At 40.2% G+C, this 144,179-nt stretch overlaps 1 protein-coding gene across 1 annotated transcript; it reads left to right on the top strand.

Annotated features, from left to right (window-relative positions):
- The first annotated feature begins 24,162 nt into the window (after window positions 1-24,162).
- Window positions 24,163-135,734, top strand: slou (slouch). Its single transcript, XM_065238727.1, has 5 exons — window positions 24,163-25,340; window positions 48,745-49,039; window positions 126,952-127,108; window positions 134,682-134,805; window positions 135,223-135,734. The coding sequence occupies exons 1-5, from the start codon at window positions 24,414-24,416 to the stop codon at window positions 135,436-135,438; spliced, it is 1,719 nt and encodes a 572-aa protein (XP_065094799.1). The 5' UTR covers window positions 24,163-24,413; the 3' UTR covers window positions 135,439-135,734.
- Window positions 135,735-144,179: the final 8,445 nt, after the last annotated feature.

Here is a 144,179-nt window from a genome sequence, read left to right as displayed (position 1 = left end):
TCACTCAGTAAATTATGCAGAAATTAGATTCAGGCACATCCATCGGCACACCTTCGGCACAATCTCGTACGCATTGGATTGTTGTAAATAAAATGGGAGCACTGTTGTACAACTGTCATTGATGTTATTCACAACATTTCGTGCTGTTTGACTGTATATTCAGGAACATACTCTAATTGAATATACCAAAGCAATTCAGACCAACAGTTCACTTATACACAGCAAAAAATAAATTTTAATATTACATCCAAGAGGATGCACTTCAATCATGTCGAAAATCTCATGTAATTTTTATGGCCACAACAACAAATAAATGCAGTAAAAGCAGCGTCATGTCAGTTTATGCACTGTATTAATGATAATTTTGTCCTTTTTGGCAGGTAATATTACACCATATTTTCGACACGGTTGAAGTGCATCCATTTTGATTTGACATTAAAATTTATTTTTTGCTGTGTAGATCTAAATACGAAATGTAGATTCTAGAGTGGGCTCAAGAGAAAAAGGCAGTTAATCAAACCCCATTAGTACCTTTAATTCAAATAATGCTACAACTCACACAAAACAAACTAAAGAAGTCTATTCATCGTCCTCTATAGTCGGTCTCCAACAATGCTCCCCACCGGTTCCAACTCTTTCCAGCCGCTGATAAACCATTGCTTTCGCATCTCGAAAGGCTAGGTTTCTCCGTTGAGGGCATTACAAAAACCTAAAACACAGGACTTTTATTATTTTGAGAACGCACATCCGCATCATCTTTATTCCGCATCATCTTTATTCCGATTTATCATTGCGATTTAAAATCAAAACTTTCAATGTGTCAGAAATACCGGGTTACTGGGATGGGTATTTTACAAACAATCTCAGCTTGCTCTATGACCAGCACAATCGGCACACCTGCGGCACACTGACAAAAAAGATGACCCTAGATTGGTGTGCGGAGTGCTCTACCCCTTGCGATTGTTGAAATTGTTTTTATCAAAAAAGGGGCTTTTGCAAAAACTCTAGGCCCTTATTGTTACGATCAATCAAGCGCTTTGCAATTACGAGTACTGCATATAAGGGCCCATGCATTAATTGTCACGCTAAATCGAGCACCTAAATGGTTTGAAAGGTATTTGTGTGAAAGGACTCAACGGACTGTTTTTAATGATTATGTTTCAAGTCCCGTGGGGAATAACCTTGGAGTCCCCCAGGGAAGTGTATTAGGGCCCCTTTTATTTATAATGTATATTAATGACTTGCGACGTGTGTTACGATTTTGCGATGATGCTGATTTATTATTATTATTACAGAAGCAAATAAACAAAGAAATACTAAGATACACAAACACACACACACAAACACGCACACACACGAACACACTAACACACACACACACACACACACACATACACACACACACACACACACACACACACACACACACACACACACACACACACACACACACACTCACACACACACACACACACACACACACACAAATGGCTACAAATGGTGAGTTGACAACCTAGCTCTGGTTCTCACAAGTTCCTACCTCACGCCTCCCCGTGGTGTAGCCTGGGCAATGTTGTCCTTCTGACAATAGCAAAGTGAGGGGGTGCGACGCGAACACTGGCGCGGTAACCATAACACGGCGATAGAGGAAATGCTTCGTCAACCCGCAGGAGTGCCAACCGGCACATTAGGATCGACGCCAGTAAGATCCTTATTACGGCATACTGGACACGGCATGGAACTATGGACACGACACGGTACAATGGATTGGATACCACGCTACAGGGCTGACAGTCGTGCTATTCTGCTCCCTAAGTAAAGAAGGGTGACACCTTCTTGAAATGGCGAGTGGGCTAATAGTGCGGCTGCCCCCGTCCCGGTAAAACCTTGGCAGGCCTCCGGATACGTTCAAAACTCGTCACCAATTGGTGATTGGTGAGTAGTAGGCTCAGATGTAACATTCCTGACTTACGCCGATCTGGCTCTGAACACGGCCCCCATGAAGGACCGTGTCAACCCTAGCATGGCCTCCCTGCTTGCATAGATAACCATGGGATCACGATAGGAGACTACATACAACGAGTGGAGATAGCGGCCCGAAGGGGGGACTCATCAGAATGGATAAAATTGGAGAAAAAAACAAAAATGAAGAAAAAGAAAATACCAAAAAAAATATGAAGAACGACGGCAAGACGCCAGACAGTGAAAACGGAGGAGCAAACGTGTTCGCAAGGAGTGGGATATTGCAGAGATCACCAGTGTCGAACCTGGGGGTCACTGCAAATTCCAGCAGCAGCAATAAGTTTCAAGAAGAGCAGCCAGGCGTTGGGCTAAGCCAGATATTCACACCAATATCCAGTAGTAGCAAATCCCAAGAACTGCAGCTCGGGAGAACCAAAATGACGGAGGTCAGGAGGAAGATCGATGATCTCTATGTGTTCGTGAAGGATAAAAACAACGTACACAAAGAGATCAAGCAACTTGTGACCGGTATCAAATCCGGCATAACAGTGGCAGATCGGGAATGTCAAGAGTGGAGAAAAAGAGCCGAAAATGCCGAAAAGGCTCTGCTGGAGGCCAAGGAGAGCATAAGACTGGCTCAAGCACATGAGACGCCGAAGGGACCCAAAAATCCACGTCCTGAAAAGAGAGATAGGGACACGCCAGGAGATGAGGAGGAGCCCAAAAAACGCAGGGACGACGAGGAAGGTATCAAGGAGATGGGAGAAAATGGTGCGTGGCGTAAAGTCGAGAACCAGAAGGAGAGGAAGAAAAAACAGAAGGAAGATGAAGTGAGGAAGAAGGAAGAGGAAGCGAGGAAGAAGGAAGAGAAGAAGAAGGAAGACAGGAAGAATAAGGAGAAGCCTAGGCCTCGTAGGGAGAGAAGCAAGGGTGACGCTCTGGTTGTTGAGGCGAAGGACAAAACGTCCTACGCAGCACTCCTCCGGAAAGTGAGAGAGGATCCGGAGTTGAAACAACTAGGCGAGAACGTGGTGAAAACCAGGCGAACCCAGAAAGGCGAGATGCTATTCGAGCTGAAAAGGGACCCTACGGTTAAGAGCGCAGCTTTTAAGGAGCTCGTCGAAAAATCTCTTGGCGAGACGGCGAACGTAAGAGCCTTATCCCAGGAGACAGTGGTAGAGTGCAGGGATCTGGACGAGGTCACAACAGAAGACGAGTTGAAAAGTGCGCTGAAGGTGCAATGCAACCTGGGAGACGTACCGATGGCAATTCGGTTGAGAAAGGCGTATGGTGGCACGCAGACGGCGTCGATACGACTTTCTTCGGACGCAGCTAACGAGCTGCTGAAGACTGGCCGAATCAAGGTTGGGTGGTCAGTGTGCCCGTTGAAAGCTATTCCTCGGGTATCTAAGAAAATGGAGAGATGCTACAAATGCATGGGCTTCGGTCACCAGGCGAGACACTGCAAAGGCCCTGACAGATCTGATCTGTGCAGGAAATGCGGAGAGAAGGGGCACGTTGCAAAAGACTGTACAAAGCAACCGAGGTGCATGCTCTGCAAAAAGGAGGACGGAAATGGCCATGTGACGGGAAGTTTCAGGTGCCCTGAGTTCAAGAAGGCGATGGTGGGCCAGCAATAATGAAGGTAACCCAAATAAATCTCAATCATTGTAACACAGCACAGCAACTGTTGTGGCAGTCAACAACGGAAACAAAGTGCGACGTTGCAATCATTGCAGAGCCATACCGAGTCCCTCTCGATAATGGTAACTGGGTGGCGGATAGAGCAGGAATGGCGGCCATACAAGTCATGGGCAGGTATCCCATACAACAAGTGGTGGCAAGCTCATATGAAGGTTTCGTGATCGCCAAAATCAATGGAATCTATGTATGTAGTTGCTACGCACCCCCGAGATGGACAATTGAGCAGTTCCATCAGATGCTAGATGGGCTCACCGAAGAGCTCATTGGACGGAGACCAGTCGTCATCGCAGGAGACTTCAATGCTTGGGCAGTGGATTGGGGGAGCAGATGTACCAACGCAAGAGGGTATAGCCTGCTGGAAGCTCTGGCAAAGTTGAACGTCAGTCTGGCCAACGAAGGAACCATCAGCACCTTCCGCAAAGATGGTAGGGAATCCATTATCGACGTCACTTTCTGCAGTACGTCGCTAATGGCAAATATGAACTGGACAGTGTGCGAGGAGTACACCCATAGTGACCATCAGGCGGTCCGGTACAGTATCGGCGAACGGACACCGGTGGAAATGCGGAGGACGAAAGTAAGCGAGCGGAAGTGGAAGACGAAGGCATTGAATAAGGATCTCTTCATCGAAGCTCTAAGGGTAGACAACAGCGTCCCGGGCCTAAGCGCGAACGAGTTGACCGAATCATTAGCAAGGGCATGTGACACAACTATGCCGAGAAAACTGGAGCCAACGAACAGGCGGCGTCCAGCCTACTGGTGGAACGAGGAAATTAGCACCCTCCGTGCTACTTGTCTTCTAGCCAGAAGGCGTGCTCAGAGAGCAAGAACAGAAGCAGACAGAGAGGAGCGCAGGGTGGTGTTCCGAGAGGCCAGGGCTGCACTGAAACGAAAGATAAAGCTGAGCAAGTCAAATAGTTTCAAGGAGTTGTGCCGCGATGCCGATGCCAACCCCTGGGGCAACGCATACCGAGTTGCGATGGCGAAGATCAGAGGCCCAACGATGCCGGTTGAAATGTGTCACAACAAGCTGAAAGTCATCGTGGAGGGACTTTTCCCACAGCATGACCCAACGAACTGGCCACCTACACCATATGGCGAGGTAGATGAAGACAACGTTGAACAAGTCTCCAACGAGGAACTCATAGCAGCAGCGAAAGGGCTGAAAGCGAATAAAGCTCCCGGCCCGGATGGAATTCCCAACGTGGCGTTGAAGGCGGCGATCCAGACGTTCCCGGACATGTTCAGGATGGTGCTGCAGAAATGTCTGGACGAGGGTCAGTTCCCTGATAGGTGGAAGGTACAAAAGCTTGTGCTGTTGCCGAAGCCCGGAAAACCGCCGGGGGATCCTGCATCGTATAGGCCAATATGCTTGCTGGATACTGTAGGAAAGCTATTGGAGAGGATCATCCTCAACAGGCTGACGAAATGCACGGAGAGTGAACACGGATTGTCGGAGAGACAGTTTGGATTCCGGAAAGGAAGATCGACGGTGGATGCAATTCGGACAGTGATTGACAGAGCCGAGAAAGCTTCCAAACAGAAGCGGAGAGGAAATCGATACTGCGCCGTGATTACGATTGATGTGAAGAATGCATTCAATAGCGCCAGCTGGGAGGCCATCGCCAAGGCGCTCCATAGAATGAGGGTTCCAGACTACCTCTGCAGGATTCTAAGTAGTTACTTCCAGAACCGGGTCCTGGTCTACGTGACAGACACGGGGCAGAAATCGCTTAGAATCACGGCGGGGGTTCCCCAAGGCTCCATTCTAGGTCCCACGCTGTGGAACGGAATGTACAATGGCGTGCTGACGCTCAAGCTGCCCAAAGGAGTTGAGATCGTTGGCTTTGCGGACGATGTCGTCTTGACGGTAACCGGTGAGACGCTGGAAGAAGTGGAAATGTTGGCGGCCGAGGCGATAGATACGATTGGTAACTGGATGCAAGGAGCGAAGCTGCAGATAGCCCACCACAAAACAGAAGTGATGTTGGTCAGTAACTGCAAAGCAATGCAGCGGGCAGAAATTACCGTTGGAGAGCACACCATTGCTTCGAAGCGCATGCTAAAGTATCTGGGAGTGATGATCGACGACCGGCTAAACTTTAATAGCCACATCGAATATGCTTGCGAGAAAGCGGCGAAGGTTATCAACGCAATAGCCAGAATCATGCCGAACAATTCTGGTCCAAGCAGCAGCAAGAGACGTCTTCTGGCTAGTGTTTCCTCCTCAATACTAAGGTACGGAGGTCCAGCCTGGATTGAAGCGCTGAAAACGAAGCAGAACCAAAGGAAATTGAGCAGTACGTTCCGGCTCATGGCCATGCGAGTCGTGAGTGCGTACAGAACCATTTCGATGGACGCAGTATGCGTTATCGCCGGTATGATCCCAATCGGCATCACCTTGGCGGAGGACTACGAGTGCTATATGACGAGAGAAACCAGAGGAGTACGAAAAATGGTGAGAACGGAGTCGATGGCTAAGTGGCAGCAGGAGTGGGATGCAGCAGAGAACGGTAGATGGACACACAGGCTAATACCGACTCTTTCGACCTGGGTGAACAGGAAGCATGGAGAAGTCAACTTCCACTTGACGCAGTTCCTGTCTGGTCATGGCTGCTTCAGGAAGTACCTGCATCGGTTCGGACACACAACGTCACCCTTCTGTCCGGAGTGTGGGAATGTGGAAGAATCACCAGAGCACGTGGTCTTCGAATGTCCTAGATTTGATGATGTGCGAGAGGATATGCTCGCCCTTAGCACGGAGAATGTCGTCGAAGAAATGTGTCGAGAGGAGGGCACCTTTAACGCCGTCAGCAGAGCAGTAACGCAGATCATGTCAGCGCTGCAGCGAAAATGGCGGGAAGACCAACTAGAAAGTAGTAATGTGCTCACACAAGTGCGAACTGAAAGCCGAAGCCGGGAGAACTCTCCGTCAGAGTAGGCTGTATCCACCACCAGGGATAACCGAGTAGAACGTGACGCTGGGAGATAAATGGCTCACAAATTGGAGAGACGATCAGCGAACTGGAAGCGCCAATTAGCTGAGGTAAAGTGAGGTGCGTAATGCACGGCCCCCTCCGAAGTAATACGACAAGTGGTTCCGGGGGAAAAGGGCAAGGCGTCTAAGGAGGTTTTAGTGCGGTAAGAATCCCACACACCGTGTCACCGCGACTGTGCGCCCAGTCGTCAAGCGGTGGCACGATGGCCTTTTTGAAGGTTTCCTCCTTGCCAAAAAAAAAAAAAAAAACACACACACACACACACACACACACACACACACACACACACACAGGGCTACAAATGGTGAATTGACAACCTGGGAAGAGCGTTTTTCCTATCTCTGGTCCTCACAAGTTCCTACCTCACACCTCCCCGTGGTGTAGCCTGGGCAATGTTGTCCTTCTGACAATAGCAAAGTGAGGGGGTGCGACGCGAACACTGGCGCGGTAACCATAACACGGCGATCGAGGAAATGCTTCGTCAACCCGCAGGAGTGCCAACCGGCACATTAGGATCGACGCCAGTAAGATCCTTATTATGGCATACTGGATACGGCATGGAACTATGGACACGACACGGTACAATGGATTGGATACCACGCTACAGGGCTGACAGTCGTGCTATTCTGCTCCCTAAGTAAAGAAGGGTGACACCTTCTTGAAATGGCGAGTGGGCTAATAGTGCGGCTGCCCCCGTCCCGGTAAAACCTTGGCAGGCCTCCGGATACGTTCAAAACTCGTCACCAATTGGTGATTGGTGAGTAGTAGACTCAGATGTAACATTCCTGACTTACGCCGATCTGGCTCTGAACACGGCCCCCATGAAGGACCGTGTCAACCCTAGCATGGCCTCCCTGCTTGCATAGATAACCATGGGATCACGATAGGCGACTACATACAACGAGTGGAGATAGCGGCCCGGAGGGGGGACCCAACAGAATGGAGAAAAACGGAGAAAAAAACAAAAAAGAAGAAAATGAGAAAACCCAAAAAAATATGAAGGACGACGGCAAGACGCCAGAAATTGAAAACGGAGGAGCAAACGTGTTCGCAAGGAGCGGGATATTGCAGAGATCACCAGTGTTGAACCTGGAGGCAACAGCGAGTTCCAACAGCAGCAGTAAGCCCCAAGGTGAGCAGCAAGGACACCAAGGAGAGCTAGGTCTTATGCTAAGCCAGGTGTTCACACCGAAATCCAGCAGTAGCACACCCCAAGAAGGATTGCAGCTTGGGAAGACCAAATTGATGGAGGTCAGGAGGAGGATCAATGAACTCCATGACTTCATCAAGGATAAGAGCAACGTCCACAAGGCAATAAAGGAAATGGTGACGGGCATCAAATCCGCCATTATTGCTGCCGAACGTGAACAGGATGCGCTGAGGACGAGGTCCGTAACTGCCGAAAGGGCACTGATCGAGGCCAAGGAGAAAGCAGCAGCTGAAATACAGGAGACGCCAAAGGGACCTCGAAATCCACGCTCGGAGAAGAGGAAAAGGGAAACTCCAGGAGAGGAAGAGGAGTTGAAAAAAGTCAAGAACGACAAAGAAGACAACAAGGAGGAAGGCTGGCGTACCGTCGAGAAGCCAAAGGAGAAGTGGAAAAAACGGAAGGAAAAAGACATGAAGAAGAAAGCTGAACAGAAGAAGGTGATACCCAGGACTCGTCGGGAGCGAAGTAAGGGCGATGCTCTGATCGTCGAAGCTAAGGACAAAACGTCGTATGCAGCACTCCTCCGGAAGGTACGAGAGGATCCGGAGTTGAAGCAACTAGGAGAGAACGTGGTGAAAACCAGGCGAACCCAGAAAGGCGAGATCCTCTTTGAGCTGAAGAAGGATCCTGCTATCAAGAGCTCAGCCTTCAAGGAGCTCGTCGAAAAGTCTCTTGGCGAAGGGGCGAGCGTAAGAGCTCTATCCCAGGAGACAGTGGTCGAGTGCAGGGACCTGGACGAGATCACCACAGAAGAGGAGCTAAGAAGTGCGTTGAGAGTGCACTGCGATCTGGGAGATGTCCCGATGTCAATCCGCATGAGGAAGGCGTACGGCGGCATGCAAACGGCGGTTATACGGCTTTCGACAGCTGCAGCGAATAAGCTGTTGGAGACGGGCAAGGTCAAGGTTGGCTGGTCATTGTGCTCGCTGAAAGCCACTCCTCGGGTTACCAAGCAATTGGAGCGATGCTTCAAGTGCATGGGATTCGGTCACCAGGCGAGGAACTGCAATGGCCCTGACAGATCTGATCTGTGCAGGAAATGCGGAGAGAAAGGCCATATTGCAAGAGGCTGCACGAAGCATCCGAGGTGTATGCTCTGCAAAAAAGAGGACGGTAACGATCATACGACGGGAGGCTTCAAATGCCTAGCATACAAAAAGGCGATGGCAGGCCAACAGTAATGGAGGTAACCCAAATAAACCTCAATCATTGCGACATTGCTCAGCAACTGTTGTGGCAGTCGACAACAGAAACAAAGTGCGACGTTGCAATCATTGCGGAACCGTATCGAGTCCCTCCCGATAACGGTAACTGGGTTGCGGATAGAGCTGGGATGGCAGCTATACAAGTTATGGGCAGATACCCCATTCAAGAAGTGGTTGCGAGCTCATACGAAGGCTTCGTCATCGCCAAAATCAACGGAATCTTCATGTGTAGTTGTTACGCACCCCCCAGATGGACGATTGAGAAGTTCTACGAGATGCTTGATGGACTTACCGAAGAGCTGGTCGGACGACGACCGGTAGTCATCGGAGGAGACTTCAATGCTTGGGCAGTGGAGTGGGGAAGCAGGTGTTCCAATGCAAGAGGGCACAGTCTGCTGGAAGCTCTGGCAAAACTGGAAGTTATGCTGGCCAATAAAGGCACCAGCAGCACTTTTCGCAGAGATGGCCGAGAATCCATTATCGACGTTACTTTCTGCAGTCCGTCGCTGATGGCAAACATGGATTGGAGAGTGTGCGAAGGATATACCCATAGCGACCATCAGGCGATACGATATGGCATCGGTCAACGGAATACTGTGGCAGTACGGAGGACGAGAACTTGTGACCGAAAGTGGAAGACGAAAGCTTTCGACAAGGATTTGTTCGTTGAGGCACTTCGTGTGGACGGGAGTCCCGTAGATCTAAATGCGGACGAGCTGACAGAAACGTTAGTGAGAGCATGTGACACGACCATGCCGAGGAAACTGGAGCCAAATAACAGACGGCGTCCAGTCTACTGGTGGAACGAGGCACTTAGTACTCTCCGCGCTAGTTGTCTCAGAGCCAGAAGACGTGTTCAGAGAGCAAGAACGGAAGCAGACAGAGAGGAACGAAGAGAAGTGTTTCGAGCGGCCAGGGCCGCTTTTAAACGAGTGATTAAGCAGAGCAAGTCGAACTGTTTTAAGGAGCTGTGTCAAGACGCTGATGCCAACCCCTGGGGTGACGCATACCGAGTCGTGGTGGCGAAAATCAGAGGTCCAACGATGCCCGCTGAAATGTGCCCAGAGAAGCTGAAAGTCATCGTGGAAGGACTTTTCCCGAAGCACGACCCAACAACCTGGCCACCTACACCGTACGGAGAAAGAGAGGGAGATAACGTCGAAATCACCAACGAGGAGCTCGTAGTAGTGGCGAAAGGATTGAAGGTGAAGAAAGCTCCCGGTCCGGATGGAATCCCCAACGTAGCGTTGAAAGCGGCGATCCAGTCATCCCCGGACATGTTCAGGATGGTGCTGCAGAAATGCCTGAACGAGGGTCACTTCCCTGACAGGTGGAAGATACAGAAGCTAGTGTTGCTGCCGAAACCAGGAAAACCACCGGGGGATCCAGCATCATACAGGCCTATATGCCTGCTGGATACACTCGGAAAACTCTTGGAGAGGATCATCCTAAACAGGCTGACGAAATACACGGAGAGTGAGCACGGATTGTCGGAGAGGCAGTTCGGATTCCGGAAAGGGAGATCGACGGTGGATGCAATTCGGACAGTGGTCGAGAGAGCTGAAAAGGCGTCCAAACAGAAGCGGAGAGGAGATCGATATTGCGCCGTCATAACGATCGACGTCAAGAATGCGTTCAACAGCGCCAGCTGGGAGGCCATCGCCGAAGCACTGCATAGAATGAGGGTCCCTGACTACCTGTGCAGGATCCTGAGGAGTTATTTCCAGAACCGGGTTCTGGTCTACGAGACAGACATGGGACAGAGATCGATTAGGATCACAGCGGGAGTTCCACAAGGCTCCATCCTTGGTCCAACGCTCTGGAACGGGATGTACAACGGCGTGCTAACGCTGAAACTGCCCAAAGGAGTTGAGATCGTTGGCTTTGCGGACGACGTCGTCTTGACGGTAACAGGCGAGACGCTGGAAGAGGTGGAAGTGTTGTCAACCGAGGCAATCGACATGATTGGTAACTGGATGAAAGGAGCGAAGCTGCAAATAGCCCACCACAAAACGGAAGTGTTATTGGTCAGTAACTGTAAAGCGGTACAGCGGGCGGAAATCACCGTCGGGGAGCACACCATAGCCTCGAAGCGTGTGTTAAAATACCTGGGAGTGATGATCGATGACCGGCTAAACTTCAACAGCCACGTCGAATATGCCTGTGAGAAGGCTTCGAAGGCCATCAACGCGATAGCTAGAATCATGCCGAACAACGCTGGTCCCAGCAGTAGCAAGAGGCGTCTTCTGGCCAGCGTGTCATCATCGATACTGAGATATGGAGGTCCAGCCTGGGTTCCAGCGCTGGAAACGAAGCAGAACCAAAGGAAACTGAGCAGTACGTTCCGGCTCATGGCCATGCGAGTCGTGAGTGCGTACAGAACCATCTCGTCGGAAGCAGTATGCGTTATCGCCGGTATGATCCCTATCGGCATCACCCTGGCGGAGGACAGTGAGTGCTACAGGCAGAGAGAAGCCGGAAGAGTACGGAAAGTTGTGAGAGTGGAGTCATTGGCTAAGTGGCAACAGGAGTGGAACACGACGGAGAACGGTAGATGGACACATAGACTAATACCGATTCTTTCGACCTGGGTGAACAGAAAACACGGAGAAGTCAATTTCCACCTAACGCAGTTCCTGTCTGGCCACGGCTGCTTCAGGAAATACCTGCATCGGTTCGGACACGCAGCGTCACCCCTCTGTCCGGAGTGTGGCAACGTCGATGAAACGCCGGAGCACGTGGTCTTTGACTGTCCAAGGTTCGAGGCAGTGCGAACGGAGATGCCCGTCCTTAACGTGGAGAATGTCGTCGATGAAATGTGTCGAGAGGAGGACTCTTGGAATGCCGTCAGCAGGGCAGTCACACAGATTATGTCAGAGCTGCAGCGTAAATGGAGAGAAGAGCAGCGATCTAGCAACGCCAGCTAGCGCTGAGAGTACGACAAGTGCATGAGCACAGCCACCCCCCGAAGTAGTCGCTTCACAGTGGTCCCGGGGGGATCCAGGCAGAGGAAAGAGTAAGGAATGGGTTTTAGTGGAGCTGCACTAGGCAACTAGTGGATACCACACCGTGCCACCTTCACTACAGGCCAGGCTTCTTGAAGCTTTCCTAAACCTTACTATAAAAAAAAAAAAAAAAAAAAAAAAACACACACACACACACACACACACACACACACACACACACACACACACACACACACACACACACACACACACACACACACACACACACACACACACACACACAGGGCTACAAATGGTGAGTTGACAACCTAGCTCTGGTTCTCACAAGTTCCTACCTCACGCCTCCCCGTGGTGTAGCCTGGGCAATGTTGTCCTTCTGACAATAGCAAAGTGAGGGGGTGCGACGCGAACACTGGCGCGGTAACCATAACACGGCGATAGAGGAAATGCTTCGTCAACCCGCAGGAGTGCCAACCGGCACATTAGGATCGACGCCAGTAAGATCCTTATTACGGCATACTGGACACGGCATGGAACTATGGACACGACACGGTACAATGGATTGGATACCACGCTACAGGGCTGACAGTCGTGCTATTCTGCTCCCTAAGTAAAGAAGGGTGACACCTTCTTGAAATGGCGAGTGGGCTAATAGTGCGGCTGCCCCCGTCCCGGTAAAACCTTGGCAGGCCTCCGGATACGTTCAAAACTCGTCACCAATTGGTGATTGGTGAGTAGTAGGCTCAGATGTAACATTCCTGACTTACACCGATCTGGCTCTGAACACGGCCCCCATGAAGGACCGTGTCAACCCTAGCATGGCCTCCCTGCTTGCATAGATAACCATGGGATCACGATAGGAGACTACATACAACGAGTGGAGATAGCGGCCCGAAGGGGGGACCCATCAGAATGGATAAAATTGGAGAAAAAAACAAAAATGAAGAAAAAGAAAATACCAAAAAAAAATATGAAGAACGACGGCAAGACGCCAGACAGTGAAAACGGAGGAGCAAACGTGTTCGCAAGGAGTGGGATATTGCAGAGATCACCAGTGTCGAACCTGGGGGTCACTGCAAATTCCAACAGCAGCAATAAGTTTCAAGAAGAGCAGCCAGGCGTTGGGCTAAGCCAGATATTCACACCAATATCCAGTAGTAGCAAATCCCAAGAACTGCAGCTCGGGAGAACCAAAATGACGGAGGTCAGGAGGAAGATCGATGATCTCTATGTGTTCGTGAAGGATAAAAACAACGTACACAAAGAGATCAAGCAACTTGTGACCGGTATCAAATCCGGCATAACAGTGGCAGATCGGGAATGTCAAGAGTGGAGAAAAAGAGCCGAAAATGCCGAAAAGGCTCTGCTGGAGGCTAAGGAGAGCATAAGACTGGCTCAAGCACATGAGACGCCGAAGGGACCCACAAATCCACGTCCTGAAAAGAGAGATAGGGACACGCCAGGAGATGAGGAGGAGCCCAAAAAACGCAGGGACGACGAGGAAGGCATCAAGGAGATGGGAGAAAATGGTGCGTGGCGTAAAGTCGAGAACCAGAAGGAGAGGAAGAAAAAACAGAAGGAAGATGAAGTGAGGAAGAAGGAAGAGGAAGCGAGGAAGAAGGAAGAGAAGAAGAAGGAAGACAGGAAGAATAAGGAGAAGCCTAGGCCTCGTAGGGAGAGAAGCAAGGGTGACGCTCTGGTTGTTGAGGCGAAGGACAAAACGTCCTACGCAGCACTCCTCCGGAAAGTGAGAGAGGATCCGGAGTTGAAACAACTAGGCGAGAACGTGGTGAAAACCAGGCGAACCCAGAAAGGCGAGATGCTATTCGAGCTGAAAAGGGACCCTACGGTTAAGAGCGCAGCTTTTAAGGAGCTCGTCGAAAAATCTCTTGGCGAGACGGCGAACGTAAGAGCCTTATCCCAGGAGACAGTGGTAGAGTGCAGGGATCTGGACGAGGTCACAACAGAAGACGAGTTGAAAAGTGCGCTGAAGGTGCAATGCAACCTGGGAGACGTACCGATGGCAATTCGGTTGAGAAAGGCGTATGGTGGCACGCAGACGGCGTCGATACGACTTTCTTCGGACGCAGCTAACGAGCTGCTGAAGACTGGCCGAATCAAGGTTGGGTGGTCAGTGTGCCCGTTGAAAGCTATTCCTCGGGTATCTAAGAAAATGGAGAGATGCTACAAATGCATGGGCTTCGGTCACCAGGCGAGACACTGCAAAGGCCCTGACAGATCTGATCTGTGCAGGAAATGCGGAGAGAAGGGGCACGTTGCAAAAGACTGTACAAAGCAACCGAGGTGCATGCTCTGCAAAAAGGAGGACGGAAATGGCCATGTGACGGGAAGTTTCAGGTGCCCTGAGTTCAAGAAGGCGATGGTGGGCCAGCAATAATGAAGGTAACCCAAATAAATCTCAATCATTGTAACACAGCACAGCAACTGTTGTGGCAGTCAACAACGGAAACAAAGTGCGACGTTGCAATCATTGCAGAGCCATACCGAGTCCCTCTCGATAATGGTAACTGGGTGGCGGATAGAGCAGGAATGGCGGCCATACAAGTCATGGGCAGGTATCCCATACAACAAGTGGTGGCAAGCTCATATGAAGGTTTCGTGATCGCCAAAATCAATGGAATCTATGTATGTAGTTGCTACGCACCCCCGAGATGGACAATTGAGCAGTTCCATCAGATGCTAGATAGGCTCACCGAAGAGCTCATTGGACGGAGACCAGTCGTCATCGCAGGAGACTTCAATGCTTGGGCAGTGGATTGGGGGAGCAGATGTACCAACGCAAGAGGGTATAGCCTGCTGGAAGCTCTGGCAAAGTTGAACGTCAGTCTGGCCAACTTAGGAACCATCAGCACCTTCCGCAAAGATGGTAGGGAATCCATTTTCGACGTCACTTTCTGCAGTACGTCGCTAATGGCAAATATGAACTGGAGAGTGTGCGAAGAGTACACCCATAGTGACCATCAGGAGATCCGGTACAGTATCGGCGAACGGACACCGGTGGAAATGCGGAGGATGAAAGTAAGCGAGCGGAAGTGGAAGACGAAGGCATTCAATAAGGATCTCTTCATCGAAGCTCTAAGGGTAGACAGCAGCGTCCCGGGCCTAACCGCGAACGAATTGACCGAATCATTAGCAAGGGCATGTGACACAACTATGCCGAGAAAACTGGAGCCAACGAACAGGTGGCGTCCAGCCTACTGGTGGAACGAGGAAATTAGCACCCTCCGTGCTACTTGTCTTCTAGCCAGAAGGCGTGCTCAGAGAACAAGAACAGAAGCAGACAGCACCTCGTTTTTCGTAAAGAAACAAATTGCATTGATGGCCCAAAAAAGTTCATATTATCCAAGAGTCAATTCATGTCAATGATTCATGTCTTAAGGAAAGAAAACCATTCTCTGAATGTGTCAGCTGATTTTTATGTAACACTGGCTAGCACTTTCGGTTTAATGGTTATATAGGGTTTATGATGAAATGCCAGCTCATATACATTCAAAGACGAATCTCTCAATAAATCAAACTAGAATCATGATGCAGTTTTCAGCCACAATGATACTCTATGCCCAGGGAAGTCGAGAAAATTTCCAACCCGAAAGATTCCCTCGACCGGACCGGGAATCGAACCCGCCACCTCCGGCTTGGTAGTACCGTGCCTTTACTGACTAGGCTATGAGGCCCCGGGATGTTGTGAGGTATAATATCTCTGATCACGCCTACTAGGGAAGTAAAGCCGTTGGTCCCCGTTTCATGAGTTTGTGGGGTCGATAGGTAGGGCCCTGGCGCCGGTAGCATTGGTGCTCAAATCAAGCGGAAAAAACAGTTTGAGCTGGACGATTTATCGTCGTTTATGGATTTCCCAATGAGGAAATTTTACCAGTCTATATAGTACGTATCCAACAGCAACATGGAACTGCTGCTGCGAATCATATCCTGCATTTCATTGGAGGAAAAAAAATATTTGTTTGTCCACAAACACAAAAAGTCTACCAGATTACTTAAATCTTTTGACATTCACGTTGGTATGCAAGAGTATGCATAGCATGTGCCTTGTTGAGAAGAAAGTAAGAATCACATTTTTCTACCATTAATTAACATTTTCGTTCTTGTTTTCCGGTGAAAATATAGCACAATTGAGAAAATATGAGTCGCAAGCAATCATCCTAAACGTCGAGCTGAACTTTCTTCTGCGAATTGTGCAAACAACAGGAGAAGGAAAGGAAAACCCAAATTGAAGCCGAAAATCGCTTTCCACAAGTGCCCCCTGTTCAACCGCACTTCTACCACAAAGCAATGTTTCCAAAATTGCTCGTAAAACTTTCGCACAGCATCATTAAGTGAAAAGAACTCAACCACATCGTCCTTTGCGCGTTCGTTGGCGACGACTGACAAAGACAGGACGGGTGGTGGAGGCAGGAGTCGTCCCTCGAGCTATAAACGAATTGGAAAGTAAATATCGCAAATTGGTCTCCACGCACACGCCACATACTTTCCAGACATCCAATGCGACTTTCTTCTTGTTAACCTACACAAATGCAGAACTGTAATTAATGTTCCCCTCGTTACGATTGGTTGACCTTCAGGGGGCGGTTCTCGGAGCAATCTTCGTTATCCCCTCTACAGCAGAGCACAGCCAACGTGATCGCACCACTACTGGTGCAGCTTACACACGCCAAACAAAGTAACCATGTTCACTTCCCTCTCATTTTCACAGTTTCGTGCCACCACAGGCAGTAGGCTGCTCTGTGCTGCCTCTCCCTGCTATTCCGCTAGAATCAAGCAGAGAGGTGGTAGAGAGCAATTTTCCGAATGAGTGCGTTCAATGCCCACTGCTACTGTATGCGGGACGAATCAGGCAAGTGGAGGATGTCATATGGAGCATATCATCGCACACTTTTGTTGATGAGGTTATGTAGTTACTCGTAATTTTCTGCCGTTTACCGCTTTGGCACACTTTACCTCGTTACACAACCCATATCAACCCAGATTGTTCAATTGCCGCTGTTACTGTCTCACCACAATGTGTGGATAAACACGATAGGTGAATGCATTATTACTGTACTTTGTAGGAATAATTACCACTCTTTACATACTGCAACCGTATTAATCGGTGGCAAGTGATTAATACAATTAACAACGTTCAATTTACTACCAATTTTCTAATGAGTACGGTTTCGTATCCTGGGTTCACGAAGGAGGGTAGCTTAGTATTGGTAAAAAATAGCTTATCAAATGACGAGGAGTGTCGTAAATAAGTTTCCTGTCTAAACAAAACAAAACTCGAGTGAAAAATTTAGCATTTCTATTGCTTATTTGCATCGGTATCTATTCCGCCACGTATTTATCCGACGGCTCCACCTAGACCCTGAATATAGAATACTTTACATTCTTTCTGAGGGCAGACATCACGACTTTTCAAATCAGAAAATACCAAAGCCCTCGACTTGGATAGAACCCAGATCCACTGTTATACCATTTGTCACGTTTACTGCACGACTACCTGTCAGTCAGATAATACCTTCGAAAGATATGATGGTAGTACCGTTGTGCTCCTTTAATCCTGTACGGCAATTGACGTACTGGATACAAAAAGTACAACGGTACTGCAACCATGTCTGTCGAAGAAAAACTTTAGCTGAGCAAATCCACTCCAAGTAGCGCAAAAATAAACGAATCAGATTTTACCCCTCATAATTCCATGAATCCTTGCATAATAGTTCGCTATGGACAACATATCAAATTTATGCCGAAAGTCGACCAGCTTGACTCATGCCTAATTTTTCAAAATGGCGTATTCGATAGTTTTCAATAAATCATAGTATGAAAACGGTTCATCTAATCGAAATGACGTCTGAGTCAAAGTTATAGCAAACAAGACTGCCTTTTTGGAAAAAAAAATAAACACTATTAAAAAATCACTAATTTTAATAAAAAAATAAAAGTATTGCATTGCATGTATATCTTGATTGCATTGGCGGTGTTGATAGAAATCACCTATAGGTATATGTTGCCAAGACAAACTGTTTTGAATCCGCTCCTCTCTTTTACTAGAACTTCTCTAGTTATGATATATTCATATTTCCAGATATTTTTATTGTTTTCATAGTTTTATAAAAATAAAAATATCCGTAGAACAAACATTGTTCAACGCAAAAAGCTCTGCCCTTTACATTTCTAACGATGAGCAACTATAAGTGACGTAATTCAATTTTTTTTTTAATTTAGAAAATACTGAGAAGCGAAGCACACATGATCGCCGGATACCTTTATATAAGAAAATTTGCAATAAAAATCAACGACTTTGAAACCGAGTACTGAGCGGGATTTGTGGGTCAACTCCCACCGGTTGCCGTCGAATTAAATTTTCCAAAATACTTAAATATGTCCGTAGATATTTAGAAATATTTGTTGATATTATGAAATATATCAAAGTTTTCTTGCCCCTTGGAATTATACTGCCAATACTTGCATATCAGTCCCATTGGTAAAACCGTCATATTGAGAAAAAAGACTAAACATATTTTTTTTAATTTGTTGCTACTTTTAGTAATACAATCCAGTGCTCAAATTAGTTTCATTGCAATATAAATGTATCTTTGGAAACTGAAATATAATTATAGCCGGGCATGGAAAATCATTTAAATTTATTTTGTGCATTCATTTAATTCATTTGCCTCTAACTTTTTTCATCAACAGAATTCCATAAAATGGTGAATGAAGCTCTTATGCATGATGAACCAGAACGAACAGAACCCACCATTGTTTTTTTCAGGGAATGAAAATTACATTCAATGAAAAATAAGTTCTGCTCGCTCTAGGTCGTCATGCATTAGAGATACAGATTTTGGTTATATCTACAACTTCACAGGTTTATTCTCAAAGAACATTGCAATCTTTATTGAGGTTTAAAAATTTGAAATAAAATTATACTTGAATTGTGTGTCTTAATAAAAAGTGGAATACGTGTTTTTTTTTAGAAACTCTTGTTTGTACAGCATCAAGTCCATTGCGTTCTTTGTGGTGAAAATTTGGATTTTTGCAACCACTACTCCAAAACCTGACAGCTTTTTTTAATTACATTATTATTGAGTTTCACTTGGCTAGTATATGTCATAAAATAGAATCTGTCAGAGATCATATACCGGGCGAAATTTTTGAGGGAAAGCTACTGAAAATCACTGGGACATCTTATCGTGCCGTGGCAAAGTGACAGCCAAATCTATTGTCTAACTGTCAGATTTGTCTCAACGTATGTTTGCATAATGCGTGGGCCTTTCCTGGAGCAAGCTTTATCACACTTTTAGTTCTATTAATGATTGCTACCCGTCGACCCATACAGGTCAAGCATATCAATTTCAAGTCAGTAAATGAATAAGCCGATGCGCTATCAAATGAAATCTCAGGAAGAGGTGTGTTTATTGGATGAATTAAACACTTTGGGTACGAGCCATCCAAAACAGACCCATACCTGTGCTGTACGTTGAGCCTATCAATCATTTTATTTATATGTTTTGCGTTGCAATAGAGTGTCGTCAGCTCATGGTTCATTCATCTCCTCCATTCGCCATTTTCATACACCCCGCGAAAGATGATCCTACGCACGCATCACATCACGTACCGTGTAGAGAAATACCGGTCTTAACTGCGTTTTACACAAGGTACACTTAGTACCGGGCGAACTTAACCAGACTCTGGACTGCCCTGGAGTTTTTAGTAAATTCATTCACCTCCTCGAACTAAAAAAACAAAATTAAAAAATTGCTCGACTTCCTTGGACATAGAGTATGATTGTACTTGGCACACAATTATACTAATGCAAAAATGGTACAAGTTTAGATAGGTCTCAGCGTAAACTTCCAGTAGAGACGTATAAAGCTAAAGAAGAAAAACTGCTCTGCCTGGATATTTTCTTCCATCACATCACACTTGAATGTTAAAGATTTTTTAAATTTTTATATTAAATCAAAAATACTGTCAGTACCGATGATACCGAAAAACCACCCTACTTCGCACTCTTGCTGTTACAGGTTGTGCTTCTTATCCCGGAAAAGATTAATTTACTTGATTGTATCGTTCCGCATTTTGACCGGTCCCTTGCTGCCGCATCATCCCTGCGCTGCGTTCTTTTCGTCTATAACCGGCTGATACTCCTCGCGGAACCAACCGTTTCATTGATTCCTCTCCACGAACCCAAGGACACCTATTAATGACAGCTTTGACACTACCGCAGCAGGGACTTCGGTTTGCCCTCCCTCATCCGGCAACGCTGCTTCGAAGTTTTGCACGTATCCAGTTGTTTCACCATGGTGGGTACCTTATGGTGTTGACAACAGCATGCTTTTGGTGCTCTTTTACCATGACATCCGAAACGATGTTTACACCGCGATAAGTTCAGACGTCAAAGATATTCGAGAAGTGTTTTTCATCAATCAAAACGTGATTGATTTGTGAATCGGTCTGTAGTGGTGATCTCTGGGTATATGTATGTATGTAATCGTTGAGTCTGAGGCCGTGGCCAGAGTATACGTGACACGCGATGAGACTCACGCAAGAAATAATAATAAATAATAAAATTCTTTTAAATTGGTCGCGTCGCGTCGCGTGCCGCGTCTACTCTGGCTGCGGCCTGATGCCGTTGTCGTTTGTAAGCTGGTGTGTGCTGAACTTCCAACGATCGGTCTAATTTCCTCCTCCTAACCAACCTGACCATTGAGATCTCCAATAACGACTTTAACATCAAGGTTTGTGTTGCAAACAAACTATGTTACAAAGAGAGTGTGTCATGACAATCGTCGCAAGAGATTTGTCTATATTGTTTCTTTCTCTCTTTGTTGTCAACAACAGATGGATTTTTGAACATGTTACCTGCTAACTCAGGATAAGGGATCTCAAGGTAATTTACTTCTGCTTGTATCTTCCATTTCTACGTCAAATATGCGAATTCCAAATTAGCTGGAGCAACACAGATAATAATAATCAACCACAGATGTCGTTAGCCTGGCAACAGAACTAGCACTGAATTTATTTATTTATTTATTTATTTATTTCGTCAACCAACGTAGCCTGGTACCGTGCCGATTCAAATTTCGGACACTTAAACTCGAATTTCGGACACTTTTAAAAGTTGATTATCTCGGTCGAATATGATCCACATGTCTTGTAAATTTTAATTTTTTTTTGACTAGTGCCCTCCACGATCATCTAACATTATTACTTTGTTTCTAACTGGATGTAATATGAAATTAAAAATGAAAGTGTCCGAAATTTGAATCGTCCGAAATTTGAATCGGAACGGTACATATTCGAAAACAGTTTTGAATGAATGCTCAAAACTCCCGAAGAAGAAATTTTAACTCGTGCGAGGCCTGATGGTTTCCTTGTGAACCCGGTTTCAGACGGAATTACGAAAATAGTGAAAATATGTTAACAGACTACCATTGAAGCTACTTTTTCATATTACATATGTATATTCGTGACGTCACAATTTAGAGTACTTGCATACTTTAATTTTGGACCGGAGCCCACGCCGGTGATGGGCGACAGTTGTAGCGGTTGTGTGATGGTGAAGGTGGTGGTGGCGGACGGCAGTAGCCGGATATTTTTTCCACAAGGCCGAAAGAGGGTAGCCGAAGATGATACGGATGATAGCCGGGGAATACATTCGACCCGCTAACACTAGCGTTGACCACGCGGTGGCTTTGGTTACGGTGGATCTACGATGACGGTCGGGTAGTTTTAATGATGGCGGATGTGGCTTTTTGGGCAGTCACTGTCTCGCCATGTGAGAAAAATCTCAAAGGCCACTTTAAGAGACGTCGGAAACACCCAGACTATTTGCGGACCACGGAACACCACCGGAGTTCCACTCATCGGATACTTCCCTTTTTCTTCTGTAGGTTCAACTGATAGGGGTTGTTACAAAAGTTTTATAAAGCTTTTGTAGATTTTGATATTAGCTAAAACTTTAATCACGAGCGGCACCGGTGGTGTAGTGTTAAGCGTGAATACCTCTCACCCCAGTAGGCCTGGGTTCAATCCCAGTCGGCGCCACCGGGATGTTCTGAGGCATAACATCTCTAATCACGCCTTCTTTTGGAAGGGAAGTAAAGCCGTTGGTCCCCGGTTCATGAGTTGATGGGTCGATAGGTAGGGTCCAGGTGTGGGAGCTGCCTCCCTGGCGTCGGTAGTATTGGTGCTCAGCACGGAAAACAAGATCGACGAAAAACAAATCAACGAAAAATAAAAAAAATAAAAACCTTTATCAGTAGCTCATATTTGTACCTCTTAAGCATGACGAACTAGAGCGGGCAGAACTTGTTATTACTTTTAAGTGAATGTAATATACATTTACAGAAAAACAATGGTGGATTCTGTTCGCTCTGGTTAATCACACATCAAATCTGGATCCAGATTTACAAAAGTTGTAGTTAATATAAAAACCAAATAAAGTTTTATACATCATTTCACGGAACTCTGTTGATAGAGGTAAAGGAATGTAAATGAATGTACGAAATGAATGTAAATGATTTGCCATGGCTGGTTATCAATAATTAAGTAATTATGCTAGTTTAATATGAAAGGCGTATTCGTTTTAACCGATAATAAGTTTATGGAGGAGCCTACAAGTAATAATTTGGAAGCACTGGTTACAAACATTTTAATTTATTTTCGAAGCGTTAAATTTATGTGAAAATTCACCAAATGGAACACAGCCATGTGTTCGATTTCGACGTCCTGGTACCTATGGGATTTGACGTTTTGTTACAGAAGCATATTCTGATTCAATGGCAAAATTAGCAGGTTGCTTCGATATTCCATCCATTTTATCCATAAATGTTTCAAAATGTGCCACATTAATAGCCCCTGATGTCTGTAACAGAACCTGCTTTAACACTATAAGGTAATATAAATTCTAAATTTTCATTTTGCTCATGTATACTACATTACTAGCTAACGAATGCATATTTATCCAGATCGTAAAATTATCACGTTGAATAAAACAACGATCCATTATAATTCACACAGCGCAAACAGTGCCAATAAAGATAATAGGACAAAAGAGAAGTCAAACCATTTTTCATTTCCATAAAAAATTATCTCATCGCTTAAATATCACGTTGTAGCAATTACAGTGAGTGGCACTTTTTCATTGCCAAGCTAATTAAGAACAGCTTCGTCTTTATTTTCTATGCTAATGGCAAACAAAGAACAATATCTCTTTCTTCGCAATCTAGAACGCGTGAAGTCAAATATATATAGGTATAAGAAAAAGTAAGTACAGCAACAGTGACAGAATCATTCACTTTAACGAATCGTTTTGTTTTCTTCATTGGCTCCTCAGAACGACTAATAAAACCAAGCTACGATACCACCATCCTCATCACTTATAGCGATGATGATTATACGAGGAAAATTGTCGTGCCAAAAACAAACCGAGACCGAAAATACGGAACGGGTATTTGCTACCAGCGTGGAATGGAATGGGGATGGTTGGAGAAAGCTTTTAAATCGAGTAGCAAGTAAATAGAGCAAATTGCTCTTCAATTCCTCCGAGCTGTCAATGGCGACGAAGAAGTGGCTTGGAGGCGTGGGGAAAATAATCTCTTAAGAGAAGCGTATATATTTTAATTACTTATCGTACTTAATTTGATGTAGACATTTTCTGCTATAGAGTAAGGGTAAAGACGAGTAGGAAAATGAAAGTATATCATCACAGCAAGCCAACGTCGCAATTTAGTATGTTGACACAAGTGAGTTTGAAGTGGTTCTTAATAGCTCTACTCCTCGAGCAGCAATCCGTTGCTATGTGTTAGTGCCAGATTGTACTGCCAACGAGGAGAAGTATGGGCGTGGCTTACTGTGTTGTATTTAACACAGAGAAGAGAGCTTCAGAGATCCAATTAGGAATTAAAAATGAAACACGTGCACTGCTGTAGTGGTGTATTACCAATACACATTCACGAATAAATTGGAACTGCATGTTAGGAAACAGAATTTTTCACGATTTTCCGAGGGGGAATGAGACGTGAAAGAAGTACAAACAGTCAGTCGACATTCGGTTATCGCTTGGGTGTACAGCTTTCGGAGTTCTCTCGTTTTTGACAGGGACGAATGAAACAAACGTGCGTATCGAATGATCTTACCAATCGGAAATATTTGGAAAGCATGAAGTGAAGTTTCGGGAAAATGAGGATAAATATTTTTCTTGCAGTATGGATCGAATGATCTAAAGAGTGTAGTGAATTTGGAATCCTCCACATATCAAGTGTTAGAATTAAGTTAAACGACGGAATATAGTATAGTGCTAGTGAACAATTGCAACCGCTAGAGGAAATTGATCAAATTGGATACTATGGTTATGATGCAATCTCCAAAATCTGATTCCGGACAGGCGGAAAGCCCGTCGCATTCTCAGCCTAATTCGCCTCCGTCTCCGGCTGAGCAAAATCAAATGAGCCATGAAAAACTATCTACTACCGTTTTGAAATGTGTCGCTATGCAAACACCCGTCTCAAGTCAACTGGATCATCAACACCCGGTGGCTCGATCTCCGCCTTCGCCAAAGTCTGATGGACTGTTGATCCGGTTCCAGGAAAACCAAATGCTCGATGGAAAAACAAATCTAGAATTGAGAGGCAAATTCCCCTCATTTTCCAAGGAAAACATTGCCCTGCGTCCAGTGAACGGTGACCATATAATCTATGCTAAAAGTGATCGTGATTTATTAGAACCCAGTGCCAAGTTTTCCATAGAAAGGCTAAAACAACTAGCCGACCACAATATTAATGCCCGTCTTAGTCCATCCGAATTAGATAAGGCACCCTCCGGGAAATACTCAATTGATCATAGTGTTAAATACGCTATTCCTAACGATACCGGGTTGCAACAATCTCATCCGCAACACTTTTCGCCGGCACACCCAGTACCCATGCTCCCGACTGCGTCGGTGCTGTCTAGCCTACAAACCCTTGGGCAACACGCAGCGCTAACTGCCACCGGTCAACTTCCACCATCAACGCACCATCCGCATTTAACGCCACAGTCACATCCCCAGCAACAGCATCCCTTTGCCATCAAATATCCTCCGGGCAGTGTATCACCGCCGGACTTGGAAATCGAGCGATTCAAAATTGCCCGATCGATAAGCAATGGCAAAGAACTATCCGATTTCGGTTTCAGGATACAGCTAGGTGGCCTATCGACCAATTATGCACGTAGTGATACCAGCGAAGAACTTATAGTGGACGGAAATGAAGATAGTTCTCAGGATGCCGCATCAGTGAGTATTATCTTTTGTGTTTTATGTGCTAGAGACATTTTCATTAGTAAAACCCTCATTGTCCACTCAGTACGGTAAAAAGTTAATTGTGAATTTTAACTTGTTCGAGTGGCTTATGTCATTTTTGCGGTGTAGACACCGGTGCTAACATCACCGTACACCAAAATAATTCAGGGTGTAGATATCGGTTGCACCTTTGTTTACAAAAATAAACGATTTTGAGCTGTCAATGACTAGCGATTATTGGAGCAGCTACACCACAAAAATAAAAACGACCATCTTGCTTGACATCCTATGCCTAGTGAGATTCAAGGAACACTGCCAATAAAAACAACTAGGACTTTGACATTTGGCATACGTTGCAGAATCCTTAATTCAGCTGTTTGGCCACCTAACTTCGTGATTTTAAAAGCCGCCGGAATCTTTTTTAGATTGCGACCCATTTCGTGAAATTCCGTAAGACCACGATGTATCTATATTGAATACAAATGTGGTAAGGCCAAAACGACATTCCTACATCTCTAACAGTATGTTGGATCGTGCTCAGACGGATGTCATTTATACTGACTTATCTGCTGCCTTCGATAAATTGAATCACCGCATATCAATCGCTAAACTGAACAGGCTTGGTATCCACAGCTGCCTTTTGCAATGGTTTCAGTCGTACCTCACCGATCGCTATCTTACTGTTGTCATTGGTGATCACCAGTCCCGTACGTTCGCTGCCACATCCGGCATACCCCAGGGTAGTCACCTGGGACCGCTGATTTTCCTGATTTATTTCAACGACGTGAATCTGGTAATTGAGGGACCACGATTATCTTACGCAGATAGCATAGCATAGCATAGCATATGCGATTGTACAAATCGTGGGTGGCTATATAATGGTCAACTAATACGTTTTGCAGAAAATATCGAGTGTTGACGCAGAAAATATCACTTTCCCCACACGAAAATAAAATCTACAATACAAGCATCGCATTATACACCTGGCCACATCCTTACAATCGCAGGGGAAGGGAGGGAAAGTTAATCCAACATCTACTTAAGAAGGTGCAGGGAACCCATACTACCTTCATAGGTGTCACAGGAAGGAAAGAGTTGTGTTAGTGGGAGGGTGAATGATTTGGCAACTCTATTCGTCAATATAGAGCATTTGATAAATCAGTGACAAAAAACAAAATATAAATAGATAAAATGGAAAGATCTCACCCGATTGGCCTAGAGACTTTGCAGCGTCATGATTTCAGAAATGCTTTATTTAATTTTCCTTGAACCACCGCAATCACTGATAACGCTCTTCTAGCTCGTACGTACAAAAGAACGCACTCCACGCATAATCAAGGTCATGTATTACCACGATTATCTTACGCAGATGACCTTAAACTCTACCTCCGAATTTACTCAATTGAAGACTGTTGCTTCCTTCAACGTCAGCTGAATGCTTTTGTTGATTGGTGTATTCTGAATCGTATGGAGGTTAACCCGTCCAAATGCTCGGTTATCTCTTTTTCGCGCAAGAAAGAGACTATTATGTTCAAGTATGTTTTGTTAGGCACTGAAATTGAGCGCGTCAGCCAAATTAAGGACCAAGGCGTGATTCTGGATACAAAACTCTCTTTCAAGCAGCACATCTCGCACGCCGTCGACAAATCTTCCAGAATTCTAGGGTTTATCTTCAGGATTGCCAAAGACTTCACGGATATCTACTGCCTTAAATCGTTGTACTGCTCCTTATCTCGCTCCATATTAGAATACTGCTCGGTTGTCTGGACTCCTCACTACAACAACGGTGTCGAAGGAGTTGAGTCTGTTCAGCGACGGGTCCTGAGATATGCGCTACGTAAACTGCCGTGGACGGATCCCTTCTGCGCCTGTCGGTCCGAAGAGATACAGCAATGGCATTCCTAATTGCGGATATTTTGCAAGGACGCACCGATTGACCTGTCCTCCTTGAGCAAATTGACATCAATATTCAACCCCGAGCCCTACGGAATAATTCAATGCTACGCCTGCCCATACAGCGAACTAATTATAGCATGTTCGGTGCAATCGGTGGTTTACAGAGACTCTTCAATAGGGTCTCCGCACTGTTTGATTTTGACCTGACTCGCCAGCTGCTTCGCCGGAGGTTTAGTTCGTTTTTTCTAGATCAGTTTAGTTTGTTTAGTAATGTTCCTTTTTTACGAGAGGACAAACTATGTACTTATTGATGTTTTGTTTTAGTACTTTTCATGTTTAGTTTAAGTTACATCATTGGGGCAAATAACGCCTGTTGATGTTCAGTCATATAAATAAATAAATTGGTGGAAAATAAACTTCATAATGTAAACACCATAAAAACTAATCCAGCAAAAAATTACCTAAATCACTGAAATAGCTTTTTAAAAAGTCCTCAGATCCCATAAAATAATCTTTGAAATGTAAAAATACCCTAAATGTCCTCACAAATGCTGTCAACTTTCAAGTAATCTTATAAACGAATCGACACCTCACATAATACATAATATTAAACGTCAAAACGGTCCAATAAATGGCTTAAACAAATCAAAAAGACCTGGTACATTTAACCTTGCTTTAAAATCGCCTTGAAATAGCCTGGCCCCGTAACGTGGGTAAATCACCTTTTCGTGGTACGTTACGGGATGTAAGATCTACCACCGATTCCTAGTCCTGACTTCTTCAAACTAGGGGAACAGGATTTTTCAGTAATCAAAGGAACACATCTTGGATGATCTTGAAACAAGGAAAAATGAGTTGGTTAGTCTTCATTTATGTGATGTTTAATCTTCTATTCGTTGTTCTCTAGTTTGAAGTGGTTAAGACTGCGCACTTCGAAAAAATCATTTAAATTTAGGTGCTCAATTTTGAATAGAGTCATAATAGACACGAAATTCAACTCAATCAAACGTACTTTTCGTCGAGTAACTTACTTTTCAGTCTCGGAGCACTTAATTTTACATGAAATATTTGTTTACGTCTGATCCTTTATGTCAAACATGGATTCCGTCACGTGTAAAATTAGTTATTTCTAAGTGTGTTGGGTTCTGATGCATGGTCATTATCGGTGTCATTCCTTAATTTTGTTGCTAAGGAATCCAATTTTGACGGACAGAGGGGCGCGCCTTTGGAGGGTGTTTCAACACTCCGAAGGGTATAATTAGCGGGACCTTTCAATTAGAGTCGGATCCTTGCGGTAAATGCAAGAATGACAACTGTAAAAAAATCGAATACTTCATCATTTCTCAATAGTGATACGACATGCACTAAACTAAGGACACGGGATATACTACAATCGGTCAAATTACTGGTCGCAGTGGTGTTATGTCCCAAACAGAGGAAAACAAAAAAAAAATTGCCAGGAAACGTCAAAATAGTCCTGAAATTAAACGATAGAAAAGCCCTGAAAACGCCAAAACACAAATGACATATAAATGTTTTTAATATGTTGAAATGCCATAATTTTCAAGCATATAAAATTCTGTTAATATGTTGCAATTAGTTTAAGAAAATGTCAATGATTCTATTTATTCGGTGGTCTGAATTTCTGCCACCCACCTGAAGGAGACCCATATATAGATTAACGCTGATCCAGACAATATTTGAAAACTACAGACCTTGTCTGATTCGCTGCAGCAAACAATTGACTGAAATTTTGGATACTTACATTCCTAAAGATCTTGGTATTTTTACTTATTAATTTACGAAATGATAAACAATAGTCCTATGGAGCTTCTTCTTAAAACCACAGACAAACAGACGTAGCTCTTTCTCCTCAATTGTCGTTACACGCATTTAACGTTCAATTTAAATATTATTAGCTTCACGAATCCTCACCACAGCGCTGGCAACGGATCACTTTGACGTTTCTATACATTCTATCGAGCTTTTTTCCGCGAATAGCTCGCGAGATGTCGGTAGTGTGTTCCGTGACAATATTTTTAATTAAAATGTATTTAATGAGTAACACCTCTTTGTCTGTGTTAAAACTACCCAGTCCAGTTCTCTCCAAACGATCGTTAGAAACCGAATGGAATGAGAAAGATTTCGTATCGGTTACTAAGGTTTTCAAATAAATAAATAAAAAAATTTAGAAATAATTTGTTTTATCATTCGTTTGATGCGGTCGTAGTAAATTTTGAACATGCATTTCCAATTAATCTCAAAAAGCGATTATAAGTTTTTGAGTTATTTATTTAATGATTATGCCCGCTATAGCTCAAATTAAACGAGGGTAAATTTTAAGCGATGATTAAAGTTTAGATTTTTTTTTTCTGTGTGCATTTACATTTTTTTTAATTACTTGTTCTTTGTTGAACTTAGAAACTTTGTGCGGGTACTTTGTTTTTCTTTGAGTTGCTGCAGATCTTTTGAAACCAGCTGCATTTAATTTAAGCATCATTTGAAACTAGTAGGAGGAGGAACGACCGTGACGAAAAAATAATCGGGTTTATTTTCATCTTAGACCCAGAAAGAGTTGCCAAACTTGTTGACAGGTATGGTAACCCGGAGGCAAATTGATCATTTTTTATCGTAAATGTAGAGATAAATTTTAGCGACGAATGCAATTGACAAACTATTGGTTGCTATGAGGATTCTAACTTTCTACAAGAGGGCTTCATATTGGTTGTTTTGTTTATTTTTAGGACATTGTTGAATTCTCAAAATCGGAATTATCGATATAGGGTTAAATGGATCAACCCCCCCAACGCACTATGGGCAAAAATAGGTCCAAAATTACCCAAAATTCAATAGCTCAACAGCACGCTGAATTCCGGCCATGAAAAACAACTTTTCAGAAGGGAAATCGTCCGGGGAATCGATTGCACGTGGTCCCATAGACCGGAGAGCCTTGTAGGTATGTGTTTTGGACCATTTTACCCCATTTTTCCCTACTTTTTTGGAGGAAATGTTTTTTCACAGCTCTATTTTTCGTAAAACATAAGCATTTTATGCATGGTTTTAGAATACTATGTCTTTAAAAAACAGTTCATGAGATATTAGGGTAATACGGGGTTCACTTTATAGGGGAAAAAGGGGTAAAAGTGAAAATACAATCAATGTTTTTTTAATACAAAATCAATTTTTTTTAATATCATTATTTTTTTCTGAAAAAAGCTTTTAAATAACTTTCATTTGGTATTTTGAGTTCCGTCATCGGCCAAACAGTTCAAAAGTTATAAATGTTTGAAAAGAATCGAAAAAAATATTTTTTTTTTGACCGCCCTAATATATAAATAGTCACCCTAATGACAAAATAAAAAATACGGGTCAAATATGTTGCGATAAGGAACAAAACTACCAATTTTTACAAAATTCTGAGAACCACTATATCGTTTTGCTGTATACAGACAAAAAAAGTGAAAACTCTTTTAAAACAGATAGCAGTAAATTAAAACTTATTTAACCCCAATTAACCTTAAATTTCGAAAAAAAAATCTTATTATTGCAGGCAACCTTTGAGGTCATTCAAAAAATCGCATCGTTCAACATTTCTATGAATTTAAATAAATTTAGCGAGGGTTCACTTTTACCCCTTACTCCCCTTTAAAGTGTACCCCGTATTCCCCTAATATCTCATGAACTGTTGTTTAAAGACATAGTATTCTAAAACCACGCATAAAGTGCTTATGTTTTACGAAAAATAGAGCTGTAAAAAAACATTTCCTCCAAAAAGTAGGGGAAAATGGGGTAAAATGGTCCAAAAGACATACCTACAAGGCTCTCCGGTCTATGGGACCACGTGCAATCGATTCCCCGGACGATTTCCCTTCTGAAAAGTAGTTTTTCATGGCCGGAATTCAACGTGCTGTTGAGCTATTGAATTTTGGGTAATTTTGGACCCATTTTTGCCCATAGTGCAACGGTTTCCTTGTGCAATTTTAATAAATATTCTTATTAAATTTGAGTTCCCTGCATCCAAATCAGGTGCTAAACTCCTTGTGAGAAGTGTATTTTCATCAGAAATGCGTTTTTTTACGCTGCTGTTTTACGTGGTTTCCCATCAAAAGTCGCAATTTTGCAATTTTTGTGTGTTTTATTTATTTTTAATGTTATTAAAAATTAAGGTATACTTTTTGAGATATTTAAGCACATCTCAAATTTTCAAAAAAATTATTACGGTGCATATAACGTTTTCGTCCTACCGTTTATTTAAAAATTACAAATACGCAATTAAGAAGAAAAATATAACGATATTCAAAATGATTTATTCTGATTCGTCAATTAGCGTGGAACTGCTCAGTAGGGACAGAAGAATAATGTATTCTTAAGGTAAAAAGGCCAAAGAATCGATTCCGTTTGTGTTCAATCTGTGCACACTGAGACAAGTACTATAGTCTTTAAAATTTGGAACATGTTATCAAAAATGTTTCAAGTAGTGAGTGGGTGACCTTTTGAAAACTATTGGAAAAATTAATAATGGGATCAAAATTGCGTCATACGTCAATATGTGTAATAGGTTTTTTTTTTTAAATAGTTCGTTTATTTTTCCAGGCTCATGTGCTGTAGCTTTGCGGAGCCGATATTCATTGTTTAGATAACAAAATTACTTAAAACTAACGTTAGTAAAGCGGGGGCCGATTACTCGCGGCTATCTCGAGGTTAGGGGTAACAAATTCTAACAAATGGATGGCAGGGTAGGGATTGTGAACACAAGGTTTGGAGAGCAATGTGCTCTTGATCTCGAACTAGGCGACACTCTGATGAAAAAGACAAACATGGGGGTACACCGATGGGTAGCTAACAACTTGGGAGAACACAAGATGACACTAACTTCTAAATCCTCAAAGCTATCCGTTTTAAAAACACATAAATTAAATTCAAATAGTCGATGTCTCGGCTCGCCAAGACATCTCTAACAGGTATCGTGGGTTGTTTTCCTCGGGCCCTGAGGGATGTGGATAACTCAGATTTGGAAACACGGTGTAAGGTACACGACCAAACAACATGCTCGATATCGTGATAACCACTGACACACGCACATAAATTGCTGCCTGAGAGCCCAATTCGATAGAAGTGCGAGTCTAACGAGCAGTGATTGAACATAAGCCTTGATATAACGCGTATAAAGTCGCGGCTCATGTCCAACCTTTTGAACCATGGTTTGTTCGACACCTGTGGGAGAATAGAATGTAACCATCTTCCCAATTCACCATCATTCCATTTTTGTTGCCAACTGATGAGGACTTGCTGGCGAGCAATGGAGAAAAATTCGTTGAAGGCGATTTGTCGCTCAAAAATATCGCCTTCCATAGCGCCCACCTTAGCCAATGAGTCCGCTTTCTCATTACCCGGAATTGAGCAATGAGATGGGACCCAAGCTAAGGTGATAGTATAGGAGCAGTTAGATAAAGCACTCAGTTTAGTTCGTATTTCAGGCAGGAAATACGAGGAGTGCTTCATCGGCCTCATTGAACGAATAGCCTCCAATAATATACGGAGCTGGTTTCTGTAGTTTATAGGAGGCGCTATGAAATTGATTAAATACACCAAATCCAGTGGAAGCATTTATGGTTGACCCATCTGTGAAAAATCTTTTATCGTTACTTACATGGTGGTACTTGATTGCAAAAATTAAGGGAACAACCATCGACCGATGGTGATCTGGTATTCCATGGATTTCTTGCATCATGGTCAGATCAAAATTTACAGAGGAACTATAGAAGGCTTGAAAGCAATCACGATTGGAGATTAATAAAGAAGGACCAACCTCCAGCGTCATGTACTCATAGTACAAACTCATGAATCTTGTTTGAGGATTTTGGTCGAGCAGCTTCTCAAAGTGTTCTATTACCAAAGGATTCAATACTTCACAACGGATGAGAAACCGGAAAGACAGCTCAGCGAAACGATCTGTCAGTGGGAGAACACCCGCGAGTACTTCGAGGCTCATCGTATGAGTCGAGCGCATACAGCCTAGCGCAATACGAAGGCAACGGTATTGAATCCGTTGCAGCTTAAGAATGTGTGTTTTTGCTGCGGATTGGAAGCAAAAGCTGCCGTACTCTAAAACCGAAAGGATGGTTGTTCGGTACAACCTTATCAGATATTCCGGGTGTGCTCCCCACCAAGTTCCGGTAATTGTACGAAGAAAATTGATTCTTTGTTGGCATTTTTGTTTCAGATACGCAATATGTTTTCCCCATGTGCATTTGGAATCGAACCAGACACCTAAATACTTGAAAGATATACTTTGAGTGATTGTTCTACCCTTTAGTTGAAGCTGTAACTGTGCAGGATGATGCTTCCTAGAAAAAACAATCAACTCAGTTTTCTCCGGAGAGAATTCGATACCTAGCTTCATAGCCCAAGTAGACAAATTGTCTAAGGTATCTTGCAATGGTCCTTGCAGGTCCGGTGCACTTGGCCCAATAACGGACACAACGCCGTCATCTGCAAGCTGCCTTAGCGAGCAATTTTCATCAAGACAACCATCAATGTCTTTTACATAAAAATTATAAAGAAGGGGGCTTAAACATGAGCCCTGGGGGAGACCCATGTAACTAATTCGTGAAGTTGTCGAGTTTCCATGAGAAAAGCTCATATATTTCTCAGACAACAAGTTGCTCAAATAGTTGTTCATAATTGGTGAAAGCCCACTGGATTCTCTGCTTGATCGTCAAGCAGTTCAGTTCGGTGTTAACTCGCTCTCTCGAGTTGTTTGAAAAGTTCGTGGCGATAGTGTTAGCGCTCTCTTTCGCGGTTTGTCGTGCGTGTGTGTGTGTGCCCCGAAATAGGGAAGCATCGGTCGCGAAGCCCGGCGAAGGTCCAGAACCCCGGTGAAGGAAGCTCCGGTGTGCCTACCTCGAACAGGTTTGCTGTTCTCCCCATGGATGGGAATATCCAGCCAGCTGTGTTGGAAAAACGCAGTAAGAAGAGAAAGAAGAATCGAGGCCAGTCCGATGTCACTGCGACGAACGCCAGCGACATCGGTGATTTCGGCGACGCCATCGGCAACGAAAATTCTGCCGGCCCGAGTGCGGCAAAAGTGAAGCTACCTCCGTTGGTAGTGAAAAATGCCCATCTTAATGAGCTCATCGCAGATCTAGCGACGCTGGGTGTTAAAGCCGAATACAAGTTGGGCAGAGTCGGCACCAAGGTGGTGCTCCGTACCAAAGCGGAGTATGACTTGGTCGTCGCCCACCTGAGGACTTCCAAGGTGGAATTTTTCACCCACGACATTCCCGGTAAGAAGCCATTCAAGGTCGTCATTAGGGGCCTACCAAACTTCGACCCGAAGTTTATCGAAGCTGAAATCAGAGACCGGTACAAGCTGGCCCCAAGTGCCGTCTATCGGATGACAAGGAAGGACGAAAATGTGAAGGCATATCCGGATAGCCTTTTCCTGGTACACTTCCAGAAGGGAACGGTGACGCTCAACGCGCTGAAGGCCATCCGCTCCATCAATTCCATCATCGTCCGCTGGGAGCCATACCGTGGCGGCCATCGTGATGTGACTCAGTGCCAACGGTGTCTGAACTTTGGACACGGCACCCGCAACTGCAACATTAAGCCACGCTGTGGCAATTGCGCTCAAGACCACGCCACTTCCAACTGCCCTGCGGATGGAGCCGTGGCGTTAAAATGCGCCAACTGTGGATGGAGCCGTGGCGTTAAAATGCGCCTACTGTGGTGGTGCTCACCAAGGTTCCGACAGACAGTGCTCCAAACGCGAGGACTTCAAACGCATCCGAAAACAGGCGGCAACTAACAACCAACCAGGACGCAAGAAGGACAAAGTCCCGGCATTTCGGACGGAGGATTTCCCGCCTCTTCGTGCTCCTCAGCAAAGGCAAGAGAATTCGCGGGTGCATTCCGCTCAAGCAACTTCTGGTGATTATGCTGGCTAAAGCTCTCCATCACCCCCTGGATTCTGGAGACAACCACCAGCGCAAAACAACAACCCCGATCTGTTCTCAGCGGATGAACTGATGGAAATTCTCGTCAACATGTCCGGTGCTCTTCGTAAGTGCCGCAATAAGCCCGAACAGATCCAAGTGCTCGGTAAGTTCATCATCCAGTATGGTGTCTAAGCCGCTAACCATCGCTACCTGGAACGCTTGCTCTGTAAAAGCAAAACAGATTGAGCTTGCCGACTTCCTCCGCAAGCACAGCATCGACGTGGGCCTTCTAACCGAGACCCATCTAAAGTCCGGCGACAGCTTCTGGTTGCCTGACCACAACATTATCCGGCTTGATCGCACCAGCTCCAGGGGAGGTGGTGTAGCGGTCATCGTCAGAAAGGGAATCAAGTTCTGCACTCTGCCCCACGTCCGCACTTCTATCATCGAGGCCGTTAGTGTGGAGGTGGAATCACCAACTGGAAACGTCCGGTTTATCGCTGTTTACTGCCCACGCCAGTGCACCGCCAACAATGGACTAGGAACTCAATTCAAGAACGTCCTGACCGCCATCACCCGTACTAGCTGCCGATTCATCGTTGGGGGCGACCTGAATGCCCGCCATGAAGCTTGGCGGAACTACCAGCGGAACCGGAACGGATGTCTATTGTTCGACCACGCACAACATGGACTGTACACTGTGCAGTTTCCGGACGAACCAACTTTTATCTCTCCGGCGGGAAATCCGTCCACCCTGGACTTTTTCCTGTCAAACATCGAACTATCCAAGCCGGAGGCGCACAACGATCTCAGCTCCGACCCCCAACCGGTGGTGACTGAAGTCGGTGTCAACGTGGTTCCTGCTAGAAGCTGCCTGCGTATAGACTACCACCATGTCAACTGGGTGCAGTACGGACGAATGGTGGACAGCAACATCGATGAAAATCCACTGCTCGACACTGTAGATGACATCGACCGGGCGTTGGAAGGACTCCAACAGGCCATATCCGTGGCTGACGAGGCGTGTGTTCGACAAGTTCCTGTGAGGGGTAAGTTTGTTGCTATTGATTCCCACACCCATTTACTTATTCGGTTAAGAAATGTTCGTAGACGCCAGTTTCAGAGGACTGGAGATCTGGGCAAAAAACGTGAAGTGGCCGATCTGAACAGGCAGATTGCTTCCAGAATGGACTCACTCCGAAATTAAAGTTTCGGGCGTGTTGTCCAGAATCTGGACGACCGCTCCAGACCATTCTGGAAGGTAGCCAAGGTCCTGAAAAATCATCCCAAACCCGTTCCACCTCTCAAAGTCGAAAATGATGACGATCGGCTTTTAATCACCCCACAGAAGAAAGCAAATGCGATCGGCAAGCATGTCGCTTCATCGCATTTGCTTGGCTCGACTATCCAAAGTCCGCTCGATGATCAGGTTGCGCAATGCGTTCAAAACCTAGATGTCTCCCCTTGTGTCGTGCCTCCGGCGGATATGATTACAGTACAACAAATTTGCTCAGCGCTGAAATGCAGCAAGAACATGAAGGCTCCCGGGTTTGACGGTATATTTAACTTGATCTTGAAGAGACTCAGCATGAAAGTGCAGTCTCTTCTAACCGCTATCGTCAACAAATGTTTGGAACTGCACTACTTTCCAAGCATCTGGAAAATAGCAAAAATCATACCAATCCGCAAACCCGGTAAGGATCCAACATTGTCTTCAAGCTACAGACCAATCAGCCTCCTTTCAGCGCTGAGCAAATTGTTCGAGAAACTCATTCTCAATCGTTTGCTCAAGTTTGTCGAGGAAAATAACATTCTCCTTCCGGAACAGTTTGGGTTCAGAAAAGGGCACTCCACCAATCATCAGCTAGTACGGGTGATGAATAACATCCGAAGTAACAAAGCTGTATCCAAGTCCACAGCCATGGCCTTGTTAGACGTTGAAAAGGCGTTTGACAATGTTTGGCATGATGGACTTGTGTACAAGCTTTGTAACTTCAACTTCCCATTACATCTGGTTAAAATCACCCGTAACTACCTCCAGCAAAGGTCGTTTAAGGTATCGTTGAATGGTTGTCTTTCAGACAAGTTTTCCATCCCAGCAGGAGTCCCGCAAGGCAGTTTGCTGGGCCCCTTGCTTTACAGCATTTATACTTCCGACATTCCTCCCCTCGGTGACGGTTGCGTGTTCTTCCTGTTCGCAGATGATACCGCAATAGCCGTCAAAGGAAGGATGCCTCGCGAAATAACGAACAAACTTCAACGATGCCTTAACGCTGATTATGCTGATTATGCCACCACGTGGAAAATCAAAATCAATGCCTCCAAAACACAAGCAATCATGTTCCTCCATCGGCAATCGCCAAAACTGAAACCGGCTCCATCTTGTACTGTAATCATGAATGGCACAAGGGTTGAGTGGTCTGCCGAAGTAACCTATCTCGGGATGTTGTTTGACGAAAAGCTCCTCTTCCGTGCGCATGTAGAGAAAACTGTAGTTAAGTGTTCTGCCTTGGTTAGGTGTCTGTATCCGCTGATTTGCCGCAGATCCCGCCTCTCAAGGGTGAACAAACTGGCCGTCTACAAACAAATCATAGCACCTGCGATCCTCTACGCAGCTCCGGTGTGGGAATCATGTGCACAGACTCACAGGAACAAAAACCAAGTCGCTCAGAATAGAGTACTGAGGATGGTACTTGATCGTCCTTTTGACACTAGAATAACAAATTTACATGAAGAGGCAGGCATTGCCAAAATAGATTCCAGAATTAACGAAATTAAGACTAAATTTGCACAAAAATGTAATTTATCAGAACATGCTTTGATTAGCAATTTGTATATAGTAGATTAGGTGTATATAGTAGTTGTAGGTTAGTTGTAGTAGTTGTAAATAGTAGTTATAAGTAGTCTCCGTTTTCAAATTTTAAAACAAACCAATCCCACCAAGGTGGTCATTCTCTAAAACAAGCCTGATAGGACTATTTAGGAACTGTAATTAATAATAATTGAAATTTCACAGGAACTAAAGTTGAAAAGACGCATCTGTGTCACTTGATAAGTTATACATGTAAACCACACAAATTCAAGAAATATAGATCATTTAAAGTAAAAAAAAAAAAAAAGTGAAAGCCCACTATCGTGGAGTTTATCCGAAAGGACATCGATACAAACAGAATCCAAAGCCCCCTTAATGTCCAAGAAAACTGAACCCAGTTGCTGTTTTTGCGCATAGGCCAGTTGAATTTCAGTTGAAAGCAACGCAAGACAGTCGCTCGTTCCTTTGCCTCTCCGAAATCCAAATTGCGTATCTGAAAGTAAACCATTCGACTCGACCCATTTGTCTAGACGAAAAAGAATCATTTTCTCCAACAATTTCCGTATACAGGACAGCATCGCGATGGGACGGTACGAGTTATAATCCTACGCGGGTTTACCGGGTTTTCGAATGCGATAACTCTTACTTGCCTCCAATCATCCGGAACAATGTTGTGCTCCAGAAATTGATTGAATAAGTTCAACAAGCGTCTCTTCGCGACGTCTGGGAGATTTTTGAGCAAGTTGAACTTGATTCTATCCATTCCTGGAGCTGAGTTGTTACATGAGAGGAGAGCAAGTGAGAATTCCACCATCGAAAACGGAGAATCTATTTCGTTACTATCACGGACTATCACGAACGTTGGTTTGAACCGACACCGAATCCGGGCATACTTTCCGCGCGAAGCTGAATATCCAACTGTCTGAGTACTCCTTGTCTTCGTTGACCGGTGATGACGCGTTTCGCATTCTCCTGCCGACATTCCAGAGCGTTCTCATGGAAGTCTCTCGTGACAAACCATCGACGAACCGACGCCAGTAACCGCGTTTTTTGGCTTTAATCAAGCTCTTAAAAGTTTTCTCGAGGTCGGTGTACCGCTCGAAGTCCCCGACCTTACCGTGTTTGCGGAAGCGTTTAAACGCGGCGGACTTCTCGCTGTTTGCGTCGGTGCAATCCTTATCCCACCACGGAGTGAGAGGTCGTTTGCGAACGGAACCACCCGGAACGCGTTTCGTCTGTGCTTGAAGAGCGCAGTCAACGATAAGTCGCGATAAAAAGGAGTACTCGTCCAGCGGAGGGAGTATCTCAACCGATTCAATATCACCGAGAACCGTGGCTGCAACTTTTTGCCAGTCGATGTTTTTCGTGAGGTCGTACGCGATGTCAACCGAGCGAGTGGAAGATGAACCATTGGTAATAGAAATTTTGATTGGCAAGTGGTCACTACCGTAGGGATCTTGAATTACTTTCCACGAGTAATCCAACGATAGTGAGCTCGAACTGAGGGAGAGGTCTAATCTACTTTCTCTTGCTGGAGGTTTGGCCACTCGTGTTACTTCCCCAGTGTTAAGAATTGTCATATTGAAGTTATCGCAAAGGTCGTATATCAGGGTTGAGCGGTTGTCATCGTACAGTTCCCCCCAGCCTGTACCGTGGGAGTTAAAATCTCCTAAGATCAACCGAGGCTCATATAAAGCTGAGCAAATATTTGAGAGACCTTGGCGAGAAATCGCAGTTCTTGGAGGAAGATATACTGAGGCAATACTGAGGCTTTTACCTCGAATATTTACCTGACATGCGACAACTTCAATGCCTGTCACGGAAGGCAGATCGATTCTATGAAAGGAATGGAGCTTATTAATCCCGAGAAGCACCCCTCCATACGAATCTGCTCGATCAAGGCGAATAATGTTAATGTGTCTGAAGAAAGCCATGTTTCACAAAGAGCAAATGCATCACAAAGTCAGTTGTGAACTAAAAATTTGAATGTGTCAAGTTTCGTTATAAGACTTCTACAGTTCCACTGAAGAACAGAGATCATATCCCCGACCTCATTCGGAAAATTATCCATCAAAGGATATGATCGATGCAAGGAAGGACCACCTAGAAGCTATTTGCTTCAAAAGAGTTTTCACAAATGGAAGCACTAAATTAATAATGTTCCTAGCTGAGTCAGAGACGTTGAATATATTGAAGATGCTCTCCACAATTCCAGAAAACGTGAACATGGCATCATGTTCTTGCTGATTATTCAGCTGTTTTTCTGGCTGAAAAACTGGGATATCTGGGGTTTAAGATGATCCCGGAAGTGGCGGAAAGTCCTTGTTAAAATTACAAGATTTAAATCCCGGTGGTGGGGGTTTCGGTACATTTCCGCTACCTCTTAAATTTGTCAAGGTAGGTTGGGAGTCCATACGAGAGGTCTTGCGCGGATTTTGAGTGACGTTTTTTTTTAATCGTTTTCTCGTGTTGCCTTTAAAGACAAAGGGACTACCTTCACCAACCTCTGAATCAGAGCCCTGATCATCATCTGGCAAAATGGAGTATGTGTTTTTGGTTTTTGGGGTGGTTTGGGAAGATGAAGCGGTGATTTTTAAGAGTTCTGCAAGTGACCTCTTGGAGCGAGCTTGCAAAGACCGCTTAAGTTTTTCTCCCTGCTGTTTGTACTTCGGGCAATCAACCAAAGCATGCAGAGTATCCTTGCAGTAAACACATTTTGGGGTAGCCCGGCAAGAACCATCTGCATGCAGCTCGCCGCATTGATCGCAGCTCGGTTTGTTGGTGCAGAAGTCAGCGGTGTGACCAAGTTGCTTGCATTTTGAGCAGTTCATTACCCGCGGTACAAACAAGCGTACAGGCAGTCGAACCTTCCCAATTACGACGTAGTCAGGTAGCGCCGATCCTGAAAAGGTCACACGGAACGAGTCTGACAGAGAGTACGTTTTTTTCGTGCCAATGAGAGACACTGATTGCATTTGGATGCAATCCAGAATCTTCACTTTCGGAAGGGCACGGTTTTTAAAAATACCGAAGGATTCGGCATGAAGGAAATCTTCGCAAGTTAGACTCGCTTCGGTGACCACTCCTTCGATTTCTACGTCACAACTGGGGATGTAGACTCGATATTCCATCGTAAAAAGCTCATAGGCAACAATCCGCTTTGCCTGTTTCAGGTCATCAACGGTAACGCGCAGTTTGTTTGGCGTCACCTTAAATATATCGGTTACGGCCGAAAAATGTTTTGTCAGATCCTTCGAAATCCGAGAAATATTCAAAGGTTTTTGTTTGGGCCGGAAAAAAAACAACCCACGGACCTTTTGAGCCGCTTGGGTAAGCTTTATGGCGGGGGGTCGCAGAAAGTTTTAAGGTTTTAACGGTTGGAGTAGGGGGAACAGGTGGACGAGGAGGCGATGGTGGAGAAGGGGGGGCAGGGGGTGCAGGAGGCTGTTGTTTAGACATCACCTTTGGGTAAGCTCCAGTGCTCGTTTTAGGGTCCGAAGTAGAGTCCCCTAAGGTATCCATTTTCTCTTCAGTGAGAAGCAGATTTTCAAATGATGGAGATTCAACAGACTCATCATTGGAGATATCTGCTAGCGAAATACCCCCGCCATCATTTGTTTCATCCATTGCGGGGTCTTAAGTACCTCCGCAACAGATTTCGACATAAACAAGAAAAAAAAATATGCGTGAGGAAAACAAAAAAAAAAAAAAAATTAATAATAATAAAAAAATATATAAGAAAAAAAACTTATCCAGAAAATATAACGGTAAAAATAATACTTAATCCAACAAAGCAAAAAAAAATGTGCCAGGAAAGTTAATCAACACTATAGGGAGATTAATCAGACTGCAAAAAAAAAACAGTAAGTGAAAAAAAAATGAAAACTTTTTCAGGAAAAAAACAAAAAGTTGTCAGAAAAGTTAATCAACGCTGTATGGAGATTAATCAGGTTGCGGAGAACGGAAGATAACCGTTTGTTACTTAACTCTCCACACAAGCGCACGGAGTGTGGCTGATGACGTTGATCTACTGATGTGAGGATGATGGTGATGATCGTTCTATTGTTGCCCTCGAGTGTTTTCAACAAAGCACCGGCTGGCGAACTCGATGACCTTGATGTTGCAGTGGCGTGATGCGATGAAATTTGTTGGCTAAAGATGAACAGCTCATCTGCCGGACTCGGCCGGAAATGACTTCCTTTCTCGAACGGTTGTGCGGCAAATGCAATTCCGCGATGCTCACTACACTTTTGTATACTATGTGAAAGCGGATTGAAAAAAAACCTCAATAGGGGAAAAAAAGCTAGTACTGATAACGGAGTGCAAGCAACACTAGACCGAAACAGTCGAACGTTCGATGCGGAATGTGTAAGAGTTGATTTATACAAAATTTGCAATAAAAAATATTTGATGCCTAAACTATTCAGTAAGTTGTATACAATAGTTTGAGACAGGCAGTGAAGCACATGCGAGTTTTGGGCTAATTTTACTCTGGTATTTCATATCTGGAAAAAATACTTCATTCGAATGTTTTCTGATCTATTATTCGTCAAGAACATCTACATATACTTACACGTATGCACATAATATATACAAGCGGAATCGATTCTTTTGAATTTTTACCTTACGAAACATTAATTTCATAATAATTTTATTTAGGTTTTTAACGGCATGCAATTTTAATCCTTTTTGTTTCTATAATCCCCAAGCTGGGTGAATATGAGTAACGCAATTTTACAAAATTTAAGCATTTTTTTACGCTACGCTCCTTTAACTAGAAAACTACACGCATTGTAATAAACCTGTAGCGGCGCCGATGGTGTAGTGGTAAGCGTGATTACCTCTCAACCCAGTAGGCCTGGCCGGGATGTTCTGAGGCATAATATCTCTGATCACGCCTTCCTTCGGAAGGGAAGTAAAGCCGTTGGTCTCCGGTTCATGAGTTGATGGGTCTTTCTTTCCTTTATTTAACGTCGGTCTCTGTTCCGCAATCTAGTGCCAATCACCGACGGACATCGATTGCCATCCATTGACGGCAATCGAATGTGCAGGAAGGCAGCTTCCACACCTGCGTAGGATATCGCACCCATTCAACACACATGGGCCGGGAGCAACGGCTTTACTTCCCTTCCGAAGGAAGACGTGACCAGAGATTTTTATGCCTCAGAAAAATCCCACCGACCTCGGCTGGGATTGAACCCAGACCCATTGGGGTGTTAGAAAGCAGTCACGCTTACCACTACACCACCGGCGCCGGCTAGTTGATGGGTCGATAGGTAGGGTCCAGGTGTGGGAGCTGTCTCCTTGGCGTCGGTAGCATTAGTGCTCAGCACGGAAAACAAGATCGACGGAAAACAAACCAAAAGGAAAAAAAAAACCTGAGAACCTACGCTTTAATGAACGCGTAAAATACGCTATGTTTAATTTTAAGCTTAATATAGCACACGAATTTACGTAACATTTTAACAGGTTTGCGGGAGGGGGGAATCGGACTCGTCACTTTGCCATCATGCTAACTTTTCGAATTCTAAATGGAATTTTGTTTAGTCTAATGTCTCATACTATGGTTAGGATGGTGCGATCTTCAATGATGGCGCACATTGACTCGAGAGAGTTTTACGTTCCAGCTAAATTTAAATGTTTTAAAGATAAAATGGCCTAAGATAAGGCTGGTCAAAGGCTCTAAAAATCGGTCAAAAGTCCCAAAACCCCAACTTTAAAAATTCCCGACAACGTACTATGATAGCCAGCGTTCGTAAACTCGTATCATAGACGCCCAGACATCTGCCAAATCGAATGTCATCATCATATTTCAAAACCATGACTTGAACTCCGGCGAGCTCTAAGAAGCCAGTATCGCCTGAGAGGTTATTTTTGCAATCACGGTAATTGAACTATGTCTGGCTAGTATGGTCCGACCCTCGATATTAAGGCCAGGGATGGTAAATTTCCTTTTCAATGAAAGATCTCACGTGATTTTTACAGAGATACTTCTGTCACTATCACTGGATGAGAAAAAAACGGTAGAGATTTTATTCAAAATCTCATCGATTGTTTTGTCATGACAGAACGTGACAGTGTTGTGAACATCGCAATTACTAGCTCATTTATTGATAATATTGTTACTTGAACCGTGGAAATCTTAAAAATATATTCACTCACACTAAATCAGATAGAAATTTTTATGTCAAAACCGTAAGAGAATTGTTCTCATGAGTGCTTGATCATTGGAGAATGACAAGAAGCTTATGCTAGGTAGTTACGTCTCATGATAGTGACAGGATCTGTTTTCCCATTTTCGCATGACGATTGTAATATTTACCAGCACCAATCAATGCGTAAAAGTATGTTTTACATATGGTAGGATCACAATGAGATGTTTAAAGGGACATGGTAGGGTGAGTTTCCGATGGTCAGCTTTTTTTGGCGTCATGTAATAGTAATTCTACGTAAATTGCTCTCTAGGGGCCTCCCTTAGCTAAGTCGGTAAAGCAACAAGACCATGCTGGAGGTGGCTGAGTTCAATTCCTGGTCCGGTCTAGGAATTTTTCGGGTTGGAAAATTTCTCGGCTTACCTGGGCATAGAAGTATGATTGGACTTGCCACACAACAATGGAAAAATGGTACAGGCATCGAAAGCTCTCAATTAATAACTGTGGAAGTGCATCTAGAACACTAAGTTGAGCTCACACAATAAGCTAATATGCGATATGCAATAAGCTTGAAATGCGAAGAAGAAAAAGAAGAAGACGTAAATTGCTCCAACTACTGCGATGTTATATCACCGATGTCAAGGGAGGCCCAGCCCTTAATTATTGATGAACATGCCAACAGTGTAGGACGCATCTTTGAGTTGTCAAAGTGTTACGAGAGTTCGTTGGTGCAAGCAATGGACATATTTACATTATTTGACAAAACCCAGGTAATCATGACGTTTGAATATTGAAAACAATTTGAATGAAGAAAAGAGACCTACTGCTGTCATGATTACCTAAGAATTGTCAAATAAAGTAAATATTTACACCGATTGCATAGAAGAATTATCATCTTAAACCACAGGGTGTTCGAACAATGCCTCTACGTGCGGACAACCATAATCAATGCAGCATCAATGTCACGCAATTCAGTATACAGTGTACTTAGCTTTCACAGCGGACAGCGAGCTTGCTCAGCCTTCCAGATAAGTACAATATGTATAAATTAGAGCCATGGTTGGTTTTGACTTCAAGAAATTGAAAAATGCAATCTTGGGCTTCTAGAACCTGTACCATGGCCTCCGAATGGTTGTCCTGGGTGTGTGGCATGGTTTTGGATGAATTGGTCGTTAAATTATAAATATAATCGTTCAATCCATAGATCGACCATTTTTACAGAGCTTCCAAAACCTTGTCTGGAACATTGGAACCAGTTCCGAGGCCACTGAATGGTCAATATTGACCTAGGAGGCTGAGCTGGTCTTTTATTATAGGGTATCCCAGAATGTCTAAGCACGACTTTGGAACACCCCTGCTTGTTTCAGATGACGTTTAAACAGCTGATTATCTAGCTGAATCATTGTTTATATTTCGATCAACCGTTTCGTGTATCGCAAGTGTCGGTTCTTTACATTTCCGTGATAATGCGAAGCATTTCTCGGGAAAAACAGATCGTGCACAAATGATGTTCTATCCCCAACATTTATCTGAGTCAATTAGTGACATTGGAAGGTGTAAGCATCGGAGCCTTTCAAAACGAGATTCGGAAGAATGGTGATGAAGTAAAATTCCAGGACAAGCAAAAATCTGAACGCAAACCGAACCCTGTTGACCAAAATCTGGCCCGGAAAATCGTGCAAGCTTTCACTCGCAAGAAAAGTGCTTCAGTTCGAGACGTATTGCCATGATCCGCAAACACGACGCCTCAGTAATGTTTTGACCGGATTTGGCGTTGGTTTATTACTTCAAGGACATGGTAGCCTGATATAAACCTAAGAAGGTCCAATTCGTACCCAAGGAGATGAATCCGCCAAACTGTCCGCAAGCCAAGCCAATCGAAACTTTTTGGGCCCTGACCAGCGGATTCCGTTACAAAGTTTGCAAAAGACTGGGAAACATTATTCAAAATCTCCTTGTATTACGTCTGATCGGATCTCAGATTTTCTACGTTTAACTGTAATAGAATACTATACACAGTTAAAAATAAATTTTAATATTACATCCAAGAGAATGCACTTCAGTCATGTCGAAAATTTCATGTAATTTTTTTGGCCACAAACATAAAAAAATGCAGTAAAAGCCGCGTAATGTCAGTTCATGCACTGTTTCATTATTTTGTCCTATTTGGCAAGTAATATTACACTATATTTTCGACACGATTGAAGTGCATCCGCTTTGATGTGATATTAAAATAAATGTTTTGCTGTGTAGAGAACATGAATACGAAATAAAAATCGAATTTGATGTAAACAGAGTTACTTTATTGTTATTTTTTTTAAATCGTGCTTAGACATTCTGGGACACCCTATAATTGTTTGTGAAACTCTAAATACTAACTCTGGAAAAATCAGGAAACAAAATATGCATGAGTACGTTAAATTGAGGTAAAATGTACGTTATATCGAAGAACACCTGTATTTATACTTCAGAAAATGTGAAGTGACATCATAGTAAAGGCTTGCAGACGCTAAGTCAGCGATAAGTCAAAGGGAACAATATAGCACAATTAAAAAAAAAAAGTGTGGTGATGATGACATTGGGTTTTTCCATTACATAAGAAACAATGCAAATAACCACACTTTAAATTCATTTGTCTTGAAATCTAGGAATGTCACTTAGTCCGGTATGACTTAACGGCAACCATATCACCTTAATGCCATTCAAAACAATTCCACTTTGCAAGGGAGCTCTCAAATGAAAATATATAAACTAGGGTGAATGCGCCAGGTAATTGGTCCAATCTTAATTTATGTAGATACAAGTGTCGTAGACGACTCATTATTAGCCAGTATCCCGTATTGCATTCACAATATAAGGCACACTCCAATGACTCACTACCCATAGCAAAAAGTAAACACACCATCAGTATAACAGCAAATCCAACAACAACAACATGCGTTCTTATACCGTTCCATCGAACAGTCAATAATTATTGTTCATCGCGTTGAATCATAATTGTCGAACCAAATGGTAATTAACCAAAACTCATGATGCCAGATATATTTTCCAATGTAATCTTCTATCTTCTATACATATATAAATGAGTTTCTGTCTGTCTGTCTGTCTGACCCTTATAGACTCGGAAACTACTAAACCGATCGGCGCGAAAATTTGTATGCAAGGGTTTTTGGGGCAGGGAAAGGTTCTTATGATGGTTCGAAACCCCTTCCCCCCTCTGTAAAGGGGGGCTCCCATACAACTGAAACAGAAATTTCTGTATAACTCGAGAACTAATCAAGCAAATGGAACCAAATTTGGAATGTGGAGGTCATAGGGAGTTGCCCCTTAGATAAGACGGGTGGGGGGCTACGTACAATATAGCATGCTTTTTTAATTGGCGCATAAACTCAAGCTAATATTGAATCCCGAGGAAGGTCGGGCACTCTCAGCTACTAACAATATAAAATAAAATAATGTTTGAAGATTGCGTATGTAACCTACAGAAAACTGATATAATAAGCACAATATAGATACAAAGATTTTTGTTGTGCATTGTTGGCCACATTTAATGTTTATAAAATTATTCTTATTCTTCCAGAAAATAGTTTAACTTCAAATTATTTGCTGTGTTGTCAACAAGGTTGCAAAGACTCATTTCAGCTTAAACAATGTTTTTCTAAATTATGAAATAATTAGATGCCATGATCAAATTTTGAATTGGTAGGATACAAGAAGAGGTTGCAAAGAATGTGTTTGACATATTAAACCTGTTTATTTCACTTCATGAGAGTCACAGTCAGCGATTTTTCACAAACTCACTCACTCACTCAGCGATCAGCAAATCGCTGATTGTGACTCATAGAAAGCAAAATTTACAGGTTTTATGTTTCCAACGCATACTTTGTAACCTCTTCTTGTAAGTTACAAGTAAAACATGCCATCATACCATCTTTTGGTTTTATTATTCCGAAAAACATTATTTTACCTGAAATGAGTCTTTGCAACCTTGGTTGTCAAATATTATTTCATTGGAAAAAACTTATTGATAGCAAAACTACCTATATAAACCAAATTGATAATTATTGTTTTAAACGTTTGAAATAAAAAGAATCGAGAAAAATGTACATTAATTGACAAAACAAAACATATCCCGAGGTTTTGAAATAAAAAACTTTGTTGGAGAACTTGTCAGCATATTCTAACGTTAAGCGTCACAAGATAGTTTTTATTTAACTGGTTAACTTTGCCGCAGAAACCAAATTTTCAAAATGCATGATAAGAGCGCAACGGTTTTTGACCGGCAAAAGTGAATTCTGCCCCGTTGTTGTGCGATGTAAGCTTCAGTAAACCAAATCCTCTCTCCTTTCCTGGTATATTAAAGTGAGTTGAATGTTTTGCCACCTTTGATCACTCATACACTAAAGACAGAAAAGAAATAAGATCATTTTTTCGCAGGGCAGTATTACTTCAGAAATTTCATTTGTATTTTAACATGCTATATTATGATGAATCAGCAGTGGTCAAGTGGTCCATCTATCAATTAACAATAGTCACAGATCTATAATAACCTTGTTATTGACTTTTATTTTTTTTAATATTTTTCTCATCTCACACAGGGATGTCCCGTTGATTTAACCCGCTCCATGGACAGCAGCAGTGCAAAATCTATCACGAGCAGTGAAAAAGAAACCACACCAAAACGATTGGCATTTTCCGTAGAAAACATTCTCGATCCAAACAAATTTAACGGCAAACTTTATCAAAACAACAATAATAGCAGTATTAATAATAACAATACCTGTAGCCAAAACAGTAATTCCAATAATCATAGTGTAAATAGTAATAATAAATTTTGGAGCGGATTCGACCGGGATGACAAACTGGAGGATGACCAAAGTGATTCACGATCAGGTAGGTTCTTCACATTAATTGACTATAACCTGTCAGACAACCTGACGAACTCTCTTGCGTTGCATCTCATCGGAACATCAGAAAGCAAACAGATTTTCTCCTGCTAACATTTAGATGCGTTCGAATTACACGCATTTGACAAATAGTTTTAACTGCAGTTTTTGCCATCGCCTCCGTATCAAGTCGTATCGTTCGATGGCTTCGTAGCAATGCATACAGAGCCCTGTTGCAATTCAGGGTCCGGCTTTATCTCGTATTGCAAAATACTTCATCCCGTCTAAGCTTACTTCGATGCCTGGTAGAACTTGCCACGTGAAATGCTCTAGCAAAAAACTGCCCTCCGTCGAGCCTTATAGAACATAAAAAATGCTTCAACGAAAGAATTGCAGATTCACCGGAAAAGAGAACGGTATATTGCATCGAAGCATGCAATGGGGCAAATGTGCATGACTGCGATTGCACATGTACACATCGGTCAATGGGATGCCACATACGAACGCAACGATTGATGCATCATGCATGCTAAAAAGCAGATAACACTTAGGCAAATAGACGTTCACGGTAGATAGCCTTAGTCAATCGCTGTTCAGCTGCTTGCACCAGCATACTTTCAAATTGAATGTGACAAAAAAAAAGAAAAATTCAATAAATTCTACTAGGAAAAACAAAATGAACGAATGCGACCGATTCCACTAATGGAATATGAAGAGATTTTCTCATACAAATTGTAAACGGTTTATCAATATTCAATCAAGATTCAACTGTAATAAGGATTTTTGCGATTCAGTTCATCGGTTTTTGATTGGAACAAACTGTTTAATTTTGGCGGACGTTTCCATGCCAATTAGCATCATCGTCGAGGGAAAAATAGTTTTGATCTCGTCTTACGGCTTTTTTTAAACGTATAATTCTAGATGGAGTTAGAATAAGGCACAAATAACGTAACACATGGAGGGGGAGGGGGGTCGAGCTTGCGTTACTTATTGCTACATAAGGGGGAGAAGGTATTGGGAAATGTTACAAAACAGATTGACCAAAGAGAAAAAATATTCTAAAACGAAAATAAATAGTTTGCTTATAAATAAATGCACGCAAGCCTTGTATCTATAACACAATAAAAACATTTAAAACTCTTATTTAAGAGTTTTTATTCAATCTTAAAAATAAGGAGGGTGGGCGAGTGAGTTTGCGATACGTATTGGGGGGGGGGGGGGAAAGGCTCGTCAAGCGTTTGTTACATAGGGGGTCCATAATCAAGATTTGCGTGTGATAAGCTCTTATTCTAGTTCTATCTAGAATTGTGTGTTGCGTTTTAGCTCTGCAAAATTTAACCGTTTGTTCCAACCAATTCTTTAAGGGTATTGAAGTAAATGCATATTCGTAATCTGCATTAAAAATGAAACCCAAACCCAAAATTTCATCAATTTTGGTACACTGGAACTATTTTAAATAAGTACGATTACATTTGCAAAAATCACCTTATTAGCGCCTCATGATGTCACTTTGTATGGGAGCGAGCTGTCAGTTTGTCAGATGAAAGTGTGTGGGTTCGAAAAAAATATCGCTGTGCTCAGAACACGAAGCTCTTTCAGATGATATATAAAAACCGATATATTTTTTTCAAAATAATCAATACTTTTTAATACTCTATATAGAGCTGGAAATAGGGCGTAACAGCTTTTGTAAACAATGACTTCTCTCGATGATTTCTCTAAAGTCATGCCTCTCCCTGGCAAATCTACATAACCATCGAGTAGAGGAAGACTTCTCCTACCCGATGAATATACTGGTTTGTGTTGACGTGCCTTGAATTCCTAGAAATCAACGAGAGAAGTCATTGTTTACAAAGGTTGTTACGCCCTAATTCCAGCTCTATCTAGTATTGTTCTTTGGTTTATTGTTTTTTACATTTTAAATATTCAATGTTTCAAACATTAATGAAAATGTATGCGATATGTAGCGTAAACTACCTAAGTACCACATTACATATGTGGAACTCGATCATCAAAAATCGACCCTTTCTCAGTGATTTCAAGTGGCATAGAAGAACATCAATCTGTCAAATTCATTATACCAGCTGTAAAATGAGTAAGGGGATCAAGGGGGTAGTAAATTTTATTAAAATAATTCTAACGTGGTTTAAAATGATGTGTCTTCTTAGTAATCCTGAACTCATGTCATAGTACTTCCTTAACCATTTACGTTCTTAATGTATAAAAATAAAGCTAGCTTTAACAAATTTATCGCATTGCTTCACACAGCAAAATATTAACGTTTGCATGAAAAAAGTAGACATTATTTTCCGATTTTTTATGAGATGTCCTGCCACCCAACTATTTACAGCCCAATTTTGATACCGAAACGTATTGTTTTTCTATAATTATGGCCAAAAAAAGTGAGGAAACTCCACGCGTTCATTTCTTTCTTCTTCATTCTCTAAATTTGCGCGGATTATTTTTTTAAATTTTGTGGTAAACATAGAATAAAAATGTATGTACTATTTTTTCTTTGGACATTTTTTTTTTGTAATCAATAACATCAATCTTTGATTTTATTAGGTTTCATGCGGGGAAAAAACGGCAGTGCAGATATAGAGTTAAGTGCATACATTTTGAAGTCCAGAGAGCAGCAACAAAATTTTCGAATTGTTTGCATTGCATTACATTCAATTAACATAATATCCGTAAGGAATCCAATACAATTCAACCAGGTCGAAGAGACGTAGAAATATTGCATCTGTGTACCTATTTATTACTGTTTAACAACGCTCTTGATTGACTTCTGATCGTCTTGAAAATTCTAGTGAAAATATTCTTTGAGAAGCCCCCTGTAGAGCTAGTCGAAAAAAGAATGGCCGCATTATCAAATGAGCTGTAAACAGTAAACTCCGTCAACCCTTTAAACAGCGGAGGAACAAAAGAGACGATAAATTCTCTGGGCCTCACCTCCTTACACTCATTGCGCATTACCTTGACAATTGACAATTCGCCTTTTCGTTCACTCTGTAACTCTTTACTCCTATGGTAAAATGCGTAACATCCCATAAGCAAACATCAGTCTGTGCGTGAAACATGGTGAACATTTCCTTACCCTTTCACTCCTATGAAAATCCCATAATATACTGTCAATTTTTCCGCGAGACGGCGGCTTGCTGGTACCATGGTGGAATGAAGAGATAAGACAAAGCCCGCTAGATTTCAAGCACACATTGTCAGATGCTCATGGAATTTTACCATAGGAGTAAAGGGTTGTAGAGTCGCCGTCAACATCAATGCTTACTGAGCATGCAACCATATATCTGCTTTTCTTTTATAAGGGCCAATTCCGCAAACGCAAATAATTACATTTTCGGCGAATTTCTCTAGAATGAAAACTCACTCAAGTAAACCATTGGTGGCTTACATTGATTGACTTTGACCTACGAGAAATTTACGAAAGTAACCATTGCTTACGTTTTCGACATTGGACCTTATGAACGCTGAGTGTCGATATTTCGAAAATTTTGTTTTGACACATCGATGTCCGACTATGCTAGTTACAGAGCTTTTTGACGTTTAATCGGCGCACACTAATGCACCATTTAAATTGAAGTAGTGCGAGGAAGAGGGAAACAGATTAGTGGGAAAACAAACCATCCATTCATCCCTGTGTGCTAGATAGAGAAAGACGCTTAAACGTCAAAAAGGTCTATACTGAGGCAACACAAAAAAGGGGTCAACTTTTAGTCAGTTATTTGGCATGAAGCTCCACATTAGGGTGTTTTATTCTGGAAAAAGATTGATATTTTTGATAGGCCACCCCTTAGGTCAGTTCATAACACAAAAACAAACATCTGTGCAAATAATCAGCTAAATTGGTCAACGTTAAGAGGTCTCGCCAACGATTTCAATTTTGTTCGGGATTCTCTTCAAATTAGTATCGGAGAAAATGATGACCCACTAAAATCATTCTAACTTTTTTCTTAATGAACTGATTTGCATGAAATTAAAATATATTATACATAAAACTATAATAAACAATTTTGTTGAAGACTGCAAGTCGATTTGATGCTCCAGAAAACAGAAATTGGCTTTCGGAACTCAGATTGCAGATAAACCTTGATTTGAGCAGAAAAACAGGTATGCTGATAGGGCATATTTCATAGTATGCTTTGCCATATTTTTTTTTACATCAATGTTTATAAACATATTGTGCTGTCATCTCTGGATACAATAGTGCCATGGAGTTGAGAAGTGATACGGAGAGGTGGATGATCGGTCAGTACATTACCAGGTTCACCGGTAATTGCGGTATGTTTGCGCACATCGCAGAAATTTACAATAACGTTTGGCGAGTAAACAACTATTAGCCACCTTAATCAGGACCACTACCGAGAATCCCTGACTACAATGGCCTCAAGATGCTTACCACACGGGGTACACTTAACACAGAAAAACTCCCATAGAACATCACCTTTCAATGCTATTACCACTTATATTGATTTAATACTGGCATTTATTCTCCCACCTCTATCGATTAATCTCCTAATGACTTACTAGCTAATCTGACCAGATCTTTGGTTCTTCGGTTATTCGGGGCCCCATGGTCACGTGTCTTAGTTCTTCGCCTGCTCCTCTCAGATTAAACCTCCTTGGGCGGCGTAGTAATCCATTACTCCTTCGCGCGCGACTGATCTGTACGATTCGTATTATGGGGTGATGATGGCTTTCACCTGAGTTCCTGTCCTGCCGAATTCGTGTTGGAAATGCTCTCCGGTACGTCTACATAGCGTTTCTGTTTTAAATACACCGGGGTCCTAATAGACAAACCGTTCTTATTAGGGATTTAACCAAAATTTCGGCTTTGCTATGTTCCTTGCCGTTCACTATTTTCGACCTACTATCCTCCATTTTCTTCTAACGTTCCACAATTTCAGCACTTCCCTCTACTTAACTTGCAATCTTTTCACTATCTAGACTTTTCCTGTTTGTAGATTAGCGTTTTCTACTTTGAACTGTTCTGGATGTTTGATCGTTGGAAACAGAATGTCGGATCAGGTGGCACGTTTCCGTACAAATTGTTGGTAAGTGAACAATCAATCGGTTTGACGGAGCTTAGAAAGTGATTATTTGGGTCGCTGCTATTGTTGATAATGACGTTATCGTCTATAACCTCATTAACAACCCTCATAAAACATATAGAAATTATTCAGGGACCCAGATCATTCGTCTAACATCGCCAGTTAGCGCCGATAATGTAATGACAGGTACCTACAATGTTTGGAATCCAATTGGCATGTAGTTTAAGAATAAATAACATCAAATACGTGAGTTTGGTTACTTCAGAATGAAAGATGCTCAAAGTACATTTTATGATAAATACAATACTATCTGTCCATATGCAGACATTAATGCAATCCTTTTGCAATGATCATCTCCACTTCCAATCAATAATCTGATCGTCAATTCGGTCATATTCCCATTTGCCGTATCACATCATTTGCATGAAAACCTATCTCTTTGCTGCACTCTGGTAGATTTTTTCGCCTTCTCACCAAACTGCTTCTTTGTTCCTCCTGCCAAACCGACATCGCGCGAAATCTGATGCATCCTAAATGACCGGATCCCGCAGATACAGTTGAGCGCGGATGCTCGGGCGCGGAAACAATTTGCTCCTATTTGCCAAATCCCATTTGCGTACCATTTTTCCGAGGGTACAGAAAACTTTTAATGGATCAGTTCCGGTAGTGGTATGACAAAAAAAAAGCTCTGGTGCAGACCTCCACGACCCGACCACGCAGTTGAAGAGGTAAAAAAATCTCTGCATCATCCCTCACTGTCTCTCTCTTTCTCGTTTCCTCCCATTCTCTCGAAGGAAAATTTACATAAAACGAATTGATTTTCAACCACCCACATCTCCTACCCTCCCTCCACTGAAACCGACCGCATCGATTCTGTTCCAACCAAAAGTTCTCTGTTTATTATACCCACTGTGAATCTGACTGATGTTTTTAATTAAAATATCGATCGATGTGTAAAATTGGGAGGAATAAAAATTAAATTTGTATGCCCTCGTTTCCAAACTACAGTACTGCCACCCATCGATGGCTACCAGTTTCTTTGACAAAATTGGATATATCAAACTTGGTAGGACGTTGAAGGATAGGTCTGAGAGAAAGAAAAAAAAATGAAATAACTCTCATCAGTACCATCGCTTTTGGTTTACAGTTAATTGAAAAATTATTGACTTGAGCAATTTACAAAATCTGCTTTGGTTGCTGACCAGTTTTTGATTGAATGATCGTCAATAGCATTAATTAGATTTTGGAAGGGTATTGAGCAGTTGGAATCGTTTTCTATTTATTTGCGGATTGAAAAGTACGATGGTAGGGTTTTTGATCTAATTTCCGTCCTACTAAGCACAACTCGCGTATTACCTCTCTTTTTAAGCGGGTTTGAACAAAAAATGGAATTTTTCTGTAAAAGATGACTTCTAAATTTATTCACCTTTCCATACCTTCCGTTGAAATTGATAAAGAGTCACAAATTATTGAGATATTGTTTAAAATCTATTACTGCTTCTTGATTACAAATTCGTCCTACGAGTTTCAATTCCTAAATCACTCAAACTGCATTGGATTTTCTTCGTCCTACGGATAAATGTAGAAAAAGGGGACTCGCTAGCAGCGCTTCTTTTGTTTTGATTACAATGCACTCTAATTGGATTTATATTGTAGCTAATGAACTAAAGTATCGGAACAAACTTATTATTGATTTGTGCACGGTGAAATCATTCATATTATTGATCTTTTCTGATCGATAGAACGGAAATGGGCGATTACGACGAAGTAGCGCTCTACCCTACTCCATATAACAGTTTACACAATTTAGTGATTTTGTGCGAAACAAGGACACATGTGGAAGAATCGTTTTCCAGAAGGACGCTGGGGTAAAACAGTACGCTAACCATCTGACCGTCACCATTCCTAATCGCAAACAAACTTGCCTTTCATGTCCATAGGTTAGCACACCTCCGAGTTTGCCGTAATATTGGTCGAGTTGACCAAGGCTGGGCGTAGTCTACCGTAGTTTACCGCTATAATTATCCTACGATGCGGTCAGACTCTGTAGTGTACCGTTGGTCAAGCCCCGTAATCGTTTCTGCAGTTACTTGTCCGACAGTAACCGGCAGCATTATCCGGAATCGCCTCCAAACGACGTCAGCCAATCACTAGGCACCATGACGACACTCTTCCGTGTGCGCAGCCATCGCGGAATGTTGTGAAATTCATGGCAGGCTCTCGAACAAATGAAAGAAAGTTTGTGGGCTGTTTGCACTTATGCTAGTTCACTAGCTCACCACCTCAGCCAAATAGCACGAATTTCCGTGGCTCCTGAAATCTCATTCGCTGATGCCCTGTTTACATTATGCTGACTACTTTTTTGCACAGTGCTAGTACCCTAGCGCTAGCAAATCCGCACAGATGTAAACACCACATTAACGAAGGAGGAGAGGAAGAACTCGTCGGCCCGGTGCAACTAGAAGGAAAGTAAGAGGTTGTATCCAAGACACGACCGCTGATTAGACGTAGGTATCAATATTCGGTCACTAGGGAAACCATTTTTTCCCATCACGGAAATGCCTTATTTTCTGATGACAAAATTACGCATTTTCGTGCACAAAACGAACAAAATTTTGGTTTGTACAAGATATTCGCGATCAATCATATAAATTCGAGATTTTTTTTTGCGTCCTGGAGAAAAACTTACCTTAATTCGAAGTGTTTTTTGGTAATTGACAAGGTCATGTGGTATTCGGTCATCGCGAGAATTTTTATGTACCACTTCAATACTGCTACGCATTTGACCATAAACGTTTGGTTGAGGGGTACATTATCAAAGAGCTTTGGGGGTTATGTGGCTGGCAGTAAGGCGAGCGAACGTTCAATTAAAATTAACTCTCAAACAACAATAATGTATGGTGGTCCTGAAAAGAACCGTTGTGTCGTAATGGTTGAGTTATGCTGATCTGGGAGTTCAACACGCCACGCGCTGAAAGCACTGCTGCTGCTGATGACTATCGGACACCACCACTCACTACACGCGGTGATTGAATAAACACCGTTCGGCGAGACCGGATGGAATTAGATTTTGAAATCTGTGTTAGGAAAAGCACTTTTCGCAAGCAATGGGTGATCATTTTAATTATGATAGCAACAGTTGCAAATTCGTGCAATTTTGAATAGTGACCATTTGAAACTTGATAAAGTCTTAATTTTAACAGATTCGTAGAAAAATTTCCTATCGACTGACGTATTAAAATCCATCATCCCTGGATCAAAATCAGACCACTTTCATGCCGTGATCGACTTAGCTTTATGAAATTACACCCCCAATGTTGCCTTAAAAATACATGGAATGTTAGATTTAAACTGATGGGATCTGACATCCGATTGATGACCTTTACAAATGTTCAGAAAAACTCTTCTACAAATTTATGGTGGTCCTGAAAAGGACCGTTTTGCTGCATGTGGGCAGCGTTTCGTTGTATACTGGAGAACAATGTTCAACACCGCGCGCCGAAAGCACTGCTGCTGCTGATGATGATCATGACGACCGACCGGACACCACCATACACGGTGATTGAATAAGCACCGTTTGGTGAGACCGGATGGAATTTGATTTTGAAATCTGTGTTAGGGAATGCACTTTTTGCAGGCAATCGGTGATAATTTTGATCACCATTGCAACTGATGGACATATGTGTAATTTTGATAAAGTGTTCAATTTATTATCTCCAAACGGTTGTTTTGTTTAGAATTAGAATCCATCCGCTATTGACAGAGTTATAAGTGCTCAAAACCTGACCACTTTTCGTAACGCGGACGATTTTTGTTTTCCGTAATTGCACCCTCAATATGTTGCCGAAAGACGTAACCTTACGTCAAAAATACGACCAGACAGTGCAGGTATCTACGAGAATTCACGAGTGAACGGAAGAAAACTGAGGAAGGTGACGGTGTGTTCAGTGATAAGCTAAAGAATAGAGGTATTTAAATGTTTTATTGGCCGCGGTTTTCAAACGCGTATGCCAACGCTGAAGCAGTGTAAAGGAGGGTCTCAGTAGTGCTGGGCAGTATATCATCATGAAAATATAATGATTTATTTAACAGAAGTGTTTTGAAACCATGCCAAGGTCTGATGGATGGACCAGATCACATCCGTTTACTTTAGAATTGGTTCCAGTAGGACCTCAATGGGACAATGTCAGATTCACATCTAAATGTGTCGTTTGACCTATTAATTTTCATGATTTATTATGCAGAAGTATTTTGGCCTCCCTTAGCTCAGTCGGTAAAGGCGCAGCTACAAAGCAAGACCATGCTGGAGGTGGCTGGGTTCAATTCCCGGTCCGGTCTAGGAATTTTTCGGGTTGGAAAATTTCTCGACTTCCCTGGGCATAGAAGTATAATTGGACTTGCCACACAATTATACCAATGCAAAAATGGTACAAGCATCGAAAGCTCTCAATTAATAAATTTGGAAGTGCATCTAGAACACTAAGTTGAGAGCACGCAATAAGCTAATATGCGATATGCAATAAGCTTGAAATGCGGAGAAGAAGAAGAAGAAGAAGTATTTTGGCATCATACAAAAAAAAATCCAAATACCTCAAAATCAAGCTTGCAAATGCTCATTACAGCTAAAATGCTATTTTTCGGATTTATGAAGCTATGAAATATTTAATGAAAATTATTATTTGCAAGATGCAAGAACAGAAGGTAAAGTGTGTGTATGGCACATAAAAAATGTCAATTTAGCTTTCAGAGGGTCACAATAGCGATTAGCTGTAACGATGAGCAACGCGATGAGCGTGCAATCAGCGATCATAAAATCGCTAGTTGTGACCTTCTGAAAGCAAAATTGACAAATTGTATATGTCATATACAATCTTTACCACCTCTTCTTGCATCTTACAAATAAAAATTATCGTTATAGTATCCCATTGTTTCATAAAAACGAAAAATAGCATTTTAGCTGTAATGAGCAATTGCAAGCCTGCTCAAAATAATCTCCTCAATTAGGGCCTCAATGTGAGCACTTTCAGATTCCCTTCTAAATATACCATTCGATCTATCAAACTTTATAGTTTTTCATACAGTACATATTTATTTAATGCCAATGGATGGATGGAGCAAACCACATTCGAATATCTTGGATTCGGTTTTGGTAAGATTGTCATTGTCAATTTTCGTCTAATTATAAGGTATATGTTATGGGGAACAGTGTCACCAGAAAAACAAATACATGTCATAGGAATGTCTAATAGCGGAATTCTATATTCCTTTTCAATGGTGTATTTTAACTTCCATTTTCAACCTTTTGTGTTTTTTTTTACCACATTTATATCTTTCTTGAATTGTCAGCGATTGGACAACTAGAAACAAAGTTATAGCTATAGGGGAAGATGGAGTAATAATACATAAACGGGGTTGTAAGAAACACCCGAGTTCGTGGATCTGTCTTATTGGATTTTGTTAGTTTTTTATATATTGTTAATCATAATCATAAATCTATGTGGGCAAAAAATTAGCTTGTAAGCTTCATTAGAAAAAAAAAAATGTGTTTATGACGACCACATGGTTTTTTTTTATCAATAAGCAACAATTTGCTGAAAACTAAGTATTATAAAATCTTAAATCTACTGTATCTTTAATATGCCATCTAAAGGTTGAACATTAAATCCGGACACGAAAATCTTGTTGGGGTTTAATATGCGTTTTATTTTTCATAGCTCAATGTAACAGCTAAACATTAGTAGGTATTATGCTTATTGTAAGACCATTGTTAAAGTCTTCCTTCTTACCATAGGCCATTGCCCGGATTTCGTACACGGTCCATTATCATTTGCACAAACCCTGCCCCCACTTATTTGGCTACCAAATTCCATTTCGGCTTGAAATCCTTCAAGTCAACTGCAATTCTACCCTTTTTCTTCAGTACAATTGAGTACAATACAATTGACCAGTATTCATCAATCGGCCTTAGTTTCGGAGTGTTGGCCGGATTCATCTCCTTGGAAACCACTGTGACGCCATTTTGGGTGTACCACTGTTCGGTGGAATTTGAGTAGCGGCAGCTTGCAAAGTCTAGCCAGAATAGGCAATCCACCTCATGCTGCTCCATAAAAGGCAGTAGTCTCTTCCGTAGGCACTATTCCTTATAAACTGCAGATTGCTTGGGGAATTTCGACATCTTTTTTGTTTTACATTCTTCCGGGGCACTCTTCCGGTTAACCGAGGTTTAAAATTTGTGCCCAGGAATTTGTTTCGAAAACTGCCAGGAGCGGATAGACCAGGGTTTTCGTTTCGAGCGTGCAGGATTGAATCGCAACGTGCTTGCTCCGGTGAAACCATAATGTAAGCAAATGAACTTATCATGACATGGCGGCAGTAAATTTTTTATCCACATCGACTTCCAAGCAGATTACTATAAGAATCTGAAGGATCGAAGAAGAATTTTCCAAATCGATATCCAAGAAGGATTACCTCGTGTAGGGTCCAAACAAAAGTTCTGTTTAAATTTTTTGTAACTTTAGGTAGTAGTAACACTTCCTTAAGCAAAAAGCAAATAGATCCACACGGCAAGAGTGCACGATGCGGACTGTATCAAGTTTTTAATTTTTCGCAAATGTTCTGTAATCCACAAATATGACTGATCCGAAAAGACCAAGTAAATTATTCATATTGAATATATAAATCCGCAACAAATTATTTAAAATGATGAATACAATCTGAGAATATATAAAGATATTGATTTTTTTTATATAATTTTGAAAGTCTACATAGACTTTAGGGGGCGGGGGAGGGTATTCAGATAAGTCTACTGTAATCTAACAGGAGGGATGAAGGGGTTTAAAAGTATCAACTTTTGGTCTACGTGAATTTTGAACGGTTCCTTTGTATAATAATGTGCAGTAATAAGGTTCCATCACGATAAACTACATATCGACCGTGGCTAATATTTTGATGCATTTTAGCGGAATCGCAAGATATCGCGATTTCCCCTAGGAAAATATGTGAAAATCTGTGGATTTCCGCATTTTTCTAGGTCTTTTGGATAAAAAAAATTGTAGCTTCGCGGTGCACGAACTTGTAAAGGGTGGTGGGAGGGTTTCAATCACTCAAAAAGTGTCATCGATGTAATGTCACGTAGAATGTGTAAGTAGCATTTTTATACACAAAGCAAACTTTTATCGATTTAAAAAAATTAAATCAATATGAAAATACTATATTTTTCATGTTGGTCGAGCAAGATAAAAGATTTTGAACGTTGATTTAATGCAATAAGTTAATGAACTGATACATTTTAGAATATCTTAGAGTGGTTTAAAATATCGATTTTGCTCCATCCAGCTCAGCCAATACTAGATCAATCACGCAAAATTTAAGCTTATATGGTTGTGATCTCATACTGCACTACCCAAGTAACGGGCCTCATCAGAACTTATAAACACTAGTATAGCCGTTGTTCAGCTGTATATAAACAAGAGGAGAAATATTGTACCAGTGCTAACTTGGGAAACCCTTTGAAATTTATATGGGAACTACTATGAGCATAGACCATCATCAGATTCCCTGCTTGAACGTCAAGCAGTACAGTTCGGTCTTTGCTCGCTCTGTCGAGTTGTTCTAAAGTTTCTAATTTGTTCCAAACAGTCGTCAGTAGTGTCGGTCGCTTCGTGTGATGGGAAGACAGCGCTCCCGGAGCAGGCTCCGAGAGAAAACGGAGAAGAAGAACAGCGGTGAGGGTAGCTTGAGTGTACCTATTTCGAATAGGTACGCTACTCTTCCCACCGATGTAGGGAATCCGACCTCAGCCACGGTGAAGCGGTCTAAGAAGAGGAAGAAAAATCAAGGCCAGTCCGATGGTGCGAGTGGATGGGACGATGCAACCGTGACGAACGTCAGCGTCATTGGTGATTTCGGCGACGCCGTGGACAACGAAACTGCTGCCAGCCCGAGTGCAGCAAAAATGAAGCTTCCTCCACTGGTGGTGAAGCAAGTCCCACTCAACACGCTGATTGGCGATCTTTCATCGCTGGGCGTTGCAGCTGAGTTTAAGCTCGGCAGGATCGGCACCAAGGTGATGCTCCGAACGAAAGCGGAGTACGAAGTGGCCGTGAAATATCTGAAGGATACCAAGGCGGAATTCTTCACGCACGACATCCCCGGTGAGAAGCCCTTCAAGGTAGTCATCAGGGGTCAACCAAACTTCGACCCCAAGATTCTCGAAGCTGAAATCAACCGCTACAAGCTAGCCCCAATCGCTGTCTTCCGAATGACAAGGAGAGACGAAAATGTGAAGACGTACCCGGATTGTCTTTTCCTGGTGCACTTCCAGGAAGGGACGGTGACGCTCAATGCGCTACAAGCCATCCGATCGATCTACTCCATCATCGTACGCTGGGAGCCATACCGTGGTGGCTATCGTGACGTAACGCAGTGTCTGAGGTGCCTCAATTTTGGACACGGTACCCGCAACTGCAACATAAAGCCACGCTGCAGCAACTGCGCTCAAGAACACGCCACTTCCAACTGCCCTGCGGATGGAGCCGTGGCGATAAAATGCGCTAACTGTGGTGGTGCACATCAAGGTTCCGACAGACAGTGCTCCAAACGCGAGGACTTCAAACGCATCCGAAAGCAGGCGTCGAGCAACAATCAACCAGGACGCAAGAAGGACGAAACCCCAGCATTCAGGACGGAGGATTTTCCACCTCTTCGTGCTCCCCAGCAAAGGCAAGCGAATTCACGGGTGCAACACCCCCCCCCCTCCAAGATGCTTCTGCAAGAAGATTCTGCTGGCCAAAGCTCTCCATCCCCCCTGGATTCTGGAAACAACCAACAGCGCTAAACAACAACCCCGATCTGTTCTCAGCAGATGAACTGATGGACATTTTCGTCAACATGTCCGGTGCTCTTCGTAAGTGCCGCAATAAGCCCGAACAGATCCAAGTGCTCGGTAAGTTCATCATCCAGTATGGCGTCAGGGGGAGGGGGGGGGGTGTTGCGGTCGTCGTCAAGAAAGGAATAAAATACCACACTCTGTCCCAAAACCGCACCTCTATCATCGAGGCCCTTGGTGTGGAGGTAGAGTCGTTGACTGGATACGTCCAGTTCATCGCCGTCTACTGCCCTCGACAGTGTGCCACCAGCAGCGGACTAGCGACTAAATTCAAGAAGGACCTGCCCACCATCACCCGTAACGATTCCGCTTCGTAATAGGAGGAGATATAAACGCTCGCCATGAGGCCTGGCGGAACTACCAGCAGAACCAGAACGGTCGTCTGCTGTTCGACCACTCACAGCATGGGCTGTACTCCGTTTGGTTTTCGGATGAGCCAACATTTATCTCACGGGCGGGCAACCCATCGACGCTAGACCTGTTCCTGACAAATATCGGCTTGTCCAAGCCGGTAGCCTTGAACGAACTCAGCTCCGACCACCAACCGGTGGTGGCTGAACTGGGCTGCAACGTGGCTCCTGCTTCAAGCCTGCGCAAGGACTATCATAGCGTAAACTGGGCCCAGTTTGGACGCGTGGTAGACAGGCACATCATCGACAACCCGCTGCTTGACAACGTGGAGGACATCGACCGAGCGTTGGAAGGACTCCACCAAGCCATAACCGTGGCTGACGAGGCGTGCGTCCGACGAGTTCCTGTGAGGGGTAAGTTTATTGCCATTGATTCCCACACCCAACTTTTGATTCGCCTGAGAAATGTTCTTAGACGCCAGTTTCAGAGGACTGGAGATCTAGCGAGGAAACATGAAATGGACGATCAGAACAAGGAGATCGCTTCCAGGATGCCTCGCGAAATAACAAACAAGCTCCAACGATGTCTTGACGCCTTTGCTGATTATGCCACCATGTGGAAAATCAAAACCAATGCTTCCAAAACACAAACAATCATGTTCCTCCATCGGCAATCACCCAAACTGAAACCGGCTCCCTCTTGTACTGTAATCATGGATGGCACAAGGGTTGAGTGGTCCACCGAAGTAACCTATCTCGGGATGTTGTTTGACGAAAAGCTCCTATTCCGCTCGCATGTGGAGAAAACCGTAATCAAGTGTTCCGCCTTGGTTAGGCGTCTGTATCCGCTGATCTGCCGCAGATCCCGCCTGTCAAGGGTGAACAAACTGGCTGTCTACAAACAAATCATAGCACCTGCGATCCTCTACGCAGCTCCGGTGTGGGAATCATGTGCACAGACTCACAGGAACAAAATTCAGGTCGCTCAGAATAGAGTGCTGAGGATGGTAGTTGATCGTCCTTTCGACACTAGAATAACAAATTTACACGAAGAGGCAGGCATTGCCAAAATAGATTCCAAAATTAACGAAATTAAGACTAAATTTGCACAAAAATGTATTTTATCAGAACATGCTTTGGTAACCAATTTGTATATAGTAGATTAGGTTTTTTTTTTTTTTTTTTTCTTTATTATAGAGATTTTTAGCCTGAGGCTAGTTCATCTCTTCAGTAGATTAGGTGTATATAGTAGTTGTAGGTTAGTTGTAGTTGTAAATAGTAGTTATAAGTAGTCTCCTTTTTCCAATTCAAATCAAACCAATCCCACCAAGGTGGTCATACTTTAAAAACAGGCCTGATAGGACTACGAACTGTAAATAATAGTTAAAATCTCAAATGTACTAAAGTTGAAAAGACGCATCTGTGTCACTTAAAAAATTCATACATGTAAACCACACAAACAAAAGAAATAAAGATCATTTAAAGTCAAAAAAAAAGAGCATAGAACATTTTGTTCTCATCCTTCTAGCCTTTCTCCATATTGATTTACGGGTAAGCTTGCCATCTGTACTTATGCTAAATTATCTCAGCTAAGACTCCTTGCTGAAGATTTTTTGATTGAAAGCGAATAACACTTGTTATTAATCATCTACAGCTTTCAGAGCAACACTGCAACGGTGCAAGTTTAAAAAAATCGATAAATTTAACATATTTTAGACTTTAAACAAACATTAAAATATCTTGAAAATCACTCTACATAAAGATTTCCTTCTTTCAATATCTAATTAGGATTCCAAAAACGATTCAAATCGTTAATCATACTGCCTACCTCTTCTTCATGGCAAACAAATTGTTCTCCAAAAGTACAAAACAAATCTATTCTAAGACGAAACTTTTCGGGCGATCCCTTTTCTGAATTAGCGTTTCGGCAAATCACTCTTGTTAACGATGGCGTGAACAACCTCCTTCCAGCTGCAAATTGACTGCGACAAAAAGATGAGACGATTTCAAAGGAGTGGAAAATGCTAAAGGCTTAATCGAATTAGTGCTATTTCAGTGGGATTTCAACGTCACAGGTTTGACTGGTTGGATGCGACACAAACATTGTCCATTCGTTCCTGCATTTACGAACCATTCAAGTATACACCATCATCATCACCACAGACAAGTAAGTAGCTTGATGGTAATGCGTTCGGTTTTACTTTCCGAAGGATGACGCAATCATTAAATTAATTACACGGATGAAGGACATTTGCGCTACCGTTTGAACCCGCCAGTCAGTGTGACCGGCGTTCATTGACTGTGAGGAAAGCAGTTTTGAATTTAAATTCAAAGTAATTATTTAATATTTGGGGATGAAATTTGCTATAGAAAGGGGATTTTTGCACACCATACCTTAAATGCATTCTTGGCTAATGATGAAGATTTTTTAAAATAAATTATCGTACAGGGCCGAAAGGTCTCAGTGTTTGATGAAATTTTGCTACGAGTAGAGTTTATTGTTGTTCGAATGGGAATTCTAAAAAATTGGGAGTTACCAATCATCGCGGAAAATTTAAGATGAACTTTTTTGATCTTTTCGAACAACTTTTTAAATTCATCAGTAATTCTAGTAACCATTATGGTGCCTACTGTAGAATAAAAATTGTACAGTGAAATGATAAGCATCTCAGAAACCCATGAAAAACCATTCAGCAATCAAATTCAATCATCAATCACCACCAGAGCAAACAAAATGCTTGCCTTTCTAAAATGCTTCTGTTATAATATGCATGACACGTTCCCAACAATAACGCTATAAATTTGTTATGTGAGATTAACACTGGAATATTGAAGGAATTTGGTCACCTTTTAAATCACCAATAGAATCAGTAAAAAATAAAATCAAATTATTTAGTCTTCATACATAGTATGCCAAATTTAGCCGAATGGTCTTCGATATCTATGAAATTTTACCCATAGGTAGAGTTCATAGATATATTAACAAAAGTTTTTTTCGGTGAAAATTTAAAGATGGTATCTTCTACTATTTTTGAAATATGCCCAAAAAACTGATGACCGGTCTAGCGCCCTTGTTAAAAAAAATCAAATTGTTCTCTCTCCTCGCACTCCGTCCGTACGCGTAGCAGCTTAAATACCTACCTACCCATCTATATTGTATTACAATCAAGAACCTTGACTTACTAAAACTGAAAATCATCCGTATCATTCGTAGTTCTCTGTTGGTGATTGTTACTAGACATGGAAATAAGAATGCACAAGATAATGACGCCGCTGTCAACGAATATATAATATGACCTGGATGAAGTAACAAGCGGCTATGAACAGTTTTGTAAAAGTCAAATAATCTTTGCGGAGACTTATGTATTGCAGAAGAAATAAAACCCTATTTCAATTCATTTTTATCTATATTTCTTTCAGAAAGGTTGCACTAACTACTACTTATCTCATTTTTCATTATAATCAACCGTTTTATTGACACTACAACTTCGGCGAATGTTGTCGCTTGTACGTCTCCGTTTTTGGTATTATCAAGAGGAAAGCATACCTTATTGTCCAAGGAATCTAACTGATCAGAATATTCACTGGCATATGTGCTTCGCTCGTCTTTTTTGATAAATGCGTGATATTTCTTAGTTGGATTGTTACTGAATCTTTCCTGAAGCACATTTTCAGCATATTTATAATCTTCGTTGGTTGCAAATTGTTTAGCGTTGTTAATTTCAGCACTTTTTCTCATACTAGCATCCCTAGCAATCCTCTTGATGTTACCGCCCAAGCAGCACACTTCCATCGAAATAAGTTGCTGTGACTGGAATGGGTTGCACACAAGTAACCACAATTGTTCAGTGACAAGTGTGCTGCTAGGGCGCCAATGCTATCACAAGGACCTTTTCCATGTTAAGTTGAAAAAAAGTTCCATTCTGCTCTGATGTTAAAATCCATGTCATGGTTACAAAAGTTTTTAAAATTAAATTTGTTTTTATAGTGCTCTGCGCAACCATTTAAAAGATAAATTGTTATGTTAAGATCTGGAAATTTATCTTTTAATTATGAAAGTAATTTACATTGAAACGTGTAAACCGATATTGAGTTATGTTTTATTTTTTCATATCTGCTATTACATTGAAATTTAATACCTTTAAAGAGCAACCTTCATTGTAGTTAATTACAAAAGGGTAAATAGTTACTTGTGGCCATGAAAAATAATAACTTTGGATCGAATCTTGGATCAAACAAGAATAGTTCTCAGGTAAATCCATTGGACACATTATTTCTTGACTGCAACCAAAGTTTCTTTTTTCGTCCTTATAAACTTAAATTGCTTTCTTTAAATTGGTGAATAATGAACTTTTCAATTTGATTGTCTAAGCTTTCTAAAAACTCGCTCACATCATCTGCCTTGCTCATTATTTCCATCGAGAAGAGGTTGCCCAGAAATTATATTTAATTTTATCAATTTTCGGTTGGTCCAACAAAATCAATCATGTTGCTTGAATTGCACTGATCACAATATCCAAACGCAAATATTCAAATCCGATTAATCTTTACTAAACATACATTGTTTTGGTATAAAAGGTAAAAAAAAACCTGCTGTTTACTATCACCTGAATCTGAAAACAGTTTATATATTTCACTTAACGGAGCCAGCAACAGCCGTTTTTGATAATTCTGTCGAGCTCCGTTTGACAACTTTATAGAAATTGTGTCTTTCATTCCAGGAAATGGTCGACTGATGTCATCTCTAAGATAAAAATTTTCTATCTTACCATGCACATCTGCACTATATAAAAGTCGTCCTGCTTTTGATAAACGATGAAATCCTATTATATTTGTTTTACCCTTCTTACAAAGAAGGGTATAGATATCACTTGAAAAACCGACTATCGATCCGAGGCCCGGAGGGCCGAGTGTCATATACCATTCGACTCAGCTCGACGAGATCGGAACATGTCTGTGTGTGTGTGTGTATGTAACGAAATGAATGCGCTCACGTTTCTCAGCAACCGCTCAACCGATTTGGACAAACTTGGCGCCAAATGATAGGTCTTGGGGTCCCATTGAACGCTATTGAACGGTTTTGGAATCGGTGAACCGGTTTCGGAGATATGGCCGGAATAAGATCCGGTGAATATGGGCCTTCACGCTGGATTTAACGGAAAACGTATCAAAACCATCATATATCATTCGACTCAGCTCGACGAGATCGGAACATGTCTGTGTGTGTGTGTACGTGTGTATGTGTGTATGTGTGTATGTGTGTGTGTATGTAACGAAATGAATGCGCTCACGTTTCTCAGCAACCGCTCAACCGATTTAGACAAACTCGGCACCAAATGATAGGTCCCATTGAACGCTATTGAACGGTTTTGGAATCGGTGAATCGGTTTCGGAGATATGGCCGGAATAAGATCCGGTGAATATGGGCCTTCACGCTGGATTTAACGGAAAACGTATCAAAACCATCATGACCAATTCCACGCCAAATCGGTCAGTCACCAAACTTGACTATCTTCGATCTGAATGATACTTGGCACATATTTTCAGTATGATAGACCAAGTATTTTCCGCAGGAGAGGAGACCCTTTTGACTCAAGGGTAATTTTTGAAAAGGGCCTATTTGTTTTTGTACACATACTTTAAAAAAAAATGTAGTTCGAAAACAGTTGGTTGTAGAAAAAAAATTACTAAGAAGGAGTTGTAGGAAACTAATAAGGCTCTAGAAAAAAAAAATATACACGGAATTTTTTTTTCGTTTTTTTACAAAAAAAATTAAAAATAAACCTCAAAATTCAAATAACAAAAAAAACCACAGTGTGGGTCCGGATCTAAAAATAGAAATTGGATGAGTGCGCGCGTGTGTGTGTGTGTTGTGTGTGTGTGATTGTGTATTATAATCGCTCTACCAAAAAACGATCCCTGCGTGTGCGTGCGTGCAACCTTTCCCCACATCCAACATCCCAGTGATTTCTCGTGGAAGCGCAGAGGATTTCTCGGTTTCCATCACAGCGAGTACCACGTCAACACATTCCTTCCCATTCCCTAGTTGACCTGCATTCGGACACGGCCGGCGCTGGTATTGCTAAATATTAGATCTCCAGTTCTTACACATTGAGGATGAATGTTAGTCCCAAACATCATCTGTTGGTTCTGTTGGCTCGACTGCCAACGTGATGTTTGACTTGAAACTGAAACGGCTGCTCGTTGGGCCTTGCCAACAGATGACGACAAATTCCAGCTGCACCAGCTGCGAGCCGACATCGCTTACTCGGAATCGGTAGTTCTTAAAAGAACACCGCGAAAGTAAAACTCTTTTTAGAGCAGCGACGGCAACAAGCAACGGTGGGAACAGCAACTCTCCATTTCGGAAGTAGAGGGAACAGGAACTCCACTGAGCAGGACCACCGCTAGGACGGTAACAGGGACCCCTTGCATCGATATCGAATCGACGGGAAAACTGGAATTTTCTTTCTTGGATAGGATAACTTCAGCTTCTTCACTTTATCTCTATATTGCTTGGCAATTCGGAAACGACTGACAATGTGAATGCGTGATTCGCTTGGTTTTATACTTTTTTGAATCAAAGAGAAATTAAATGACGATGATGATTGGTCTAACAATCTACTACGCAAAACGGAATGAACGTGTACAATGTTATAAAAGCTAGTTTCTGATTGGATGTTTACACTTATTTCTGTTCTTATTGCTAGTGTTAGTAAGGGAAGCCGTTTGCCCGCGGCGTTCTCGGGGTTAGTAAAACAAAATGCAAGGAGGGGAAAAAGGATAGGGAAATATTTCTGCTGTGCTGATTTCTGCGGCCAACATCGGAAACGTGGAGTGGTTAGCGGTGGCGGTGTAATCGATACACGGCAGTGGTACCAATCTATTCGCTGTTGCGAACATCCTCCCCGGCGCAAAGAGATGGGTTGCCAGAAGTCGTAGTTTGATCAGCGATGTGTCGCTCCTGTTTATCTAACGGTAAAACAGATATTTTTGTTATTGGGCGCCGAAAATTCGAATCTCCAACCTTAACGTCAACAACATGCACCAAACCGTCTTCTCCAGGATAGGTGTGGACTATTTTTCCCAACTTCCACTGCTGTGGTGGCAGATTTTTCTCTTCAACCAAAACGACGGTACCGGGGGCGACATTCTCTAGACGAATCCGATTTTTCCCTCTAGGCTGTAAGTTTACGAGATAGTCATGAGCCCATGACTTCCAAAAATGTTCCCTCATCTGTTGTAGGTGTTGCCACCTTGACAAACGATTTTCGTTCAAACCTTCATAAGAAGGCTCAGGGACAGCGGTCAATGGCCTTCCAATGAGGAAATGTGCAGGAGTTATAACTTCACCCTCAGTTGGGTCATCAGAATGCGAAAACAGCGGTCGAGAATTAAGAATGGCCTCAATTTGTGTGAGCAATGTGTAAAACTCCTCAAAAGTCAAAGGTGTTTGCTTCAGAATACGCTTAAGGTGGTATTTCGTACTTTTGACCGCAGCTTCCCACAAACCACCAAATTCCGGAGCTTCTGGGGGAATAAAATGCCAAACAATCTCTTTAGTTCGGCAGAAGGCTTCAATATCGTGGACAGCAATGTGGTCACGGAATAAGAGGAAAAGGTCATGTAGTTCTGCCTGGGCACCCCGGAAATTGCTACCATTATCCGAGTGTAGCTCTCGAATCAACCCTCTTCGACTTACAAACCGCTGCAGAGCAGCAATAAAGGCAACAGACGTCATATCAGACACGAGTTCGAGATGGATAGATTTCGTCACCAAACAAACAAACACCGCTATATATGCCTTAACGAGAGTCGGTTTTCGGGATCCTTGTTTGATCAGAAACGGTCCTGCATAATCTACCCCGGAAACTTCAAAAGGAGCGGCAGGCGTTACGCGGCTTTCTGGCAAACTACCCATATACTGGGCAGTTCCTCTAGGCTTCACACGGAAGCATCGAACACATCGTCGTGTTATCTTTCGTACTGCAGATCGGGCACCGAGTAACCAGAAGCGTTGGCGTAGCGTGGACAAAAGACCAGATGGTCCCACATGAAGGTGTTCTACATGATATGCTTGAATAATGAGATCGGTCAAAGGATGATTCGGCAAAATATACTGATGTTTCGTATAGAAAGGGACACGAGAATGTTGGATCCGACCTCCTACGCGTAGAACACCATCCTTCAGAAAGGGTCCTAGCATACCAATCCTTCGACAGGGTTCCTGATCCTCAACTCTCTGAATTTCATCAAGAAGTGTTTCATGCTGGATGACCTTTACGATTGTGTGAAGTGCAGATCTTAGTTCTTGGATGGTAGGTAGAGGTACCTTAACACGAGCTTCAACTTCTTTTGTTCGACAATTGGTAATGAATCGTTGTACATAGGCAAGCACCCGTTGCAATTTGCGAAAGAAGCTAAATCTCTTGAAAACGGGAAGGTCATCTGAATTCAACACGATCATTACAACGAGTGGAGTGGGTTTTACGTCCGGAAGTTGATTTTCTGGAACTTCCTCAATATCGGGTTGATCGAATGAAACGGATCTAAGAAACTCTGGGCCATTCCACCATAATGAGTTTGACTTCAACGAATCAGGCAATTGACCACGAGAGACAACATCTGCGGGGTTTTCCCTAGATCGAACATAGTTCCACTGCTTGTGATTATTGTCATTGGTGATTTCTGCAACCCGATTGCGGACAAATGGTTGCAGCATTGAGGGAGGCTTTCGAAGCCATGCGATGACGATTTGACTATCTGACCAGAGAAATATTGACGAAAATTCAACTTGCATCACGGGAACAGTCCTTTTGACTAACTTGGAAAGGAGTAAGGCAGCACAGAGTTCTTTGCGTGGAATTGTCAATTCCTGAAGCGGAGCTATTCTAGATTTGCTGCATAACAGCCTTACTGAGACTGAACCATTAGCTTGGATACATCGAACGTAAAGACAGGCACCGTAAGCCATACCTGAAGCATCTGCAAACCCATGCAGTTCGACGTACTCGTATTGAGGTACCATCACATGTCTCGGAATATGAATATCCTTGACTTGTATCAATGAGGAACGAAATTTTACCCAGGATTGCAAAATGTCTCCGTCGAGAGGTGTGTCCCACCCAATCTTCAGACTCCAAGTTGTCTGCATCAGATGCTTTGCAAGTACGATAACGGGTGAAACGAGGCCGATTGGATCAAACAGCTTTGCGATTTCTGAGAACATCTTTCGTTTGGTGACAGGTGTTGCATCTGACAGATTCGGATGGATTGAGAAAAGAAATTCATCATCGTGCGGATTCCAGAGAAGACCAAGGGTTTTGATTACTTCGTTGGCTGACATTTCATTCAGCTGGACTAAAGTTTCACGTTCGGACTCGGGAACTCCTTCCAAAATATCCGGATGGTTGGCACACCATTTGTGCACTGGAAATCCAGCCCTTTTCAGCATTTCCTGAATTTGCTGCCGACATTCGACTGCCCTTTGAATACTGTCTGTACCGGAAAGAATGTCATCAACATAGCAGTCTTCCCGGATAGCATGTGCTGCCAAAGGGAACTCATCTCCTTCATCAACACAAAGCTGAAGCAAAGTTCTGGTAGCAAGGAATGGAGCACAGGAAGTGCCGTATGTTACAGTAAGTAACTCCAAAACTCTGAGAGCGTCCGAAGGCTTCGAACGCCAGAAAATTCTAAGGAAAGCCGCCTGGAGGGGATCAACAAAAACCTGTCTGAACATTTTGGCAATGTCAGCAGTGAACACGTACGTGTGCTTACGGAATCTTAAAATCACAGTCTCAAGGCTGCTTTGGACAACTGCTCCGACCTGCAAAACATCATTTAGGGAGGTTCCAGAAGGAGGTTTCGCTGACGCGTCGAAAACAACTCTGAGTTTGGTAGTAGAACTCGACGGTCTGATAACAGCATGGTGCGGAATGTAATATTTAATCATACCAGGGGGATCATTGGACTCTCGAACCTCTCTGCAATGTCCTAGTGACTCATATTCTTTAATGAAGTCAGAATACTGTGCATGTAGCTCCTGATCTCTGAGAAGACGTCTTTCAAGGAAGAAGAAACGACGCAGAGCCAAAGAGCGGTTGTCGTTCAGTTGAGATAAATTATCTCGGAATGGTAGCTTTACGACATATCTACCGGATGAATCACGACGATGAGTTTGAAGAAAGATTTTTTCACATTCTTCTTCTTCTACAGTGCGCTGAGAAGTGTTATTTACCTCCTCGATTTCCCAAAACCGTTTGACCATTTCATTAAGGGACTCAATAGAAACTGCGTTAACTTGTTGTGGACTCACAAACGCAACTGATTCATCCCGAATCTCACCTGAGACCACCCAACCCAGTTCGGTTTCTCGCAATTCTGGAAGACCGTCACCAAGTACTAGATGACCGGTTCGCAGAAGACTGAAGAAGTGATTCATTCCAATTAACAAATCAACATCGGAAGGTACATAGAACTGGGGGTCGGCCAGTTGAAATCCGGAAGGAATATTCCACTGTGAGATATCAACTTTCCTGCACGGAAGAGCATTGGTTATCTTTGGAGCTACCAGACACTTGAGAGAAACTTTGAAGTCACTGTAGAGGGACTGAAGGTTCACGGTTACAAGACGGTTAGACTTACTTCGAACATTACTGACTCCAACAATGTCAACATTCACTGGAGTGCCCTCGATACCCAACCTTTGGTACATTGAAGCAGACATCAGATTCGTCTGGGCCCCACAGTCGAGAAAAGCACGACATGGCACTGGTTGGTTATTTTTATTCACCAAATTCACCACAGCAGTGAGAAGCAAAACATTTGGTACCGTAGCAGTCAGAGAACAAGAAGACGAGACGAGGGTTGTGGATTCAGCAGAACGCTCGCTTTGGGATTGTGTAACAACTGGAAGAGAAGCAGGCCCATTATCACCCTTACTCTGATTGGACGAATTACCTGAAGGAACACTACTGTCGGTTTTGCTTGCATCATCATGCAAAAGGGAATGGTGACGCTTGTTGCACTTACTACAACTTTTCTTCGACAAACAGTTCATGGACCGATGTCCACGACGCAGACAATTGAAACATAGGTGGGCTTCTCTTACCTTGGCAGTTCGATCAGCCACTGATAACTTTGAGAAGTCGGGACATTGATAGTTGAAATGGCCCTTGCCACACAACTGACATGGTTCATTGTTAGTACTGGATGTTGACGCATGAACCTTAACGCTGGTAGGTTTAACATATTGTTGGGATGGTTTCATTGGGTGCGCTTTCACGGTTGTATGAGTATCGGCTTCACAGCGTTCAAGGATACGGCACTGTTCCTTCAGAAAGGTCAGTGTCTTATTGAGATTCGGCAACTCATCATGAGAAAGGGATCGTTCCCACTGCTTACGAGTGGCAGCATCGAGGCAGGAAGTCAAAATTTTGTTGATTATTAATCCCGTTGTACCCTCAACTGGTTGTTTCATGAACCTTAAACCCTCAACGTGACGCGTGCACGTATCTACCAGAGCTCGAAGATCCTTATGGGATTCTTTTGACATCTTCTTCATTGTTAAAAGCTCATCAATGTGAGTATCAATGATAATTCTGGGATTTTCATAACGATCAGTAAGAATTTCCCAAGCATGCTTGTAATTGTTGTCGGCAAGAGTTTTTGAATCAAGTATACCAGAGGCTCCACCAACTAGTGCTTTTTCTAGATGATGCAGTTTGATTGCATCGGAATCAGAGCTTCGACCAATTATATCTTCGAACATGGACTTAAAACGGGGCCAATTCTCATAGCGCCCGTCAAAGGTAGGGATTGGAGCTCTGAGCGGTTGTTGCTGCACGATTACATGTGTAGCACTAGTTGGTGTATTGGATGTAACAGGGGAAATCTTGGAAACTGACAACATTTCTATCAGAAGCTCCAACCGAATCAAAGATTCGGTGTGAAGCTTGTCAAACTCATTCAGCTTTTCATCCTGATCATTAGTTTTGTTAGGAGGGATGGAACAAAGAACTTCCTTGTGCAAGTTATTGTACTCATTGTAATGAGCTTCGAGCTTCTTCGCATAAACTTTGAGAATGGGTAGACTCACCTGAGTTGGATCGTCTTCGGCTCTTTCCAAGGCACTTGCAATCGCAGTGACCTTGGCCTTTACCTGACCACGTTGGTGGATGAGTGGCTTGATGTCCTCCATGGTCAACTTCACAGGTTTGGTTGGGGTATAATCCACTGGCATCACGAAGGAAGGATGTTGTTACTTCGGAAGAGTAACTCTCGAGGAAAATGATACCAGTTAGGAACACTTCGTACTTTACTGCTTCACAGGAACATCACTTTTTGGATACTGGGAATCCAGCAAACTTCACAACTTCTTCTTTTTGCGTTCTAGCAATTCACTTTGTTCATGTTCATACGTGTTTGTTCATGTTCACGGGTAGGTCAATGGAAGCTATAACAATTCACTTTTTCTTCGGTACACTGTTCTTCTTCTTCCGTATTGACCACCGTGACACGGGAAAACAATTCACTCGTGGACTGTATGTTTCGCACTTTTATCCGGTTCGAAGGACCACTATGTTGGCTCGACTGCCAACGTGATGTTTGACTTGAAACTGAAACGGCTGCTCGTTGGGCCTTGCCAACAGATGACGACAAATTCCAGCTGCACCAGCTGCGAGCCGACATCGCTTACTCGGAATCGGTAGTTCTTAAAAGAACACCGCGAAAGTAAAACTCTTTTTAGAGCAGCGACGGCAACAAGCAACGGTGGGAACAGCAACTCTCCATTTCGGAAGTAGAGGGAACAGGAACTCCACTGAGCAGGACCACCGACAAAACTAGGACGGTAACAGGGACCCCTTGCATCGATATCGAATCGACGGGAAAACTGGAATTTTCTTTCTTGGATAGGATAACTTCAGCTTCTTCACTTTATCTCTATATTGCTTGGCAATTCGGAAACGACTGACAATGTGAATGCGTGATTCGCTTGGTTTTATACTTTTTTGAATCAAAGAGAAATTAAATGACGATGATGATTGGTCTAACAATCTACTACGCAAAACGGAATGAACGTGTACAATGTTATAAAAGCTAGTTTCTGATTGGATGTTTACACTTATTTCTGTTCTTATTGCTAGTGTTAGTAAGGGAAGCCGTTTGCCCGCGGCGTTCTCGGGGTTAGTAAAACAAAATGCAAGGAGGGGAAAAAGGATAGGGAAATATTTCTGCTGTGCTGATTTCTGCGGCCAACATCGGAAACGTGGAGTGGTTAGCGGTGGCGGTGTAATCGATACACGGCAGTGGTACCAATCTATTCGCTGTTGCGAACAGGTTCTCTGTGTAATTGCAGCTGATCTGGTAATAACAGAGCAACCGTGGGCGGTCAAACTGATTTTTTTTTTTTTTTTATATTTTTTTGATAAAAACTTGAATAGAAAGCAGAAGTTTTGAAAACAATTCCAGGATGGACAAACTTTTAATAAAAAAGTTTTTCTAAGAGCAACTTTTAAGGCATTTTTGAAACTTTCATTATTTACGGCAAAATGTTCAGTTTGATGTCAGTATATGAATATAAAAATCATTTCAAACGATAATGCTCATATCGATAAACTTCCTAAATGTAACCGTTTTCAAGATATTTCAAATTTACTTTCATCATAATCAATTTTTTGTAGAAAAAATGCCCTTTTCGTAAGTTATACGTGATTGTCCATCAAATATGATAAGTTTTGCAAGATATGCATGTACTTACCTTCAACTTACCCTTGCACCAATAGACTATTGGAAGATTGGTTTTAAACTTATAAGATAAATAAGATAAATAAGATAAATAAATGAAATACCCATGCGTTTTTATTTGCATCTTACATTTATTACTTTCGATCGTCTTTAATAATAATAATTTGTACATAAACCTTTTCGTTGAATATATTTTTATTTGATGAACTTTTGATTGGTATGTTTTTATATGTTATGAATTTTTAAGTCTACCTGATTCTGAATAATAAATGTAAAAAGGAAGAATAGCAGCTTGTTGATTATTCCAGTAACTACTTTGGGCAGCATCTTGAAGAACAAATGAATAATTTTCGGAAAAATCACAAATTATGACAACTTCTCCATTTTTTAGAGTATTTTTTGTATTTCTCAAGAAACTAGACTGCTGAGTTTTAATATAATCATGGGATACCAGTTTTTCCAACTTTTCGCAAAAATAAGGAACAAATCCATCTACTGGTTTTACAAGTTTCTCTAAACTACATCGATCAGTTGAAACCCATTGTTCAAAACATATTTCAGACATACCCTGTTCCTCGAATTTTTCTGAAAAACTTCTTTCAAAATCTGAGAGACCTGAGCAACGTTCGCATTCGCGGAGGTAACAATGATGAGCTGCATAATATTTCTTCAAAATAATGGTTGAAATCTTTTTCGAATGAATATTTTCTAAGACAATGAAGCATTAAATTAATATTTTCATGGATGGTACAAACACACATATTGTGAGAACCTGAACTACCAAGTAATTTGCAATGCTTTGGTTTTAGTGCTGCAAATGAACTAAATCCAACGCTATTTTTACTAACTTCTTGAAATTTAATAAAAGCTTCTCGCAATGTACAAACTAAAAGTCGCTTTTGAATATGAATCTTCTTACCTTCCTTCTTCACTGAAACGTAATCGTTTAGTCCTGGCGTGGCTCTGCTTATCTGGTCGCTTTCGAAGAACTGCAATACCTCGTTTTTAATTTCGGGATCCAAACCGTGTCCTAACCTTTCGTTGGGGGTGGCCAATACTCCTTTCCCGTTTGCCAAGCATCGAGCTTGCAATACAATGTATTTATTTGTTTCAAATTCGTCCATTGCCGTTTGCGATGACCAAGATTTCGGCAAAATCGTCAGAATCCTTATTTGATCGTCGCTCGATGAACCTGGATCAGCAAATCTCTCCTTCAGTTTTCCGATCATCTCATTGTGTTCCGCAGTTTTCAATTTAAGTTGCTCCAGGTCATCTTCTTCCGCTTGAAAACCAAAGATGCGTTTCTTAATGCCATTGGTAATGTCCATATACTTTCTCCGGGGATAGTTAACATTCTGGAATTTTTTTGTCGATATTGGCGATACGTTGATACCAGCTATGCCAGCTCAATATTATGCATCCTGGAAAATTGTTGCTCTCCACTATCTTGAGATGATGCTGTTGTTATTGACGTAGTTGATGGCATTTCTTCGAGGCTATGTCGAGATGTAGATGGCTGCGGCTCCACGATGTCCATGACTGACGGTTGCACTTCTAGTTCCAGATTTTCAGCACATGGTTCGATTCTATTCAAATTCAAGCGACACGTATCACAGATTGATAGAAATGTATCCAAATTAAATTTCCACTCTAGGAACTTATGTTTTTCAATCAAATTTTCGGATAATTTACGAAGCATTGACGAACACCGTTTATAAGGAAACGGCTTGCAACACTGGACCTTCTTGAATTCCATATTCAAATTATACTTGTTCACTCAAAAAGATATTTTTAGTGATGTCTGTTTTCAAAAGGATGGTCATGCTTAAATACAAACGTAGGTACCATTTGGATATTAAGGTATAAATATTGTTTTGGTATTGAAGCTACTCTAACAGAGAAGCTCTTTTTTTTTCATGAAAAATACCATGGAAGACATTATAATGTCCCTAAAATAATGAGATGGATAGGTGCATCAATATTAACAACTTAAATAGGATGAAACTACGCCTGATAATGAAAATAAGTGCAACTTAACTTGTGTTGGTTTCTATATTTAAAATAATAGTGTTTTCATTTCCCTTGTAAATTCTAAACGGGTTGTCTGATTGTTCAATCGTCAAAAGACAAATTGAAGGTAAATATATGTGTATCTTGCTAAACTTATCAAGGCTGATGGAGAATCACGATTAACTTATGAAAATGTCATATTTTCTACAAAAAAAAAAATGATTTTTATGAAAGTAAATTTGAAATATCTCGAAAACGGTTATATTTAGGAAGTTTATTGATATGAGCACTATCGTTTAAAATGATTTTTATATTCATATACTGACATCAAACTGAACATTTTGCCGTAAATAATGAAAGTTTAAAAAATGGCTTAAAAGTTGCTCTTAGAAAAACTTTTTTATTAAAAGTTTGTCCATCCTGGAGTTGTTTTCAAAACTTCTGCTTTCTATTCAAGTTTTTATTAAAAAAATATAAAAAAAATCAAAAATACGTTTTTTTGTTATTTGAATTTTGAGGTTTATTTTTAATTTTTTTTTGTAAAAAACGAAAAAAAAAATTCCGTGTATATTTTTTTTATAAAGCCTTATTAGTTTCCTACAACTCCTTCTTAGTAAATTTTTTTCTACAACCAACTATTTTCGAACTACATTTTTTTTTAAAGTATGTGTGCAAAAACACATAGGCCCTTTTCAAAAATTACCCTTGAGTCAAAAGGGTCTCCTCTCCTGCGGAAAATACTTGGTATATCATACTGAAAATATGTGCCAAGTATCATCCAGATCGAAGATGGTCGAGCACGATTTCAGGTTTTTTCAGCTCATTCTGGATGGAATCCCTCTCATGCGACACATCAAATTACTACAGAATTCAAAAATAAGATCAATGCAAGTCGTGTTAAGTGTTCCAGACCACATTGGACACACTTGGACATGTTCCGGGTACCCCGGGGAAGTTGCTTGAATATGAATTGAATTAAAACCCATTAAATCACATTAAAATACGATGATAAGGTGATTGGTAGCCTCACCAAGTAGACTACACCCGGATATATTCCGGGTACCCCCAGGCAGTGGCGTAGCGTCACTGGATGACACGGGGGTGGGGGCTTGGTCACTGATAATGACAATAAAATAAATAAACTTGAATAAGTAAGAAGGGTCTGATCACACCATAGGTGGATAAATTCGGGTTTTTGATTTAGTTATCATGTGACGAGTGGTTTCTTATTACCATCTTTTTGGCAACAATTTGAGGATTTCAATTTGTTGTTGTACTGTATCCGCTATTTGAAAAGCGGATTTTAAATTCAACAAAACAGATTCGTTCGCATCAGTGAGGTTCATCGGGAAACCATATCCTTATTGTGAAACAATTTTTGAATATATTTCGCCAACTGTGGAACCACGGTAGCTACTACTTGAAGGATCCAGTTGTGACGGTTTTTGTATCCATAGATATTCCCAAAAATGCGGCCAGTGCTCCTATTCTTTCCAAGTTTAACAAAGACTGAACAAATTCCATGGAAGACGTAGTTTCTACCGTTGAAGCTGGTGAAAATACTGGTGAAGCGTGTTGGCCGGATCCTACCGACGAAGGAGCGTCTACCTTATCCATGAGTAGTCATGTGGAAGTATAAAATTTGTTTTAGCGTTAAGGGTCTTGGAAGTGATTAACTGAAATTTTTGAGTAATTACGAACTTAAGTAAATTTGGCTTCCTGCAGGATAAACAAGGTGAATACACTTGCGTCCGATTTTAAACATACTATTTGATGAATTCATAGAACCAACAGTTACTGACTGATACTTCAACGAGCTTTATCAACTCTCTTTATTCAAATCAGGAAATAATATCTTCAAAACATATCTATCTATACTGTTTTATGACAGCGTTATTAGGTATAGATAGTGGCGACGATCACCCGAACGATCTGTTTCATAATGTCAACCATATCGTTTGACTTAGACGTTCAAACTCGGCCGACCCCTTGATTTTAATGCAATTTAATTTGACTTTATTATAATATAGATGTGTAGGTAGGTATTCCCTCCCCATGGACATGGAGGTTGACGGTACTGAAGCAAAGAGTTATTTTTAATTTCTTTATATTTGCAACGATGATGATTTCCTATTCCTTCTTAATGCTTCAGTATGCCTCAAACGATTAATTAAAACAAATGAATATGTTCTTTCGATAGCCAGCTATCGAGAGATTAAATAAACAACAGATAAATAATACATACTTTTGGTTGCATCGCCAACTTGAGGTGGATCCTAACCGAATACCCTACTCAACCCTCCAACTCCGTAGCACTTATGAGGGTGTCGCTAAGTCGGTGGCCTCTCGTTAAATAAGTACTACATCAACATTTTCTTCCCTATCCCTAGTTATTGTAAAGATGGGCGTGGCCGGGAATAGCGACAGTCATGCTTCTGTTACTCTTGTTTAGATTGGAAACAATGTTTATTTCCCAGCATTATTCTTGAAAGTAGTCTAACTGAGAATGTCAGAAGAGACGTGAGTGTCGCTAGTATCCAATCTACGAAGTATATCATAACAACGCTAACGCTAACGCTATATAGATGTGTAGGAAGGTATTTAAGCTGGTACGCGTACGGACGGTGAAAAATTTAATTTTTGACGTAGAACTACGTATTTGTCGACTATACTGGGGTACAAATCAAAAAATATGTGTGGTTAAATAGTGTTAGGTTTTGAACGCTTATAACTTTGTCATTTATAGATGAATTCAAAATCCAAATACGCCAATCGATAGGATATTACTTAACGAATCTGCTTAAATTTCAAAAAAATTTATTAAAAAAAACTTTTAAAAAATGCGCAAATGATAATTTTATCACTGTTTTCATGAACTAAACGTTTTCCCCAAACCCAGTCATCATAAACGAATACCTATTGGTTGTACATCATTCTGCTTGAACCTGAAAAGATATAAAACAGCAATGATTTCCTAGCTCTGCTCATTACCGCTTCGGACGGCGTGGCACTAGGTCAGTCACAAGTCAGCGGCTATAGGTGGATAACGGCGTGACTTGGAAAATGTTGTATGTAAAACCCCCTCCCTATTAACAACAACCTCTCCACCCCCTTTAACAACAACCCGAAAAATACATGGACTTTGACGATCACTTTTTTCGGGGATATAAATTTTAAGCAAACCACAATTAGGGACTGTTCATCGTGGACAGTTTTTTGGGATTCTTGACCTCCCCTCCCTCTCCCAAGTCAGCGGCTAAAGGTGGATCACGACGTGTCCACCGCAATCAGGAATGAGACTCGGAAAACCATGCATGTTTTTTTTTTAAGAAGAGCGTAGGTATAAGATTTCATAGGTTTTCCGATTTTCTCGGAAACCACCAACTTCAAAACTCATAACCATTGCACAGTCAAAGTCAATTAACAAAAATTACTTAGCGGTGCCGGTGGTGTAGTGGTAAGTGTAATTACTTCTCATCCCAGTAGGCCGCCATCGTACGAATTATGCCAAATTTGGAACCTTAAACCAAATGAAGGACACATACAATAAGCACTGCGATAACATTGACTTTACAATGACAAAATCCAAATTAGTGATATATTAATTCCTTGCGTAACGTCAGCTAGTAGTAGTATTTTTATTGGTTGTCAAAACATACTAAACTTTATATAACAAAGACAAAATTGTAAAAAAAATAGCATTTAAGGCAACAATTGTAAAACGGTCTACACTGATTGATGACAAACAAAATTAAAATAAAATTAAAATGTTGCTTTTCAAGCCAAAGGTACAGATAGCGTGCCAAACCAGATATTTCTTAGCAAACTTTGACACTTTTACATGCTCGATAATGTCTGCTACACATGCAAAATAAGTAGCCCTTCCTTGAGATATGTATTTAGTCAATATTTGATGATAATAGTTTAAAAATAAAAAAATAAATCATTAGATTGGTTCAAAAACTTACAATGGAGACAATAAGATAAATGACAAAATTAAACAATTTTCTGTTAAAATATCTAAAATATATCTTCAAAGTTCCTAATTTTTAGCGATTGAATATTATAAAAGTTATAGATAAACTTTTGTTTCCCTATCTTAATGATAAATGGTTTAAATGAGTGATGGTAAGCACCACCTACAAATTTGTCGAGAATAATGAGTTACCAACAGAAATTACAAACATTAATAAACTAGCACACATTTGCACAAAATTCTATCAATTGAAAAATGAATAAAATAGACTTTTTAGCAAATATTTAATCCATTAGAGTGCAGCAAAACATGTAAATAGTCACTGTTGGTTCATATCTTTGATATAAATACAACTATATAAGATAATATACAAATTATTCTGAGTTGTAGTACAATGAAGATGTCAATATTCAACAAAAAATATATGTTTAAAACATTAATCTTTCAACTTTACCTTCAATAGTATCAGAGCGCTATTCAAGCGAAAGTATTGAATGTAATGGGATTCGATTCTATAGAAAATATACTTTCCTGTTTTAGAGCAAAACAAGAAAATTAGTCGCAAACAAATCGAATTACGACCGACCTGCACCCACTGTGGCCTGTGCTCCCTAGGCTACACACGGTAATGATAATTGTTTAGGAAATTGGCATATTAAGCACATGATCGTTTGAGCTCATCCATTTCGCGTGTTCAAACTATTTAATCTCATCATCCAGAACTTGTGCAGATCTTATTAAATTCATACATTAATGGTTGAGATATAAAAACAAATCTTATGGGGGAATCAAGTAAATCCACCTTCCAATGCAGGTAAACTATGAGTATTTCATCAAACAGTAATCAATATTTCAGAAAATTCCATTAAATTTTCAGCTCTATGATTTTTTTTAGCGAGGGGATATACTATGAATAACCGACACTACACCCACATAATTTCATTGTTTTTCGTTTATATGCGATTATATTCTCCAAGTCTTTTCTAACCCAAAAATAACAGCAATAAAAGCTATCAGACTTTAAAGTAATCCTAGAAAGAACAGCATAAATATGTTCTTCGTGGTACCATACCTAACAACTTTTTTTTACATATTCGGCACCCCATTTTTCTGACTTAAAAATCAATTCAGGTGACTTTTCACCTCGATTCCAACCGATGCTTTGTGAAATGTGAGGAGGTGTATGTGAGCATTATATATAAAATAAAATACCACCAACGTTCGTGTTCCCGTGAGTGACTGCCGAGGCCATATTATATTTTATTTTTTTGAAAAGAATATTCTATCCATGTTTGCACTTTATCGTTGTTATTACACCATACAACACACAAACATCACTTCCGCATCAGTCCCAGACTAGCCGTCGAAACAAAGTTCACGCTGTCGGTCGCCAATACACGAGGCTTTCCCCTATTTCTGCTCCAGTGCACGTACCTACAATGGCAATGATTTTCCACTTTTCTCTTGCTCCGTCTATACGTACGTTTGGTTACTATGGGAGCAAACAGTTGAGAAGCTGGAAACATGCGCATAAGGAAGGTAGTGATTTTATGAAGCCATCATAAAGTTAAGCATTTCTCTCGGTATGGAAAAATGCTTGACATACATACTTGAAGATACAGTAAACTGTAGCTGACAAAAACTCGGAGTATTTATTCGATAACCTCGATTAAACGGGATATGATTGCACCAATCCACCTAAGTTCTTCTTATTTTTCTTTACATCCCCACTGATATTCTAGCCTGTTCTGAACGTTATTTGAGAACGTTCCATAAAGAATTATTGAATTTTAGTAGGATCAATTCCAGCATGCAACTCTCATTCCATTCAAAAAAAAAATCAAAAACTTTTGAGTTGAACATAGAATACTTAAGAATTTCCTCCAAAACTTCATATGAATTTTATAGTTGTAGAAGGAGTTATGGATCTATAAAGATCGTCGGATCTCTTTAATGAATTAAAATTTCTATAAAATTCCACCATACCCGGAAGGACTCTAGACACCATACCCGCAAGGACAAAGACTCTATCTTGGATGCAGGAAAGATTTCGATTTGATGTGCTGATCTACGCGTACACTGAGTAGATAGATAAAAGATTAATGCAGATTATTAAGATAGCGTGCAAAAGGATGAAACGCGATGCAAAATAAATGAATGTAGATTTTATGAGCATCTAGGATTGAGCACCCCTTAACCATACCTCAATTTAACCATATTTCAATTTCACTTCGATTTATTCGAATTTTATTAGTCGCATGGTGGGTTTTGGCCCATCGTGATACTGGTCACTTTCCTGGGACACCCAGAGTATATCGGGGTATGATCATTGAACTGAGCACTTGGTAAGACTACCATTAAACAGGTTTTAGAATTATCATGTAATTTGAAGCTAAACGTGATAAGTTAGAAACTGGACACTTCCCCGATGGTATCCGAAACATGTACAGTAGGAACTACATTTTGAAAAAAGTGTTAAATTTCTGATAGGCCACCCTCCTCCAGTTTGATTCTGACCCAGAAATATGAACTTTTGCAAAAAATGGTAAAGATTTATGAAGGTTTAGAGGTCACACAAATGGTTTGAAATATGTATGGGAATTACTATGGAAGCATATAAAAAATCACTTATATCGTCCTAACTTTGTTCTACTAGACCGTAATACGTTGCTAATATGAAAATGACCAAAAAACCTGTCGTCGTTAAGATCAATTATATTATTGCCTATCTTTCTTGATGACAATGTGAACAATTATAAAATGTGAAAGACAACAGCACCAATTTCATCACAACAATAACAGGCTTGTTAATCATTGTCATGACAACCACATATCATTTTTTTTTCATCGTAATTGAAACTCTTTAATTTCCCATACTAATCCACCGAAATATCCATACAAACTTCAATCGATTGGCACGTTCTCTAAACCTCCATCTTTCTTTACCGTTTATTACATAGAATCATATTTTGGGGTATTGAATCGAACTGGAGGGTGGTCTTTTAGAAATTTAACACTTTTTTTTCAAAATGAAGCACCCAATGTGGTCCTGGTTATTCAATATAGCCACCATTATCATAATTTTAAATTCTCATATGATTTGATGCGTTTTGGCTTCTTCCGTAGGAGTACCCGGAATATGGCCGGGGATGTTGGAAAGTTGAAGGACACAAATGTTTAAGAAAAAATGTCAAATGAACAAATGATTGAATTAATTTTGTAGCAACAAAAAACCAAAAGAACAAAAGGCCAAAGGAACAATAGGTCGAAAGAAAAATTTACCGAGTAAAGCAAATTGGGGAAGATTCATATTACGTCCACAAGTTGTTCGATTTTATTCACCCCCTTCCCAAAAGTTTCACGCATTTTTCCATAAGTTGTATTACACGTACTGTCAAAAACTGTAAGAATATGAAAAAATTTTATGTTACACTTCATCACACTGCAAATATTTGAATCAACTCAAAATCTCGTACTCGTACTTCACAAATCATCGATTGCTTTTATTATTTCTTATATAAACTGCAGCCATCATGACTAAGATTTCCGTTGATCCCAGATGTTAATTAATATTGTTTGATTTGTTTTCTATATTTATTTATAGCTTAAATTCTTCTGACTTGATAAGAATAATGTTTTGTCCCTAAGACTCCCAATGGTAATTCTGATTCTATCTACAATCAAATTCTGTTGAAATGTTGTCCTCACATCTTATTGTTGTCTTGATTGTTTGACTTTTGTAATGATTCGATTGTTATCTCTTCGAACTCCCTTCGACCATTTGTCCTTCGCCTAATTGCCCTTTTCTCAATTGATTTTATCAAGTACCTAGTTTTGAAATAGCGGAAGCTATTAATTTATTGAATTTTCAATATTTCAGTGCCAACATTTCAAAGGGGCGTAATTGCTTTTGTAAACAATGGCTTAAGCCGTCATTTTCCCGCGAATAAAATCTCACCCCTCCAAAATAACAATGCTAGCTGGTAGAGGAAACATTTCTCTACCTGGTGGTTTCATTATTTTTCATGAGTGAGCTTTTATTCGCAAGAAATCGATGGCTAAAGTCATTGTTTACAAATGCAATTACGCCCCTTTGAAATGTTGGCACTGATTTATTCCCCTCTGGGATTCAAAATTTTAGCTTGAAAAAATAACGCAGCAAAATCTAGCCGGAAACATCGTGCTTCCACATTTTTTTCCCTAGCTTACATAACTTTTATGTTAACCACATAGTAAATCTCGGACCTCAGCTTTCAATGAAAAATAAAGTTTGATTAGTATCATTTATATTGTGTGAAATGGCATTAAAAAAAACAATGTGTTTACAGAACGGCTATTTCTGTTGCACAAATTACATGAAACCAACCATAAAAAAATGTTATAATTATCATTAAGTATTATTAAAGGATTGAAAATGAAGACCAACGCATTCTAAAACAGATTTTATTTCACTTATTTTACGTTGTGATGGTTTTGAGATATTGTTTAACATGCGAACCACCTGAGGGACCCCGGTTATTTTTCACGATGTCCATGATAGTTTTCCCGGTTTGATAAAAACAGTTGCAATTGACCAAAAAATTGAATTTAATTTTATTTAAAACTGAATTTTTAAAATTTCGCTCTTTAAACATAGACATAAACATTTTCAAAATAAAAAATCATAATAACCAATCTGGGTTCTAATGATAAAAAGAAAATTGTTTTTCAAGAGCCATATTTGTTTACAATCCTGGACATACCAAAGTTCAAGATATCACGACAACAGGAAATTGGTTAAATATCAAAGATAAAAAATCATTCCAGACTATGGACATCACATTTTTTCCATTTTTTTAATTTTAGATATTAATATATTTTTTAATTTCAGATATTATGGATTAAGACAAATTTTAAAGTCTCCACTTTTATTGCAGATCCTGGATTTCTTTAAAACCTCTTAAATAAACAAAAATAAATATCCTGGCATTCTAAACAATTAAAACATTCCAAAAGGAAACAAAGCAATGATTTCAGATTTTACAAAACCCTATAATATAAAAAAATAGAAAAGTTTAAAATTCTCAAGATTCTCGAAATAGAATGTATTTTTAAAGGAATTAAATTTTCATATTCTAGAACTCTGAAAAATATTCTAGATATCTGACACGGACAAATTTTATAGACCATGGACAGATCAAAATATTTAATAATTTTGCCATTTCAAAATATCATCCAAATTTGGTCACATAGTGCCCAGTGCCCAGTGAAGTCCTACTACTACTAGTTCTACAACCCTTTATGAGTGTAAAAAATGTTGTATATAACTCGTTGCAAAATTCATTTTTTCAGCACTAGTCATAATTATCCAACTTGGCAAGCTTTATTGGATATACTACGAGTCGTGCTGGAAAAATATTATTTTCTTCAACTAGAAATAGCTCATACTGCAAGGCAAACATTTGAATAATATGTAAAAATTATTGAGGGGGCAAAATGATACTTTGCAGGAGCAAAGTTATTGGAGGGGGGGCATTATGTTATTCCAAAAAGTTTTCGAATCGTAGCACTATTGCTATAAAAAATGTTTTATTGTTGGTCAAGCTACGACTCATGCTGAAAACAATCTTCTTTTTGCAGCGTTTCACATAAATTGCTATTTTGGCACACTGTACCTAAGCAGGGTTGCTTTAACTCACATGCTATAAAAAAATTGATTTTCGGAATTATGAGTCACTCAGAGTCAGCGCTCACGAATCGTAAAATCGTTGATTGTGGCGCTCTGAAAATAATATATGTGCCAAAAAATACTTTACAGCTTTTTCTTGTATCTTACGAGTAATAATTATCATTATAACATCACATTTCATAAATCCGAAAAACATTTTTGACGTAGACTGCGTCTTACGGGAAGGTACTGGGGGTAAATCGAAAATCTAAAATTGCAACCTTCACGAAAATGTGTAATTTTTTGAACGCTATAAGCTTTGCCATTTATAGATGAAATTAAAATCCGAATACACCAATCGATAGGAAATACCTTTCGTAAGATGTTGCAATAAAGTTTTTTTTTTTTCAATTTTTCATAAAAAACTGTTTTAAAAATGGACAAAAGTGATAATTTTATCACTGTTTTCATGATATAAACGTTCACCCCAAACCCAGTCCTTATAATCAAGTACAATTTGGTTGCACATCGTGCTACGTGAATCAGAAAAGTTATAAAACAGCGCTGCTAATGTTCCTCAACTCATTTTCGGTTCGGACGGCGGGTTAGCAGGTAGCAACAGTAGCAGCAGCAGCAGCAGTACCAGCAGTAACAGCAGAAGCAGTAGGAAGGCGGTTCCTGCCAAGCGCGCAGAGTTCGAGTTTTGCACCTCGAACTTTGCGCGTCGTTCCCGTCGAGATCATTGGCTGCTGGTAGTGGCGTCGCCTCGATGGCGCAAGCACTCCTTGCCTGAATGCTAACTACAAATCTCGATTACTTTTCGGAAGGAAATATCAGCTTTTGTAAACAACGCATTTTATCGTCGGTTTGGCGTAACTAATAGCTCGCCCCACATACTAACACCGCTAACAGGTTGGGAAAATTTTCCCCTATCTGATGGTTGTACTAGCATGCGTGGGCGAGCTACCAGTTACGCCAAATAGACGATCAAATGCGTTGTTTACAAAAGCTGATACGTTCCTTCGAAAAAGTAATCGAGAAATACTTCTTGGACTGTGTACCAATTGCCGAGTTAAATTTAACTCGTGGTTAAACGTGACATTTCGTAAGTTATTTTCAATGTTCGAAAATGCTGGAAATTGACCAGTTTTCAAACATAACTCAGCCACAGTTATCAAAATTTAACTTGTAGTCGGTCCGAAATAACCACGCTCGTATAGCAGGGTTATTCGATAAATCATCTGTCACTTTTAACCACGAGTTAAATTCAACTCGCCCATTGCGACACAACCTTGGAAGTAAAATTAGAGCCATCCATAAATTACGTATATTTTTGATCAATTAATCAAGACAAGCTTCTGCATTCATGTTCCATCAGATGTCACTGCTGTTGTTTGCGGTGACATCTATCGGAAACTAGACACAATCTGTTTTCCTATAATTGTTTCGCAGAGGACACTGCAGTGCAAAACATTTCCGGTACCTCTATATATGCATTTTGATTATTATTCGAAGTCCCTCCTTTTTTACACATTCTGCACACAAAATAGCTCACCCCTCAAAGAATTTTCCGCCGATTTTTATGTCTGGGGCGGGGCATAAATTATCTTTTGCGCAGAATATGTAAAAAAGGAGGGACTTCAAATGTTAAAGCAAATGCATATACATATAGAGGTACCAGACATGTTTTGCAGTGTCAGGTACTCTATTTTGTAATCTGTAAAAGGGAAATCACAAATCGAATGTCAACAAAATACATGGCATGTTGAGAGATTGGGGTCGTGAGAGCAAATTTTCTCTCTTAAATTTGAATTTTTTGGCTCTCTGAGAGCTGGTAGTAAATCAGGTAAAACTGTATGGGGAAAAATCCTTTTTATTTAATTGTAACTTGTTTAACAATAATTTTCGGGAAAAAACTGAACTACAAAGTTCCTGATTAATTTCTTTAGGTTGTCGTTCACTTTTTTTTGACTTGAATATGCACCGAAAGAGAATTATTCCCACTTCTCTCAATTTTTACATGGGGATTTTTATCACTTCCTACCAGCGGAACAGCGCCATTTCTGTGGAAAAAGGTCGAACAAAATGATTAATTGATCATTTTGTCAAGCTTCTGCATTCATGTTCCATCAGATGTCACAGCTGTTGTTTGCGGTGACATCTATCGGAAACTAGACACAATCTGTTTTCCTATAATTGTTTCGCAGAGGACACTGCAGTGCAAAACATTTCCGGTACCTCTATATATGCATTTTGATTATTATTCGAAGTCCCTCCTTTTTTACACATTCTGCACACAAAATAGCTCACCCCTCAAAGAATTTTCCGCCGATTTTTATGTCTGGGGCGGGGCATAAATTATCTTTTGCGCAGAATATGTAAAAAAGGAGGGACTTCAAATGTTAAAGCAAATGCATATATAGAGGTACCAGACATGTTTTGCAGTGTCAGGTACTCTATTTTGTAATCTGTAAAAGGGAAATCACAAATCGAATGTCAACAAAATACATGGCATGTTGAGAGATTGGGGTCGTGAGAGCAAATTTTCTCTCTTAAATTTGAATTTTTTGGCTCTCTGAGAGCTGGTAGTAAATCAGGTAAAACTGTATGGGGAAAAATCCTTTTTATTTAATTGTAACTTGTTTAACAATAATTTTCGGGAAAAAACTGAACTACAAAGTTCCTGATTAATTTCTTTAGGTTGTCGTTCACTTTTTTTTGACTTGAATATGCACCGAAAGAGAATTATTCCCACTTCTCTCAATTTTTACATGGGGATTTTTATCACTTCCTACCAGCGGAACAGCGCCATTTCTGTGGAAAAAGGTCGAACAAAATGATTAATTGATCATTTTGTCAAGCTTCTGCATTCATGTTCCATCAGATGTCACAGCTGTTGTTTGCGGTGACATCTATCGGAAACTAGACACAATCTGTTTTCCTATAATTGTTTCGCAGAGGACACTGCAGTGCAAAACATTTCCGGTACCTCTATATATGCATTTTGATTATTATTCGAAGTCCGTCCTTTTTTACACATTCTGCACACAAAATAGCTCACCCCTCAAAGAATTTTCCGCCGATTTTTATGTCTGGGGCGGGGCATAAATTATCTTTTGCGCAGAATATGTAAAAAAGGAGGGACTTCAAATGTTAAAGCAAATGCATATATAGAGGTACCAGACATGTTTTGCAGTGTCAGGTACTCTATTTTTTAATCTGTAAAAGGGAAATCACAAATCGAATGTCAACAAAATACATGGCATGTTGAGAGATTGAGGTTGTGAGAGCAAATTTTCTCTCTTAAATTTGAATTTTTTGGCTCTCTGAGAGCTGGTAGTAAATCAGGTAAAACTGTATGGGGAAAAATCATTTTTATTTAATTGTAACTTGTTTAACAATAATTTCCGGGAAAAAAACTGAACTACAAAGTCTCTGATTAATTTCTTTAGGTTCAGAGTTGGTTGGAAATGCTAACATGAAGCTTTAGTGTGATGATTTATTAGCTAGAGAATGATCTTTAGAAGAGGGTATGGATAGTTCCGTTAGAGTACGGCAGTATGAAAATTGAATAGAAGTTGAAAATGAGCGAAGGGCCATTAAAGCGACAGTTTTTCAAGATGACGCACATTTTTGCCTAGCCCGTACGATGTACGCGGGGACTTGAAGTATGTCTCCAAGTCCACAGGCCACAGGTCCAAAACTGAACTACAAAGTTCCTGATTAATTTCTTTAGGTTGTCTTTCACTTTTTTGACCTGAATATGCACCGAAGGGAATTATTCTCACTTATCTCAATTTGTATATGGGGGTTTTTATCACTTCCTACCAGGGGAACAGCGCCATCTCTGTGGAAAATGGTCGAACAAAATGATTAATTAACCCCCCTTCCCCCTCGGAGCGTGTTTTTCAATACACTTAATACATGGAAGGTCCCAACTTCTGAAACCCCTCTCCTCCCTCAACTACTACGTTATTTATGAAAGTTCCCTAATCATTGGGCAACACTGAAAATCAGCAGCATACACCACACAAAATGGGTTGAACATTTATGCGAAATTTCAATATTTCACGATCAGAACATTTTAGCTTGAAATCCGTCCATTTAATTCTCAGTACATCTTTAATCCATTGATTGAATTAAAACAAATTCTCAATATGGTTTTTAAGATTTCGTGCGTTTTGTGAACGCATATTAATTATTTTGCATAAGAAAACGGGAACGGGGTGTTTCTGTGATAAATAGGATTTTCCTACACAGATCACAGTTTTCTGTACCAAGTACTGAAATTATCAGACGCTACCTCTATTTATGCTATGAAAGTCCCTCCTACTTGGAAAATTATGCTATAGAATGGTTTATACAAGCCCAGTTTTTTTTCATAATTCTTCAATCTCTCAGTCGAGTTTTTCTTTCAGTGCTAGGTTCTGAAATTCGACAGTGAGCGTTCAAAAGGGCCTACTTGTAATGTTCGATTCTCTTCATCGATTTTCTGTTTACAGCTAAGCGAAACTATTCAAGCTGAACATTGCATTAGGTCCTAAGTAACACTGACAAGATTCTCTTTGTCGATTTCTCCTTGAATCCACTCGACCCAGGTATTTTCAGCACACATATCAATAAAAGAAGTTTTTATCTAGCATCTAATACGACAAACACAACAAGAAACGATTCTGTGCTCAAGTTATTAAAACACTGTGCAGACTGGAGAGTTATAACATGTAAAAACGGTTGTCAAATAATTGCAACACAGAAACCACCATCAAGATAGCGCTATAACATGTTATAACTCTGTAGTCTGAACGTACTATAAGGTTGTGTTCCATTTGGTGAATTTTTACTTAAATTTGACAGATGGGAAATTTTCAAATAAACCTGCTATTCCAGCAGACTTATTTCTGACAGACAAGGAATCAATTTGACAGGCGCTTTCTCGAAAATTGGCCGATCTACAACAGAGGGACTTTCGAAAATCTTAATTTATTATCGAAGTGTCAAATCTAAGTGAAAATTTTCCAAATGGAACACAGCCTTAGTATTTTTTTTTTTTTTGTTCAATCGGTAGATACAAGATGTACCGAGAACTTATTGGAGGGATTCATGGCTAATTGATATCATCTCGATCAACTATGAAATGTTGCATAACATTGATACAAAATTGTGCACTCCGTTTTTGTGTGTGCATTTATTTTTAGCGTTTGAAGTTGAATCGCTGAGGATCAATCTCATTACCATAGAAAAATTTCAAGAGTACAGATATCAGTTCTCACAAAACTTGTAACAAAGAAACTGGAACTTCACGTTTGTTGCAGTCCAGTACACAAGGAGTTTCAATTTCATGAGTGATGTCACAACCGTCCAAGATTTGTGTCCTAGAAATCTTGAAGTGCTAGGGAATATCAGCCATCATGACGGTCATTGTTGGACGCTTCAATGAATCACCTGAAGAAAGCCTTACTCATATCTGATTGTAATTTTGGAACCAAATTGTATTCGCATTTTTATGAGGTCCTGAATTTAACGAAGTTTTACTAAGTATCCATAAATATCCAAAATATGTACATAGGACCGAAATCATAGGTTACTTCTACTGTATTTTAAATCAATATCTAGAAAAAATGCACGAGAATTTCACTACACAGCTTAACGTAGTCTACGTCAACCCTGCGGTCGTGTCTTGTCAATTTTTTATAGCAAGTTATTGGAAGCAACCCTGCTTTTAGGTACAGTGTGCCAAAATAGCATGTTATGCTAAATGTTGCAAAATTAAGTTTTTTTTTCAGCTCGAGACATAGATTATCCAACGAGGCTTACCGATGGATCATTACGACGAGTGCTAAAAAAATCGAATTTTGTAACGAGTTACTTCTTACAACAATGTTGCACTGGGTGCTGAAAAGTAGTACTGTTCGACACTGTTATATTAGATCGGAAAGTAAGTTTTGGTATTATGGAATTATTGGATATTTTCAACTTGTAAGATACAAGAGGAGGTTGTAAAGTTTGTGTTTAACATATAAAATCTGCCAATTTCGATGTTAGAGAGTCACAATGAGCAATTTTATGATACGTGGGCGTTCACTCAGAGTGAGCGCTCACGAATAATAAAATCGCTTAATGATGCTTTTCAACCTCTTCTTCTTCGAAAAAAAAAATTATATGGTTAAGTGAGTCGAAGCAGCTTTGATTAAAACCAGTATAAAACGTGCACCGTTCGAGATTAAAAAAAATGTATGTCTTGAACAAAGTTGCTTCAAATAAATTGTTGTAGAAGTTTGTTAAATTGTACTGGTCTATCTCAAATAACTACAACAGTTGATATTTTGGCTAATGAGTTATTACCATTGGGTTGCTTTTACTCACTTAGGTATAAAAAAATGTTTATCATATTTTGTGCTTGAATGTCATAGAGAAGGTTGAAAAGTATGTGTTTGACACATAAAACCTGTCAATTTCGCTTGCGTGGAGTCACAATCAGCAATTTTAATATTCATGGATATGCACCCAGAGTGAGTGCTCACGAATTATCGCAGATTGTGACTTTCTGATAGCGAAATTGACATGGTTTATGTATCAAGCACATACATTACAACCTCTTTTTGTAACTTAAAATATCAAAATATAATTATGACATCTAATGATTTCATAATTCCGTTAAACATTTTTTATAGCAAATTGAGCGAAAGCAAGTGAATTATTCAATTAGAAACTATAATTTGGTTTTATCAAAACAAATAACACCCTTCAATGGTACCAAAATTTCCAATAGTCACTTATAGTGAATTTGTTTATTATTCAGTTCCAACCTGGATCGGGTCTGCTTTTTTCTGACATACGTCAGTTTGCTCGTTTGTTTTTAAAACCTAGTTCAGGTTCAGGTTCGCACTGACCAAAAGTTCGAATAATAAACGAATTTGCTTATAAATTTGGAACTAATATTGCCAATTGAGAGAAAAATTTGCATATGACATCAAACAATCAGCTTTAATAGCATGCTACGGTTGTTTTTTCCCCTGAAATGATAATTAAACCATCTGCACCAAGTTTCCATAATCCACCAAATTTACACCTCCTCTGTCCTGAAATGTCTCACGAACAATGAGCACAATTGCAAAATCAGGTCAATTTATTACCATCTTTCATTTCCATTTACCACGCATACATCACGAGCTTATCCAACTCTGTGTACCATGTGAAATTAATTATAGCAATTATAATAAAACCCCACGCTAATTACTCCACTAAATATTATTCAATATTTTATTTATAAATTGTGTATTTAAAATATTTAACGAGTCGGCAGACGGTATACAATTGCAAACTGCAGAATAGAAGTGGGCAATTACCGATACAGACCGAGTGAAATAGGCTGCATAATGTGGGTAGGAGCAAATAAATAGTCCCGTTGTCGAGCAATTCTCAGCCAAAAATATATTTATGTGCCACTGCAGCTGCAAACGGGCACACATAACGTACATAGACTATAATGCTAATGAGTAATGTCATTGGAAAATACCTTTCGGTATGTAATTCGAGTGTGAAGTGGTAATTTATATTCGTTTATCACATGATATTCAGAATCAGATTGCATTTTTGTTGAATTCCGTTTATGTGAGTAAAATTCGGTATCGTCGATAATTTTCGGCAAATGAAATTGACATTTAGCATGTCGAGCCGAGTTTTATAGCTCACTGTGATATGGGTCTTCCCTGAGTTGACAGTAATTGGCCTTAAAGGATACAATCTATATGTAAAGTATAAATACGTTTGAAAAGGATTTTACTATTTATTTGCACCCCTACTTCATCATGCAATACGAATTAAACTCAAACTACGCTTCCATATATGCCTAGAAATAAATTTTGCAACCAATCGTTTCTGGTTGAATTTGAGACCATGCAAAGCAAAACCCTAGTCCACCTAGCACGGGTCGGAATGTTGTGGAGGCAAATCCGATTCAATGGTGAATGTATTTGCACTTCATTTGCATAAATATGCGATTGCATTTCGGCCCTGCCTGGTATCTACAAGCTGTGCAAGACGATTCACAATGATTTGCTAACTACCTAAATGAAGGCATGGAAAACATGGACATGGATATCTAGTCAAAAACATGCAACACTGGGGTGATGGATCAAGGAATTAATAATTGAATAATTGATGATTCTGAAAGATTATGGCATCCACTTGCCGCTTCCGTCGTAACCAAACGCGCACTAATTAAAGGATTTTCGTTCGATCAGTGGAAGTTGTCTGCATCCTGCATGTCTAATTAAATAAATGTACCCGGAAGTGGACAACAGGCTGTGGGTTTTACGTAAGAGATTAGGTCCTGAATTTCTAATGACAGAATGTTTGAGAACAATTTCTGAAATCCCCAGCTGGTCATCTTCCCTGATTGCCATTTTATTATTCACAAAATTGGTATCCAATTTGCAGAATCTTTGCCTTGCCTGCCAAGCTTAGACGTCAAAGCCGGAAGAACAAAGGCCCACTAGAGAGGTAATTGACTTCAAGTGAGACTCCTAACGTTGGTTATTGTGGCTGCGCCGAAACTTTGTCCTTTCCATTAAAACGAAACTGAATGATAATTATGCAACATAAACACAACCCATCCCCCAGACGCTTGATCACGGCGTCATTTGCGTTTCGCTATCAGCATCTTTCGTTATCGATCCCAGTGGACCGGTTCAGGAGTAGGTATTTTGTGTTTAATATTAATTCTCTCATTTTTGCCCCAAAAGATGAAACTTTCTCTTATGCTACACCAGACGACCACACAAACACGCTCACTACTTTACAAACATACTTATACAGCAAAACCGCAGAGAATGTGTCCCATGTAGATGTGATTTGAGCAGGGGAAGTATCTCTTCCCCCTTTTGGAGAGATAACTTAAACGAATACAGCAATCATACAGCAAGCCATGAGACAGCAAGAAGCGTGGGGAGAGATCCAATTATCCACACCCGCCTACTTCTGCCAACATCGTCATGTGTACGGCACGGCACAGAACCTACTACGACCTAGGGGAGTATCAGCGCCTGTGTGTGGGTGCGCCGGTTTCCATGTTTCAGTGGAAAACTCAGTCGCTGGTTGATGGTGCAAAAGCGTCCCACGAGAGAAAGTGTGATCGCTGTAATTTCGAAATTTAAATTTTTGTTTGTTCATTTTCCCGTTTTTCGACAGAGTTGGTCTGTAGCCGTCGTCCGTAGTTGCTTGCCGTCTGCCACGGTTATCTTGACTTGCCAGCTTATGTATGGATTTGGAGAGGGTTGCAGGATCTAGTCGAAAATAGCAGCATCCGTTGAACACAAAGACGTTGAGCGGAGCACGAGCGAAGGGATGGAGCCGTTTAGCCAAGCGTGGTACTAAATCTGGAAGTTTATGGTTTTCCTGAACGTTGGTGGTGCAGCTCTAGCACCGTGTTAATTAATCGAAATTTTATAATTATCGTCCTCCTCTCAGTTTACCCACAGAGTGTCGTTTTCCGCCCCACGAGCAGCGGCATTATTCGGTGAATTTGAAATTTGCTTTGGCATAGCGGTACCACGTGGAGTTTTATTGTGCTGATATGATAATAAGTTTAGTTTTCACACAAAACACATGGTGATGATAAATTTATAGTTTAATTACGGATCGTTATTTGCAGCTCATGTTGTGTCACCACTTTGATTGCCACTCTTGCGGTCGGGCGTTGATGAGGGTGATTATGGGTGAAACTCGTTGATGCTTCGAAACTTCACTCATTAGGGAAAGAGAAAGTACTTTACGCGTGATTAGCTTATTTGGTATCCACATACGTGAATCGCACTATGAACGGTTATGCTGATTGTTTTCGTTCAACATTTATTCATTGTTTAAAATTTGATACACATCTACAAAAAAAAGCTAACTGCAGGAGTTCTCATTCAGTCCTCAGTTTCTTTTTAGGAAGCAAGCTTCGTACCTCTAACCATAGCTGTTGAAGAACGCTGTTGGAAGACAGGTCGCGGATTTTGCCAGAATTAACCGAACTCATCAACTTTATTCCAATCTACAAATAGAGAGTATACAAATCCTTAGAGATATTATCAATACATTAAAGTTTTATCTAGCTCGTTTATTTAGAAGGCTCAATCGCGGATCCGATAATTAATTGCTCATTGTTTGTAACAAAATTCACTTAATTCAATATCTATAGTAGGAGTTGCATCTCCTGCTTGGAATCCTCACGGCTTATCCGAGGTTATAGGGGTACATTGTCGAAGGATAGGATCAGCAGAGAAGCTTTGGGAAAGGGGTTTCGATGTCTCATCAGAGCGTTGTCGCCAGTATAAAGAAAAGTGCGGTTCTAGATTCGTCTAGAGTTCGACCGGGAAAGAGAAAAAAAAAATAATTAAATTCTTATACTATACATTTACAGAAACACACAAATCGACTGCATAAAGCAAAGATCGCGAGTTCCAACACACGAGTTTCAAAATCAAACGGCCAAGTTTTCTAAACTTCTGCGACCCACCGGTGGGTCGCAACCCATAGATTGAGAAACGCTGCTATAGATATTAAGTACAGAAACCGTTTATATACACTCGAGCGCCGCATGTTGTAAAAAATTATAATATGTCTGTCAAACATTCAAATAGCTTAGCCATTTAAAAAAAAAATGCCGTATACAGCAATTTCCTGGATGACCAGGATCGCGATATAGCATAGACATGAAGTTCATCTGCACACTAGCATCAATTCATTTTCCACAGGAAGATCTCAATCCCCTGAGCAACATAACTGACATCAGCTACTTTCTAGATGAACAGGATATCAAGATATAGCTTATAAATACAGACTAGCGCCACCTAGTGAAAAAAATCAAAACAAATATACCAAACATTGGTCTTCCACATTGTCAGCTGAACAACTTTTTTGAAAACGTAACCTCGTAAGATCTCAAGATATAGCTTATACAGGAAATCAATATGAACATTGGCGCCACGAAAATAATCGACAACTTTTGTCATAAATTGGAACTTTTCCGCCGTTGCGCAATTTTTTTTTTTGGCGTTTCCACAGGGGTACGCGTGTACTATTGACCGAGTAGATTTTCTTTCGAATGAATGACGTACGGCATTTGTTGTTGATGAATTGCGCGACGCAAACAGCCCCCACTGGGTTTTTTTTAATTTATTTCGGCGTCCACACGCGTACCCCAAGTTGAGAACCGATTTTTTAGGGGCTATTCTTTTTCATGTTTTTTTTTTTACATTTTTGGCATGTTAAAGTGAAGGGACTTACAACTAACTTAACCTAAGTGTTATTGGGGGAGCCGCTGTTGAGAGCCGATGTGCAAGATTATTAGAGTCGGCTTTTGCCTGATGCATGGGATTGACTAATGGTAATGCGTATATGCTTTACAACCACTTCTTTTAATGAATTTATTTTCCATAAGAAATCATTTTGTGCATCCACCACAAAACAACGACAACAATCAATCAAGCATTAAAACATTTGGTTAATCATTTCAAATTTGCGACTTACACTCAAATTTGACAGGAAAAAAAGTGGTGCTCTTATCACTCTTATGAGATATTTTTCAAAAGAACTAACGAATGACCAACTGTCCTAATTATTAGATATTGTATTTCTCTCAAATCATGTTACATACGGTAACGAGTCCCTAGGGAAATTTCCACTTTTCCAAGCGCTTGCCATCGCAACGCTTATTAACACTACGAGTGTTGTGAGGCTATGCTCGATGCGCACACCTAAAGCCCTGTCCCTTGAAATTATCATCAGGGAAGGGAATGACAGAATAAGACAAATTATTGTCTCGTGTGCGTTTGTCACATTAGTGCTAAATGTTCGCTCCTGCCCATCTCATACGTTACGCTTTGTAACAGGGACACATGGTCTTTCCTCATTGGAATCGTATTGAATTAATTTCATATCGGAGTTAGTATGAACTGGGAGGGGTCAGAATCGTTTAACGAGGTTTGGTTTTGTTTTGCTGGCTCGGTACAAACACTCTTGTCCACAGAGAATTGGTAGGACGTTCATCGTTTACACTAATTGAAAATCAGTGGGTTTCAATTATGTTGAGTTTGTTGAAATACATGTGTTAAATCTGGGGGACGCTGCAAGCGAGCTTACAGAATGAAAAACAGGAATATATATCACGTCACGTGTGCTAAAAAAAAGCAGATCACTAGTATGTATTAACCACGTCACTATAGCCGGCTGGGGGTTACCCCGGCGTAGTGGTTAACATCCATACCTCTCACGCCAAAGTCACGAGTTCAAATCCCACCCCGGACAAGTCACGAATGACCCAAGAGTGTTAAAGTGACTATAATAAAAAAAAAAACTATAGGCGACTATAGTGCTAACAAGCACTTTTAAAGTCTGAACCATGAATTACAAAGCAATGGAAACACCGAAACAGTAACTGTTACTTACCTTACCCTCCGTTACTCGCGCCAACTTTTGTAACACGAGTACTCGCGCGTTGTACTTTGCCATTTTGCAGCCGCGCTACCAATCAATATGAAACCAACGGGTATTCCTTAAAAAACTTGTTTTGATCTAAACAAGCTAAACTTTTATCACAGTTAACCCCCAAAAAATGCGGATAATAGAGAAATTGTGAATAAGAACCGCGTAAACGGTGTCCGTACTACGTGGAATTTAACTTATTGGTTACAACATGGAAAATCTCGAGATCCTTACAAGATAGAAAGTTACTGTCTGCGACAAAGTTGTTCAGGAGATCATAGCCTTGTCACTGGCAGACAGTAGTTCAGAATTTTCTCACTACGTAGCGCTAGTATACATGTGAAATTCTCGCATGTGATATATCTCGAGATCATGACCAGATAGAAAGCTACTGTCGTCGACAAAGTTGTTCATGAGATCAAAGCCTATTTCTTGGTGCACAATAGTTCAAAATTTTCTCAATACGCGGCGCTAGTATACACGTGAAATTCTCATATAAAATATCTCGAGATACTGACCAGATAGAAAGTTACTGTCAACTGCAAAGTTGTTCAGAAGGTCAAGGCCTTTTTTTATGGACAGTAGTTCAGCATTTTCTCACTGCGCGGCGCTAGTATACATGTAAAATTCTCGCATATATATAAAATCTCTAGATCCTTACCAGATAAAAAGTTACTGTCTTCGGCAAAAAATTTCAGGACATCAAGATCTTTTCGTTGGTGGAGTAGTTCAGAAAATTATCACTACGCGGTGCTAGTATACATATCCAATTCTCGCATATACAATAGCTCGAGATCTTGAGCAGATAGAAAGTTACTGTTTTCGGCAAACTTGTTCAGGGGGTCAAGACTTTTTGCCTGGTGGACAGTAGGCCAGAATTTTCTCACAAGGTGGCGTTAGTAAACGTGCACAATTCTCGCGTATGCTACAGCTCAAAATCCTGAACAGGTAGAAAATTACTGTCTTGGAAAAAGTTGTTCATGAGGTCAATGTCTATTGCTTGGTGCACAATAGTTCAGAATTTTCACACAACGTGGCGTTAGAATACACACAAAATTCGCGCATGTAAAATATCTCTAGATTCTGATCAGATAAAAAGTTACTGTCGTCGACAAAGTTGTTCAAGAGGTCATAACTTTTTCGCTAGTAGACAGTAGTTCAAAATTTTCTCACTACGTAGCGCTAGTAAACACGTGGAATTCTCGTATGTGGTTTGTTACGAGATCCTGACCAAATAGAAAGTTACTGTCTTCGGCAAAGATGTTCAGGAGGTCAAAGCCTATTGCTTGGTGTACAATAGTTTCCTAAGCGGCACTAGTATACACGTGAAATTTTCACATATAAAATATCACGAGATCCTGACCAAATAGAATGTTACTGTCTTCGGCAAAGTTGTTTAGGAGGCCAAGGCCTTTTTGCCGGTGGACAGAAATTCATTTTTTTTCACATCATTGCGCATGTATACACGTGCAATTCTCGCATTAGATATATTTCGAGACCTGCTAAACTTTCATTGGCAAAGTTGTCCAGGTGATCAAAACTTTTTCTTTGGTCGACAATATAGAATTTTCTCACTGCGCGGCGCTAGGATATACGTGAAATCTTTGCATATATAATATCTCGAGATCCTGAACAGCTAGAAATTTACTTTATTTTGGCAAAGCTGTTAAGGAGATAAAGATCTTTTGGCTAATGAACAGTAGTTCAGAAATTTCTCAAAACTTGACGGGCAATTCTCGCATATCAAATATTATAAAATAAATATACAATTTACACCAGCCTAAGTGGGATAAGCCAAATATATTCTGGATTTCTTTTACTGATGAAGATTTTCATGCAGATTTGTGGATACGTAAATTGGGGTGAGTCGTTTCACTTGTATATCTCTAATAAAATAGTGATTACACGTATCTCAGATGGAAAACATTATCTTAAAGATCAATAACGCTGAAACTTCCACCAAATGAATGTTCAGAGTCTCCCTTTCATTTTAGGCTAATTTCAAAATGTCTTATCGAGGGGTCTAGAACAAAAAAAGTCCATGTATTTACGTGTGCACGGGCAACGAGACTAACTCAGAGAGTGAGGCATTTTTGCTCAGTTTAATGGAGAAAATTATAAAACCGTTCACTCTCGATCATAAATTTAAGGACACCCCCAACAAAACATGCAAATGTGTTATGTTCATACCTTTGTCATTTTACGTCCAATTTACGTTCTTTTTAGAACATTTTAAAAATTTTGAATGGAAATACGAAGAGGCAAATTGCTCAATATAATTTTCAAATTTTGTATACCAAAGGTTCACCCAAAGTTACACTATTTTTCAAAACTTACTCTGAAGAATCATGGTTGATTTTCTCAGAATTAAGTTGAAAAAAAATTGAATTTTAAAGTAGTAGTAGAACCCTTATGCTATACCATTCAAATAACCTAAGGAGATCAAAAATTAGATGAATAATGAGAGAGCTTTGAACAAAACACGTTTGCATGTATTTTGGGGGTGTATTTAAGCTTATGATCGGGAGTGTAGGTTACTCAGCGCTGAGTAAACTACGCTTTTGCAAATTTCTCCAGACAACTGAGTAAAGCAATCTCACGACTGAGATAGTCCTATGGCTCGACTGACTAACTCGTGTAAATATATTTTATACATTTTCATTACATTACACATTTTAGACGATCTGAGTAGATTCTTCTCGTTTAGATTTAGGATAAGGTATACGTAACCATAAATTCGACGTCATACTCCTAGCAGCCTAGGAATAGCGGTATAATGAAAGAGATGATAATTTCATATTATCAAGCCTTTTCTTTATGACTTTGGTATGTACCTACCTCTATACGAACTTCCATGCGCTCGGTGACAAATTGCGCATTATTTTAACTAGCTAAGTTTCGATCATCTGCGCATCCATTTTGATTAATTCTATTACGCATTATTTCCTGTCGGTCGAAATGTAAGTGAATTACATATGTATACACATAAGCTCGATAACTTTAAGCATTAATTTATATAGCTCAACTCCGAACCCTATGGAAGTTGGAAAATCACTTCTGGACCTTGACGAGGGAATTCCTCCATTCAAAGAAAGTGGTGATGATTTAAGTGATGAGGTTATCAGTGTAAATAGTTATAACACTGAATCTGAACAAGCCGGATCGAAAAATGATGATGACAACGACCAAGTAGGTAAGCAGTTTCTAGTGGGCAAAGATGGTATTACGAAGTGAAGGACAGAACCTTTTGCTACACCGTCGAAAACAAAGACTAAAAACATCATTCAACGGCGCCGGTGGCCGGCGTGATTACCTCTCACCCCAGCAGGCCTGGGTTCAATCCCAGTTGGCGCCGCCGGGATGTTCTGAGGCATAACATCTCTGATCACGCTTTCCTTCGGATGGGAAGTAAAGCCGTTGGTCCCCGGTTCATGAGTTGATGAGTCGATAGGTAGGGTCCAGGGTGGGAGCTGCCTTCCTGACACGTCGGTAGCATTGGTGCTCAGCACGGAAAACAAGATCGACGGAAAAAACAAATCAAGGAAAAAAAAACATCATTCACATACAATCAGGGCCGACAAGAGGTGTTAAAAGTGACTCAGAACTGAGTTCTTTCTTAACTCAATTCACAACAGATATGATTGATGAAATCGTCCTTTGCACTAATCTCTCTATACATCAGAAGGCAGAAAAATACAGCAGAACTAGAGATGCAAAAGAAACCTCACGTGAGGAACATATGGCATTGCTGGGAATTCTTTTTCTTATTGGAACCAAAAAAGGTCATCATGTAAATGTCAGGGAGTTGTGGGCATCGGATGGATCGGGCATGCAGATACTGTGGGCATTAATGGCCTACAACCGATTTCTCTTCCTCTTGTCGAGCATTCGGTTCGATGAGAAAAGCTCTCGTGCGGATCGGAGAAAACTAGACAAATTGGCGGCAATCAGATCAATATTTGACAAATTTGTTGGAAATATCAAAAGTACTTATTTTTGCACCGAAGAAGTCACTATTGACAAAATGCTACATCCTTTCCTGGGACACTGTTCTTGGATACAATATATTCCAAGTAAGCCCGCCAAATATGGGATCAAATTTTTTGCTATGTGTGATGCCAAGACATTTTTTACAACCAACCTGGAGGTGTATGTTGGAAAACAACCTGCGGGGCCATACGAGACATCCAACTCTCCAAGAGATATAGTTGAAAGGCTTATCATCCCTATTCAAGGATCTTGGCGTACTCTAACGACAGATAACTGGTACACCAGTATCCCGCTAGCGGAATCATTATTTCAGAAAAAATAACTCTCCTAGGAACTCTCAGAAAAAAATAAAAGAGAAATACCTCCTAGATTTCAACCCAATAAGAATAAACCGGTTGGACACGCCGACTTCGCATTTCGTCAAGATATGACACTTTTGTCATATGCTACAAAAATTAACAAAGGTGTTTTTTTGCGGTCGACAACACACGATTTTGGAAGCGTCGATGTTGATTCGAGCAAGCCACATATGATTATTGACTATAATCGTACTAAAGGTGGCGTCGACACAGTTGATCAACTTTGTGCAACATTTTCGGTTGCAAGAGTAACAAACCGGAGGCCCATGGTTATCTTCAATACAATTTAAAATATTTCTGGTAATAAAATTTAGATAAGTAAGTGGTAGTACTTTACTAACGTACAATACTTGTTTTGGTTTTCATCAGGTATAAATGCACAAATCATTGATAAGTCAATAAGGAGAGAGGACTCGCCGAAATTCAGAAGAGTATTTCTTCATAATTTGGCTGTCGGTCTTATGAACGCGTAATTAATCTCGAGGGCGGCTATCCAAAGTCTCCCAAAAAACGTTCAATGCTTCTTGCATGCAGTTGTGCCAACAAACGATCATGGAAGCACAGAAGAGAAGTCATCTGCGAAAAAAAGGAAGGGAACTTGTAAAACCTGTGGACGTACCCGAAACACCTCTACAACTCTCACGTGTGGTAGATGCAAAGGATTTACATGTAAACATCACGCTACGGTTACAACGCTGTGCAGCAGTTGTGCAACAGATGATGCTAATGAAGATGATTAGTTGATAAGGTTGTAAATATCATATGTAGAGAAAATCTGATTCAAATATTTTACGTTAGAAGAGAAAAAAACAATAATAAATAAAAACAATATGTGGCTCAAGGCTTCGCACTAAATAAGGTACAAATTGAAATATTATGATCACATCGAACTATATTCATGACTTCTAAACCTACACACTTAGATTTTTTCGCCGAGATGGGCACCACCGAGCAGCTCGGCATTTTATTTTGCTGGATCTCAGTGAAAAACTTGCCGAGATTCAGCTAACAAATGGGAATTTTGCCGAGATCTCAGCTAACAAACATATTTTTTGCTGATTTTCCAGCAAAATAGAATGCCGAGCTGCTCGGTGGTGCCCATCTCGGCAAAAAAATCTAAGTGTGTATATTGCACACTTAGTTTTTTCTACCGAGCTCGGCTGTGCAAATTTCGGCAAAAAATGTTTTAATGAGATCTCAGCAAGTATTTAATTTCTTCGCTGTGATTCAGCTAAGCATTATCCGAGACTCAGCAATCAAATGTCACTTTTGCTGAGATCTCAGTGAAACTTATTTTTGCCGAGATTTGCACAGCCGAGCTCGGTAGAAAAAAAACTAAGTGTGTGGGTATAATGGAGGTATCTAGTTCCTTTTCACATCCAAATAATAAAGCTGTATTTGATTCAGTATATTTTACAATTCACATGTACACACTTAATCTAGCTCGGTAAAATCTCCAACAGCCAATTACCTAGGCATTTACTTTTGCAGATATCTCTGCAAAATATCTGTTTGTTTGATGATATCTCAGCAAAATGTTATTTGATAGCTGAGTCTCAGTAATTGTTTCACTGAATCTCAGCCAAATAAATTGCACAACTACTCAGCTGTTGGAATCTCGGTGAAAAAATTTAAGTGTGTATACTAACGCAGCAAAGCGAAAGAATTCTGAACTAATCAACTCACCATCCGGAAGAACTTTGCCGCATGTACAACTTTGACGATGGCAGTTACTTCCTGACCTTAAGACCTGAATAAGCTATAGCATATACGAATATTTTACATACACACTAGCGCCGCATACCGAAAATATTCTGAACTATTTACTGTTCACCAGCCAAAAAGTTTTGATCTCCTAAACAACTTTGCTGAAGACAGTAATTTTCTCGAACTGTAGCATATATGAGGATTGCACGTGTATACTAGTGCAGCGCAGCGAGAAAATTCTGAACTACTGTTCACCAGCCAAAAGACCTTGACCTCCTTTCCGGAGACGAAGCAGCCCAGGGCTGAAAGTCTCCTTAATAAACATATAAAAAAACTTGACCTCCTGAACAACTTTGCCGAAGACAGTAACTTTCTATCTGGTCAGGATCTCGAGATATATCACAGGCGAGAATTTCAAATTTCACTATCTCTACGTAATGAGAAAATTTTGAACAACTGTCCACGAGCAAAAAGTTTGTGATGTCCTGAACAATTTTGCCGACGACAGTAATTTTGTATCTGTTCAAGCAATTGAGATATTTTATTTGCTAGAATTTCACATGTATACTAGCACCATGAAGTAAGAAAATTCTGAACTACTGTCCACCAGCCAAAAGACCTTGACCTCCTGAACAACTTTGTCGTAGACAGTAACTTTCTATCTGGTCAGGATCTCGAGGTATAGCATATGCAAGAAGTGTACATGTATACTAACGCCACGTGGTGAGAAAATTCTTAACTACTGTCTACCAGCCAAAAATTCTTGACCCCCTAAACAACTTTGCAGAAGGCAGCAACTTCTAACTGATCAAAATCTCGAGCCATTGAATATGCGAGAAAGGCACGTATATACTAGTGCTGCATAGCGAAAAAATTCTGAATTATTGTCACCCAACAAAAAGATCTTGAATTCCTGAAAAACTTTGCCGAATACATTTACTTTCTATCTGGTCAGGATTTAGAGATATTTTATATGCGAGAATTTCACATGTATAATAGCGCCATGAAGTGAGAAAAGTCTGAACTACTGTCCACCTGCGAAAAGACCTTGACCTCCTGAACAACTATGCCGAAGACAGTACCTTTCTATCTGGCCGAGAGCTCGAGATATTCTATATGAGAATTTCACGTGTATACTAGCGTCGCGTAGTGAGCAAATTCTGAACTATTGAGCACCAAGCAATAGACTTTGACCTTCTGAAAAACTTTGTGAAAGACAGTAACTTTCCATCTGGTCAGGATCTAGAGATATATCACATGCGAGAATTTCACATGTATACTAGCGCTACGTAGTGAGAAAATTCTGAACTACTGTCCACCAGCGACAAGACTATGATCTCCTGAACAACTTTGTCGGAGACAGTAACTTTCTATCTGGTCAGGATCTCGATATATTCCATGTTGTAATCAATTCAGTCAAATCCCACGTAGTATGATTACAGTTTACGCGGTTTCCATTTACATTTTCCCTATTATCCGCATTTTTTAGGTGTTTACTGTAATCAAAATTTAGCTTGTTTAGATCAAAACAAGTTTTTTGAGGAATACTCGTTGGTTTCAGATCTATTGGTAGCTCAGCAACAAAATGGCAATGGAAAACTCATGTGTGTTGTACAAAGTACAACAGCGCGAGTAACGGAGGGTTAAGTATCGTAAAACGGGGTATCTTTGATCACTTCTTCGATTCTTTTTTGCTTATATTTTTAAAAGATGTGTACCGAAGAATCTGTTTACTTCCTAAAACATTTTTAAGAATAATTTGGTTAATATAACAACACAAATTAAAGTATTGAACTGGCAGAGCTGCTTGACAAACAAAAGAATTAAGAATTGGAAAGATTTGAAAAAATTGCGATCTCTAACGTCTTCCCCTAAGACCGTCCACTTTACGGTTACGTTTATAAAGGTCCACCGTCGCGACCCTTTTCACCATATTTCCAAACAGGATGATAATGGCTGATGATAAATTGCAACCGCTCCACTACATCAAGAGCACAGGCAAAACAATTTACTATCGAGCATAATACGCACATGTTTACGAACGTGGATCGGTGACCAGGACCCCATTAGCTTATACCGTGGATACGGGTAGTGGTTTGTAATGCAAGCGTTTGAGGTTGACGATGTCCCTATGTCGATACATATGTACACACTCACTGCTGACCATTGCACTGCCCAATCCGCCATTTGAATCGCAGCTAGACGGGGACATATATTTTTACCATCGGCTAGCCCTAGCAGCTCTCGTCGTCAGTCTATGTAACCGGCAGACACAGCTAGGGCAATATAATAGTCGCGGTAGTCAGCCATTCCTGTAGCCTATAGCACCAGCATTAGAAGAGGTGCCCTTCTGTAGGTTGCCATCGCTGCGTTGCGTTGGTTGTAGCTCTCGCACCATTCGAGTGTTTTTGTTTTAATGCCAAAGTGTTGATAATATAATTAATTTACATCGAAATAATTATCGGTGAAATTAACTGACCGTGAAATGGTCTGCACAGCAGATGCTTTGCAGTTCGGATTTCACTCGAAGTGGGGACTGCATCGGCGGGTTACCAATTGGGTGCCATTCTCTTGCGGTATTGCAAATGGTTACTAATTAGCTGATTTTCTCGGCGATGGTGTTTGGCTCTATTAATTACAGCTAATTAATTAGCGTCTCGAGTTGGTTAGCGTTAGATTAAAGTTCACAGATTGACGGATAATTGCATAGGTGATTGCTTTCTCTGTACCGTGACCTTGAGTTTTTGGACTCGCCACATATCAAATCAATTTCTGTGGCTGGGCTCCCGCTCTCCTTTCGAAAAATTCTGCTACAAGAATCTTATACGGGATATTGACGTCCATGATGAGCATGAAATGGAGGTAAGGATGCGATATCTTTAAATCTCTTCTTCTTCTTAACCCCTGGATCTAAGAATTTACCGTTACCGTTTGGGTACTTTTCCCTATGGTGGTGGTGATTTGAAAGCGAATACCAAAAGTACATGAACCAACTTTCCTGTCGTTCAGTTCGCAGTTCAATTGAGTTAAACGCCGTCTTGAATTATCTAAACCGGTCTTAAAGATTGGCAAGCAATAAGGTTAATTTTTTCCCTTCCGAATTCCATGAAACCGTTTCCGGTTTCCGTCCTACTAATTTCCGTCCTACTAAGCACAACGCGCACTTTACCTCTCATTTCTGAACGATTTTTAATTAAAAATGGAATATTTCTGTCAAAGATGACTTTTAAATTTATTCACCTTTCCATACGTACCGTTAGATTTGATAAAGAGTCACAAATTGTTAAGATATTGTTTAAAATCTAATACTGCTTCTTGATTCTAAATTCGTTCTACGAGTTTCAATTCCGTCCAAACGCATTGAAACGCCATTAGATTTTCTTCGTCCTACGGATAAACGTAGAAAAAGGGGATTTCCTAGGAGCGCTTCTTTTGTTTTGAGAACAATGAGCGTAAATATTCATACAATGCGCTCTAACAGGATTTATGTTGTAACTAATGAACTAACGGATCGAAACAAACCTATTTTTGATTTGTAAACGGTGAAGTCATTGATATTATTGATCTTTTCTGATCGATTGAACGGAAATGGGCGATTACGACGAAGTAGCGTTCTACCCTATTTCATATTTATGCTTAAATTGGCAAAGACTACAATTTTTTCCGATTTTTATAATGGGATGAAGCTCTGTCAAACATGAAATAAATGTTACTAACAGTTAGCTGCTGTTCTGTACGTAAAAAGCAATTATTTTCGAGATAAATAAGTTAACAGATTCAGAATCTTCTGAAATGACTACATAACTCAAATGATTAATTTTACCTTCATGTTTAAAATAAATGATAAATGGATGACTAGTTGCTTGCTGATTATTCCAGTGATGACTTTGAACTTCGTCTTGTAATACAAATGTATAGTTTTATTGAGGGCCTACCACATCCAGTGCGTAAAACAGTAAGGTTCAATTCTCGATTACTTTTTCGAAGGGACGTATCAGTTTTTGTAAACAATGCATTTGATCGTCAACATGAAGTGATAGCTCGTCCACGCACACTAACAACACTATCTGGTAGGGAAAATTTTCCCAGATCTGATGGAAGTGTTAACATCCGTGGGCGAGCTACAAGTTACGTCAAATCGATGATCAAATGCATTGTTTACAAAAACTGATACGTTCCTTCCAAAAAGTAATCGAGAATTAGTCATTTTTATATGACTACACTGAAAGAAGTTTTCACTTAGTTTCTATAAGGAACGCACATAATATTTTTCCAATAACAGAAATAATGATTGTTATCTGAATATCACATAGCATAAGAAATTCTAGATGAGAAATCATATAGATTTCATTGGACACATAACGTTCATGTGATTTAGTGGTGCAATTTACAATTATGGGATCATATGAAACTTATGTGAAATTCACATGGATATTTTCCACTGGTTATGCTATTTATTTTATGAGTGTATGAATTTCCATCTGCCTCATCATTCACTGCCTCGTGAGAGTCTGAATGATTGAGAAGTAAACGAGTCACTGACAGCCGAGCACTCAGTCAGTAGCTAAGTCAACACGTTTATTCTTCCGTGATGGTACCCAGTCCTTATTTTGAATGACTGAGCGTACATTTTCTATGGAAAAATGCCTCAATTTTATGATGTGTGAGCGAAGGCAAGCGATGTGAGTCGCCTGTTCGTGAGTGACTGAATGTTTTTGTTGGCTCTTTCATTGCTTCGTTGATTACCGTTTGGTACAAACGGCCTGGACAGAGTAATTAATTGAATAGTGCAGTGCTTTCACACTCAGCCTAAGTAGTCAATAATATAACGCTCTGACCATATCCCAGGCAGAAGTTTTGGCTCTACCATTTGCGTATTTCTCGTTACGTCACAGTGGAGCAAGTACGTAAACTGACGATGCAGAGGTTAGGAACAAATGACGTTGAGACATTCAGACTAGTCGCCAACGGTAAGGATGTCAGTAATCTGTCATTCATTTCGTTCAAACTTGATATGAGTCCTAACCTGAAAGCAAACGCTCTTTCGACTGCAACGTGGCCAAAGGGAATACTATTCCGGGAGTTCAAAGATAATAGGACCGTTACAATTTTTTTGAACCTTTCTCGAACGCAAAATTCCAATTTATCCCCAGCACGGAGTCACCCAATCACCGGGATCACCAAGAGAACGCCATGACATAATAATTGACAAATCACCTCGCTGCACACTGCTTGTCAACCAATATGTTCCTGAATGGCCGGTTTCGTCATTGCCATTTTCTTTGACACATGTTTCACTTGTCTCTACAGAATTTCATCCAAACTCTTGGCCACTTTAGCAAATTCCATCTGGCTTTTCTAATCAGTGGCAGTTAGTCAACTGTACACTGGGACGCACCGAAGTTGGCCTCATGGAACCCCTTGTACTTCCCACCGCCGTCGAGCCATTCCAGACAGCATTCATCAGTCGTCCCGGCCCTCCGTGTGGGAGTAGTGCAGGGGCCTTCCAACTCAACGTCAAAGGCAAGTACGATGATTTAGTGTACTCGATGACTCCTGATCCATTCATCGCTTACAGCGAATTTCCGACAGCCTTACCTATTCAGCCATCACAATTCAACTGGACACTGCAACGCACCGAAGTTAGCCTCATGGAAGCCCTTGTACTTCCCACCGCAGTCGAGATATTCCAGCCAGCGTTCAGCAGTCGTCTCGGCCCTGCGTGCTGGAGTAGTGCAAGGTTCTTCCAACTCGACAGCATAGGCAAGTCAACTTCTGTTATGGATTAAACGACTCCGACTCAAGGCATCCTTCGCAAGTTGCTCAGACTCTAGAACGTATTGAACTAGGTATACCTGCTCCTTCAGACTTGCTGCTGTATTATTCGAACGTTGGAGGGATCAATAGATCTCTTGTACACATGCTCCGATGCGATTTACGATATATAAGCCTTCACGGAGACTTGTTTGAATGAAAATACGTTGTCTAATCAATTGTTCGACATTAATTATGTTGTATACAGACATGATCGTTCCCCGACCAACGGTGACAAGCGCTCTGGTGGAGGAGTTTTGTTAGCCATCCGTTCTATCATCAATTCGCGTCAGGTCTTTCCTCGAGGTAATTCCGCTGTCAAGCATCTATGGCTTGGAGCATCTCTATTAGGCGTGAGCACTTTCATCTGTGTTATCTACCTGCCTCCTGATCGCGTCAATGATGTCGATGTCATAGAAACGCATATCAACTCGCTTAACTGGGTTGTCGCTCAGATGAGCGCTTGGGATAACATCATCATTATCGGCGACTTCAACCTCCGTGGCATCACTGTGGTTTCACATACGAATGTTTGCTGGACGCTTTCAGCAAAGCAGTTCCACACAGATTCGCAAATCGTTTTGGATCGACCTTCTACGATTATGATGAAACTTTGCACAGTTGTTTGTTATTACCCAACATGCCATTTTACATATATGGTTCTCTAGTTTTGCACTCGACTAGCACTTGAAAAGGCTTATGCAAAAATGATACGCATCAATAGAAAAATATATATCTCGTGAACGATTTGTTTGATCGAGATGGTGTCACATATTTTAACTCATGCGTATGATTAAAAAACTGCGAACAGCAAAGTTTAAGGAAATTAATTGGCTTTTTGTTAAATATACTTTCATGATTGGACACTCACGAATAACAACTCAAAAGAACGAAAATTGTTCAAATTATGCGATAAGTGAATTTTAACCTACGAGTATCTCGAAAAAAACAACTTTGGGCAATTTAAGCATTTTGGGCTTTTTTGTTGTAAATTTAATGTGTTGATGATGTGTTGGTAGTATTTTGAAAAATACTTATTTTTTCAATAATGCATAACTTTTTTGTTTATGATTTGCTCTGCAAATCCACAGTGTCTATAGGTAATACTTTACCTAAATTACAAAATAAATATAAAAAGATAATTTAAAAAAATATGCAATTCGAGTAATTTTATAATTTTTTGATAAATTTGATTTTTTTTTGTAAAAAAAAATTTTTTAAAGTGTATATTTTTTCTTGAAAGGCACAATACTTGTCCGCAACTTCTTCTAAGACACCATCTCAATCAAACAAATCGTTCGCAAGATGTATGTTTTTCTATTGATGCGTATCATTTTTGCATAAGCCCTTTTCAAGTGTTAGTCGTGTACAAAACTAGTGAACCAAATATGTAAAATGGCATGTTGGACAATAACAAACAACTGTGCAAAGCTTCAACATAATCGTAGAAGGTCGATCACAAAATTTAAAAAAAAATCGTCATTTGAAATGGCTGTATGATATAAGCTTTCGCCTACAGGAGAGATTTCAGTGAGGCACGATGAACAAACTTTCAACATATTAGTTTTCATTTTGAGTTCATCGTCTCTCTGGCTACCTGACAAAGATGGCTGGAATCATGGTTCGTATCATGGATCATGGAATGAAATCATGAACAACAACTTGTTTGAAGGCCACACCTTCAAAGCAGATAGCTATTAGATGACAATTATTGACAGACAATTATCATATTACCTTTTGAACACCTGTACACTGCAAGATAACAACTTCCGCAAAGAACTTTGGGATAAATCTATAAACCAATAATTGATTATACAAAATCTGACATATCTTCAATGGTGAAGCAATTGGCTATGTTGTGTGAGTGACACCATTGTATGATTTAAGCGATACGCAGGGCTCCGTATGCTGCCCATACAAATAGTGACATCACTATTTGTGTTTACAATATTTTCGCGTTACTTATACAAATTCATTTGACGATCTGCATCTTTCTGTACCTCCTCGTTTCATGACATCAACAATGATATAAATAACAGTAGGCACATTGACCTTGCGTCGGAACTGAGATAATATAATACGAAAAAATTGTTGATTTTTCCGGATGTTTTAGTCCAACATTTTGCCATGACAAAAAATGTTTTTACACGTAAATTTGTTTTAAGACTAGAGAAAAAAAACTGTTTTTTTTTAGATTTGTGACATCTTGATCCAATATTTTTTTAAAAATCAAAACGTATTTTTACGTTCGAAAAAACATAAAAAATTAAAAAAAAAAAACAAATTTTTACCGATGCAACATTTTAAATCTTTCACATTATTTCACATTAGGTCCCAAAGTATCATCTAGTGAAATAAAATTTTAGGTACAATCACTTTGAATAAAAGTCGCCTTTAAACATAGCGTGTACCGGAGCAGTAAGGCAGTGAGAAGTAGTTGTGGTGCAGCATATAGGTGCTGCTCGTGGTAGCTTCGCACAAGAAGTGCTTATAATGGATGAGATGACGGAAGAATAATCTGATGTTTCACATCGTAGGGCTGAGGTGCTTGCTTCAATCGGCCTCCAATGCGAATCATCCCGTCAGTCGAGAGAAAGGGATAGAACCGCTTTATTTTTGAATTCTTCCCAACAGGTTTAGATTGCTGCAGTAGCTTTCATTCATCACCGAAATATTGCTGCTGAACCAATCTGATGTATGATGCTTCTGCCTCCTTCATTTCTTCTGCGTTTATTTGGATCTCGTCCGGTCGCTCTTCCTTGATGCGCTGACAATTTATGGCAAATCTACGGCAATATGCAACTATCCGTAGCATTCGAAAATTTCGGTGCGAGCTGATCGATGAACAACGGTTCGGTGACTACAGTTGTCAAAGCTGCCGGTGTCTTGCGTGCTTCTCGGGATGCTGCTGTGTATTCTGCTGTGTCGATCAGCCATGACGGCCCATGCCACCAGAGTGCGTTATTGAGAATACATTCGGCAGTCATACCTCGAGAAATGTGATCTGCAGGATTGTCTTAACCAGCGATGTGATTCCAGGTGCAATTTTCTGTAGCCAACTGGATGTCGTCCAAGTGGATGGTGATGATTGTAGCCAACTGAACAAGTCGACCCAAAAGAAGGTTTCTGCTTCGAGTTGGAGAGACGATTTAACCTTTTGATACAATTAAGTTGAGATGAGAGCCAAACACAGTTCCAACCGCAGGATACTTTGTTTCTTTAAGGAAGCCACCTTGGATTTCGTTTTCAGAAGAGCCACATTAATAGTGTTCTCCGAGTTCGTCGATCGCACATATGCACACGCTCCGTAAGCATGCTGTGATGCGTTCGACAAAAAGTGAAACTGAATTGACGGTGGATTGGAGCATAAAATGTGCCATTGGACTTTAAGCTCGTTCAAAAGTGGAAGCTGCTAGTAGTAGTTGATCCTTCATGACCGGCGGGAGTTCTGTGTTTCCGTTTTCATGCTTCATGGTCCGTAGTGACTGCATGTAAACCTTTGCTGTTGTGACCACTGGACCCACCATTCCGAGAGGATCTAACCGTTGAGCAATGAGAGATAACGCCATCCGCTTGGTGAGTGATGATTTTGGGGGAGGTAGCTCGATGCGATACCGGAAGACGTCAGATGCCGGTTCCTAGTGTAGGCCCAGCGTTTGTATGCATTGGTCAGGTTGAAGGTCTACGGATGGCTGTAGCGCACGATTTTCCAGAGGTGCATCTTTGAGGACAGCGTCTTCGTTCGATGCCCATTTACGTAACTGGAATCCGCCCTTAGCCAGTAACGAATCCAATTCCTCGTGTTACTTCGAAGTTTCAGTGACGTTAGGTCCACCGGAGAATAAGTCGTCTACATAATACATAATACAAACAAATCATGCTTCCCATGTGTGCTGTCAGCATTGGAGTGCTTTATCTGCCACCAGATCGTAGAGATGATCTGTTTCTCATCCAGCAGCATATTACATCTATCGATTCCGTTTTATCTTGTTTGAAGCCTCATGATGTCGCTTTCCAGCTCGGTGACTATAATCACTCTCAATTGCATTGGATACCTTCATAAGATGGAGGTCTCAAAGTAGATTCCAGCAGGTCTCGAATGACGACAGCTAGTAGTATGTTGTACGATGCATTCTGCTTCCAAAGCCAGGTAAATGGCGTTGTGAATTCCAATTCACGGATTCTCGATTTGGTACTCGTTAATGATACTGGGTTACAAAGCTGTTGTGTTTCCGACGCAGTCAAATCACAAATCAAAAATTGGAAAATACCACCACGTCACTCCAATTCTTAAGATACCCGTATTGTAGGTTATTTAACATTATTATTATGTAACCGGAAGTCACCATATTGAATTTAAAAATGGTTTCATACATGGGTTTTCAGTCCTAATAAGTCACCCCGATTCTAAAAAACCCATATTGTGGGGTATTTGACAGTATTTCCCAGTGTTTCTGTAACCGGATGTCACCATCTTGGATTTCAAAATGGCGTCAGACATTGATTTCCGTTCCGTATACGTCACTCCGATTCCAAAAATACCCATATTGTGGGCTATTTGACAGAATTTCGAAGTTTTTTTTGTAACCGGAAGTCGCCATCCTGGATTTCAAAATGGCGTCAGATATCGATTTCCGGTCCCTACACGTCACCCTGATTCCAAAAATACCCATATTGTGGGGTATATGACAGAATTTCTAAGTTTTTATGTAACCGGAAGCCACCATCTTGGATTTCAAAATGGCGTCAGATATCGATTTCTTGTCCCTGCACATCACCCTGATTCCAAAAACCCATATTGTGGGGTATTTGGCAGAATTTCCAAGTTTTTCTGTAACCGGAAGTCGCCATCTTGGATTTCAAAATGGAGTCAGACATCGATTTTCGGTCCCGGTGTGAGCTATTTGCCGATCACTTCAAGAATGCCTTCTCGAATACATTGACCACGCAAACGCAGATCGACGCTGCCCTCAGTAATACTCCGTCGCACAGCTTTGAACTTGGAATTTTACAAATCACTGTGGAGCACGTCCAAAATGTTCTACGTAAGTTAAAAATTCGGTATCACCTGGTCCTGATAGGAATCCTTCAACCGTACTGAAAAAAATTTCAAGTGCTCTGCTGAAACCATTAGCAAAACTATTCAACCTCTCGTTTCAAAGGAAAACATTTCCTCCTGGATGGAAAACTTCATTCCTGTCTCCGATTCACAAAAAGAGGGACAAAAGTAACGTTGCCAACTACCGGGGAATTAACAGCGCCGGTGGTGTAGTGGTAAGCGTGATTACCTCTCACCCCAGCAGGCCTGGGTTCAATCCCAGTTGGCGCCGCCGGGATGTTCTGATCACGCCTTCCTTCGGATGGGAAGTAAAGCCGTTGGTCCCCGGTTCATGAGTTGATGGGTCGATAGGTAGGGTCCAGGTATGAGAGCTGCCTTCCTGGCACGTCGGTAGCATTGGTGCTCAGCACGGAAAACAAGATCGACGGAAATAACAAACCAAAGGAAAAAAAAAAAAAAACTACCGGGGAATTACTTCGTTGAGTGCCTGCTCTAAACTTTTTGAGATTATCGTTAAATATATTCTGTTTTGAGGCTAGCAAGAACTACATATCCTGTTCTCAGCATGGATTTTTTCCCGAAACGACCCGTCACTACAAATCTCACACAGTTTACTTCACTCTGCATACGCTCGATGGACGCTGTTACGCAAGTAGATGCCGTGTAAACAGATTCCAAAGCTGCATTCGACCGAGTGAACCATGAGATCCTACTTGGAAAACTTGAGAAACTTGGACTTTCCTCCGACCTAGTAAAGTGGTTTAGATCGTACCTGACTGGAAGGTCTGTGAAAGTAAGGATCGACTCTTCACATTCAGATGAATGTTTCATTCCTTCCGGCGTACCCGCTTCTCTTCTCGTTATTCATAAATGATGCAGAACAAATGGCCACGCGGACAGCAAACATTCTATGCAGATGACGTTAAGATATTTATGGTAATCACTTGCAGCTCAACGGTTATTGGATTTGTTTGATGACTGGAGCAAGCGTAATCATCTTGATTTGTGTATAGCCAAATGCAACACGATCTCATTTAGTAGAAAGCGTCAACCGTTATATTTCAACTACAAACTATCTGTGCAAACTCTCGAACGCATGGATCAGGTGAGGGATCTTGGCGTGATATTGGACAGTGAACTCACTTTCCGACCGCATTGTGAAGATGTGTTAGCAAAAACTAACAAGCAGCTCGGGTTCATCTTTAAGCTTGCTGATGGATTTCGCGATCCTCTCTGCCTGAAGTCCCTCTGCTGTGCCCTAGTACGCTCTATTTTGGAATCTGCCGTAGTAGTATGGTGTCCATACAATAGAAACTGCATCGATCGCTTCGAGGCTGTACAGAAAAAAGTTTGTGCGCATAGCCCTCCGACACTTACCCTGGCACGACGCACTGAATCTTCCTCCATATGAACATCCCTGTATGCTGCTGGGAATTGATACTCTGGAACAAAGAAGATCGACTATGCAAGCTGTATTCGTGGCTAAGGTGCACAGCAAAAAAATAATTTTGATATCACATCAAAGTGGATGCACTACAATCATGTCGAAAATTTCATGTAATTTTTATGACCACATAAATAAACAAATGCAGTAAAAGCAGCGTAATGTCAGTTCATGCATTGTATTAATGATAATTTTGTCCTTTTTAGCAAGTAATATTACACCATATTTTCGACATGATTGTAGTGCATCCACTTTGACGTGATATCAAAATTATTTTTTTGCTGTGTGTTGACCAACGATATTGACGACCCAGATATGCTCCCTGAATTGAATAAATATGTTCCAGAACGACCTTTGAGACGACGCATTTAGCTAACCGTCCAATTCGTTATGAACAACATGATCCAATCAGATTCATTACACTTCAACACTTGAATCGAACAATAATGCAATTGGTGAGTATCTGTCAAATAATTAACTAGGAAAATGAATGTGCTACCTGGTGTTTTTTTTTTTTTTGTTTCATGATATCTTCTACACGACATTGGTTCCTGCCATCTGACGAGTGACCTGTTTGCAGTTGCCAACTAAAAATTGTTTTATTGATTGATTCACTTTAAGAACTTATTTATGTTTTATTTATAATCTATATACCATATAATGCCTTGTAAAAACGTTAATGTGTACTGTGTTGTGAAAAGATATGGGGTTTTTACGCCTTTTTGAGTCAAATGTGCTATCTCAAAAAGGCCATATTTCAGTTAGACTTGAAGTCAGATGGAATTATATAGAATAAATAAATAAATAAATAAATAAATAAATAAATTGTTGAGAAGTTCTGCCAGTTCGAAAGTAAGGAGGGGCAAATCGGGAGAGGGCCGCCAGACGATAAGTAAAAGAGGTGTATCGCGTTTGTCCACCAGTACTTGCCGGTACATATGTTTGACGTTGCCAGTGAGCATTATGGAATGCTTCCGTGAACGCATTATGATTGATCTCATGTCTTCTTGGACGATATGACCGACCATTAGAGCATCATTTAAGGACAGTCCAGTCGCTGACTTACACGATGCATCGAAAATAACTCGGACCTTTGTCGTTGAGCTGTCTTCTCGAACCACAGCGTGGCGAGGAAGATGAAAACACGGTACCAATTACCATAGAGCTGATTGGGAGCAATATCGAACATTTATGGAATATAACTTCGATCCAAACATTCCTTTGCAAACCAAAGATGAAATTAATTATGCTCTTGAATCTCTGACTACTTCTATAGTTGAAGCAAGAGCTGCCTCAGTACCAACATGCGTGGTTAAATTCGATTCAATTATAATAGACGACGATCTTCAGCTCTTGATCCGTCTTAAAAATGTCCGTAGGAGACAATATCAAAGAACACACGATCCAGCCATGAAAGTTATCTGACGGGATTTGCAAAAACAAATTAAAAAGCGATTCTCTGCCCTGAGGAACAAAACTTTTGAAAATAATGTTTCTAAATTAGACCCGAGTTCCAAACCCTTTTGGAAACTCACAAAAATTTTGAAAAAAAAACCTCAAAAGCCAATTCCAGCGCTTAAAGAAGAGGGTAAAATTTTGATCACAAATTTGGAAAAGCTCAGAAACTTGCTAAGCAATTCAAGAGTTCCCATAATTTCAGTTTGGGTCTTACTAGTCCTATTGAGAATCAGGTTGCTCGGGATTTTCTGAATATTTTCTCTCGGGAAAATATTTTTGATGATTCCTGGGGGACTGATTTGGACGAAGTAAGGTATATAACTAAAAAGTTTCATAATATGAAAGCTCCAGGTGATGATGGAATTTTCTATATCCTCATCAAAAAACTCCCAGAGAGTACCTTGTCTTTCTTGGTAAAATTATTTAACAGATGTTTCCATTTGGCATACTTTCCTGATAAATAGAAAAATGCAAAAGTTGTTCCAATTTTGAAGCCGGATAAAAATCCAGCTGAAGCTTCTAGCTACCGCCCAATAAGTTTGCTTTCTTCAATAAGTAACTTTTTGAAAAGATAATTTTGAATAGAATGATGCTTCACATCAATACGAACTCAATTTTTGCAGATGAGTAGTTTGGATTTCGCCATGGGCATTCAACTACTCATCAACTCTTAAGAGTTACCAATTTTATTCGTTCAAACAAATCTGAAGGCCACTCAACTGGAGTTGCTCTTCTAGACATAGAAGAAGCATTCTACAGTGTTTGGCATGAAGGTTTGATTGCTCAATTGAAAAAGTTTAATTTTCCACTTTACATTATGAAATTAGTTCAAAATTATGTAACTGACAGAACTCTGCAGGTAAATTATCAAAATTCCAAATCTAAGAAGTCTTCGTGGAGCAAACTGCAGAAAAGTTTAGATATTTTCTCTTCTTATTTACAAAAATGGAAGATTTCTCCCAACGCTTCCAAAACTCAACTTATAATATTTCCACATAAGCCTAGAGCTTCCTTTTTGAAACCTAGTAGTAGTCACATAGTCACTATGAACGGCGTTCCAATTTCCTGTTCAAACCAAGTGAAATATCTTGGATTAATACTTGACCAAAAATTAACTTTTAAAGATCACATTGAGGGCATTGAAGCCAAATGTAACAAATATATAAAATGTTTGTATCCTCTTATAAACAGGAAATCCAAACTTTGCCTGAACGAATAAACTTCTAATATTTAAACATGTTTTTAGACCGGCTATGCTTTACGATGTGCCAATATGGTCTTGTTGTTGCACTACCAGGAAAAAAGCACTTCAAAGGATTCAGAACAAAGTTCTGAAAATGATTTTGAGGTTGCCTCGTTGGTATAGTACTACCGAAGTACATAGAATTTCGAATGTTGAGACTTTAGAACTAATGTCCAACAAAATAATTAATAATTTCAGGCAAAAATCGTTGCAATCCTCAATTGCAACGATTAATTCCCTTTATACTTAGATAAGATTTAGTTTTAGTTTTTAGTTTTAAGATATCAATTGTTCTCCTGACATGCAGGTTTAAAAAACCTGTTTAAAATACTGAATTGCCAAGACAGGAACAATGTAAAAACACTTAGCTATATATCATAACAATTAAGACTGGTAAGTAACTGTAGTAACTGAAGCACCTAGGTTAAAATGAAATGTAATTTATTTTGAATTTGAAACAAATAAAAAGTAAAAAAAAAACCACGGTACCGGTAAATTCTCGTGGTTCTGCACTCGTTCCATGTGACCGAGATTGTAGTATTCATCCACAAACTCACAGTATTGTTTACTTAGGCCTTCGTCACGAGTCAGTCGTCGTTGTAGCAGATGGAAGCGCCAGATTGCTGTATTGCGGTTGTCGCCCAGGTTGATCAATATATCTTCCTTCAGTGGAAGGCGAACGATATAGCGCCCTTTGGAATTGCTAGAGACGGTTTGCTGAAAATGCAACAGCTTCTTCCAATGACCAGAATCTTTCCATCAATTCAGGTAGTTTAACTCTGTCCGACGATTTGAATATGTCGAAAAACACTTCAGCACCCAAAATGAGGTCGACAGGATTGGCTTGATAGAATGTTGGATCAGCGAGCTGCAGTTCCGGAGGAATTTTCCACGACGTTATGTCGATGGACGTGGACGGCAAATAAAGAACGAGAAATTCTACAGTAGCGACGAAATCGGAGGTGCGAGAACGAATGGTGGAAATAAATTGTCGAGCCTGAGTGGATGACCGACCTATTCCAACCATTGCTCGCTGCCCGAATCCAAAAGTGCTCGTGCAGCGTGTTTAACTCCGGTATCGTCGACCAAGATGACTACTACTGTGGCTAGCAGAACCCTTTTACTGCTCTGTCCTGCTGAAGCGTAGCTGGCTGGATCGATTGCTGTTGCTGAGACGGTGGGGCTAGATTGCTGATCTGTTAAAGGAGAGTGGTTGACGGTTGATGGCTCCGGTTTCGGTTTTCCCGAATTTGAACCATCGTTGGCGCATAGTTGAGTATGATGACGGCTGCGGTATCCGACAGGTACTGGATGAAGAACAATACTTCACTACGTGTTCCTTCCGCAGACAGTTGCGGCAAAGCTGATGACGTCGTACTTCTTTCTCTTTCTCCCCCACGCTCAGGTTCGAAAATGATGAGCTGCATGATGGTGATCACTGCACATTAGGCACTTTCGAGTGTTGAGATGAGCTGCGCCATGACTAGCAAGGTGACGAGTGGTTGGCTTTTTCACAGTGGATGATCGCTAAGGCTGATCGCAAATAATATTTTTAATGTATGTTTGAGAGATCAGCAGATGAGTGTACCAACGAGATAAAGAGATCATGAAAGTTTAACCAATTGTCGATGTTTCCGTTGAATACAGGGAGCTTGACGTCGGGGAGTCGCACGTGTGAAGCGGAAGAAGGATATGGCCAGCTGATTGAGAAATAGGTGAGCACGGTATTACTGGAGTTTTATTGTTGGCGAGGAGAAAGCCTTTCACTTTATAATACGCAGACTCGAATTCACCGCGTGATTTAAACTGCTGCTCTAAGCCCACTTCGTTTAGCGATTCCAATTCCGATTGGATTTTATTGAAATCCATCCAGATTGTCGAGAGATGCTCCAGTCGCACTGGATCAGTATCAGTATCCACTGGTGGACATCAGTATCCACGTTGAACTCGTCCATGATGGTATGGATAAGTGAGAATGTTGTTTGGAGGCAACGTAAGCGCACCTTGAGTGCCTTGATCCGACGTTCCGAAGACTGGAGAACAGGACCAGGTAACCCAAACGAGAGGAAGTTTAAGAGCTTGGATATATAATTACCTTAAGTAAGGCAATTCAGTGCCTTGTAATAATAAAATCAGCAGCACCGCTGTAGCAGAAGATGAGGTTGAAGATAGTGGATAATCTTTCACAGTCCAATGAATTGAACTTCTTTCAGAACACAGGCACAATATGGGGAAAGGTCCACTGAAAAAAACACGTTTTTGAATGAACGGAGTGTCGACGCTCATCCGGTCTGAAGGACCAGATGATAATATCAGCGAGAGCAGCACAGGTAAAATTTCAGGTGAGTACACTTTTCTCAGCAAACGTCTTCAGGTTGAGGTAAGTTTTTCTTTTCAGGTGCACATAATCATGGATCATGCAGGTAAGTAATTTCTACACTGAACTGTCACAAATTGTTCGAAATAATTTAATCTAATCTATAATCGCTTCATTAAAATAAAACTATAAAAGATTATTATAATTCATCAACTACAATTCAATACACAACTATTGAAGTTTGTTTGAGCACAACAGACGGTGAGAACTTCCACTGCTTCGTCGATGCCTTTTATAGTTGCTCCATAGGAAGTACGTTGTCCCGCAAATGTAGGAGGCTACTGTCAAATTGAGCAACGAAGATGGATTCGATATCGATCTAATTCGAATATTGGCGAATTACGATGCAATTGACATAAAGATAGCGCTGAAGATTTCTTCGTGTACGAACAGGTTTGGTTTAATGAAATTTGAAGAATTAAAAATAGTTTTTTCGATGTCAGCTATGAAAAATGGACTTTTTTCAAAAATCTCTTCGGAACGACCTCTAAGCAACATTTCTCAAAGTTGCCGTCATACAAAAGTTTGTTTCTAAAACCCTTAGCTATCATTTGGAGGGTGAGCTCCCAGGTTTCTTGACAAAGTGCAATATTTAACCAACCTACTATGTAAGTGTGAACATGGATGAGCATAAGTTTCATTATACAAATAATGGTAATACTCATAGTTTGTCATACAAGTGTATCCGCGGCATAAATATGATTAAGCAGCACATAAATTGGCGATATAAATAGTACATATAGTAAGGTTTAGTGGCATTATACTTCAAAACATGTAACTAGAAAGAAAAAAACCTCAGTTGACCCACATACAAATGTCTTCCAAATCCAGGAGAGTATAAATCAGAAAACCAAATGGTTTACTTTAAATATGCATCCTCTTGATTGACCTAGACGTCTTCAGACACAGTCGATTTTGAGATAACCCTACACAGAAAAAAATTCTGAATTTTAACTATCGCATAAACAGCGAAATCGTTTACAAGCTTGCATACAATATTGATAGTTCATGCGATATTGCGCTTAATTTTACACGAAATATGGCGTAAATTTATGCCAAATCTGACGTTAATTTTATGTGCGCTATATCTCGCAGAAATTTACATGAATTTTTCGAACGGTGTATTGCACTTCCTATAATCGCATATCAGTCCCATATGGATATTCACCAATTTTGAGATAACAACATCCATTATCAATTGGCATCTACTATCATATAGTCAACTTATCACCGTTGTTCGACAATGCTGTAGAACTCACTTCGCGTTAGATTGGAAAATATATTTTTTATCTCACATGCCTAGTTTAGCATATCGCCTGTGGTAGTATACACACCAAAAAATTCTGAATTTTACTGGCATCCATGCATGCAAACATTCATACATCTAAACTTCCTTTTCACGTAAACTAGCAGCTTTCAAGAAATGTTGCAAACAAAAGAGGACAGTTGCATACAATATATGGAATATTGCACGACATGTCTCATAAATTTACACGATCTATAATCTAAACTTGTATGTTATATGACGCTCCATTTATGTGCATCATAGTCACGTAAATTTACACTACTTTTTTTTAGCTGTGTATATACCATCTTCCTACAATTCAAAGAAACAAGATGGTATCATCGCCCTTACCGTCTTGATTTCAGAACCAACTCATCTTCAAGATATCTACATCATTGAACGACGAAAGAGGAAGCATAACTTTGTTAACAGTTTTGTCTTGTTCACCATACAACTGTAGCTGTATGGCTACAGTGTACGTATAACCCGTTCAACACCGGCTGCTTAGCACGCTTTCTCCCCTCCCGTCAGGCACCGGCCTGAAGGAATTGATATGTTTGCTATGATAATAAAATGTTGGGGAATTTATTTATAATGCTGCTCCCATTCGTTGTCGGTCGGTACACATTGCCGATGACTTTGAACACGACAAACTTGATAGACGGCTCGCAGGCGCAGGGTCTCGGAACGCGCCATCAGCGAACGCGCGAAAATGATAACGACGGTGATGAAATCATAAAATAATTGCCATAAATAATAATCTTTTCAAAGCTGCTTCCTTTTCACTTGAAAAAGGAAACACAACACAACGACAATAATGTCGCTCGTTGAGCCGCCTGATGATGATGATGATGTTGATGACGATGCCACGCGCTGTTGAAGCGTGAAATTAATTAATGATCTGTTTACTGATTTTTCTTTTCCGTTATTTCTCTCGCTCTTTTTCGGTGTCCCTTCTTCATCTTCACGGATTCCACTGGATTTGTTCCGCTTGCCGTGACCCGTTGAATCGGAACATGCACCACGGCAGTGAAAGATATGAACGACCTCGAACAAGAGGACATGGGCGACGACACGATGGGCAGCGACATCGATGACCACGCCAGTGAGACTGACTCGAAAAAGGACGGCACTAGCAGTCGGTCTGGTGACGGAAAATCGCAGGGGAATAGTTCTAAGCCTAGGAGGTAAGATTGCGTGATTAATTTCGTTAACTTTTCACAAGCATTTAGTCGAATATTGGTAAGGTACACTGCACTGGGGGAAGTGGAACTAGGGGGTAAGTGGGATAATTGGCTTGTGTGACAGAGAAGTTTGTGCAGAGAATGTGGAAGTTCGTATTGAATGCAAAAAAAAAGGTTGAAAGAAATTGTAGAAAGTGTTTCATAGCAGTCAGAAAAAAGTATGTATAGGATATGGCACTAATGTGGGCATATATAAAGATTGAACCATGCGATACAAATCTCCAGTTTTTTTTTTTTAATTTTTAATTTTTGTTCCTACTGTCGTGAATTTTGTTCACGTTTTTTTCTGCCGTTGTTTACTTTTAATCGAAATTTTGATTTAGAGGCTGCCAATTATTGATTTATACTAAATGTGAGTCACTTTTCACTTTTTATACAGTCAACTCTCTCTTATTCTATCGCTCCCTAACTCTATATTCCCCCTAACTTGATGGAAATCCAGGATACTTCGATCACTTTGCCTAGTTTCCAAAATTTACTTCCGTAGCTCGATATCCTCCCTAACTCGACGTTTCCTGCAATATCAAGTTCGGAAAAGTTTACTGTGCAACAATTTAAACAATTTAACTGTTAATTGATATGGCCCATTTTTCACTTAATATTTGTATATGATAAATACTGAAAAATAAATTTTGTGTTCAAAACCCCCCATAAAAATGTCTGTAGTAGTCTCAAAATGCAAGAGAAAGTATTTGCTTTCAAATCCTCGGTTCCTTCAGAAGCTTCTTCTAACCACCTCCAGAACTTTCTGCTGCCGTGAGATTCTTGCAATTTATTTTGAAAACTCTTTTTGACTTCCCCTGGAATCCTATTGACTTGCCCCGAAAGTGTCTTTCCCTTTAACTACTTTTTTATCAATAACTTTATTTGTACAGGCTCAATCGAATAAACTTAACAGAGCCGAGTCATCATTTTTGTTGTACATTATTAATGTCTTATAATTAAAGTTAAAGGAACTGTCTCGAGGTTAGTGGAGATTTACAATTTTTTGGATGGGAAAAGGGAGAAGGAGGTTCAAAATGTGGTTTACGATACAAATATTTAATCAATCCTAAAATATGAACTTATTGGTATTCATCTTGAAAACATTAAAAAAAAAAACAAAAAAAAAACCCACGCGTAAAAAATACAAACTAAACACAAAGTTAATCAAACATACAATATAAGGTTAATATAATAAAAATAATAAAGTAAACATATATGAGTTTCATAAAGTCCAGATCACCTCTAGCTAAAATATGCCGAACTGGAACATTAGGTAGTCTACCTCGAGCCCGAAGGAAATCGTACAGCTCAGATCTGACTCCACGATGCTCATCAAAAGACCAAATAATGTGATCGGCGTCTTGGCGCCTTGTCCACATTCACAGAGATTGCTTACTTTTACTACTGCTTGGTCCTGAGTTGTTCGGTATGGCTCAAGCTACAGCGTGGGTGGTCACGGCCAACTTCTCGCAGGTATAGTCGACATAGTAACAAAGGACTACAAAAATGGTTAAAGGATCACATTGGTAAAAATCCGGACATGTTCCGGGTACCCCCGGGAAAGTGACGAGTCTCTGACATGGGCCAAAGAACATCATGCGACACTTCAAATCCCATGAGAATTTAAAACCAAGTTTAATTGTAGTTATATAAAGTTCGCAGGACCACATTTGACACTTCCGGACATTTTCCAGGTACGCCCGTGTAATTGTCCAGTTTCTGGCATGGGCCAAAGTCCATCATGCTACACTTTAAATCAAATTAGAATTCAAAAACAAGTTCAATGATTATCATAACAAGTATTGAGGAACACATTGGCCCCAACCGGATATGTTCCAGGTAAATTCCAGTTTCTGTCATGGGTCAAAACTTATTAAATTACATGAGAACTTAAATATAAGCTCATAGTGGGACATATTAAGTTCCCAGACCCATATAGGTCACACTCGGATATGTTCCGAGCTTGGGGAACGCCCAACTCATGAACCGGGGACCAACGGCTTTACTGCCCTTTCGAAGGAAGGCGTGATCAGAGATGTTATGCTTCAGAACATCCCGGCGGCGCTGACTGGGATTGAACCCAGGCCTGCCCATTCGTTTAAATTTCTTTCTCAAACCTGCTTTTATTGTAATGCAAATATAAACTGAATAATCTTGATTTGTACATGACTCCTCAAACTTGTGTGTTAATATTAATTTTCATCAATATTTTGTACGCTATATTCATGATCAACCTATTCTAGTTTATAGCATCCCTCAATTTAATTTTCAATCATTTTTATCTATCTGGAGCAGTTGATGGTCATCATGGAAATAAATATCCTGAGGATTATTTCCACATTTGAGAAAGCCAACTTCCTAAATAACTAATTTGTTTTTATCATAACCTTATTGCCCATGATTTGGATTTAAAGAATGCTGATAAAACTTGCAATACTACTTGTGTTCAGACCATATGTCAATAATTAGTTTGTACAACTCATCTTCTTCTGGTTTCCAGTTCTGGCCTCCTAAAAACAAACGAGATGACTCCATAGCACATTAGGAAAAAAACACACACTTACTTGAATTATTCACCGAATATAAACATTACAGTAAACAGTTCAATGCAGATCACAACCCAAGTAAACATTTTGGTTTTGTGAGGGTTCTGCATACTATGATTTAAACTTGTAGAATGCTTTAGAACCTCTATAAAATTTTCAAACTTCACCAACGTGAGTGGTTCGTGATTCAAGAGCTACAAGAAGCGGATTACAGATTATTACTGAATGCTTACTTGAGCATTTTTATCGGAATTCAAACAAGTAAGACGGGTCAGATCTCACCATAGGTAGATAAATTCGGGTTATTCATCGTGGATTTCGATGCTTTTGACAATTGGGCTAAGTGTGAATTGAAAATCTTAAAATATAGGATTTTTTTTCGACACTGAACATAAGTTCATTCATACTGAAAAAAATTCTTGGATCATCAAGTTACAAATATAACTATAACTATAACTATAACTATAACTATATCTATAACTATATAACACGTCTTAGCGGTTTGACAATGTAATTCCTAATGATGTGTTACCAACTATCGTTACTATTGATGCACTGTCATATATTTTTGAAACGCGTTGGTGCAATTTCAACGTATTGTGAGTAATTTTTGTAGAGAGTAGCTAAAGACGTCTGTCTTTGGTAGTGGTTAGAGAAGAACTAATTTTATTTAAGACGTTTACAATTAAGTATAAATGTCAAGGCTTGCTTCAATTGCTAACAGCTTCGCTTCAACACTCCTCGTCAAGCCGCAGAGATTCCCATCATCGTACGGCTCTCTTCAAACATCGTCCTCTGCAATGGTTTGGTTAATCCATCAGCGATCTGCTCCTCCGTGCCAACGTAAACCAGTTTCACCACACCACGATCCAAATCGTCCCTGATGTAGTGATGGCGTATGTCGATATGCTTCGTGAGAGGATTATAACCACCACTCTTGGCGATTGCAATGCAGCTTTGGTTGTCACCTTCTTCTCAGAAAGTTCTCGCCACCAGGACGCTTCCTGTACCGCAGCCGAAACGGACATATATTCCACCTCACACGTCGATAGCGCAACCGTAGGTTGCTTCTTGCATGACCACTAAATAGCGTCGCCTTGATCCATGAAAACGTTGCCGCTGGTTGACTTACGTTCGTCCGGATCGGATCCCCAATCCGCGTTGCAGTAGCCGACTATGCTTGAATCGGCATGCTTGTTGTAGACCAACTTCAAGTTTGAGGTTCCACGTAAGTAACGCAGAACATGCTTCACCGCATTCCAGTGCTTGATACCTGGATTATTGTTGAACCGGCTAGGGGTATTTACGGCGAACAGTATGTCCGGTCGAGTGCTTTGCACCAAATACATAAGACACCCGACAGCTTCCTGATACGGAACATCCTTCATATGTAGCAGCAGATTCCTCGTCATCCATCGGGCTCTCATCCTTGGAAAGTTTCTCGCTAGTGTTCATCGGTACCTTCACTGGTTTGCACCGATCCATGTTGAACCGCTTCAAAATCGTTTCGATGTAGGCTTCTTGATCCAACGTTATCGTGTCAGTTGTTCTGCCGATCCGGATCCCAAGTTAGTGTTTCGCAGGTCCAAGATCTTTCAACCGGAAAGTGTTGCATAACTGTTGCTTCAGCATATTTTTCCATGTCTCGTCGTTGCTGAATATCATTAAATCGTCTACATAAATAGCAACAATAAGAATTTTGCCATTTTTAATGCAGACGTAGACGCAAGGATCGTATTGCGTTGAAACCAGGCCAAATCGCCGCAGAGCCGCATCTCGGCTGGACTGCTTCAAGCCGTACAACGCCTTGTTCAGCTTGCACACCTCGGTCTTCCTTCTTCCATCAGCGAAGCATGGGGGCAGTCGAGGTCACCCTGCAGGAAAGCCGTCACTGCATCCATCTGGTCGATCGTGAGGTTGTGCTTGACAGCCAGGGCGAAAAGGTATTGCAGCGAACTATAGCGAACAACGGGAGCATACGTTTCATCGTAGTCTACCCCCTTTCGCTGTGAGTAGTCTTTGAACTCCTCCTGCAGCATCACGTTTTGTTTTGTACACCCATTTGCACTTGAATGCCTTCCTTCCCTTCGGTAGCTTGGTGAGGGTCCAGGTGTTATTGTCCACCAGTGCGTCTAACTCCTCTTGCATAGCACGCTTTCACGCATTGCTATCGTCACGAGCCAATGCTTCTTGATGAGAAACGGGGTCGTCTCTGAATTCGCCATCCATGCCAGATAGTAATGCCACTAGACCGTCGTTGTCGCTCGGTCCACCAGTGCTATCGTCAACGGGGAAACCATGGAAGTCGCTCGATTCATCGGAGATTGGATGTCCGTTTTGCTCGGTAGTGTAATCGTTGGTCGTCTCGTGTCGGATGCCCTCTTTCTACAAACGCCAATTTCGACTGGTTTCCCATAGGGCAAACCCGACAGTCTGCAGCGCTAGCTTCAACATTCAGTGTAATCCCTGTCGCAAGGCCATAAGCAAGCTTCTTGAAATTTCCGACACCAAGATGACCCATGCGTTTGTGCCAGAGATCGAGACTTCCAGCAGCATTACACGACAAAACCTGTGTGTTATTCGCCGCCTGGTCCAGCTTGAATTGATTGTTGGAGTGGCTCCCGGTTGCCACCAGCTCGTCGTTTGCGTTGTGCACTTTGCAGCCATCGTTGTTGAAAGTTACGGAATACCCCTTCTGCACGATTCTACTGACCGAGAGAAGATTCGCCGTCAACCCAGGAATAACCTGCACGTCACTCACTGCAACGTTATCTAGAGCATCCCTGCACACCGATCGAAGATTTGCCGTTCCACAGGCAACGATATCCATCATGCCATCGTTAGCTGCAACAACCTTACCCTCTGCTTGATCCAGATTTGTGAGGAGCTCTCGATTGCTCGTCATATGTACATACGCCGCAGAATCGAAAATCCAGTCGTTCGCATCCTTCTTGCCAAACGTAGATAGCACCGTTCAAAATGTTTCACCTTTCCTTGAATCCTTGCAGTCCCTGGCGATGTGTCCGTACCGAACACATTTTCTGCATTTCGGGCCCTTGGATGAAGTAGACTGCTTCATGTGCTTCGAGTTTGTTTCATGCCGTTTCTTGGTTGCAAAGGCCTGGTTGTTTTTCTTGCTGCCTAGCAACGTTTGCTCTTGAAGATGTTTGGTCTTGACAAAATCGCCGGTTATGGCAACTCCAGAGTTTTCCAAGGCCATAATCATGGGTCGGTAATCGTCCGGGAGGCCAGCCAACAAGATCATGCTAATCCAGAGAGCCGGAAGCTTGAATGCGATGCCGTTCAGCTGGTGCGCTGTCGAAATTACCTGGTTCACGTATTCTTCCATTGATCCACACGAATCTAGATCGGACTTGTTGAGCTTGTGGAGCAAACCGATCTGCCGAGAAAGGCCTTTGTCCTCGAATGTTATTTCCAACTTGGTCCATGCAGCTTCGGCCGATTCCGCGTCCTCAATGTGCACATAGATTAGCAGATCGAGAAGCAGGATCAGTTTCAACCGCGCTCGCAGATCCTTCTGCACATCCATCGGTTCGAATGAACCGTCTGGTTTCTGCTTCGGCTTCACTGCATCCCAGACTCCTTCCAGCTGAAGAAAAGTTTTCGCTGTGAACTTCCCTGAGGACCAGTTGTCCCGTCCAGTAAACCTCTCGATGGGAGGAATACTTGAGGAACCGCCTTGAGAAACTCCGTTGGAATTCGAACTTGTACTCATTTTTCTATCTTCTTTCACGACAGGCCCATAACCTGTAGAGAGTAGCTAAAGACGTCTGTCTTTGGTAGTGGTTAGAGAAGAACTAATTTTATTTAAGGGGGTATTCCCAATCTTTTGCCTTTTTTCGGCCTGTTTTTCAATTAATTTTTTTCAAGGAAAATTAACAGTAATGCGCCTAACTCTTTGGGATTCTTGTTTATTGAACATTAAAGTTTACAAATAAATTTTTTTCGACATAAAAAAAGACATTATTGACGTCACAAAATGGCGACAAACAGACCCCTGTTCGCTGCAAACGCCTGGACGGGCGAAGACTTTTCTCTGGAACGGTTCATCTGAAACAGATTTCGTGATGAAATTAATAATCTGCATAAGATTCTCTGGAGCTTCTCCCGTTGCCAGCAAAAAATCTTGCAAATTAACAAAATGGCGGCCATATGAAAAAACAGGCGATTTTTAGCCCGCTTTTTTGCAACTTTAAGGTGCTTCAAACAATGTTAAATGTTAATATTTTTGGCTGAAAGTGGGAGAAGCTCCAAAGAATTTAATAAGGAACAAAATGCGCAAAGATTCAAGTCAATATCTCTTATAGTTTCTGAGAAAAATCTTCGCCTGATAAAAAAAATGTGGTTTCGAGAAAAACGCGTTTAAAGTTTTGACTTTAGTTAAAACCATTTGGGGGTTCTTACCATTAGTCAGCTATGCCTGGACACCGAATTCGCTGATCGGAAAACGGCTTGGGGGGATGAAAGTATATAGTCTAAAGTACAAAAAAACGTGAAAAAAAAAATTTGATTTTTTGAAAAAAAAGATCGGGAATACCCCCTTAAGACGTTTACAATTAAGTATAAATGTCGAGGCTTGCTTCGATTGCTAACAGCTTCGCTTCAACAAATTTCACGAGTCGTATATGCAATTATTCAAGTGGTTTGCCCCTCGGTATAGTTAACCTTAGATCAGTGAAAACACGGGGAATTAAAAAATAGGGAACTAGTATTTTTCATTCAAAATTGAACAAATTATAACAATGTTTGAGTAAATTTTATGTACATTTGAGTTTAATTTATCCATAATCAGACTCCCAAATATGCGGATTTTTTTTTGTTATTCCTACAATCTTGAACAAAAATCATTCTGTGAGGTGAACTATGCTATGCTATGTATAGCCCACTCCAATCTGCCATAATATCCAAGCTTCAAACAATAGAACTAAACATAATGTATCAACAAACTCTTTATTCTTTTACAGGGCACGAACCGCATTCACATACGAACAACTTGTTTCCTTAGAGAACAAATTTAAAACAACCCGATATCTATCGGTATGCGAGAGACTGAATTTAGCACTAAGTTTAAGCCTTACAGAGACACAGGTAATTTACATGATTTAAAAAAAACATCCCAACAAACAATTTAAGTTGATTACAACCTGTATAAGCCCCTTTTTTATTGTAAAATAAGGTGTTTTTGTCTGTATAAGCTTTTATTCAGCATTAAATGTTTGTTGTGAGAGTAACGGGTGTTCAATAAAAAATGAGAATTTTTTCAGTCATATAGCCAGTAAAAAAAATCAGTAACAGTATTTAAAAAAAAAACATAATGTTTATTCTTCAAAAAAACGTCAATGAACATTGGAGTCAGCCGTACGACGCAACTTAGTCACGATGCTCTCACAAGAGCGCTGGACGGCACTGAAATCATTCTCATTTTTTATTGAACACCCGTTATTAACATTAATTGTTAAATCATTCCAATTTATGAGTATTTTTTAACGCCTTCACATTCAACAGGTAAAAATCTGGTTTCAAAATCGTCGTACTAAATGGAAAAAGCAAAATCCCGGTTTGGACGTAAACAGCCCGACGGTGCCTCCTCCGAATGGAGGGTCATTTGGTCCAGGATCATATGCCAGCAGCCTTCTCTATCCACATGCCGTGCCGTACCCACCGTATGGGCCGTACTTTCATCCTCTCGGTGGCCACCATCTCGGTCACTCGCACTCATAAAACGATGTGATGAATCAAACACAAGTCAACTGTTGCAATTATTATGATTTTTTCCACCGTTCTAGACAAAAGATTTAATCTCATTCAATGGTCAGGTTGTGGAAAGTGTAAAAAATATTTGAAGAAGCTCATTTTTCCCCCATTCAAAATCAAAACTTCAACCTAATTCTATTATCAAGTGCTTCGATGCAATGTACATAGCCGTAGCTTTTAAATAGGTATAACGTTAGAAAGAGTAACTTTTAGTCAATTTAAGGAGGTAATGTAAAAATTGTGTAAAGTGCAAACCGATATCAAAACAGAAAATTTTCAACTGAACTTCGAAAATAAACAATTGAAAACTCATAACTCAAATATGAAAAAATGCGTTGAAAAATATCACAGCATATTAATATGATGAAGGTATCATGAAACATATCATGCAACATTTAGTGAATAATTCCATTTTTCTTGAAAAAGATCAAATAGAGAAAATCATCATGATATGAGTAAAAATTGTGTATCTGAATGGTTTTAATTATTTGAAAATGAAAAATGGTTTTAGAAAAAAACGTCGAATGATAAAAACGGACGACGGAAATTTGAATAGACAAAAGGTCGAATGAAATTTAAAGGGACAAAAGGTCGAAAAGATATAGATCTAAATGGAAAAAAAAAGGTCAAATGAAATGATTAGGGACAAAAGGTCGAATGCTCACAAATGGACTAATGGACAAAAGGTCCTATCACTTTTAGTGGGTCAAAAATAAAAAGAGGAAAGGCAAAAGAGTATTTACACGCCAAATGACGAATCGGAAAAACTCGACCTTCTACGATTTGCATGAAACTTTGCATAATTGTTTGTTATGGTCAATGAATAACATTTTTGCTGAAATTCAGTCAATTTTGGATCAAGTAAATTTCCAAAAAAAAAAATACTTTTTAATTTTTCAAAAACAAATGTAGCTCAAAAATGGCACTTCTTTCTGGGAAAAATATACAAACATATACAGCAATTTCAAGTATGAATTAAAAATAAAATGTTAAAAACTTATATATCTTAAAATTTTTGGCCCGATTTTTTTTATATTTTTTTTTTTAATTAAAAAGCTCATGAATAATAAAAAACATTTTGACCTTTTGTTGAAATTCGTCTTGAGACATTTTTAACTGTCTTAAGTTTTCTCTATTTTTGTAAGAGTACGAGAAACAAATCTGATAATACCGTTAGAATAGAATACTGCTACATCTTATCCAAAGAACTCGTCGAATAGTACCGAAGTTTTGTGATGTCTGACAGTAGAGATTTTAATCATCTAAATTTCTCGTCTTGAACACCAGTCCATCCTAGGGCTCTTTCTCGGAAATAAGGGTTCCTTAGGTAAGTACAACTTGCGCTTAAACTGGGTATGAAGCGATTACTCAGATCAGTTGTCATCCCAATGAAACTATTAAGCTTAGCTCTATCAGTTATGTAGTTGTAGAAAAAATGTTTTGAAAGTTGAAATATCTCAAAAAGTATTTCTTTCATTTTAATAATTAAAAATACTTTTGGAATATTTAATACCATGAAACATTAAAAATTTATATTGTTTTATTGAATATTTACTCAAAATAACAATTTATATGTTTCCCAGAAATACTTTACTTTTTACATGCACGTTTTTTCAAGTCTCATTCCTAATTGTGGTGGATACGCTGTGATCCACCTTTAGCCGCTAACCTAGTCCTGCTTGATGCAGGACCTAGTGCCACGCCGTCCGAAGCGGTAATGAGCAGTGGCATGAGAGCAGCGCTGATTTATATCTTTTCAGGTTCAAGCAAAATGATGTGCAACCAAGTGGTATTCGTTTATGATGACTGGGTTTGGGAAATAAGCTTATTTCATGAAATCAGTGATAAAATTATCATTTTACATTTTCAAAAGTTTAATTACAGAAAAATTGGAAACATATTTATTTCAACAGGTTCGTAATGTAATATCCTATCGATTGGCGTTTTTGGATGTTAATTTCATCTATAAATGACAAAGTTACAAGCGTTCAAAACCTATCACTCCTTCACCACACATATTTTTTGATTTGCACCCCAGTATAGTCGACAAAGACGTAGTTCTACGTCAAAATTAAATTTTTAAAAGGTTATTCAACTATTTTCATAAAAAATTGTATTAAAAAGAAAAAGCTTTTTGAACTAAAAACAGCTTGCCAAGACAAATCTTTGAAATAGAGGAGCCGTGTCATTTGGAACCCTTAGGCCCTTAGTAGAGTGGAAGCTTGCAACTCAGATTAGTGAGAAATTGAAAGTAAAGATAATTAAAAAATAATAAAAATCCCTTTGAATCTTTTTAAGCTCGAACAATCTAAGTTGCAAGTTTCCATTGCAAAGTGGTCCAGGATGGGATATAGAAATACCAAGTGTACGTATCTTAAGTTTAAGAGGCGTAATTTCTTCTGTAAACTTTTTCAATGTAGAAAGCTCGTTCTTTTGGCTGTTTTTGAAATTAGGGTACTCCTCAAATTATAGTTATCGAAAAACTAACTTTCTTATTTTTGAAATAAAAACACATGTTCTTCAGCAAAGTTGTAGCTAAGATAATTTAAGCTACTTTGTTGGAGACACATTTTTCTATCTCTTACCGGTCTCAGTTTGGAGTAATTTTTCTGAATGGACCTAGGATGGTCATGAAAAATTAAGTTTATAGCTTTAACGTTTTTATTTTTACTTATCCGAGATGATTTTTAGGGCATGTTGAAATATACATTTTTGAAGAGAAAAGTAAAATGATATCTATTATACTTTATGACATACGACCGGTTCACTGAAGTACAAGATGGAAATTTAGCAAGACAAAAAATTATTATAATTACGGTGATTCTCAAATAACGTTAAACGAGTAACGCCGATAGATCGTGCAGAGTTACTGGTATAAGATCTACCACCGAACCCCAGTCCTGACAACTGCAAACTAGGGGATCAGGATTAATCAAAGGAACACATATTAGTCCATGCTACTTTTTATACCTTGTTAATAGTGACAAGACTCGGGCAGTGGCCACGCCCGTTATTAATTTTCATATTGTATATTTCAAATCAAAAATATTGTTTATGAGCATATACTTTATAATCTGTTTCCTTTTCCTTTCCTTCTTCTCTTTTCATATAGCGAGTAATGGCGCTATAACCATACGTCATTAAAGACTAGAACCAGAATTAGTTCTCACGTCCCAACCGTCAGTTTTCATCGTTCCATTTATTGGATTTTGAAGCATAGTGTTTAAATTTTCGATTTAAACAGGCCCGATGTTTTCTGAATCATCTTGCCCTTAAATGGTGCACAGTAGGCCTGGCCGTTTAGGTATGTGTGACGCATCTTCGATGTGAAACATATATCAAATAGACAAGAAACATGATAGTGGTATAACTGGATGTTGGATTTAGATTAAATTTGATTCGATTATGACAGTACTCAAATAAAGTTAAGAGATAAGATATAAACAACGTTTCTTCAGCTAGTAGCTTGAAATCAAATCAACTATTTTGAATTGTTATAGGGTAGTTTTTAAACATTGAGGGTTTGAAAGTTAAAGACACATTCTTTAAAATCAAAATGATCTTGAGAACGCCAAAATTATCACCCAAAAAGCTCTTAAATTACACAATGTCTGAAATCCACATGAATACCCCTAGAACGTCAAAATTTCTTAAAATCACCGCCAAAACAACCAATCAAATAATCAACATATCCGAAATAGCTAAAAACTATATGTCGAAAAGCTAAAAAATATATCGGATTAACTTACCATTCTGGTACGCCAATTTCAGAACATCAAAATGAACTTGAAGCGCCAATTCGGCTTGGAAATCTCTCAATAAAGGAGACTCATGGCAGTTTATGAGCAAAATCAAAATTCTTAATTTTTTGCAAAAATGTAACTCAGAAACGCTTGCACCACGGATTTTTTTTTTTTTTTTTTTGTATGTTGTGTAGTTCCAAATTTTCTGTAAAATATATAATATGCAATTGTGCCTTTGATTTTGAGGCAACAAAAATCGATTATAATCAATGTGTTTTAATGTAAATGCACGATTAAAGTTCATATTCGTATTGTTCCTATAAATAAAATTTTTTTTATCTTACATGTGATTATTTGATCCAAAAACAAAAGTTAATATTTTTTAATAAGAATTATGTAAAATGCTGATTTTACAGACCACCCTAACACGGAAGGTGCTACCGTATTTAAATAATAAAAAAAATATATCTCTAAAACTTTTCGATGAGGAACAAAATTACCCACTATAACTTTTTTTTCTATGGAATTGCATCATACTCTAAGTTGTAGGAAAGATTTCTTTTTTCTATGAGATGCGCTAACGGTGTGTAGATAGAAAGCAGATTGATAAAGATTTTGATACTACTATGTAGTAGTTGAAAATACTATAAAGTTTCTTTTCTTCCTTTGGGTTGTTTTTTCCGTCGATCTTGTTTTCCGTGCTGAGCACCAATGCTACCGACGTGCCAGGAAGGCAGCTCCCACACCTGGACCCTACCTATCGACCCATCAACTCATGAACCGGGGACCAACGGCTTTACTTCCCATCCGAAGGAAGGCGTGATCAGAGATGTTATGCCTCAGAACATCCCGGCGGCGCCGACTGGGATTGAACCCAGGCCTGCTAGGGTGAGAGGTAATCACGTTTACCACTACACCGCCGGCGCCGTTATAAAGTTTCTTTTAGTTCAGTTAGTTTATTTAGTTTGATGTAATAAAGATAAGAGTAAGCTCGAGAGTAATTACGTCAATCATTAGTTTTAAATTTCGGCCGCATGGCTAAAAATTTAACTGTCACCACTAGCACTAGAAAACGCAATTGAGCTTCGCACGGTTCAACTATTTTGCCTCTTTTGAGAATCTCCTGGGACTACTGGGTGCAAACAACAGCTGAAATTGAAGGGGTAATATGAAACACGTTTGAAAAGATGTTCAGTTCAGTTTGAAATGCACACCGCACGGCCTCTCTATTCCTCTTGCGCAAGTCAGTACTCTCCATGATGGATGGTGGTTTACTGCTGTGTAGGTACGTATCTTGGTTGATGTTTGCTCTGTGCTGGCGGCAATGGCAGTTTAAATGTTCAATTAAAGTAAATTAGGGTTGCACCAAAGGGCACAAAAAAAAATATTTATTGCTGTTTAGTTTATAAAAATCTGTCGCATCCCAGATGCATTTAATTTTGTCATTATAAAACGGTAGAGGGTTGACTTGTTTGTTATGTATTCTTGTTTTTTTTTTTGCCAACTTTCGACAAAAGATCACTAGACTATTAGAAAAGCATCTACATAGATTCATTCAAAATAGACCTGCCACGCCACGCCACCACCACCGGTATTTCTTTTGCACGGCGCGGCGCGACGATGTCATCCCTGATAAAAATATCATAGGGTGGAGTACTACTTCGGCTTATGGGACCAATTTTCGTCTTTCGCGTCAAAAACAATGAGAACAAACTGCTACATATAACATTCGTGCATCACATTTTGTAAAAAAAAAATGTACGGGGCTGTGGAGGTATGCTGAAATGGTGCCGCATGCTATGTAAACAATAAAAAAGATATAAATTAGGGTGGTTTAAGCTTGTATGGTGGATCTCAACCCCCTGTTTCCCATTGCTGTTCAGCTGTGTATTGGTAACTTGTTGTACAAATATCAAATTGATTTGTAGTCTTCTTCAAAGTTGATTTGTATAGTACTCTCAATCTAAGTCCGAGATTTGGTGAAATTTTAGCAAATGCAAATGAATAGGATCGTTCCGTTTTCCATACATTTTCCAAAAATTTAAAATTTTCCCGTAAATCGAGATTATAATCAAATTCATTCAAATTGTGGACATTTTTTGGGGACCTTAAGACGCATTAAAAGAGGAACAGGAGGTTGTAAAATTGACCCACCCTGATAAACATATTATAAGTTCTATTCGAAATAAGGTTCACAATTCTTTTCATGGAAAATGTATCTTATAAGACAGCGTCTCCACCTGGGGTTATTAATGGCTGTGATGTAAGGAATGTTGCTTGTTGATTAATTATTGGCTGTTTTGCTTCCGAAATTAGTTTGATGAGTTCAGTTAATGATAATTTTCATTATTTAAAACTCTATGGAACAGCATCGGACATAAATATCTGTTCCGCTAAGTTGTTTTTTGTACTTTTGCTACCGTAAAATAGCGTAAACGGCAAAGCAATTTTGATACCGAAAAGCGGAGTAATTTTGATAGTTTTTAGAAGTATATTCTTAATGTTTAATTAATTTTTACAAATATTTATTTTTTAAACAAGTCCTAAGGATCCTAAAGTAATTTTTTTAGTTATATGTTTAACGGAAATTATTGCATTTGCACCATTTTTTTTTTGTCTAGTGACCGAACATCAGTTTTTTGTGTTGGGGTCACTTTGATAATACTCAAACAATTTAGTTCAAGAAATATAAAACTTTAGATGAGTTTATAAACAGAAACATCGTAAGAAGCCAACATTGTATTTGTGATGGGTATATCGGAAATACATTTAATAAGTGATTGTTTGAGTGCCTTTTCAATCAAACCAAAAACAGGAAAAAAAAAATTTTCGGATATTAAAATATGTAAAAGATACTATATAAAACACTATACGATATCAAAGGTACAAGCTACAAGTTACAGCTAAGCTGCAAAATGGGACCAATGTTTTAATTTCTGGAATACTGCAGAGAGTAAATTAAATCATTACATTCTACTATCAAAGCATCAAAGATACGTTATCAAAGATACCCCGTTTTAGGGTTCTAGAAAATAACGATATGCATATTCTCAAAAACTGTCAGCCCAATAACCTCGAGTAGACCGCATGTAGTCGGCCCATCCCTACTAAACGTCGATTTAAGTAAACAAATTTATCAAAAGTTAATTAATTGAGTCATAATTGCACAATGATTACAAAATCCATACAGACTCAGTCAATTAGGTTAAACATTTCAGATAAATTTTGAATAATTGATACTATAATTTGCCAATTCAGTGCCAACATTTCAAAGGGGCGTAATTGCATTTGTAAACAATGACTTTCGTCTTCGATTTCTCGCGAATGAAAGCTCACTCATGAAAATGAATGACACCAGCAGGTAGAGGAATGTTTCCTGTCCCAGCTAGCATTGGTAATTTGGAGGGGTGAGCTTTTATTTGCGAGAAATCGACGGCTAAAGCCATTGTTTACAAAAGTAATTACGCCCCTTTGAAATGTTGGCACTGAATTGTTGCACAGCTAAGCATGTGCTTATTGTTATTTCGCATTTTTACGAGGTAGACAACCTTTTTGAAGTAGAAATCCCTCAAGAAACTTTTGAATGCGAATAATGAAGCATTTCCAAAGCTTCCTTGTAATTAGTTTTATTTTAATGCGCCTCAGAGCCCAATTGTTACACGCATCATTTGCATTGAAAATCTATTATTGCACACATCGTATCTAATTATTGCACACCCATAAAAGATGGTTAAATGCATCTTCAAATGAATGTTTTCAGCAAGAAAAATCATTCAGTGATTCTTTTAGATGATTGAACATTACTATTCGGTATGGTGCACTTAAGATACAAGTTATTTTATTCATTTTATTAAGCCAGTCAACAGTAGAAGTAAAATATACGTAGAAGCTGTGTTACATAAAACATTGCATACCTTTACGCTTTATACATGTAGATAATAATCCAGGAACAAGGGTCCAAATGAGATCCAATTATTGGACAGTATTACTTTTTCTGATTTTTTCTGATGAAGAAATCGCTTGAAAATATATGCACAAGGTCAAACATCCTTAAAACTTGTTGTAATGTCCAGGAAGTGGCCTTACGTTGTGTTTGATTTTTTGCTCATATTTCTGGACAGCAGTTTGGAGATCGGCAGTTTATTCAAAGTAAAAGAATACATTTCACTTTCACTATTTATTACCTCCGTCAGGCAGCCCTTGATTGGAGGTCAAATTCAAACTTAATCTAATTATATTAAATATTTGCAGTTATATAGCTAACTGCAAAAAAACCAAAACAAAAATACCTACAGCGAAGGCAAAATAAAAGCATAAAAAGAATACAGAATGATGAGCATCCCAAGTAGCATTTCTTGTTTTATTGCACTCTATTAGTGGTAATTGAGATCAATTTCATAAAACCGTCAATAAAATTAATAGCTCCAGCATAACCTCTTAATTACCGCTATAAGATCATCTTCCAGCTAAGTGGACCACTCTTGATAAGGTTTATAAAGCATGTTTGAGAATCACAATAAAGCTGTCTTAAAACCTTTTATCAGAAAGCCCCATACTCTACAAAAGGTTCTCATAGCCTCTATAAGAGTAATGATACAATATTTAGCAGTTTTATTACGCTTTGGTGAAAATCAGTTATAAAGCCAATTTAATTTTTATTGGCTTCAAAGCAACCGCCATAAATTAGCTTGTTGTTGTTCTGTTCTGCTGAAACTTTTTTTTTTCCATATGGAAATCTTTATCGGTAAAAATAGGTTTGAGTGTTGGTGTCAAGATCACACCATGTAATCAATTTTGTTTTATGGCGACATTAGTGAAAATCTTAAAGAAAATATATGACTTTTTAGAAGTACCAAAACATATGCGCTTGAAATGTTATCGTGTATATTGGGATAATATGAGCGTTAAATAAATGCGCCTCCAAAATAATTCAAGTTAACAAAAAAGATTGTTTCAGAAATCAAA

The sequence above is a fragment of the Ochlerotatus camptorhynchus genome, unplaced genomic scaffold (genome assembly GCF_037179485.1).
Source record: "Ochlerotatus camptorhynchus isolate MF236.1 unplaced genomic scaffold, CSIRO-AGI_Acam_v1.1 ptg000922l, whole genome shotgun sequence".
NCBI classification, from domain to species: Eukaryota; Metazoa; Arthropoda; class Insecta; order Diptera; family Culicidae; genus Ochlerotatus; species Ochlerotatus camptorhynchus.
Note: the sequence above shows the minus strand (reverse complement) of the source record. Positions and strands in the feature narration are given on the sequence as shown.

Bases quoted from the DNA above. Each gene is read 5' to 3' on its own strand.
- slou (XM_065238727.1), top strand. From the start codon at position 24,414: ATGGTTATGATGCAATCTCCAAAATCTGATTCCGGACAGGCGGAAAGC. The intron at 25,341-48,744 runs GTGAGTATTATC...CATCTCACACAG, and splicing joins GTTCTCAGGATGCCGCATCA to GGATGTCCCGTTGATTTAAC. The intron at 127,109-134,681 runs GTAAGATTGCGT...ATTCTTTTACAG, and splicing joins AATAGTTCTAAGCCTAGGAG to GGCACGAACCGCATTCACAT.